The 143,266-nt window shown below is 45.0% G+C and overlaps 4 protein-coding genes and 1 pseudogene across 4 annotated transcripts; 3 read left to right on the plus strand and 2 right to left on the minus strand.

The window, feature by feature from the left end:
• Window positions 1-1,624: 1,624 nt before the first annotated feature.
• On the plus strand, window positions 1,625-93,232 carry GLB1 (galactosidase beta 1). The gene is made up of 16 exons (XM_021666469.2): window positions 1,625-1,742; window positions 26,861-27,030; window positions 30,787-30,937; window positions 31,783-31,843; window positions 34,696-34,790; window positions 39,332-39,512; window positions 43,645-43,703; window positions 45,765-45,886; window positions 45,971-46,011; window positions 51,502-51,614; window positions 65,362-65,436; window positions 68,343-68,432; window positions 71,333-71,446; window positions 73,021-73,152; window positions 75,527-75,781; window positions 92,619-93,232. Exons 1-16 carry the CDS (start codon window positions 1,668-1,670, stop codon window positions 92,856-92,858), a joined length of 1,974 nt encoding a protein of 657 aa, XP_021522144.2. The 5' UTR covers window positions 1,625-1,667; the 3' UTR covers window positions 92,859-93,232.
• Window positions 2,047-6,640, plus strand: TMPPE (transmembrane protein with metallophosphoesterase domain). The gene is made up of 2 exons (XM_064378582.1): window positions 2,047-2,055; window positions 4,232-6,640. Exon 2 carries the CDS (start codon window positions 4,339-4,341, stop codon window positions 5,698-5,700), a length of 1,362 nt encoding a protein of 453 aa, XP_064234652.1. The 5' UTR covers window positions 2,047-2,055; window positions 4,232-4,338; the 3' UTR covers window positions 5,701-6,640.
• Window positions 22,123-22,413, minus strand: LOC135275865 (small ubiquitin-related modifier 2-like; annotated as a pseudogene).
• A 26,052-nt stretch (window positions 93,233-119,284) lies between the features above and the next one.
• LOC105713627 (nascent polypeptide-associated complex subunit alpha-like) lies at window positions 119,285-119,938 on the plus strand. Its single transcript, XM_064378501.1, has one exon. It carries the CDS (start codon window positions 119,291-119,293, stop codon window positions 119,936-119,938), a length of 648 nt encoding a protein of 215 aa, XP_064234571.1. The 5' UTR covers window positions 119,285-119,290.
• An 11,908-nt stretch (window positions 119,939-131,846) lies between these two features.
• On the minus strand, window positions 131,847-137,086 carry CCR4 (C-C motif chemokine receptor 4). Its single transcript, XM_012435472.2, has 2 exons — window positions 136,995-137,086; window positions 131,847-135,005 (listed from the first exon to the last, which is right to left on the minus strand). Exon 2 carries the CDS (start codon window positions 134,952-134,954, stop codon window positions 133,872-133,874), a length of 1,083 nt encoding a protein of 360 aa, XP_012290895.1. The 5' UTR covers window positions 134,955-135,005; window positions 136,995-137,086; the 3' UTR covers window positions 131,847-133,871.
• Between the last annotated feature and the right edge of the window lie 6,180 nt (window positions 137,087-143,266).

The raw sequence follows: 143,266 nt of genomic DNA on the forward strand, positions 1-143,266 counted from the left end.
GTCCATCAGCTCTGTGCTACACCCAGACCACTCTCCTTTGACAATGGAGTCTGGGGAATCCCAGGGAGCTGGTTGGATCCCAGGCTGCCTCCACATATCACAAGCCAATGCACTGCTCCCACAGAAGATGTGGGGGAAGGAGACAAAGAGTACAAGAGACTGAGAGGGCCACTGTGGAGAGAGCAGAAGGCGTAAAGAAACAGAGTGTGGGCTGGCAGAGGTCAGGTGGAATTGCCTTGAGGAGCAGGGCTGTCCATGGACAGGTGGAGGTGGAGGGACAGTGGCTTTCCATTATAATTCAATAGAATTTTTTTTTTTTTTTTTGGAGATGGAGTCTCACTCTGTTGCCCAGGCTGGAGTGCAGCGATGTGATTTCAGCTCATTGCAACCTCCACCTCCTGGGTTTCAGCGATTCTTGTGCCTCAGCCTCCTGAGTAGCTGGGATTACAGGTATACATCACCACACCTGGCTAATTTTTGTATTTTTAGTAGAGACAAAGTTTCACCATATTGGTCAGGCTGGTCTCGAACTCCTGACCTCAGGTGATCCACCCATCTCAGCCTCCCAAAGTGCTGGGATTACAGGCGTGAGCCACCATGCCTGGCCAATTCAACAGAATTTGTAAAAGGAAGTGGAACCAGACATCTAGTGTGGCTGCCTTCTGCTTCAGTGGCTGATCGGCCTCAGTAGAGCTGTGTCTAAGGGTGTCTCCTCACCAAAGAAGGCAATGTTCCCCCAGGTGACTTAAGTGACAAATTCTCTTTTATATGGTGAATTTATTCATTCAATATACAGTTCAGCATCTATCTTATACCAAGTCCTGCACTTAGTGCTGAAATGCAAACATGAGACAGACATACTTCCTTGACTGTGGAGTAGAGGAGATATAATATCTATTTATTATTTCATCTGTTACATAAACCTATAACGAATTGTATTCCAGGTGCTATATTAGAGAAATGATACCAACTTTTGCCTCAGAGAACTCAAAATTTGGAAATGACAGATAAGTAATTACTCAGCCTCCTGAGTAGCTGGGACTACAGGCGCGGGCCACCATGCCCAGCTAATTTTTGTATTTTAGTAGAGACAAGGTTTCACCTTGTTGGCCAGGATGGTCTTGATGTCTTGACCTTGTGATCTGCCTGCCTCGGCCCCCCAAAGTGCTAGGATTATAGGCATGAGCCACCATGCCTGGCCAGGGTGACAGCCTTCTCGTGCTAACCCTTGGTTTAGTTTTTCGGAGAGCCCTGTATATAAGACGCGGGTTCGATCTAAGGCATTTAAGTTTAGAGATTAACAATTTCCCTCTTCGGCTCTCTCAAGGCAGCCAGGGAACAAGGAGACCACGATTAATGTCCAATCTCAGAGGCACCTTATCAAGCTGCTGAAAGCAGGGCCTCCCGATTGCCGTTCCAAAGGGTCCCCTCCCCGAGCAGACGCCTGCAAAACCCCGATAGTACTATCCTGGAGTCACGCGCCGGCGCAGCCTCCTCGCCGCCCCCACCCGCCGGGCTCGGCCACCGGGAGGCGGAGCGCGGGACGGAGCAGGCGCGAGGGCTGGGTGCTGGGCCGACGAGGGGCGGTGCCAGGCCGCGGGTCCTTAGTCAAGTGACGCGGAGCGGCTGGCCTGGGCGCCGACTGCAGAGCCGGGAGGCTGGTGGTCATGCCGGGGGTCCTGGTTCGCATCTTCCCTCTGCTGCTGGCGCTGCTGCTTCTGCGCCCTGCGCGCGGCTTGTGCGTAAGTCTGCGGGACCCGGGTGCGGGGAGGCACTGTGAGGGGACAGGTTGGCAGGGAACCGGGCTGGGGCCGCGGCCACCTGGGGTCCCGCAGGGCGGGGAGCCTGAGCCCCGAAGTGACCGCAGCAGGCCGGCGGCCGGCGGAGCGCAGGCAGTGGACCGGCCTTCCCGTCGGGGGCGGGCCGGGTGGGGCGCGCGTCCTTCGCGGCAGCTCGGTCGCTCGTGCGTTCCGCTCCGGCCGCGCTTTGCGCTTGGACCCACTTCCCCTTCTGTAACAAGCAGGGTGAGAGGAGGTGCGCCTGAACGTTTCCTAAGTTGGTATTCCGGGAGGGGATTCCAAGTAGCGCGGGTTAGAGGGCGCCTCGGGCTCTGGCTTGGGTCGTCCTCCCTTTCCCAGTCCGTGCTCTGCGGAGCGCTCCGGAAGGAGAAAGACAGGGTCAGGAGAGGCCCCTGCAGTGGGAAGTCGGCGTTATTTTCCCTCTGGGTGCGCTTCCTCTTCGTCTGTCTTGTTCTCTTCTCGCCACTCCCCGTCGCCTGCTCTTTGGCTTGGGTTTTTCTTGGTATTTGTGGGGCCCTTTTCTTTCGGCGTTTGGCGGTCCAGGTTATGGTGGGGGGGGGAGGGGGAAGAGGTAGGCTGCTGGGGGATGCCAGCGTTGATGGGGGGAGGTCTGGCGAGGCGAGGAGGTGAGGCGCGGGGCGTGCACGTTTGGTGGGAGAGGAAGGACAGCGTCGCTCGCTGCGTCCGAGCCTGAGGGGCTCCGAAGCGCTGCCTGGGGAGGTCTGCATCACACCTGCGGAAGGGAGGGCGGGTGGTTGCAAGCTGCTCCTCTGCACGTTCCGCGGACCAACTTTGGTTCCTCCAGAGTATAGGTGGGCTGAGCCTTCAGCACGCTTTAAGAGCTGGTGGCATTTGACACCGTCTACTTGTAAGTTACACCCTTTAACAAGGCTTTCAGTAACGCGCCTAGGGGCGAGAAAAGTGGTACATTTACCTTCAACCAAGATTGAACGTCTTAAGTATTTGGAAAACAGCTGCTGAAAATGTTTTCATTTTTGGAAAAAGTTGGCACAGATTGAGTATTTGCTGCTCCCTCTTCACCCGTCTGTGGTTCCTCTATCCCAGTTTGTAGACAGAGTTTTCTTGTCCAGAAGGCCCATAGGACCGTAGGAGTCAGACATAGCCAGCTGTGAAAACCTCTGGATAAGGTGGAACTGGGGAACAGTTCAGAAGAACAGTGGTGTAGGTAAGGGGCGGGGGAAGGCAGATCGCAACCAGTATCTGGGGGTGGGCGTGGGGGTGGGGAGAGAAGGATTTATGAACGAGGAACAGGTGGACAGCATCCGTCTGTCTGATGTGAACTCATTAGTCTTGTGCAGCGTCACTGGGTCAGGGTGGATGCCCTGTGACTGCAAACCTGAGGCCCACACAGGGAGGCTGGCATCACCCCAGGAATTCTTATGTCAGGTGTCTAGGTGTCCCTGTGGAGCTCCTGTGCCCACAGCTGAAGAAAGATACCAGCAGTCTGGCTTTCCATTATCTCCTTGTTTACATTTCTTTAGAACAGTGGTTCTCAAATTTTAGCTGTCCTAGAAATTAAGAAAATATTTTATTTATTATATTTTTTAAGAGAGACTCTGGCTCTTTAACTTCCACCTCCCAGGTTCAAGCGATTCTCCTACCTCAGCCTCCTGAGTAGCTGGGATTACAGGTACCCGGTACCAGGTCTGGCTAATTTTTGAATTTTTAGTAGAGTCAGGGTTTCACCATGTTGGTCAGGCTGGTCTTGAACTCCTGACCTCAGGTGATCTGCCTGCCTCAGCCTCCCAAAGTGCTGGGATTACAGGTGTAAGCCAGCACGCCCAGCCCTAGAGAACATGTAAAACTATTTGTTAATAAATAATACATCTTTACACATGAGCAAACAATAAATATATTTGAAAAACAACAGTATTTCTCCCCAAATTTCAGGATGCAGAAGTTGTACTGTTTTACATTTCTGCAAATCTCTTTCAATGTCTCTTGATAGAAGACAGTGAGATTTTCATGTTTATTTCTGCATTCAATCTGTTGCCGTATCACATGTCACATGGCCTCTGGAAAACCACCCTCAGGACAGAGTGAGAGTGGAAAAGGCAGTAATGGCTTAGAATTATAATAAAAATAGTTTTGACTAAATGGACCCCTGAAGGGCTGTCTCCAGACCACACTTTGAATACTGCTGATTTGAAATGTTTTTATAAAACAAGTTCGTGCTCACTGTAGAGAAACTTTAAACCTATAGAAAATGTGCTAAGAAAATGAAAACTGCCCATCATGTCACAATCCTGTGAGTTTCTTTTTGAATAATAAAGTATAGCTAGCAACTGACTGGTATTTGAGTGGCTTGGATTCCCCGGGTGGGTTGGGCAGATGTAAGCGGCCTTTGAGTTTTGAATGGGTACAAGGACACTCTAATATCCCACAAAGCTGATGCTGGTTCCTGGTTGCAGGCGGAGTTGACCTGGAAACCTCTCCTTGGCCACTGTCCTTTCTAAGAAACTCATTTCCACAGTCCACCTGCACAGAACTGGTGGGAGAGCCTCTAGGAGCAGAGAAAATGGCCATCTTCAGGCAGCTGTCCCTAGGCGCGAAGGCCGCCCTGGCTGCCGTCACTGTCTTCCTGTCCATGGTCGCCTCCCGCTCTTTTCTGGCAGAGAGCCTTGAGCTCAGGGCCCGGCGTTGGCTGCTTCGCTTGCAGCTTGCCCTGTTTGTCAACTCGCTCATGCTCATTGGCTCCCTCTACATTTGGCGCAGCACGGTCAGCAACCTCTGCCACTCCCCGGCTGCGGAGTCAACCTGTTTTCAGCTTTGGAAGGTGGTGGTTCTGGCGTTTCTGGCCCTGGCCCATTCCAGTTTCTTCACCATGTTCTTTTTAGTAGCCGAGGAGCCTTACCTCTTTTCCTTGGCAGCCTACTCCTGCCTGGGTGCCTACATCATCATGCTCTTCTTCCTCTGCATCCTCAGCGGCATGGAGCAGGCCTACCAGCTCGTGGCCTGGCGCAGTGGTAGGGTCGTGGGCAGCCTTGACAAGACAAGGAAGCTGGTGCTCAGGCCTGCCTTGGCAGTGGGAGTGACAGCCGTGCTCAGCGTGGCAGGGATTCTGAATGCCGCGCAGCCCCCGGCTGTGAAGACTGTGGAGGTGCCCATCCATCAGCTGCCCACCTCAATGAACAACCTCAAGATCGTGCTCCTCTCAGACATTCACTTGGGCCCCACAGTGGGCAGGACCAAGATGGAGATGTTTGTGAGGATGGTGAATGTGCTGGAACCAGACATCACAGTGATCGTGGGTGACCTCTCCGACTCGGAAGCCTCGGTCCTGCGGACGGCTGTGGCTCCTCTGGACCAGCTTCATTCACGTCTCGGCGCCTACTTCGTCACAGGCAATCATGAGTACTACACGTCGGATGTCAGCAACTGGTTTGCACTGCTGGAGTCCCTGCACGTCCGGCCTCTTCATAACGAGAACGTGAAGATTTCCGCCACCCGGGCCCAACGTGTTGGTGGTGGCAGTGGCGGTGGGAGTGAGGATGAGGACTGGATCTGCCTGGCTGGGGTGGATGATATTGAAGCAGACATCCTGCACTACTCTGGCCATGGCATGGACCTCGACAAGGCCCTGGAGGGCTGCAGCCCGGACCACACGATCATCTTGCTAGCTCACCAGCCCCTAGCTGCCAAGAGAGCTCTCCAGGCTCGGCCAGATATTAACCTCATCCTTTCTGGGCACACACATGCTGGGCAGATCTTCCCCTTGAACGTAGCAGCTTATCTCCTGAATCCCTTCTTTGCTGGTCTCTACCAAGTGGCTCAGGCCACATTCGTATATGTCAGCCCAGGCACAGCCTACTACGGGATACCCATGAGGTTGGGTAGCAGGGCGGAGATCACAGAGCTTATCCTGTGGCGGGCTCCCTGAACCGGCCCTGCCCTGTGCGCCTCTGCTCTGCCCTCACCCTCGCCCTCACCCTCGACCCTCCGTCCTGCTTCAGAGTGATTCGCCTGCTTTCCCCCTCCAGCCTGGTCCACCCAGCCTTGCCCACACACACTCGGTCACAAGCCTGACTCAAACGGTGACTTACGGTGGGGCTGCCTGGCATTTTCAGGCTGGTTCAACCGTTTCCTTGGCCAGTTGCTTTTTTTGATGCACTTGTGAGATCACTAAGGTCACATATATGAGTACTCCCCTCTATTTTCAAGATGGTATGGAATGGGGACCTTCTCCTGCAGAGCTCCCAGGGATGAACCTCCCCTCTGGGTTGCTAAAAAGGAATACATTTAGAAAGCAGGGCCGGGGGGAGCAGGAGCATTTTCCTCCTGGTGTTTTAAAACTGTCTTTAGGACTTAGGTAGTTTCCAGAATCATTGATCCAGAGCCTTTCTGGGGAAGGGGCAGTGTCGCCAGGTAATTTGGGAGGACAGGCAAGATGGAAGGGCCCTCTGGCTGCTGGAGAGGAATATTTTCTTTTCCTCTGGTTCTGTCAGGATCACCTCTATGGAGGGCATCAGCAACATCCACTGGAATGCAAAGCTCCTCCTGTTCCAGGCCTTGAGGGATGCTGTGTAACTGTCTGTGCTCCTGGGCCTTTGGGGGCAAGGTCTGGGGGGAAGAACATTGAGCGCCACGTGATGGTGGGAACGTTGCTGCTTAGTAATTCAGAGAGCTTTGCCTCCCTCGTCTCATTTTATACAACCCTTGGGGGAGCAAATTGGGGACAGGTTGCTCTTCCCTACTTGGAGATGAGGAAACCAAGGTGTGCAGGAGATTTGGGGCTAGAAACCAGGCCTTCTACCTCCCACTAAAAGCCGTGCTTTCCACTTGCTTTTCCACCTGGTGATTAAGCAGCTGCGTCTGTTGCAGGTGAGTGAGGATTCAAATGCAGTTCATCAGTGAACAGTCCAAAGGACAAACAGGGGCCTAGGAGGCGATGCTCTTCCAAAGTGGTTTGCTTGAGGCTGATTTCAACTTACAGGTATCGCAGCCTGGAAGGGAGTCAGCTAGTTTCAGTGCAGGACGTCTTCCATTTGAAGGAGAGTCAGGAAACGAACCCTCTACCTCCGACCCCGGGTTTGAGTTTGATTTTTCTGTCAGCAGCTGGGTTCTCTCTCGGTCAGAGGGGAAGATGAGGACTGCTTGGGAGTGGCCGTGCTGTGTGCCTCGGCAGGGCCTGCGGGCTCCCCTCCCTGGGCCTGGCTGTGGAATGCAGGGACTGTTCTTCCTGCTAGGTGCTTGCAACCCACTTGCCTGACCCTTTAAGAGCTGGCCGTAGGCTCTGGCCACAAAATGGTAAGACTATTCCCGCTGGCTTCTAGACTCACAGAAAAACAGGCAGGTATTACGATGTCCGGAGTGACTCTAGCCCTGTTGGCCTGGCCCTTGTGTCAGAAGCAACAGACCCTTTGATGCTGAGATGGCGATGAGCGCTCGTGTTAGGAAAGGCCTCACTGAGAAGACAGAGCCGGGCCTGTTTCCTGCTGGGTGATTTAAGCTTGCGATGGAAAGTCTTCCTCCATTGGGGAAGGAAGACACTCGCTCTGACTGGAGAGGCTCACCCTGCTGCTCACTCATTGGGCAGCGTTGGGTGGGTGACTTTCCCTCACTGAGCCTTGTTTCCATCAACTCTAAAATGGGGATAATGACCGTATCTACCTCAAGATTGTTTTATCAGGAGGGATCCACCAAGCCTCGTGCATGAGCTCCACATGGCACAATGTACACAGTAAACAGCATTATGTTAATTTTTCAGTGTTCCAGTGGGGCTTGCTAAGGAACTACGTTGGGCACAGGTGCCCAGAGGATTCATGGAGCAGCCAGTCCTGGGGAATGTGAGTGGGCAGCGAGGTGCCTCCTGCTGGGGCTGGTGACATGTCAAAGCAGCAGCTGCTGGGGCTTTGCCTTCCTCCCCTCATGTGCATCCTAGCAGGCAAAGGGGGGTTCTTCCTTTCCTCCTTGTCCTCTTGGTGTGTAGTGGGGTTCTGGGGGATCTGGAGACCCCCCTTTTTGTTCTCAGGAAGCCAAGGTATGGACAGTGGGTCATCCCATGTAGTTTAAAATGTATCTTTGAGTTAACATTTTGGTGGTTTCCTTATTTTTTTTTTCTCTCCGCTGTCCTTCCAAAATCACTTTTCTTGTGACCCAACCTCATTTTGTGAATCATCCTTACTCCCTTTCAGTTCTCGCTTTGGATTTCACCAGGCGGGCTAGATGGTGCATTTCACTTCCACGGCTTGGCGCCGCTGGCAGTGTTTGACTCACCCGTTACGTGTTATTTCACTGGTTTCTTGATTTTGCATCTTTCTTTTTTCTTTTTTTAATTTAATTTTTTTTATGGCATTTTAGGTTTTGGGGTACATGTGAAGAACATGCAAGATTGTTGCATAGGTACACACGTGGTGGCAGTGTGATTTGCTGCCTTCCTCCCCTTCACCTATATGTGGCATTTCTCCCCATGCTATGTCTCCCCAACTCCCCACCCCTCCGCTGTCCCTCCCCTATTTCTCCCCAACAGACCCCAGTGTGTGATGCTCCACTCCCTGTGTCTATGTGTTCTCATTGTTCAACACCCACCTATGACTGAGAACATGCGGTGTTTGATTTTGTGTTCTTGTGTCAGTTTGCTGAGAATGATGGTTTCCAGGTTCATCCATGTCCCTACAAAGGACGTGAACTCATCGTTTTTGATGGCTGCATAGTATTCCATGGTGTATATGTGCCACATTTTTCCTGTCCAGTCTATCATCGATGGGCATTTGGGTTGGTTCCAGGTCTTTGCTATTGTAAACTGTGCTGCAATGAACATTTGTGTGCATGTGTCCTTATAGTAGAATGATTTATAATCCTTTGGATATATACCCAGTAATGGGATTGCTGGGTCAAATGGAATTTCTATTTCTAGGTCCTTGAGGAATTGCCACACTGTCTTCCACAATGATTGAACTAATTACACTCCCACAAACAGTGTAAAAATGTTCCTATTTCTCCACATCCTCTCCAGATCTGTTGTCTCTAGATTTTTTAATGTTCGCCATTCTAACTGGCATGAGATGATAGCTCAATGTAGTTTTGATTTGCATTTCTCTAATGCCCAGTGATGGTGAGCATTTTTTCATATGTTTGTTGGCCTCATGTATGTCTTCTTTTGTAAAGTGTCTGTTCATATCCTTTGCCCACTTTTGAATGGGCTTGTTTGTTTTTTTCTTGTAAATCTGTTTTAGTTCTTTGTAAAGTCTGGATATCAGCCCTTTGTCAGATGGGTAAACTGCAAAAATTTTTTCCCATTCTGTTGGTTGCCGGATTTTGCATCTTTCTCATCAGTGACCTGGGCTTGATGAAATTAGCTTTCATGAAGTCCTATTTTTAAAACAATTCTGCACCCTTCTCTCTTTTCTTTCTCTTGAATGCCATCATTGTGTGGTCTTACGTACCCTTCATCCACTCTGAAGTTCTTGTTTGACTGATTGTTTTCTGTTAGCGGAAAGAAAACAGGTCCATCCTATGTGTGTGAGAAACATCATCAACACCCTCTCCTATCTGGGCTGTATTCCCTGACTTGGCGGACAGGTTTTCAGCAGAAATTTCTCCATCGCTGTCCAGATTCTGGCCCTGGTGGGCAGCTCTCCATGACACCTTTAGTCTGTCTGTTCAACATTCTTCAACCATTGACCCTTTTTTTTGTTTGTGGTTGGGGGAGGTGGTGAGAAACATCACTTGAAGCTCGATCGTTCTTTCAATTTCATTTGTTTCTTTGTAATCTGTTAGATGCAAATTGAAATGCAGTGATTTTCGAAGATTAGCAATAGCATCTGTAGTATATGATGCTGTTACAAAATCTCAATGAATTAATCCTGCTGCCATTCATTCCAAATACCCTTCCCTGCTTTTTTTCCCTCTTATTTGGTTTGATTGGTTTTAAATTTTTCATACATGTACCTGTCTCCGAGCTTCAACAAGGATGATGAGACCATTCTGCCATCCTTTCTCAGCTACCCCTGCCCCACCCGCACTCTTTATTTTTTGGCTGGAGTATATTAACATAAATTTTAGAAAACATAGTATTACCCCAAAATTACTTCAGTATGAATCCTTTTTCAAAAAGCATATCTTTAAGTCATTATCATATCCAATGAAATTACCAGTGATTCTTGAATGTCATCTAATGGCTAGTTAAGAGATCTGGGGCTAATAGGCAGATTTTTGACCTCTTGAAAGAAGTGTTCTTTCCACTGCCTGAGTAGCTGTATCTGTTACAGGCGAGTGCAGGATTCAGATGCAACGAACTGTAAAGAGTTAGTGTTTAGTTTTACCTGATTATCTCAATTATGCCTTTTTTATTGCGGCAAAAAAATTTGACGATCTTCATTTTTTTTGTTCTTTTTGTTGTTGCTGTTGTTGATCTTAATCACTTTTAAGTGAATAGTTCAACACTGTTAATTATATTCACATTGTTGTGAAATTGATCTAATTGATCTGTAGAACTTTTTCATCTTGCAAATCTATACCCATTGAGCAACAAGGCTTCATTTCCCCCTTCCTCCAGCCCTGGTGACCACCATTCTACTTTCTGTTTTTATGAATTTGACTACTTTAGATACCTCGTATAAGTGAAATCATGCAGTTTTTGTCTTTTTGTGGCAGGCTTCTCTCAGTTAGTATAATGACCTTAAGGTTGTGGCATGTGACTGGATTTCCATCCTTTTTAAGGCTGGACTACAGTAACATTCTGTTGTATTTTTATGCCACATTTTGTTTGTCCGTGGTGAGCATGTTTTCATGGACTTATTGGCCACTTCTATACCTTCTTTGGAGAAACGTCTATTCAAGTCCTTTGCCTATCTTTAAATCAGGTTATTTAATTTATTGTTGTGGAGATGTAGGAGTTCTTTATGTATTCTGGATATTGACCCCTTATCAGATATGTAATTTGCACATATTTTCTTCAGTTCTGTATGTTGCCTTTTCACTCATTGTGACCTTTGATGCACAAAGTTTTAAGGTTTGCTATAGGCCCATTTCTCTATTTTCACTTTTATGGTTGTGCTTTTGGCATCATATCCAAGAAATCATTGCCAAGTTCAATATCATGTAGGTTTTTTCTCATGTTTTCTTCTAGGAGTGTTATAGTTTTGGGTCTTATGTTTAGGTCTTTAACCCATATTGAATTAATTTTTGTATATGGTATAAGATAAGGGTCCAACTTCATTCTTTTGCCTGTGAATATCCAGTTTTCCCAGCACTGTTTTCTGAAAAAATTGTCCTTTTCCCATCAAGAGGTCTTGGCATCTTTGTTGAAAATCATTTGACCATATACACAAGGGTTTATTTCTGAGCATTCTGAATGAGTCTTTTCCATTGCTCTATTTGTCTGTCTGTATGCCATTACCATGCTGTTTTGACTACTGTAGCTTTGGAATATGTTTTGAAATCAGGATGTATGAGTCTTTCAACTTTACTCTTCTTTTTCAAGACTGTTTTGGCTGTTTGGTGCCTGTTGAGATTCCATATGAATTTTAGGATAAATTTTTCTTTTTCTACAAGAAAGGCTATTGAGATTTTTATAGGGATTGTGTTTAAATCTGTCACTTTGGGTAGTATGAGCATCTTAACAATATTAAACCTTCCACTCCATGAACATAGGATGTTTTTTCCATTTGTTTGTGTCTTTAATTTCTTTTAACAGTGTTTTGTAGTTTTCAGTGTAATTTTTCATCTTGGTTAGGCCTATTTCTAGGCATTTTTTTCTTTTTGATGGTTTTATAAATGGAATTTTAAAAAATTCCATTTAGGATTGTTCATTGTTAGTGTATTGAGATGCAACTGATTTTGGTGTGTTAATTTTGTATCCTGCAACTTTAATGAATTCATTTATTAGTTCTAAGAGTGTGTGTGTGTGTGTGTGTTTGATCGTGTGATCTTATAGGGTTTTCTACATCTAAGATCATGTCATCTGCAAGCAGATCATTTTACTTCTAACTTTCTAATTTGAATGCCTTTTCTTTCTTTCTTGCCCAGTTGCTCTGACTAGGACTTGCAAAACTATGTTGAATAGCAGTGGCAGAGCAGACATCTTGCCTTGTTTCTGATCTTAGAGGAAAAGCTTACAGTCTTTCACTATTGAGTATGATGAGCTATGGGCTTTTCACATGTAGACTTTATGATTTCTTCTATTCTGCATTTGTTGAATTGTTTTGTTAACCATGAAGGGGTGTTGAATCTTGTCATGCTTTCTCTGCCTTAATTTAGATTATCATATGATTTTTGCCCTTCATTCTGTTAATTTGGTGTATTACATTGATTGATTTTTATATGTTGAACCATTCTTGTATTCCAGGAATAAATGCCACTTGATCATAGTATCTAATCCTTTTAATGTATTTAATTAAATCCTTCTAATGTATTTAATTCAGTTTGCTAGTATTTTGTTGAGGATTTTTGCATCAATATTCACCAGGAATATTGTTCTATAGTTTTCTTGGAGTGTCTTTGTCTGACTTTGGTATTAGGATAATATTGGTCTCATAGAATAAACTTGGAAATATTCCTCCTTTTCAACATTTGTAAGAGTTTCAGGAGGATTGGTATTAATTCTTCTTTAAATGTTTGGTAGAATTCTCCAGTGAAGTCATCTGGTTCTAGGTTTTTCTTGGGTGTGTGTGTGTGTGTGTGTGTGTGTGTGTGTGTATAGATGGAGTCTTGCTCTGTCACCCAGGCTGGAGTGCAGTGGCATGATCTTGGCTCACTGCAACCTCCACCTCCCAGGTTCAAGTGATTCTCCTGCCTCAGCCTCCCAAGTACCTGGGACCACGGGCACGAATTAACATGCCCAACTTGTTTTTTGTATTTTTAGTAGAGATGGGGTTTCACCATGTTGGCCAGGTTGGTCCCAAATTCCTGACCTCAAGTGATCCGCCCACCTCGGCCTCCCAAAATGCTGGGATTACAGGGAGGAGCCAGCGCGCCTGACCTCTTTGAGGTTTTTGATTACTGATTCAATCTTTTTAATAATAGCTATTGGTCTGTACAGATTTTCTATTTCTTCATGATTCAGTCTTTGTAGGCTGGGTGTGCTAGAAATTTATCCATATCTTCTGGGTTATCCAATTTGTTAGCATACAGTTGTTCATGCTATTCTCTTATAATCCTTCATTTCTGTGGCATCAGTTATAATGTCCCCTCTTCATTTCTGATTTTTTTATATCTTCTTTCTTTTTTTCTTAATCTGGTTAATTTCTCAATTTTGTTGATTCTTTTTTTCCAAAAAAAACTCATTTTATTTTTCCTATTGTCTTTCTATTCTCTGTTTTATTGATTTCTGCTCTAATCTTTTATTTCCTTCTCATAGCTTTGGGTTTATTTTTTTCTCTTCACAGATTTGTCTTTTTAGAGTTCTTTGTTTGAAACAGGATCTAAAAACAGGTCTGTGTTTTGCCCGTGATGTATTTCTTCAGTCTCTAAGTCTATAACATCCCCCTTTCCTTATTTTTTGTCATTTATTTGTTCAAGTCATCTGGGTCATATGTCTTAAAATTTTATACATTTTGGATTTTGGTGTCATTTAACATGTTCATATTTTCTGTGAGCTGGTAGAGCAAAAGCTCTCTAAAGGTTAGAGCTAGAGGCTGGATAGATTCAGATTCAACTTTTTCTCTTTTTAAGTAGGAAAACTTCATTGCTTCAGTGATGCTAAGATTGACCTGTGGGCCCAGGTGTTGTCAGCTTGATCCCCCTACTAGAAAATTCCTCATTATCTTTCCAGTTAATGTTTGAGCAGTGATTGGTGATTGCTGCCTAATGTCATTATTTCACTAATGATTGCAAAATTGTGATTTGTAAAATTCTACCCTTTTTATTCCGCATTTACTAGCTATGGATCCTTTACAAAGAACGCTCCTCATCAATTGTGTGGTTACTCTGAAAAAGCCTGTGACAGAGGCAGGACAGATACTAGATGTTTTTCACTTGATTCCTTAGTTGATAGCATAATGAGCGGATGCCACAGCAACCTCCAAGAATGACCTGTAAGCTTTTCTTCTGGGTGGGTGAAAATAGTGTTAGGAATTTAGATATTTTTATATGTCTGATGTTTTTTAGTTCATCAAACCATTAACGTCTTTTAATATTCAAAATAGCCCATCTTTGGCCAGTTGGGACCTTTTCATTTTTTACTTTTTAGAGTCGGGGTCTTGCCGTGTTGTTCAGGATGGAGTGCAGTAGTGAGACTATCGCTTAGTGCATTCTCAATTTCCTGGGCTCAAGTGATGCTCCCACTTTGGCTTCTGAAGTAGCTAGGACTACAGGCGTGCATCACCACATCTACCTTTTTTTTTTTTTTTTTTTTTTTTTGTACAGACCGAATCTTTCTATGTTGCCTAGGCTGGTCTCAAATTCCTGGCCTCAAGCAGTCCTCCCGCCTCAGCCTCCCAAAGTGCTGGGATTACAGGTGTGAACCACTGCACCTGAGCTGGTTGGAGCCCTGTCATCTTGTTATTTTGATGAGACCCTATTCTTTTTTTTTTTTTTTTTTAATAGTTCTAAGGCTATTTTGTACATCTTCTGCCACGGACTTGGATTAACTAATTTCTTGAAGAAGCAGCTCCGGTACTTTTAGTGGGAAGTGTTTGCAGACCGCAATTTAGGTACCGTGTTAGCACCTAGGTCAGATTGCTTAGATTAGATTGCTGCCTGATGACATCATTTCCGGACTCTGTCGGTGGGTGTTGCTAGGAAATACAATACTTTTTTTAGAGAGAAAAACACAAATCGTAAGTGCGTACTAGTATTTTCAATTCCAATGAGAGATCATAGATTTTATTGTTTTTTAATGGACTATATTTTTTAGAGTAGTTTTAGCCTTATAGCAAAAATGAGTGGAAGGTACAGAGATTTTCCTTTATCTCCTGATTATGGGGTTCTTAATTTTATGTTTGTTTCTCTCTTTCTCTCTCTCTCTCTTTTTTCTTTGAGACAGTCTTGCTCTGTCGCCCTGGTTGGACTGCAGTGGCACCATCACTACTCACTGCAGCCTCAACCTCCTGGGCTCAGGCAATCCTCCCGCCTCAGCCTTCCAAGGAGTTGGGACCACAGGCGTGTGCCACCATGGCCAGCTGACTTTTGTTTGTTTATTTTTTATAGAGACGTGATCCCACTTTGTTGCCCAGGCTGGTCTTAAACTTCTGGGTTCAAGCCATCCACCTGCCTCAGCCTCCCAAAGTGCTGGGATTACAGGCATGAGCCACCGCACCCAGCCTGTTTCTCTTTTACACTGACAATTTTGGTTCTTAGTAACCTAATGTAGTTACTTATTGATGTTATCCTACTGCCTGTGTAATAGAATCAAGATAGTAATGTCAATACGGTTATTAAGATGCAGTCTACTGAACGTAGTTTGCCTTTGTGTTTTCCTTGAATGCAGTTTAGCTGTATTTTTATCCTTAGGCCGAATGTGGTCACTGTGGTATGGAAAGTTGGGTCTGTTTATTTTCAATTTTAAAGAAATTAAATATTTTTAAATTTTATTTTTTTAAACCGCGCATTTACCTTTTCTCTAGATGAGGGGGCACATTTAAATCTGTACATGTCCAGAGTCCTTGGGGATTGGGAATCTGTCCAAAGCTGTCCTTCTGCTCCTCTTCCATTGTGATTTGCCTTTTTTATCCAGTCTTTTGGAATGCTGAACAAAAATGTTTTTGGCACAAGGCGGGCATGAAAAAAAGTTAATGCAAATAGAATGCATAAGCTAGAGCTGATTATCCGCAGATTCCCGTCTCCATATAGATGATCGCCGCTGCCTGCTCCTGTTTTCCTTCTGCACCCTATCTGATGGCATGGTGCTTCCATGACATGTGGTGTTTTGGAGGCTCCTAGCTCTGATGTAATCAGAGTTTGACCCATAGTTCACCTGAAATATTTCTTCTCCTTCTCTTTGTTCTATGAACTGAGGGGTCTCAAAAGCCACAGTATACAAATACCTTTCCAGCCCCTTCCCTCTCCCCTTTCCTCTATTGGTGCAGCCCCGGGGTGCTTGCAGGCTAAGAGGATTGGGCCTCTGCCATCCTGGAGCTGAACAGCTCACATCAGGAATTCCCCAGGCCCTTGAGTCTCTGGGGTGAGTTGAAAGGGGTGTGTAGCGTGCTGGGGATTAAGATCGACTGAGTAGGGTCATACTGAGGGACTGAAGACAGCTCATCTTCACATAATCAGCATGACCCATAATCTGTGATGTCAGAGCTCCCTTGATTTCTTTAGTCAAGGAATGTGTACAAGTAATGCAAATATAATTATTTTTTGTCCTGAGGATTAGGGAACTTGGGGGATGTTCACGTTACCTGATGATGTCAATATTGTGTTATGTTTAATGTTTTTTTTTAATGAGATGCTTATTTAGAAATAATCTAAACTGAATAACTTTTTTAAAAATTGCATTGTGCGGTATTAGGTTCCTGATATGTATTTGGTCCAAGGGTGTTTAGTTTGTACTCCTGGGTTTTTTCCCTCCAGTATTGGATGCATTAACGGGGGGCCTTGAGAAGTTAGGAAGTTTGGTGTGTTCAGAATTGCTTTTTATAAGTTTTCTGTGACCTCGTGCACTAAATACTGATGCTTCCACACTCCTGCAAGTATGAAATAAACGTTATGTCTCTTCAGTATTGCATTCCTGCGCCAATTCATTTAGAAGGGTAGAATTTACACACAGGTCAAATCTTCCATTACTTGCATTTGGGGGGAAATAAAGTCTGAAGGCAGTGTTCTCTTTCTCTCTCCTTTTTCCTCCTCCTTTCCTCCTCCTTTCTTCCTCCTATTCCCACTTTTTTTTTTTTTTTGAGATGGAGTTTCACTCTTGTTGCCGAGGCTGGAGTGTAACCTCCGCCTCCCAGGTTCAAGGGATTCTCCTGCCTTGACCTCCGAGTAGCTGGGATTACAGGCGTGTGCCACCACACCCAGCTAATTTTTATATTTTTGGTATAGGCGAGGTTTCACCATGTTGGCCAGGCTGGTCTCAAACTCCTGACCTCAGGTGATCCACCTGCCTCGGCCTCCCATAGTGCTGGGATTACAGGGGTGAGCCACCGCACCCGGCCTATTCCATTTTTTGACCGCCTTCTGTCAATGGTGCCACACAGCTCAGGAAGCTCAAAGGAAGCTGGCTCTTTAGGTGGGATGTTCTTAGGACCGTAACTTTCGAGAGGGGTCACCTTGGGTCCCTGAAGTGGACTGTCCCTGTTTACCTTGGCTGTGACAGTCAACAACGATGAGCTGTCTTTTAAGGGATGCCGCTTCTGCAGCTGTCCATATTGATCCTGTCTGTGGCTTTTCTACGTTTTCCTTTCAGAGACTTGTCCTCGCTCTCCTGGTTCAGATAACATGGTGGTGTTCATCTCTCAGACCATGGCCGTCCATGAATGTACAGACAGTCCAGGTCTCGTGTGATACAGCAGGGCGGTGGACACAGCCCGGAGCAAGAGAGAGAATATTCTGTTGTCCCATCCACTCACGAACTGTTTTCAGTCATATTTATCAGTAGGATTTGAAAAGATTAGAACATTAATTACAAACCAAATATCAGAGGCTGTGGTGTTCTGTCCCAGTAGTAATCCCACGCCCAAGTGGTGGCTCAGTTAACTAAGTGGCCACCATCATGTACTGTGATCTGTTTTTCTCTGGCAGAGGCTCACGGGCAATTTGAATGAACATGATGGAAACGATCTTTAAGTCTTTGTGGAGGGGGCACTGTTAGCTACAGTTCGCAGAGGATGTGGTCTTGCTTCAGATTTATGTTGAGTGGGAGTCGGGGGTGGGCAGTTCCGGAGCTTCAGCTTGATCCATAAAGGCGCCTACTCATGGCGAGGGTTCTGCAGGCCGTCATGTAAAACCATCCCACTTTGAACTCAGAGCCAGGGAAATAAGCATGTGATGGCTCCTCTGATTGGTTGGACTCTCTGGGGCAGAGGCTCCCTTTATTCCTGGGCTCCCTAAGAGTGATAAGGGAAAGTGATGGCATTTCAGGCTCCCTGGTGCTCCCATGTCAGTTCAGACTGTACCCAACAGTCCTCAGAAGGTGGTGGATTGGGGGTGCCCCTTTTCTTAGGATGCAGGTACCCTGAGTCTTGTTGGGAAGGGTTGGAGGAATATTTATTGCGTGGACTTGGGGTGGTATTGCAGGGTCCTTTCTCAAGGGGATCCATCCAACCTTGCCTTCAGTCAAATTTTGTTGCCTGTATGTTGGAAAGCTGGCTCAAAGCTGGGAATTGGATGAAGGAATCTCCGTTTTCCAGGCAGTTGACATCAGCCTTTTGCTCACGAGTTCTGAAACATGTCAAGCAGTGCCCTTGCTGATTTCACAGAAATGCATGGCTTATGAACCACTGCCCAAGCTCACTCCTGGTCCACAGGTCAGCATACCCTGGCTGCCACTGTGACTTGCTGGTCGTCATGGTAATTGTGTCTTCCTGCTTCTGAGGGTTAAATGGTTCCACATTGGTTATGCCACAACCTCATCATCCCCAGCATCACTAGGGCACCCCATGCCATGGCAGCATCCCCTGTCATCCTTGCCTACAGAGGATGACCCCACTCGGGGGGCTTCCCAAGCATGCCAGGGCCCTCCTCACCAGTGCCTGCCATCCTAAAGGGAGAGTTCTCTGGGCTCTCCTGGGGGATAGATCCAGGTGGCGGGTCTCTGGTCACCCTTTTGGAAGGTGGAATGTAAAAATACATTCCTATCTCTTGAGCCATTCCATACCTTTCTCAGGATGCCAAGGGAGTCCTGGCATCCTCACCTCCTTTCCTGTAGACCAGCGTCATGTCTAGGTTCCAAGGAGCTTCCCAGCAGCATAGGAACTGGGCTTAGGTGCTTTTAACCAATAGCATAACTCCCGAGTCATGGGAGAGCTCATCCTACCAGTGACTTCCCCGTATCTGGCCTAGGATTTTCCCCCTCAAGATCCATTCCCAGTGATCCCCATGGTTAGGTCTTGAGCCTTCCTTTTTTGGCTGGAGATGTGAGTCTCTTTAAACATGGCCACAGAAGCCTCTGACATTCATAGAATATCCTGAGTGGATGGCGGACCTGGGCCCGTCAATCAGTCACTGTCTTCAAAGCTTCCAAATTGCTTAATATAAGCCAGCTAACCTCACACTCCTTTCAATGACCAGTAACCTCACCTCTGCCCGCTCCCGAGTGGAGCCAGTGCAGATACTGACTGCTCCCCTTCTCTCCATGCCTCCTTCCTGTCCTGCAAAGTGGAGGGCCTTGGTATTTGTCTTGAGGCATTACCACCCCCGCTTAGCACCAGCTATAGGGTTCTTGTTGCTATTTGACATTTATGAGAAATCGAGGTGCAGACTCGCATCCTGATGATCTGCTGTTGAGGCCACTCCTGGTACCAATTGTCTGAATTTGGGTTGCTCTAGAAGCAGAACATTGGGTGCAGGTGGTTTGAGAAGTGATCCAAGAGCATAGGAGCAAGGGACAGGTGAAAAGAAGGGACGGCCTGGATCAGAATGCGTATCGTGGTTACCATTCTGGGAACCGGAACATGATTCTTCTGAGACCTCTTGAAAAGTACATGAAGTGTCTCCAGAATTATTTGCCTAAGAGACCAGAGAATGCAGTTCTCCAACCTCTCTGTCCTTCATTGGCTGAAGGTTGCCCCCAGGGGCATGGACTCCCCGGTGCTCCCGGACTTCTGGGCTGAACCCGTTCCCTGAGCGTTCGGGCAGGAAGGCAAAAAGACATGAGATCTGAGTGTGAGTTGAGACAGTCAGCACAAAGCATACTGAGCTTGCACAACACCATTCACAGAGCTACAGCTGATGTAGGCATGTTTTAAAAAATGCTTTTCAGGCTGGGTACGGTGGCTCACACCTGTAATCCCAGCGCTCTGGGAGCCTGAAGCAGGAGGATTGCTTGAGGCCAGCAGTTGGAGACCAGCCTAGGCAACATAGTGAGATCCTGTCTCTACAGAAAATTTAAAATTATTAGCTGAGCATGGTGGCACACCCCTGTGGTCTCAGCTACTTGGGGACTGAGGTGGGAGGATCGCTTGAGCCCAGGAGGTCAAGGCTGCAGTGAGCCTGTGATATGAGCCATGTTCATGCTGCTGCACTCCAGCCTGAGCAACAGAGCAAGACCCTGTCTCAAAACCAAAAAAGTCTTCTCTGCCTTCTCTTTTCACCCTCTATCCGTCGGAGATCATTTCCCAATGGCAAGGGCTGCTTAATGTTTGATCATCTGTTTTTGTATATATACAAACATATATGCATGTACAATACACATACAATATGAACCATCATTTATCAGTCTGCATTTTTATTTGTGTCAACATTTTGCTAGGAAAAATTTTCAGAGAGTCGAAAGATTCTACCATCAACATGTTATCAGTCCATCTCTCCGTCTGTCAATTCATATTATTTGGACGCATTTCAAAACAAGTTGCAGATATCAGTGCCCTGCTCTCACTAAAATAAATACTTCAGCGGGCATATCATTAACTAGAGGTCAATGTTTGTTAATAGCTCCTTTTTCCCCCAAGGTAAAATTTACATGCAATGAAATGCATGTATCTTAAATGTACCATTTGATGAGTTTTAACGAATGCCTATACCTGCATAATCCAAAACCCTTATCCAGCTATAGAACATTACCATCACCCCAGAAAGTTCCCTCATGTCCCTTCCGAGGCTATACCTGCCTCCATTCTCCCAGAGTTAACTATTCTGATTTTTTTCTCCTACCATAGATTAGATTTGCCTTTCCCAGGACTTCCTATAACCAGGTTCATGGAGTATGAACTCTATTGTGTAAGGCTGCTTTCCCTCAACATTTTTGAGATTTATCTATATTATTACAAATACCAGTAGTTTGTTCTTCTCTATTGCTGAGTAGTCATCCATCATATATATATATATATATGCTGTAGTTTGCTGAGGCAGGAGAATCACTTGAGCCCAGGAGTTCGAGACTGCAGTGAGATATGATTGAACCATTGCACTCCAGCCTGGGTGACAGAGCAAGACCCTGTATCAAAAAAAAAATTATAATAATAAAAAGTAATAAAAATAAAAGAATTAGGATCTAAACCAGGTTCACACTGACCTAATGAACATCATATCATATCATATTACACATATCATATTGCATATAATGAGCTGATACAATCATTAGATCATTATTTCTCTGAAGTTCTCTTTCGTTTTCAAATAATAGTCTCATTTCTTTTAATACCATTGATTTGTTGGAACAATTGAATCATTGGACTTTTAAAATGTCCCACATTTTGTATTTGGCTTATTGCTTCTTTATGGTATTGTTAGATTCAGGTCCAGTTGCGATTTTGATGAAATAATGAGGACCACTTTCGAGGTGAGACTGTACTTCGTGTTAAATCGTAACATGAGAGACATAACGTCTGGCTGTTCCACTTTTATTGAGGCTGAAATGGAGCACAAAAAATACGCCCAGTCTTTCACACAATTTCCATCAGTGTTTCTAATGGTTTTGGCATCTATTGATGATTATAGCTTAAATCCATTTCACTAAGTGTTGGGAGAGGTATTTTTCAGATGCTTTTATTCCTTCTGCATTTATTATTATTTTGGGACGGGGTCTCTCTCTGTCACCTAAGCTGGAGTGCAGTGGCACCATCACAGCTCACTGCAGCCTTGACCTCCTGGGCTCGAGTAATCTTCCCACCTCAGTCTCCTGAGTAGCTAAGACTACAGGTGCCTGCCACCACACCCGGCTAATTTGGTTTGTTCATTTATTTTAAACAAGAAGTTTAATTAAACAATAGGATGCTTGACTTGAAGGAAAAACTACGATTCATTTTTTTTAGAGTAATTTATCCCTACTTAAAGATAAATTGCTCCACATGTACCAGCTATGTACAGAAAAGTTATAAAATTGTCCTTGGTTTTGCAACAATAAATGAAAACATTAACATTCTGCAATTGAACAAGGTATGCAAGGATTTTCATGTTTTTGTTGTTGTTGTTAAAACAGCAAAATTATTTACCAAAATATAAAGATAAGAGCTGAATGAGCATGCCACTAATGAAGAAAAGGGGGTATTTTCATAGAATCAGTATTTTTCCCCGTCCCACCTCCATTTGATGTCAATCAAAACATACTGTTGGCTGTTTAGTTAAAAAAAAAAAAAAAAGGCAATATACTTGCGTACATATACAAGTTACTGTATGTACAATAAAGGAATGGGGAAGCGGGAAACAGAAGAACAGAGAAAACTATACTGCAGTAGCCAGCACGTGGTGGAACCAAATTGCAGTGTGCTCATTGAGACTGTAATCTTGGTCTGTAAATAACAGAGTGAAGAAGCAGGTTCCCTTTTCAGTGGACTCCGCCTGTCTGCTATTGGAACACATCGATTGTATCTTCATCCTCCATTTCCAGTGGAGCAGGCGTGTCTCTTTCATTGGTTGGTTGCCTGTCAAATTGGAATCTGATCTGTCTCATTGACCATCCCTGTCATTCACAATAGGCTTTCGTTAGTTTACTAAGTGGTGTATGCCTCTTGATCTTAAACTGCTGCACCACAGAACCCTCGTGCCCTGCCACCTTCAAATTAATATGATCATTATTCTCAGTCTTGATTCCTTCCTTGGGCTTTTTGTCCGCCATGGTGAGTGCCGGAGTCTCAGCTGCCGCTTCACAAAAGAGGTACCACGTCTGCACTGAATGAGCACACAAGCAGCGCCAGGAGTGGGAGACGAAGGAGGCGGCGCGGTGGATGAGGGAGACACTAATTTTGTTCATTTTTTTGTAGAGACAGGGTCTCGCCATGTTGCCCAGGCTGGTCTTGAACTCCTGGGCTCGAGCAGTTCTCCTGCGTTGGCCTCCCAAATTGCTGGGATTACAGGCATGAGCCATCGTGCCTGGGCCCTTCTGTGTTTAATTAACTGGGATCCAGTGGAGGATTTTCCATTGTCAATGTTTTGGTAACCCTGAAATGCATTTTTTATGTGAGGGCTCTTTCTCTGTATTTATCACTTTTCAAGAGTAATGAGTTGGTACTCTAGCAGTCTCCAAACGTGACCAGTGAATTTTCCCCCCTGTATATTACAGTGAATGGATAGGTGTTAATATACACGTAGTTGTATTTTTTTGATTGATATCTCTCAAGTCTCTCACTCAAGCTCGCTCGCTCGCTCTCTCACACACTCTCTCTCTCTCTCAGTTTGACACTCGAATTTCTCCCCAAGAACAGTGGGAGGCTCTTGAGGTTCACGCCTGTGTCTGACAATCTAACTGGCCACCGTCCTGGAATTTCCTCCTCCTGCCTCCTGCCCACGTCATTGTCACCACCATGGGCCACAGACACATCTCTTCGGCCTTTTTTGCCCATTCAGGAAAAAGCCAAACATCTGGAAACACACGTCTGGTCCTATTGGTCTTTCCTTTCAGTTGTCCTCCACGGCTCTCAGCATAAAGTCCATGCCCTTGAACCTGGACTTCAGGGCTCATTCGCTCTGGCCCTGGCCTCCTCCTCTGCCTCCGCAACTGCCGTGTTTTATCTGTACTGAGGCTCTGGGGCTCCTGGCCTGTAGTCTTGGCCTCCCTCTCCCAGTCCTCCCACACACAGTTTTCTTTGTTTGTGTCACTTCCTCCGATGGCTAACTTCTCTTCATCCTTGGCTCAGGCCAGTGGTTCTCAGCCTTGGCTCCACATTACATCATGTGGGCAGATTTAAGAAATTCCAATGTCTGGGTTCCTCTCAAGACCAATTAAACCCTGAATGTCTGGGGTTGAGGCTCAACTTTGCTTTTTTTTTTTTTTCTTTTGAGGTGGAGTCTTGTTCTGTTGCCAGGCCGGAATACAGTGGCCTGGTCTTGGCTCACTGCCACCATTCAGGTGATTCTCTTGCCTCAGCCTCCCGAGTAGCTGGGACTACAGGCGCATGCCACCACTCCCAGATAATTTTTGTATTTTTAGTAGAGATGAGGTTTCACCATGTTGGCCAGGATAGTCTTGATCTCTTGACCTCATGATCTGCCTGTCTCGGCCTCCCAAAGTGCTGGGATTACAGGCGTGAGCCACCGCGCCCGGCCAACTTTGCTATTTTTAAAAGCTTGCACAGGTGGTTTTGCTGGGCAGCCAAGATGGAGAAACACAGTTTGGGGTGTTTCTTGCTTTGAGAAACTTGCCCTTGCCCCTCCCCACAACTCCACCATGCCTGGGTTCCATTCCATATTTCTGTTGCAGCATTCTGCTCTAACCCTCACTTGACTGCCTCGACCTCACTGTATTAACCCTTGGGTTTCTTCCAGGTTAGAGGGAAGCTACATATGGGTTGTGGCCACATCTGTGTGGTTCTTGTCTGTGAGTACTCAGCACATAATAGGTGCTTGGTAATATTATATTTGTGGATGGATGGAGAGGAGATATTTAGACTGGACTTTGAGGTCATTGGAGGGTAGAGATGGTGTCTCACCATGTGTGGGACAAAGGCCAGATTCTATTGTCTGCCATCATCATTTCTTTCCAGCCTTATCTCCTGCTCCTCTGAACTCTCACTTAGACAAGTGGACTTCAAACGGCTTTACCCTTTTCCCAGCTCTGCCAGAAGTTGCTTGGCTTCCTACCTGTCTAATGAATGTTCCCACCTCATGGGCCACCTTTGAACTTAAGAAACTTGTGAAGAACCCTTATTTGACACTTAGTCATGTACATACTATGAGAATGTTTTCAAGAGCATCCACTGAGGCACCTGCTGTAAGAAATAATTTTTAGCCCAGGTGCGGTGATTCACACCTGTAATCCCAGCACTTTGGGAGGCCAAGGTGGGTGGATCACCTGAGGTCAGGAGTTTGAGACCAGCCTGGTGAAACCTCATCTCTACTAAAACAAAAAATTAGCTGGGCGTGGTGGTGGGCGCCCATAATCCCAGCTACTTGGGAGGCTGAGGCAGGAAAATCGCTTGAACCTGGGAGGCAGAGGTTGCAGTGAGCCGAGATCATACCATTGCATTCCAGCCTTGGCGACAGAGCAAGACTGTCAAAATAATAATAATAATAATAATAATAATAATAATTTTTATATTTTTGTGAGTTCATTTAGGAGACTTTTGCTTTGAACGGAAGTTAAAACCTTATTTACTAGAAGGTGTGATGTTAAATTGATACTTGCCCTTTCAAAAATGATTCTTAAATTAGTTATTTGTGTTTATTTAGCTTTATTGAGATGTAATTCACACACAGTAAAGCTCTGCATTTGCCTCTATGAGTGTTTCTCTGAGCTGTTTATCTTCAACTCCCCAGTTAGACTTCAGGCATCTGTGATCTAGGACTCATGCTGCCACAATTGCTTCCAAATATAGCTTCAAAGCCACAGTGGATTATGATGCTACTGTGACTAAAGCTAGATTGTGACCTTTGAAAGCCTAAAGATGCACAGGGAATCTGACCCATAACAGCACTAATCAGATGGTTTCTTAAAACCCTGGTTCTGTTGGCACCTGTGGCCTGTTGCTGCCTTCTCCACTAGAGGGCAGTGTTCCTCTCGGTTTAACAGCTGAACCCCCACCCCCACCACCCGTTGAGGTCTTGCCTTTCAAAATCTTAGCATTTTAGCTCCTGAAGTGACCCCAAAACAGTGTTTCTTAAATTTTTGCTTGATAGAAATAAATCTTAACATTGCAACCAAATATACATGCACACATATACAGTTCTACATATGTATGTATAGCAAAAGGTTTATAAAGTAATGCTTTACTATGTGTAATATACGCTATTTTCTTTCTTGCCTTTTTTGTTTGTTTGTTTTTTTGAGACAGTATCTTGCTGTGTTGCCCAGGCTGCAGTGCAGTGGCATCAGCGTCGTTCATTGCAGTTTCAACCTCCTGGGCTCAAACAATCCTCCCACCTCAGCCTCCCAAGTAGCTGGGACCATAGGCATGTGCCACCATGCCTGATTTTTTTTTTTTGTGTGTGTGTGTGTGTGTGTGTGTGTGTGTGTGGAGATGAGGCCTTGCTGTGTTGCCTAGGCTGGTCTTGAACTCCTTAGCTCAAGCGATCCTCCAGTCTTGGCCCCGCAAAGTGCTAGGATTACAGTCATAAGCAACTGTGCCTACCATTTTTTCATTTTATTATTTATTTATTTATTTGAGACAGAGTCTTGCTCTGTCACCCAGGCTGGAGTGCAGTGGCATCATCTCAGCTCACTGCAAGCTCCACTTCCCAGGTGCAAGGGATTCTCATGCCTTAGCCTCCTGCATAGCTGGGATTACAGGCATGCACCACCATGCCCGGCTAGTTTTTGTATTTTTGGTAGAGATGGGGTTTCACCATGTTGGCCAGGCTGGTCTTGAACGCCTGACCTCAGGTGATCACCTGCCTCGGCCTCCCAAAGTGCGGAGATTACAGGCATGAACCATCACACCCGGACAATTCTTTCATTTTTAAAAGGTGCTTATTGCCACCAAAAATGAGTTTATGATTGATAAATCAGGTTACAGCCCACAATTGGAAAAATGTTGCTTTAAAGTTCCTTTAGTCCATACCCTGGATAGTTATGGATGAAGAGAGGTAGGGTTAGAGACGGGACTTGCCCAGGTCACTCTAGGATTCAGAGCAACACCCAGGATGGGGCATTGGGACTCTGGAGTTTTAATCCATCACTTTTTGCCCTGTATGTTACACTTAGGATTTTCTGAATGGGTTTTGGTTTTCCGAGTGACATTACTGTTGTGGTGCATCCAGTACTCAGGCAGGTCACAGTCACAAGGCTGTGTGTGTGTGTGTGTGTGTGTGTGTGTGTGATGTTTCTGAGCCCGATGAGCAGCACAGTGGAGTATCATCTCGGCCACTGATCGTCAGCTCAGTGCTGGCCTCTGGAAGCTAAGCCTTATGGAACCCTGCACATGGATCCTCTTCGATGATTTCTCTTACCCGAGTACCCCTGGTGGACCTGGCTTAGCAATGGTTTGTATGATAGCTCAGAAAACAAGCACTAATTCCATCAGCACGTTATACAAATTAAAGAGGCAGAGAGTCACTTGCCACTGTCAAAGGATCTGCTTCTAAAATGCAGGAGGTGGAAGTTCTCATGTGACCCCATCCTTGCTCTGTAGAATGCCAGCCAGAGGATGTTTGAAATTGACTATAGCCGGGACCGCTTCCTCAAGAATGGCCAGCCGTTTCGCTACATCTCAGGAAGCATTCACTACTCCCGCGTGCCCCGCTTCTACTGGAAGGACCGGCTGCTGAAGATGAAGATGGCTGGTCTGAACACCATCCAGACGTAAGTAGGAGGGCACGTGGCTCTCACTGGGCCTGAACACCCACTCTGGAGAGAGGATACAACTGTATTCCTCAGGGTGGCTATTTTATTGCTCAGAAATGGGAAATAGTCCAGTGCGATGTTGTGGGAGGGGCTTGTCATGAGCTGGACTGGCCGTTCTTCGCGTCATTAACTACTCTTCCAGTCTTCAATTTTATCATCAGAAATCATTAAATAAACAGCTTAAAAAGGCAAAGGATGGGGAAAGTAAACAGAAGTAACAGTGATTGAGCACTTACCAGATATAGGGCCCTTTACACTTGTGATTCCATTTCTTCCAGAGAGTTGTCATTGTTCCCATTTATAGCTGGTGAAACTGAAATTTGCGGTCGGAGGTTCAGCTGGTATTAGAAGGGAAGGGAAGGTGTGCAGGCAGCTGTAGCATAAGGGATGGCTGTAGTCATGCAAAAAGATAGGTTAACAGGAGAAAAGCATAACAGATTTATCGAATCAAAGTTTTGTGGTTTTTTGTTGTTTGTTTGTTTGTTTTTGAGACAGAGTCTTGCTCTGTTACCCAGGCTGGAGTGCAGCTGTGCAATCTCGGCTCACTGCAACCTCCGCCTCCTGGGTTCAAGCGATTCTCCTGCCTCAGCCTCCTGAGTAGCTGGGACCACAGGCGCCTGCCACCATGCCCGACTAACTTTTTTGTATTTTTAGTAGAGACGGGGTTTCACCATGTTAGCCAGGATGGTCCCGATCCCCTGACCTCGTGATCCACCCACCTCAGCCTCCCAAAGTGCTGGGACTGCTTGTGTGAGCCACCGCACCCAGCCTGAATCAGAGTTTTACCTGACATAGGAGTCTTCAGAACAGAAGACCCAAGGAAAGCTTCTTATACTTAGAGTCCATGAAAGGTTGTAACTTAGTACTGGTAGACTGAAGTGGGAACCCACAAGGCCTCCCTCTTCAGATTCTTCTCGACCTCTCTGGGTGGCATTCCTTCCTTCTGGGGATGGAGCAGGACCCTTCTTCAATGAGGGTCAAGGAGGGAGAAGGAAGAGGTGACCTTTCAAGGTTTTATGGCTTGCCTTGGGGGAGAGGGGTTCTAATTTCTGTGACCCATATTGGGGAAGAAGAACTCTGGTTAGACTTGCTTCAGGGGAGCAGGAGGGGTGGGAGACAGAAGAGCAGGAGAAGGTCAGAGAAAGAATATTTGCAACTAAGACCTTCCAGTCTCCATTAGTTCAAAGTGCTCAGCATGCCAAGGTGTCATGCTTTGGGGTATTGTTTTCTGAGCCCCAGTAACAGCATAAGCCTTGTCCTTAGGTAGATTTCTGAAATTCAGTTTGGCTTTGTGGTTCTGTCAGGGTAATTGTATAAGTTCAGGGTATAGAATTGCCCCAATAGCTATCTCTCTGCATCTCTTCTGCTGTTGTGAGGTAACTAACTAACTAGGAAGAAAGTTGGTATGACTGGCTGCTCTGATGCAGTGCTGATGTGGATTGCTGATAACTTTTCACAGATAAGCAGTGAGAAAACCCAGAGGCAGATTCCTAAGATAGATAGTGAGGGAGAACCCACTCATTATTCTGGTTCGAAGGCCACCAGCAGAGTGAACCCAAGTTCACCTGTTTATAATTCTAACACTGTGTTCTGGAAGACCAAGACTGTTCGAGGGAACCCTGAAATCATGGGATCACACACACACAAAATGACACAGCCTGGGGCCTTCAAAGAGAGCGTTGTGATGGTAATGGATGGCGTTATGTCAGACTTTGTATCCCGTGTAGACAGAGGAGCTGGTAGAAGGTTTTGTCATTTTACCTCCCGCCACATGATTCCTGACAAAACCTTCTGTCAGAGGATGTAGGGGTTGGAGTTTTTCCTACACTTACTAAAAATGATTTCTTCAAAAAAGAAGTATGTCTCTTACCACTTTTTAGCAAGATATTCTTATTTTTCCCAAGCCTTACATAGGCATATATAATTTTTATTTTTATTTATTAAAACAATTTTTTAGAGTCGAAATCTTAAAGTGGGCTCAAGTGATCCTCCCACCTCAGCCTCCTGAGTAGTTGGGATTACAGGCGCTGCTACCACACCAGCTGATTAGAGACGAGGTCTCACCGTGTTTCCCGTGGTAGTCTTCAACTCCTGGCCTCAAGTGATCCTAGTACTTTATCCTCCCGGAGTGCAGGGATTACAGAAGTGAGCTACTGTGCCCGGCTGTAATTTTTATGTAATAAGAATTAGTGTTCATCTAATTCTGGAGTTTTCTGTTATTATTGTTGCTTTTCAAAAGTGTCCCCACCAAGTTTAATTAGCTTGGGGAGCTGCTGTGAAAATTCATAACAAGGCCCCTCCCGAGCGGCTGCCAAACGGGAAGGTCGATATGTCCTATGAGCTTATGGTTCTACAGACTGTTTAGAAATTTATGTAGGAGATCTGGATTTTTTAGTTCCTTCCTCTTCCACAGAGCACCTCAATTCAATTATTCATGCAAAATGTAATCATAAAAAGCTGAAAACATGACTTACAAACAAATATATAAGGAACATATGTCAGAAATTTATTTAACTGGATAAAGAAAATGTGGTGCATATACACCATGGAATACTACACAGCCATCAAAAAGAATGAGATCATGTCTCATGTCCTTTGGAGCAACATGGATGCAGCTATTATCCTGAGCACACTAACACAGGGACAGAAAACCAAATACCCCATGTTCTCACTTATAAGTGAGAGCTAAACATCGAGTATGTATGGACACAAAGAAGGGAGCAACAGACAACAGGGCTTACTTGAGGGTGGAAGGTGGGAGGAGGTGACTGTACATACCGTGTACTAGGCAGTGACAAAATATCGGTACCCCACACCCCCATGACACGCAGTTTACCTGTATAACAAATCTGCACATGTCCCTTTGAACCCAAAATAAAAGTTTTAAAAAATTTATTTAACTTATTACTGAGAAAACTAGCCAGATGGTAAAGCTAATTCAAAGGAGAATTTGAGGAAGGGAGGTTTATAGTCAGTCAAGAAAGGCATATTCAAATAAAGTTATCTTTAGAGATAAAGCTGGTTAATATCATAAAGGGCAGTGAATGGGAGAGTAACCTTTGGAGTTGTCTTCTCTGTATGACAATAATCATTTGTTTCTCTCCCAGGCTGTAATCTACAAATTAATCTGTAACTTCAAAGTTTTTCCCTTAATCAATAGTAAATACTAAGTCAAATGAAATACTTCCCCTGGAGAATGAAAGGAGCCTCGGTGGGCCATTGGGCAGCCCTCCATTATAACGTGGAAAGGAAATGCAGTTGCCCTTTTGCCTTATGTTCAAATTCTGGATAATTTTTCTTTTCTTTATTTTGACACAGGGTCTTACTCTGTCATCCAGTCTGGAGTGCAGTGGTGCAGTCACAGCTCACTGCAGCTTCAACCTCCTCAGCTTAAGCAAACCTGCACCTCAAGCCTCCAGAGTAACTGGGACCACAGGCATGCATCCTAGCTAATTTTTTGTTTTTTGTAGAGACAGGGTTTCACCATGTTGCCCAGGCTAGTGTCAAACTCTTGGGCTCAAGCCATCCGCCCACCGTGGCTTCCCAGAGTGCTGGGATTAGAGGTCTGAACCACTGTGTCCAGCCTTGGATAATTTTTCTTCCAGGCTCCTTCTCCCTCTTATCCATGCGTTAGCCTCAAGGGGCCCCTCCCCCACCCCTCCTTCTTCTCGACTCTGCCACGTATCCCATAAGGGGCTGTGTGTGTCTTGGCAGGTATGTGCCCTGGAACTTTCATGAGCCCTGCCCAGGACAGTACCAGTTTTCTGAGGAGCATGATGTGGAATATTTTCTTCGGCTGGCTCATGAGCTGGGACTGCTGGTTATCCTGAGGCCTGGCCCCTACATCTGTGCAGAGTGGGAAATGGTGAGTGAGGCTGGCCTGGGCTCTGACGGCCCGGTGGGTTGGAGCTGGCAGGCAGCAGCTCTGGGGCAAAGGGAATGAAAGCAAAACTGCATTCCAGATGGCATGGAGCCTGGGACTGTACCCAGCACCGGTTTCTTACCTTGGCAAGGTGCCCAGGTAGAGAGAAACAGAGAAGCAGGCCAGGGTCAGGACACGGGCTCTCCTCTTGGTGGTCACTCACATAACTCAGTTTGCTCATCTGTAAGAAGCAGTTGATGGGCCGGGCGCGGTGGCTCACACCTGTAATCCCAGCACTTTGGGAGGCCAAGGTGGGTGGATCACGAGGTCAAGAGATCGAGCCCATCCTGGCCAACATGGTGAAACCCTGTCTCTACTAAAAACAAAAAATTAGCTGGGCGTGGTGGCATGTACCTGTAGTCCCAGCTACTCAGGAGGCTGAGGCAGGAGAATTGCTTGAACCAGGGAGGCGGAGGTTGTAGGGAGCCAAGGTTGCGCCACTGCACTCCAGCCTGGGCAACAGAGTGAGTCTCTGTCTCAAAAAAAAAAAAAAAAGAAGCAGTTGATGGTGTCTTCTCTGTCGACCTCACAGGGTAGTTGTGAAATTAAAAGGAACAATCTTCATAAGGGCTTTGGTCCTCAGAACATTGCATTCCTGCAGAGTGATCTTAATTGTACTATATTCCAATTTCTAATTTCCCTGCAAGTTATAAACCAAAAAGCCCAGTTCAAATACCCTTGTCCCTTGAAGGTTTTATTCTTTTCCATAACTGCTAATAGTAATTTCTGTCTCCTCTGAGCTCCCTTCATGGAATGGACACTATAATGGCTTGTTTTCCCTGACCTAGGGGGGATTACCTGCCTGGCTGCTAGAGAAAGAGTCTATTCTTCTCCGCTCTTCTGACCCAGGTAAGTTGTTACAGATGTCTTGAGAGGATTTATAAAAAGCTTCAGGCTGGGCACGGTGGCTTATGCCTGTAATCCCAGCACTTTGGGAGGCCGAGGTGGGTGGATCACCTGAGGTCGGGAGTTTGGAGACCAGCCTGCCCAACATGGCAAAACCTTGTCACTACTAAAAATACAAAAACTTAGCTGTGCTTGGTGGTTGGTGCCCGTAATCCGAGCTTCTCAGGAGGCTGAGGCAGGCAATCACTTGAATCTGGGAGGCAGAGGTTGCAGTGAGCTGAGATGGCACCAATGCATTCTATCCTGGGGGACAAAGTGAGACTCTGTCTCAAAAAAAAAAGCTGGCCAGGTGCAGTGGCTCACGCCTGTAATCCCAGCACTTTGGGAGGCCAAAGAGGTAGATCACAAGGTCAGGAGATCAAGACCATCCTGGCCAACATGGTGAAACCCCATTTCTACTAAAATACAAAAAATTAGCTGGGCATGGTGGCAGGCGCCTGTAGTCCCAGCTACTCGGGAGGCTGAGGCAGGAGAATCACTTGAACCCAGGAGGCGGAGGTTGTAGTGAGCCAAGATCACGCTACTACACTCCAGCCTGGGGACAGACTGAGATGCCTACACTCCAGCCTGGGGACAGACTGAGATGCCTACACTCCAGCCTGGGGACAGACTGAGATGCCATCTCAAAAAAAAAAAAGCTTCAACAGTGTATATCGAAAGGGGCAGATATTTTGAAGGCTGGGATACTTTTGCACGAATACTTCCGAAAGTTTAGTGAAAGTCTGAGTGTTTATCACCGTCCAGTGCATAGCACCAAGCTAAACCTCTAGGAAATTAGGCTTTAAACTACTTAACCAGATCTTACTGATAAACTGGTAATTCTTTGAATTGGCATTGAGCCCTGTTTGTGGTTGACCAACTGACTTCAATGCTTTCTCTTCCATTTACTTAGCATATTCCACAGCCAATGGTAGCATCTAGCTAATCAAAATGACAGGCCAGGCATGGTGGCTCACACCTGTAATCCCATCACTTTGGGACGCCAAGGTGGAAGGATTGCTTGGGCCCAGGAGTTCGAGACCAGCCTAGGTAACTTAGCAAGACCCTATCTCTATAAAAAATTTTAAAAGTAGCCAGGTGTGCTGGCACGTGCCTGTAGTCACAGCTACTCGGGAGGCTGAGGTGGGAGGATTGCTTGAGCCTGGGAGGTTGAGGCTGCAGTGAGCCATGATTGACTGCACCACTGCACTGTAGCCTGAGCAACAGAGAGGGACTTTGTCTCATAGAAACAAAATGACAGTTTCTGGGATGGTGTCGTTGGGTTGCTTGGTAGCTGCAGGGCCTTCTACTTCTTGTCCACTTTTACAGAGCAGTGTGTAAATGATGGTTTTCTTTCTTTGTTTTACTGTAGTACCCTCGTGTTTCACACGCTTAGCATATTATTAGTGTTTTCACATGTAGTAACTCATTTAATCCTTGTGCCAACTTTATGTGGCTTGTACTTTTATTATTCCTATTTGACAGTATAAATATATAATTCATTAGAACTTCATTTTATACACGAAAAGAAGCCTTCCTGTGACTGAGAGGAGGGCACACTCTTCAGTCTTTTCTTCATTCAGCAAACGTTGCTTGGATGTGTTCTATGCTCCTGGCTTTGTGTCCTATGACAAGGACATTGTCTCAGTCTGTTTTCTGTTGCTTGTAACGGAATACCTGAAACTGAGTAATTTATAAAGAAAACCATTTATTTCCTACAGTTATGGAGGCCAAGAAGTTCAAGGTGGAGGGGCTGTGTCTGGTGAGGCCCTTCTTGCTGGTGGGGACTCCAGAGTTTTCAGGGGGCACAGGGCATCGCATGGTGAGGGGGCTGAGTGTCCTAGCTCAGACCTCTCTCCCTCTTCTTGTAAAGCCACCAGTCCTGTTCCTGTGACGACCCATGAATCCATTAATCCATGAGTGGATTAATCTGTTCATGAGGGCTGACCTCACATGACCCAACACTTCTTAAAGGCCCCACCTCACAATACTACCACATTGAGGCTTCGGTTTCAACACGAGTTTCAGAGAGGACAAACATTCAAACCATAGCAGATGGATAACAGGCACACTGGTCCTTGTCCCATGAGGAGCTCAGCTGAGGAGGCAGCTACATACGGGATACCTTTTTTTTTTTTTTTTTTTTTTGAGACAAAGTCTCACTCTGTCGCCCTGGCTGGAGTGCAGTGGCGTGATCTCAGCTCACTGCAACCTCTGCCTCCTGGGTTCGAGCAATTCTCCTGCCTCAGCCTCCCAAGTAGCTGGGACTACAGGTGCCCACCACTACACCCAGGTAGTTTTTGTATTTTTAGTAGAGACAGGGTTTCACCATGTTGGCCAAGCTGGTCTCAAACTCCTGACCTCAGGTGATCCACCCACCTCGGCCTCCCAAAGTGCTGGGATTACAGGCATGAGCCACCAAGCCCAGCCATGGGACAACTTTCATGAGACACTTATTTCGGAAGGTACTTGTTGAGTCTTGTATTTCCCGATCTCTGCTGCCAGCCCTGGTGTAATAAGGTTGCTTTGGTGTCTCTTTGTACTAAAAGGTGTGTGATGGTGTTAAACCAGGGGTGTGCAACCTTTTGGCTTCCCTGGTTTACATTGGAAGAAGAACTGTCTTGGGCCACACATAAAATACACTAACACTAATGATAGCTGATGAGCTAAAAAAAAAAAAAAAAAATTACATAAAACTCATGTTTTTAAAAAGTTTGCGATTTTGTGTTGGACTGCATTCAAAACCATCCTGGGCTGCATGTGGCACGCAGACTGTGGGTTGGACAAGCTTATGTTAAGCTTTTCTTGTTTTTCAGATTACCTGGCAGCTGTGGACAAGTGGTTGGGAGTCCTTCTGCCCAAGATGAAGCCTCTCCTCTATCAGAATGGAGGGCCAGTTATAACAGTGCAGGTAAGCCTGGAGTTGAGCATGGATGGAGTTGGGGGGAGGTCCGCTCCATCTACATTATGTAAGTGATAGGAGTGTTGCAGACGTGAGCCTCAAAGGTCTGTTTCTTTAAGAGGTAATGGCAGAGATAGTGCTTTAGTTAAATTGCGTAAGGGAAGGCATTACCATTTTTGAATGCCTGCTGTGTGGCAGGCTTTGTGCTGTGTGTCCTATAAATGCCATTCAATTCTTCCAACAACCCTCTCTTTTCAGTGAGGAAGTTTGAAAAGGTTAAGTGACTTGGCCAAGGTCACCCAGCCAGCTGGTGGCAGAATTAGGATTGCACCCTAATTCTGCAGATCCCAGAGTTTGCCTCTCTCTCTGTCTCTCTCTCTCTCTCTCTCTCTCTCCCCGTCAGTATTGTTTTCTGTGCAGGCATGCAGCATGGATTGAAATACTTCAGTATCAGCCCTACCTCAGCAGTCAGATAACCCTGGAGTGGAAAAGGATGTGGTCAGTTGGGGCTGCTACATTTCCTCTCTCGCTTCCTGCCCCATTCTCCTTCTTCCCTGTGTTCTTGGCCCTCTGCAAAGACCGATATACTGTGGGGTACATTGAACGGCAACAGTTTTTGGTGTTGGTAAAATTACTTAGATGAAACATAAAACCGTGTTCATTGGACGTTGACCAAGGATACTTCTTTTTTTTTGAGACAGAGTCTCACTCTGTTGCCCAGACTGGAGTGCAGTGATGTGATCTCGGCTCACTGCAACCTCCGCCTCCCAGGTTCAAGCGATTCTCTCACCTCAGCCTCCCAAGTAGCCGAGATTACAGGTACATGCCACCACACCCAACTAATTTTAGTATTTTTAGTAGAGATGGGTTTCGCCATGTTGACCAGGCTGGTCTCAAATTCCTGACCTCAGGTGATCTGCCCGCCTTGGCCTCACAAAGTGCTGCGATTGTAGGGGTGAGCCACTGTGCCCAGCCATGACCGAGGATGCTCTTACGGAAAAGAGTAAAGGTTTTTTTGTTGTTTTGTTTTGGGGTTTTTAGGAGACAGAGTCTTGCTCTGTCACCCAGGCCGGAGTGCAGTAGCGTGATCTCGGCTCACTGCAACCTCCACCTCCCAGGTTCAGGCAACTCTCCTGCCTCAGCCTCCCAAGTAGTTGGGATTGCAGGTGTGCGCCACAAAGCCTGGCTATTTTTTTGTATTTTTAGTAGAGATAGCGTTTCACCATGTTGACCAGGCTGGTCTCGAACTCCTGAGATCAGGTGATCCACCTGCCTCAGCCTCCCAAAGTGCTGGGATTACAGGCATGAGCCACCGTGCCTGGCCGTGACCAAGGATGCTTTTATGGAAAAGAGTAAAGTTATGTAAAAGTGGCTGCATCCTGGACATCCCGGGGATACAGAGTGGCACTTCCTAGGGGAGGAGCATGGGCTAGGCTTCCTTCTTATGAACAGCACTATAGGCAGGTTGTGGGGATGGGTCATGGTAGGGCGGGAGCGTGGACACTCCCTTGCCTTTCAAGTGTAGGTGGACAGAGGTGCTGAGAGGGCTACACTGGCCAGGGTGTCTGTTCTGAGGCTTCATGGTGGGAGGAGATGTCTTCTTGGAAGAGGCCAGGTTGTTGCTTACAGAGGGATGTGTGAGTCGTCCCTCATGCCCCTGTCTTTTACTTTCTTGAGGCTGTACTGGTTAAGCTAATAGGAACCGCATTTTCCTCCATGAAGATATCAACTCCGAACCTTGGGTACGTCTTTGCTCTGCGTGGCTGTGTCTTCCTCCCTCCTGGTCTTAGGTGCAAACCCTCTTTTGATACCCTCTTCTTTTCAGTCTCTGCTTCTCTTTGAACCACTTTCAATTTCTACTCACAACTTTCCGCCCCTTTTGGTTTTGGAAATGCCATGAAAAGTGTGGTCAGGTATTAATTCTACAGAGGAGTGTGAAGTTGACTGTCTGGGAGAATTTCTTCTGTGTCCGTCCCTAGCAACCTCAGATGACTTTAACTTGACCATGGGTCCTGCCGGGTGACTCTGCCCTCCTCCTCCTCATCCTCTCCCCATCTCCACGTGCTGAAATCCCACCTAATCATTTTTGCACTTTGTTTACAAAATAAACAAGTATAGAGAGACATAAGAAAGCAGAAAAAACATAATTGTTACTCAAACCTCAGGAGCCACAGCAAAGCTCTTCCCATTTGGGGAGTTTCTTTGAATATTTTTTATGCCTTTTTTTTCTTCTTTTTTACAGAGTAAGTTCATTCCATGTGACCTATTTTCTGTGTGGCTTTTTTTTTCTTTGTTCTTTGTCATGAGCATTTTTGCATAGCGTTAAAAGTCCTTTGTGCATCATCTTTCATGGTTTCCTACTTGCCTTCTGAGGCACAGTTCCTACGTGCGTTCCCTCTGTCCGGAAGCTGGCCCAGTTGACATCATTGGCTTCGGTGGGACTTTCAGAACCGTCACTGGCACCTCGTTTTGTGAAGCACGCATGGCAGCAGTTTCATCCCTGGCACACCGTCCCTCTAGTCTCCCCATACCTCTGCCTGGCAGCCGTGAGGGCACATCCTGCATTTGCGCATGTCACACACCCACCAAACGGCTCTGGAATGGAATAGAAGCTGATTGCTTTGATAAGGAACTGGGGGATTTATAGGCAGTATTTCTAGGTGTAAAGATTTCTGTAAAAGGGCCAAGCACGGTGGCTCCATGCCTGTAATCCCAGTGCTTTGGGAGGCCGAGGCAGGAGGATCTCTTGAGCCCAGGAGTTCAAGACGAGGCTGGGCAACATAGTGAAACTCCATCTCTACAAAAAATTTAAAAATTAGCTGGGTATGGTAGCATGTACCTGTGTTCTCAGCCATTCAGAGGGCTGAGGCAGGAGGATCGCTTGAGACTGGGAGATTGAGGCTGTAGTGAGCCATGATCACACCACTCACTACACTCCAGCCTGGGCAACCAAGCGAGTCTCTGTCTCAAAAATTAAAGATTTATGTAAAAGCTGATTTCTGTCTCTGTCTTAATTCCTGTTGAAGGGTAGAAAATGGTGGCTTTACTCAATTCTTGCTGTTGATTTTCTCTCTGGGTGCTCAGAGAGTTTGAGATGGTCAGGGAGGAGCTATGTGTTTGCAGCCAGGGTAAAAATGAGTCAGACCAGAAGGCTCAAATCCCTGTCTGAGAACATTTAGGACCCTCAGCACTGCCGTGTCCTTGATCATACACCGTTGCGTCCCACTGTCCTGACTTTTCTGTCTGTTGGGTTTTTGCTTCTCTTTATGCTTTTGCCACGTATGTGTGTGCTCAGACTTTCTAGTTTTGTTTTGATCGTTTTGAATTTTCTCTAAAGGGCATTGTACTGTATTTTTCAGTGTCATGCTTCAGCTTGAGATTATATTCCTAAGATTGTTTGTTGTACTGGGTAGAGCTGAAGTTCTTTGTTTTACTGCTTGAGAGCAATGTTTCTTAACCTTTTTTCCATCATTGCCATCAAGGATCCCTTTTAAACTTCTTTTCTAATTGCCCTCTCCTCTTCACCATGAAATTTTAATACCTGAGATATTGTGTATTGATTTGCTGTGTATATTTATGTTTTACATAAATAAAGAATAATATTTTTTATCCCCAAAGCATCAGAGTTTACCCCCTCAGGGGGTAAACTACTCACCTCACTGGGAATGCATGCTTCAGAGCAGGGACCTCCCCCCGCCCCAGCACTGTTGCCATGTTGCACCTGATCATTCTTCATCATGGGGCTTCCCCATGCACTGTGGGATGTCCAGCAGCATCCCTGGGCCTCTACCCACTGGATGCCATGAGCACTTCCCCCGAACTGTGATAACCACAGGCATTTCCAGACACAGCCAAATGTCCCCTGTGGGGCCAAAGAGCTCCTGGTTGAGAACCACTGATGTTATTGAGCACAAACTGAACACTGGTGTGTGTTTGACAGCAGGTCAAATAAATACGGTGCACCTGGCCCCGGCATTCACCCTTCCCATTGCCATGGAGGGTTTGCATAGTATATTAAGGGAAAACGGCGTTACAACTGGTGCGTATAATGTGATGCCAGTTTTGAGGAAAGAAAACACTGCTGTGTATTATTTGTATATATTTGGGGAGTGCGTGTGTCTGTGTAAATCTAGCTGTATACTAAAATGCCTGCAGTGATTATCTCTGGCCAATAGAATTAACAGATACTTTTTCCATTTTCTTTTTATTTTCCTAGCATTTCTGCCATGGGAAGGTATCATGTGATGTTTAAAGTATCTACTTTCTATTTTAGGGAAGAATACCACTGCAATCTGAACACCAGTTTGGTGTTATTTTTGTTTTTCTTATTTCTCCGTGGTGGGAGAGGGTTAATAGGAGATAAACTTTTATGCTGAATTGTTGGGGGTTTGTTAAGTCAGTTTTGAAGTCTGAGTGAAGGAAATTTTTCTGGCAATCACTGAGCTTTGTCATCTTAGCAGATGCTCAGATACCTTCCCCAGACAAAAGCTTGCATTAGGATGGCTCCATTGAGATCGCCTCCGTTTTCCCTGCTCTTTTTTCACTCACAGGTGGAAAATGAATATGGCAGCTACTTCGCCTGTGATTTTGACTACCTGCGCTTCCTGCAGAAGCGCTTTCGCCACCATCTGGGGGACGACGTGGTTCTGTTCACCACTGACGGGGCACATGAGAAGTTCCTGCAGTGTGGGGCCCTGCAGGGCCTCTACACCACAGTGGACTTCGGAACAGGTGGGTGCTTGTGGTAACAGAAATTGCAGCTTAAAATCAGCATTTTACTCAATCAGTTGCTCTGGGCACTTGTTTTAAGTGTTGTGGGCAGACTGAGATTCTTCACATTTTCCTTTTTCAAGGGACAGATAGAATAGAACACTCACACCCCTCAGTAACAGGTTATCTGGAGGCCGAGAGCTTCCAGGCTAGCTGCACTTTCAGCACTGGTGGAGCTGGCTGGAACATGGAGTACTGCTGTCTCAGGGGCTGGGCTGTCCCACCCAAGATGGAGAAGCGGGTGGGAGGCTCCAGCTGTGAGAAGCTCTCCCTTGAGGCAGTCACCTTTTAGGCTGCTTCTCTGCTATTTCGGCCCTCCCTGTCCTCCCCTCTTGGCAGGACACTTGGGGCTATGTCTTGGCTGCAGCCAACTTTGAGGTCAGCCACTGGCTGGGAACTTACCTTACACTTGTTATCTTTCTGCATAACTGAGAACACGATGAACTGTCAGGGCTGGAGATGGTTTAGCAGATGCTGCAAAAGCTGCCTTGCCAGATTCATTACACGGTGCTGTGTGAACTGTGGGGCTGCTGTAAGTGAAAGTTACAGACGGGCGGGCAATGTGGTTAGGATGCTTCTGGCCGTAAGTAATGTTAAGAGAGTCTTCATTTAGGAGAGTGGCTTTCATAAAGGATATGACACCTATATCCGTCCATTCTTGCACTGCTATAAATGAGTACCAGAGACTAGGGAGGCCTTAGGAAACTTACAGTCATGGCAGAAGGCAAAGGGAAAGCAGGTACGTCTTACATGGCCAGAGCAGGAAGAAGAGACAGAAGGGGAGGTGCTGCAGGCTTTCAAACAACCAGATCTCATAACTCATTCACTAACTCCCAGGAGAACAGCACTGAGGGGATGGTGCTAACGCATTCACAAGAACTCTGCCCCCATGGTCCAGTCCCCTCCCACCAGGCCGCCTCCCACACTGCGGATTACAGTTCCACATGAGATTTGGTGGAGACACAGATCCAACACAGATCCAAACCGTATCAGCAGCTAAAGGACGGACCAGACTTTTTTTTAGGGGTTGCGGGGGCGGCTATGAAAGACATTATTGAGACAATTGCGATCTTTGAATAAAGTCTGTAGATTATAGTATTGTTATCAGTGTAATTTCTTGATTTTTATAAGTGTATTGTGCTTGTCTAAAGAATGCCTTTTTTCTTAAAGAATAAACACTGACGTGTTTAGTCACAAAGGGCCATAACATCTGCAATTTATTCTCAGATGGCTCAGAAAAATGTATATTTTTGTAGAGAAACTGATAGAGTAAATCTAGTAAAATGCTAACAATTGGGAAATCTAGATGAAGGGATATGAGAGTTTTTTGGTACTATTCTTACAATGTTCTACAAGTTTGAAATTATTGCAGAATAAAAAGTTACAGGCTAGGCGTGGTGGCAAGTGCCTATAGTCCTAGCTACTCGGGAGAATGAGGCAGGAGGATTACTTGAGCCCAGGAGTTCAAGGCTGCAATGAGCTATGATTGTGCCACTGCATCCCAACCTGGGCAACAGAGCGAAATGCTATCTCAAAAAAAGATACTTACAAAAAAGAAGGACCAGTTCCTTGAGTAGCATCAATCCCCTCTGAGGGATAAGGCACTTGATGTACATTGCACAGCCAACGCTTCCCTCTCTTGAGAGGGATGTACAGAAGACCGAAATGCGGAAATTAGCCTGGTGTCACTTTTTTTTTGAAGTGGAATTTCGCTCTTGTTGCCCAGGCTGGAGTGCAATGGCATGATCCCAGCTCACTGCAACCTCCACCTCCCAGGTTCAAGCATTCTCCTGCCTCAGCCTCCTAAGTAGCTGGGATTACAGGCATGTGCCACCATGCCTGGCTAATTGTAGTATTTTTAGTAGAGACAGAGTTTCATCATGTTGGCCAGGCGGGTCTTGAACTCCTGGCCTCACGTGATCCACCTGCCCCGGCTTCCCAAAGTACTGGGATTATAGGCGTGAGCCACCACTCCTGGTCTAGAGTTGCATTTTTAGAGAGGTTCTTCTACCTTATCAAAAAAGAGAAGAACAGAGAAGAACTGACCTTAAGTGAGTGGAGTGTTTCGAGAGCATCTGGTGATAAAAGGATTCATCTATTAGGTTGGTTAGTTTGGTGCAAAAGTGATTGCAGTTGTTGCCTTTAAAAAAAAAAATGGCAAAAACCACAATTACTTTTGCACCAATCTAATACAAAGTGCTGCAGAGGAAATGCCATGCCAGTTTCCTCCTGCTTTAGTCAGGCTTCCCATGGCAGTGATGAAAAAGCTTGGGATTTTTCTGTTGGGAGGAAGAAATTGAAAGGGATTATGAATGTGTTGTAAGCATAATTTGTACGTGAGGTGGCAGTGTGACTGTCCCTGCTAGGGGTTGGAGAACAGAGTACCACAAGGCCAGGATGCCTGGGACAGATGGGCCCTCCAGTCTGAGGCTTCATTGCTTTGTGTGGAAGAGGGGTATTGCCCGGGGGTGGCAGGTCTCAGGACAACAGTGTTCAAAGATCTGAATGCCGCCTAATGCTTAATAGTGAGAAAGGCATCTGATGAGATTCTGCCCTTTCTCCATCAGCATATTCTGTCCTGAAAGCTGGCCTTACAGAGAAGCTAAAGCCCCATCTCAGAGCAAGTGGTTATCAGAGGGTCTTGGCTGGGTCCGTGTCCACCCTGGGATACCTGCTGTGGGAACGGGGTCATGAAGTGTGAGGCCAGGGTGCCCTCTGCTCGGGTGGGCATGGATAGTGCTCATGCTTCCTCTTTCCCCAATGCTTGGCAGCCCATTCCTTCTCTGTGAAGGAGAATTTCTTCTTCATTTTAGAGGAAGAAGGGACAATAGAAGACACAAGAGGCAAGATAAGACACTCTATTGGGATATTTCATAGGGGAAACTTGAGAGCAAGTGGTTTGGAATGGTTGATGTACAAATTAGAATCCAGAGTATGTTCCATTATTCAGGGGTAAACACAATGAGAGCACCCACATCCCTTTGATGTGTTAATTAACTGGCAAATATTTGTGGCACTATCGTGTGTGGTATTATGGAGGCTCTAAGTATCTTTAAACCAGGCTCATCCTGTGGGGTGCCTCCAGGTCAACCAGATGTTCTTGTGAAGAGATAACACACAAGATATTTGTCCAGGCCTGGGGGAAGCACAGATAAAGAAGACAGGCCTGCGAAGGGAACTCCTGTGCAGACAGGAAAGGCCCTGGGGACCTCCTCAGAGAGAAGCCACGTTCTGTGGTCCATGCATGTCCTCTAATGGGTCCAGTCTGAAGCTAGCTTGGAAGTATTCCAGGCCCATGGGGTGTGGGAAGGGACAGAGGTCTGCCTTAGTCAGTTTTGGGTGCTATAACCAAATACCTTAGACTGGTTATTATTTATAAACAAAAGAAATTTACTGCTCACAGTTCTAGAGGGAGGGAAGTCCAAAATCAAGATGCCAGCAGACTCAGTGTCTGGGAAGGGCTTGCTGTCTGCTTCAAACATGGTCCCATGCCTTCTTGCTGTGTCCTCATGTGTCCGGGAAGCTCCCTTGAACCTCTATTTGTTTGTTTATTTATTTATTTATTATTTTAAAATTTTTTTGAGATGGAGCCTTGCTCTGTCGCCCAGGCTGAAGTGCAATGGCACGATCTCGGATCACTGCAACCTCCACCTCCCAGGTTCAAGTGATTTCTCCTGCCTCAGCCTCCCAAGTAGCTGGGACTACGCTTGGCTAATTTTTGTATTTTTACTAGAGAAGGGGTTTCACGATGTTGGCCAGGCTGGTCTCGAACTGCTGACCTCAGGTGATCCGCCCACCTTGGCCTCCCAAAGTGCTGGGATTACAGCGTGAGCCACCGTGCCAGGCCGGAGCCTCTTTTTATAAGGGCACTAATCCCATTCATGAGGGTGGAGCTGTTATGATCCAATCACTTCCAGTGGCCTCACCTCATAATACTATCATATTGGGGGTTAAGTTCCCACATGAGAATTTTGGGGGGACACCAACATTCTGACTGTAGCAGGGCTTCAGGCCCAAGTCCCATGAAGGGCTCTTGTTATTTAACTTCTTGTCATTTCCATGACTGACCTACCTTCTCCCTCACAATTTTCAGGCAGCAACATCACAGATGCTTTCCAAATCCAGAGGAAGTGTGAGCCCAAAGGACCCTTGGTAAGAACCGAGGGTGAGGTGTGGAGAGACTCTGGCTTGTATAACTTCATTGCAGAGAAAGGTTACATGCTGCTGAAACTGGGGAGCAGGCCCGTAGTGGTTTTGGCTCTGGGGTCAGCAGCTAATGGGATTGTGGAGTCACGGCCATTCTGGGCACGTGAACGACAGCAGAAACAATGTTCCTGTTTGAAACTGAGCTCCTGCGCTGGGGTGGAACAGACTGAGCACCAACAGGAATGGCCTGTTACACATCAGGCTGTGTGCCCCTGCTTCCTGGTTTCATCTGGTCCTCAGGGCAACTCTCGTAAGTGGTGTTATCGTCTCTGTTTTCATTGAGGCTCAGGAAAGCTGCGTCAGTTGCCAGGGTCATATAGCCAGTGAATGGCTGGACCAGGGTCTGAGTTCAAGTCTGTGTTAACTGATAGCTCTTTGTGACAGAGCTTCTCCACCTTTAAAGTGTTTACAAATCACTTGAGGATTTTGTTAGTACTCAAGTGATTCGTAAACACAACAAATTTTGATCTGCTGGGTCTGGGTTGGGCCCTGAGATTCTCATTTCCTTTTTTTTTTTTTTTTGAGACGGAGTTTTGCTCTTGTTACCCAGGCTGGAGTGCAATGGCGCGATCTCGGCTCACTGCAACCTCTGCCTCCTGGGTTCAGGCAATTCTCCTGCCTCAGCCTCCTGAGTAGCTGGGATTACAGGCACACGCCACCATGCCCAGCTAATTTTTTGTATTTTTAGTAGAGACGGGGTTTCACCATGTTGACCAGCATGGTCTCGATCTCTTGACCTCATGATCCACCCACCTCGGCCTCCCAAAGTGCTGGGATTACAGGCTTGAGCCACCGCTCCCGGCCCTGCTTTTTTTCTTTTTTTGAGACAGAGTCTTTCTCTGTCGCCCAGGCTGGAGTGCAGTGGTACCATCTGGGCTCTCTGCAACCTCCACCCCCGGTTCAAGCAATTCTTGTGCCTCAGACCCCTGAGTAGCTGGGATTACAGGTGTGCGCCCCAACGCCCAGCTAATTTTTTTGTTTTTTTAGTAGAGACGAGGTTTCACCATGTTGGCCAGGCCGGTCTCAAACTCCTAACCCCAAGTGATCCTGCTTTGGCCTCCCAAAGGGCTGGGATTATGGGTGTGAGCCACTGTGCCCGGCCCTGAGAGTCTCATTTCTAATAAGCAGCCAGGTGGCCTTGAGGATGTAGGTTTGCTGACCACACTGAATTGCAAGGCTTCATGGCATACAGTGTAGGCTGCTAGGAGGAGGAGATGGTGGCCAGGTGCAGGCGGGTGTCGACAATCTATCGATACTTCTCTTTCCGTTCTTCCCTTCTTCAGCTGAAGTTGCTATTCTTGTTGACACTCAGGCTAGTTTATGGGGTTAATACCCTGTGCCTTCTCTGTACCAGGTTAGACTGCCCCACCTGTGTTCAAGCCTTAATTATAAAACAGCCTTTTCTGAGTCTAGTCTCTGCTTAGTGAGCAGTGCAGACCCTGCCTTCATAGGCTTTGGATGGAGCTATTTCCTGGAACCTGAAACGAGACGTCCCCACGAGAAGGTCCAGCTTTCTTTTTTGTTCTCTAGACCAAGACTTGGCAGGGCAATGCCCAAGAAAAACATGAAGTGTTTGAGGCCTGCTTTGCAGAATACTGGGACACGTCTACCTCATTATACATCAACCTGAGGTCTCAAAATCTGGATTCATACAAAGGGTGAACTTGGAGCTGTTATTCTATAAAAATATTTTGCTATCCAGTTTCTTTGCCCAACAAGACTTTCCTACTGTGTTTAAACAGGGGATCGGCTATCTAAATTTGAACGTAGGCACCACTTCTCAGAAATATTTGCATTGTGTAAGATGAGCTCTCACTTTAGCTATGAACCTGAGGACTGGACATCAGCATTGCTGGTATTGAAAGTGCTCATTGGTCCCCCAGCTCTGGGTTAAGTAGTGCAAAGTCAATCCCCTTGCCACCTGTCACAGATGGGGCATTGCAGGGAAGTGCTGGCATTGGAAGGGCATAAGTCTATCCTAAGGGCCACATTGTTTTTTCGTTTTAGATCAATTCGGAATTCTACACTGGCTGGCTAGACCACTGGGGCCAACCTCACTCCACGATCAAGACCGAAGCGGTGGCTTCCTCCCTCCATGACATACTTGCCCATGGGGCGAGTGTGAACTTGTGAGTGTTCATCGCCTGAGGGGAGGGTGCCCTCAGTAGCCGTGGGCTCACAGTGAACTACTGTATTCTTTTGTTTCCTTGTAGGTACATGTTTATAGGTGGGACCAATTTTGCCTACTGGAATGGTAAGAGCACTTTAACATCTGTAGAAACTTATGCTACAATGTTTCTGTTGATTAATTTGGGGAGGGATGTGCCCACAGACAGTTTTTATTTTCTTTTTTTGTTTATCCTCTCCTAAAATTTCTTTTTCTTTCCTTCTTTTTTATTTTTTTTTCGGAGACAGAGTCTTGCTCTGTCGCCCAGGCTGGAGTGCAATGGTGCAATCTCGACTCACTGCAGCCTCCACCTCCCAGGCTCAAGGGATCCTCCTGCCTCTGCCTCAGCAAGTAGCTGGGATTGCAGGCGCATGCCACTATGCCTGGCTAATTTTTTGTATTTTTAGTAGAGACAAGGTTTCGCCATGTTGGCCAGGCTAGTCTCGAACTCCTGATCTCAAGCGATCTTCCCACTTTGGCCTCCCAAAATGCTAGGATTACAGGCATGAGCCACCGCACCTGGTCCTACATTTTCTAATATATAAGGATTACCTATATAATTTTTTAAAATAATATTTCTTAAAAAAAAATTTAAGGGACATAAATTTTTGTGAGCATTTGAAGCCTTACTGTTTTTCACCAGAAGTTGGGCAGGCTTTAGTCACAGTCTATAACTGTAGCTTATTTGTTCAAATATTCCGCTGTGGTCTTTTTTTTTTTCAATGTTTTGTTTTGTTGAGATATAATTCACAAACCATAAAATTTACAGTTTTTAAGTATATGATGCAGTGGCATTTACTGTACAAAGTTGTGTAACCGTTGCCATTATCTAATTCAGTAACATTTTATCACCCCAAAAAGAAACTCCATACCCATTAGCATGCACTCCACACTCTTCCTCCTCCCAGCCCCTGGAAACACTTTCTGTCCCTCTGGACTTGCCAATTCTGAACATTTCGTATAAGTGAACCACATATATACAGCTGTCTGACGTCTTTCATTTAGTCCAGTGTGTTCAAGGTTCGTCCCTTTTGTCACGTGTGTCAGTGTTTCATTCCTTCTGATTGCTGAATAGTATTCCCTTGTGTGGATGTGCAGTAGTTTATTATCCATTCATTGGTTGATGGACATTTGGGTTATTTCCACGTTTTGGTTAGCGTGTTGCTTTGAACACTGATGTACAAGGGTTTGTTTGAATTCCTGTTTCAGTTCCTTTGGGTGTACACCAAGAGGTGGAATTGCCACGTCATGTGGTAACTCTGTGTTTAGAGTTTGAGGAACTGCCATAGTGTCCTCCAAAATGGCCGCACCATTTCACATTTCTATAGTTTTCTGTGTAAGAAAAATTATGACACAAATTTTTCTGCAATGTTTTTGATTTTTTTTGCAAACACAAATGATGCTGTACTGGCTTTTCTCTAAGCTTCATTCCCTACCTGTCTCTCTGTTTGCATTTTTCTCTCTGAATCATGGAGGATGTCCAGCTGGTGAGTTCTGGAGGTTTCGTTTGGACCTAAGTCTCTCAGGGTCTGAAATCGGATGCTGTCAGCTCTTAATGAAGTTTCTCTTTGAACTGCTATCTCTTTTGCAGGCTGAGATGGGCTAGGAGAAAACATTGCTTACAAGCATTATCAATTTTAATGCTTGGCTATTACTACAGCCAAGAAATGAAGATATTGCAAAACTGAAATTTCACTGCATCTAAGATAATAGTGTGCCTGGGGCCTGTTGGGGGATTGCAGGGAGGGAGAGCATCAGGATAAATAGCTAATGCATGCAGGGCTTAATACCTAGGTGACTGGTTGATAGGTGCGGCAAACCATCATGGCACACGTCTACCTATGTAACAAACCTGCACGTTCTGCACATGTATCCCAGAACTTTAAATTAAATTAAATTTTTTAAAAAAGAAAGAATAGTGTGCCAAGGTTGGTAATTGATATTTTAGATCACCTCTGTGTGTTCATCGCATGAGTTGAGAGCTGGTGGGTGCCTTTTTCACTCTGTAGATGGGGATTCCCCCTAGCTGCCGCTGATGGGATCGAGACCAATCATTCAACCCAGGAAGAGTGACATCGTTTTTGGAATTGTATGGTTCATGACACAATTTTTAAAAAATCTTAATATTACACTTAGAATAACACATTCATCTTAGAAAAAAAATTGGACATTATAGAAACTGTCAGAACATCGAAGTTGTCCTTAATCCTCTCCCCGCCCCTCCCTCTGCCATAATCCATAGAATTCCCTGTTCTGCCTCTGTTTTCTTATTTAGTCCTCATATTAGCCTCGTCTGGATTAGAGATGATCAACACCACTTTACAGATAAAAATAGCTGAATGCAAGCTGGGCACGGTGGCTCATGCCTATAATCCTGGCACTTTGGGAGGCTGAGGCAGGTGGATCACCTGAGGTCAGGAGTTCAAGACTAGCCTGGACAACATGGTGAAACCCCGTCTCTACTAAAAATACAAAATTAGCCAGGCATGATGGTGCATGCCTGTAATCCTGGAGGCTGAGGCAGGAGAATCACTTGAACCCAGGAGGTGGCAGTTGCGGTGAACTGAGATCATGCCACTGCACTCCAGCCTGGGCAACGAGAGCGAAACTCTGTCTAAAAAATAGCTGAATACCAAAAAAAAAAGTCCACAGGTTTTCTGTTCAGCTGGCAAGGGATGGAGCCTGGACTGAAACTCAGGCGGTGGTGAGCCAGAGTCATGGCCCTTTGAATCATCCCTTGCATCCTGGAGCCCCTGAGCCAGCCCCACACCCGCCCCGCTGTGTTCTGCCATGCCTCTCTGAAGCTGTCTTTTTGACCTGTCCATTTGAGGAAGTGAGAGAAGGCCAGTCTGTACTTAGTAGCTGTTCTCCAGGCCAGCTTCCCAGAGGAGAGCAGGGAGAGAAAAGCATCAGGAGCAGGGAGCTCACTGTCCATCCCACCCACAGGAGCGTGCGCCTCCCTGTGCAGGTGTGTGTCTCCTTTCTCCACACCTGTGTGTGTCCACAGCTGTGTGATGGCTGCCTACAGGGTCCAGGCGCTCGTGTATTTCTCACACAATGTGGAGAGCTGACGACTGCAGTCTCACCATTTCCTTCACCTTCCCACCTCACACCCTCTTATGTGGCCAAAGGAGGCTTGAATCTGCACCATTTCTCTGCAATGCTGCCCTATGGTGGTCTAAAGTATGATTCTGCCAGTAGCACTAGAACAAAGACTTAGTCTTCCAGTCCATCCTTAAATCCGCTGGCCAGCTTCCCAGCCTGGGCTCCCTCAGCCTGTAAAGTGTGCTAATGGAGGGGAGGTCACACTTATCCAGCTCAGCTCAACCTGGCAACCACTGGTTGAGCTCCTCCTCCATGCCGGAGTCTGGCTGGGGACTCAAGGGCAAGTGAGGCACAGTCTCTGCCCCTGAGGTGCAAGCAGTATAGTGTGGAGAGAAACATACACGTAAGAAACACAGCGCGGCATGGGCACTACCACATTAGAGGCAGACGAGGGCCACAAAGAAGGTAGTTCCTTGCAGCAACGGATGTGGGTTTTTTTTTTTCTTTGTGTCTCACAGGAAGGGATGTGTTTTAACCTATGCATCCCCTAAGGCAGGCAGATCTGTTGGCTGTGCATTGTCTCTGACTAATAAGAAATGGGGGAATGATATGACTAGATCAATTCAGTTGGTTGAGCGGTCCAGATCTTTCAAAGTTTGGATTCTGTGCAGAAAACTAATGAAAAAGTCTTTGGGTCTGACCTGCTTGATCTGATCCTCAGCCCTACTCATCTGTCACCTCCACCAGTATTAGGTCACCTAAGGTGGCTCCATCATTGGTGAGCTGCATCCAAGGAATTTATTACTAATCCTAGGTGAACTATCATGTTATGTGCCTCACTGATGTACAAATTAGGTTGGGCAAAAGATGACTCCTAAAATAACTTCATTCTCACACACTGGCATTGCAATACGCTCTCTGAAGTAGAAGAGGAAGGCAGAAAGCCTTGCTGGTCTGTAGATGGCAGCATCAGCGTCACCTGGAAGCCTGTTAGAAATGCAGCCTCAGGCCCCACTCCAGACCTGCTGAATCAGAATCTCTGGGATGGGGCTTAGGAATCTCTTTTAATAAGCTCTCCAAGTGACTCTTGAGCGTGGGGAAGTTATTGAAGTACCGCCCGATATTGCAGGTAACGTCACACCTGTGAACATCGTCCAAGACAAGGTCAAGAGCCTCTGGTCTAGACCCCACCCCTTGCATGGTAATTGTAGGGGCATTTGTTTTTCTAGTCCTTTTGTGTACTCAGTATTGGCACTATCCATTGGTCTTTGTTGAAGGTCAAGTTCCCAGGGAAACAGACTCCGAGATTACCTGGCAGAAAGCTTGTTGGGTGTGCTCTCTGGAGCAACGCCTGTAAGACAGGGAGAAGCTGGGCTATGATGCAACGTCACAAGTGGCCTCAGCCAGTCTTAGAGGGAGCTCTGCAGCTGGGATGGCCGTGTGAGGCACATTGGTCAGTTGTTGGAGGTGGGCCGTCCCTGAGGGTTGTAACTGTGGGTGAGGTAGCTCAGCAGAGGCCAGCGCCCAGAGAGGGACACGTCTGAGAAATGTGAGCAGACAACAGCCCTAGCCACTGGGAGAATGAGTGAGTGCCTTGGTTCTGAAGAGGGATCCAAGAGGCGCACCACGGCCCCCTCTGTAGTCTTTGTAGATGCGACAGAGGCCCTCAGATTACGTCTGAACCTCTGTGGCCGATGTGGGTCTGCCGTTGTCTCCCGCTTTGTTTGGTTTGATAAGCCCTCAGTTTTCTGCTGATCCGTGGCCTCGTCATCAGTGTCTTCGCCACTGACCTTTTCTCAGCCATACAGCTGGAGGTCATGAAAAAGTTCAGAGTTGACAGGATTCATGGTCAGAGGTGGGGATCACATCATAAGCCCTGCCATTACTGGTGTGAGGTGCTGGCAGATTTTCATGGGGAGCTTCGGATCCCCTGCATGTCTAGTTGGGGGCGATACCTGTTAGAATCACAGCTTGAGCTTCTGTAGAGAGTGGATGGAAAGAGTGCTTGGTAAACGCTAAGGTGCCTGGTAAGTGCTGCCTGTAGAAAGAAACTCCAGCCTCTAAACCTTGCATCCTGAGGGCCACAGCTGTGTCTCCCAACAGCTGGGTTTTTTTTTTTTTTTTTTTTGAGACAGAGTTTCGCTCTTGTTACCCAGGCTGGAGTGCAATGGTGCTATCTCGGCTCACTGTAACCTCTGCCTCCTGGGTTCAAGCAATTCCCCTGCCTCAACCTCCCGAGTAGCTGGGACTACAGGCACGTGCCACCATGCCCAGCTAAGTTTTTGTATTTTTAGTAGAGACGGGCTTTCACCTTGTTGACCAGGATGGTCTCAATCTCTTAACCTTGTGATCCACCCACCTCGGCCTCCCAAAGTGCTGGGATTACAGGCGTGAGCCACCACATCTGGCCACAGCTGGTTTTAATGTGTCTTCTAGTTTTCTCTCTCTGCAGTGCTGAGCTCATGGATCCCAAAGAACTTGTCCCAGAGCTGGGTCATCAGTAACAACTAGCGGCACATTTTTGTCTTCTAGGGGCCAACTCACCCTATGCAGCGCAGCCCACCAGCTACGACTATGATGCCCCGCTGAGCGAGGCCGGGGACCTCACTGAGAAGTATTTTGCTCTGCGAGACGTTATCCGCAAGGTGGGTGCTTTGTATGAGCTGTGGTGGGCTGGTCTTGGACAGAGCCTCTCTTGAACTCACTGTGGCTCTGTGGACAACTGCCTGCCTGGAGCCCTCCTGTTTAAAAGGGTGGATGAAGGGAGGCATCAGCTAGACTTGGGTTTGCATCTTGTACCCACGTGATTAAGAGTGAGTCTATGAGCAAATCACTGTGCTGATTTTTAATTTGTAAAACTGGGATTACAGCATCTGGTTGTGTTGTAAGGACTGGAAAGAACATATGTAAGCCATCCAGGACAGTTCTTGACACATATATGTCTAATAAGTGGCAGCCATTACTATTATTTATCTTAAAGGTAAGAAAATGTGTATCTACTTAAATGGCTGATGTACATAGGAAATAAATCCTCAGACCCAATGAAGCGTGGTGCAGATGTCGGCTGTCGGTGAAGCTTCATTTTTCTGTTTGGAGTAAGTGATTGCAGTTTCCTTCTGGACCGCACCTGAACTGCTTGGTCCTGCGAGCATCGTAACCTTCTGAGGCACCTAATGCTCCTAGGTGGGGTTTCCTGTCTCTGCTGTGGGTTAAAAGAAAAAACCCACAGTTTTTCTGCTCAGTCACCTGAGTTTTGAAGTTAAAAAACAAAGGTTTTCTGCCTATAAATGGTATGTTTTTTTTTTGTTTTAAGTATGATGTAGTCTTAATTTTAAGCATGTGTTAAAATGTATATTACAAAATTTTTTAAATATAAAAAGTATAAGCTAGACTTACTACACTTAGAATTTGTCCATTTCATCTAAATTTTCAAATGTATTGTTAAAATGTTCCTTATGTTATTCCATTATTATGGGCTTAATCTCTGCAAAATTTACAGTAATGTCTCCCAAGCTCTCCCTCGTGTGTTTGTTCTGTTTTGAAGCTTTCTGTTTCTATCTTTATTATGTCCTTCCTTTATTTGAAGCTTAGTTTTTAATGCAGCCTTTATTCTTTTCTAATATAAATAGTTAAGGTTGTAAATTTCCTTCAAGTACTGCTGTGGCTTGTAAGTTTTGTTGTGCAACCTGTGTCTTACTGTTTGCTTCTACACATGTCTATTTGATTTCTCTTCCGCCCTTGATATGTGTGGAAGCATGTTTTTTAAATTACTGGAAATAAGTACTTTCCTGTTTTTTTGGATTTCTAACCTCTTTGCACTCAGGTTAGAGAACATAGCCTGCGCGATGCCAGTCCCTTGGAAGCTGTTGAGCCTAGTTTTAGAGCCTGACATACACCAATATTAATGGTCAACGTGTGCATAAAAGGAAAGTATATTTTACAGTTGTTGACTGTATTCTACATACAGCTTCATCAGATTAAGTTTATTAATGGTGCCACTGACATCGCTGGTCCGTTTCCTCTGTTTTTGTCAGTTTAGTCTCCTATGTAGTGAGAGTTGTCCTCATGTGTTCCCCCTTGTAGCTCTGCCAGTTCTGAGGTTATGATATTAGGTGGGCGAATTGAGAATTAAATCCTTCAGTACTTAATAGTAAAGGGATTAGATAACCCTCTATTTCTAATAAGGCTTTTGCCTGGAAGCCCCCCGCCTTTTTTTTTTTGTCTGTAATTAATTAACACCATTTACCTACATACTTTCGGTTGGTATTTATCTGGGCTATCCTTTCCAGTGCTTTAATCTCAACCGTTTTATATCCTTTGTTCTTTTTACATATATCTCTTATAAATAGGATGTAATTGATTTTTTAAAATCTCTAGTTTGAAATTTTTTGTCTTTTAACTGGTATGTTGATTCTCACTCATTGTACTTCTTGATGTACATAGATTAATTTCAGTTATTTTATAATTTCTGTTTGTTTACCTTTTTGACTTTTTCTTTCCCCTTATTGCTTTCTTTTAGATTCTTTGAGGTTTCATGTGTTTTTTTCCTCTTTCTTTCCCCACTGTTGTACTTTGGAAGTTATTCACTGCTTTCTAATCTTTTTTAGCGGTTACCCATTTAAGTGTGATATATATATATACCCCCAGAAAAGAACAACTCATAAATACAGAGCAGTGAATTTAGATAAAGGGAGCACAGCCCTGTAACCAGCACGCAGCTCCCTAGAAGCCCTCTCATGTTTCTCTCTAGTCATTAACACCCATCCCTGAGCTCACGGCTGTCCTCACCTCTATCACCAGAAATTCATTTTGCTCGTTTTTAGGCAGCAGGTTCCTACAATGTGCACTCCTGTGTCTGGTTGTCTTGTAACAGTTTAAAATTAATCAATGTCTTTACTTCCTCCATATGCATCCCTCTTTAACTCACTGTAACTGCAATTACACCCCTCCTGATTTGTATGTTATTGTTGTCAACTATTTTAATTCTCTGGGTTTAGCATTAGCATTCATGTATTTTAGTTCTCCTTAAAAAATAAAACCCATAGGTCATGACTATAATGGCTTCAGATAGTATGTCACTTGACCCACATAGTTCATTTACTTGCAAAGGATTTAACAAATATTTATCAAGTACTCCATGTGCCAGGTGCAGTTTTAACTGCTTAGTATATGTAGGCTTTCCTGACAAGGTGGAGCTCGAACAAAACCTTTAAGGTGGTGAGAGAGCCACGTGGGATATCTCCACCTGGACAAGAGCATGCCAGGCAGAATTCAGCCAGTGAGAAGCTGGGAAGGTATATGGCATTTTTAAAGACTAGCAAGGAGGCTAGTGTAGCCGGAGCCCAGTAAATGAAGGAGTGAGAAGTAGGAGATGAGGTCGGGGAGACAGATGGGGAACTGATCACGTGGGGCATTGCAGGTCATCATAAGACTTTGGCTTTCCCTCTGAATGAATGGGAATCTGTTGTGGAGTTGAGCAGAGCTGTTGTTAAAGCATATTCTGTTAAAGCAGATTCCAACTGCCGTGTTGAGACTAGACTCTGGGAGGCAGAGCCAGGGTAGAGTAGGAAGAGCAGTGAGGTGGCTTTTGCAGCCATCTCAGTGAGAGGTGACTGGCTTGTGAAGGTAGGAGGAACTAGGCAGTTTCAGAATATGTTATGAAAGTAGTGCTGATACAATTTTCGGATGGGGAGTATGAAAGAAAGGAGTGTCGGGTGACGCTAAAATGTCTCAAATGGCAACTCATACACAGAGTTGCCGTTTATGTGGGGGAAGGTCAGGAGTTGTGTTTTGGCTGTGCAGTTTGACTTGTCCAGTGTATGTCCTAGCGGGGATGTAGAGCGGGCAGTGGCTACATGAACGCACAGTTTGAGACAAAGCTCCGGCTCCTTTGTCCCGGAACACACTTTGTTTATCTTTTGTTCCTTCTCGCAGCTCAGTCTTTCCATCCGAGATCACCCTCCTTCTGCCTGAAGTATATTCTGTAGAATTTCATTTAGTGAGCAAATGATATTTTCTTTGTCTGAAAATTTTTTTTCACCCTCATTTTCAAAATGCAATTTTTCTTTTCCTTTTCTTTCTTTTCTTTTCTTTCTTTCTTTTTTTGACAGGGCCTCACTCTGTTGCCCAGGCTGGAGTGCAGTGGTGAGATCTTGGCTCACTGCAACCTCTCCCTTCCAGCTTTAAGTGATTCTCGTGCCTCAGCCTCCCAAGTAGCTGGGATTACAGGTGTGCACCACCACACCTGGCTAATTTTTGTATTTTTAGTAGAGATGGGGTTTCGCCATGTTGGCCAGGCTGGTCTTGAACTTCTGACCTCAGGTGATCCACCTGCCTCAGCCTCCCAAAGGTATGAGCCGCTGTGCCTGGCCTCAAAACATAGTTTTTCTAGATTGATAATTTTCCCTCAGCATACTGACTTCAGACTTCTGTTATTGCTGCTAAGAAGTCAGTACTCTGCCACTCTCCTGAAGATAATCTGTCTTTCCTCTTGGGCAGCTTCTAAGATTTTCTCTTTATATTTGGTGTTCTGTAGTTTCTCTGTGATGAATCTATGTGTGACTTTCTTTTCATTTATCCCACTTGGTAGTTTTGGAACTTGTGGCTTGGCTTTTTCCACTAGTCCTAAAAAGTTTATGCCATTATCTCTTCAAATATTTGCTTCAGTTAGATATTTGTTAGACCTTCTGATTCTAGCCTCCACGTTTCACAATCTTTTTCTCTCTGTGTGGCATGCTGATGATCTTCAGATATGTTCTTCAATTGTTGTGTTCTCTTTGGCAGCTATAAATTCTGAGATTAAAACCTTTCCATTGAATTATTAAATTGTATTTTTCATTCTATAAGTTAACCTTGGCAGTTCTGATTTTACTCGGCCATTTTTAAATTCTCTTGCTTTTCCCTTATGTATACATGTTCTTCTTTTATTTCTTTAAACATTCGAGAGGTACTTCTGTTATTTACCTCCATGTGATCATTCTAGTATGCGGTCTTTCTGTGTCCCATTCTGCTTTTTGTTGCTTCTGTGAGCTTTTGCTCATGATGCCTTGTTTCTTTGTGTGTGTTGTGATTTTGACTGAGCTTAATTTCTTGGAACTTTTTGTTGCTGTTGTTGTTAGAGGCAGGGTCTCACTCTGTCGCCCGGGCTGGAGTGCAGTGGTGCAGTCATGGCTTACTGCACCCTCAGCCTCCCAGGCTCAAGTGATTCTCCTGCCACAGCCTCCTGAGCAGCTGGGACTACAGGCATGTGCCTCCAGGCCTGGCTAATTTATTTTAAAATTTTGTAGAGTCAGGGTCTCACTATGTTGCCTATGATGGTATTGAACTCCTGGGCTCACTCGTGGAACTTTTATCTTTAGGAATTATTTGAGATTTGAGGTGAACATGGGTTCTTCCAGAGAGAATTAGCATTTGCTTCTGGCAGGTACCAGGGAACGCTACATTTTAAATTAAAATCTTAAGTTGAGGGGTTTTCTTGTACTACAGATGCAGTGTGAATTTTGGCAGCAAATATATCTAGGGCTGGTTGTGAATATGAATTTTCAAGGGAGATTTGCTTTCTCCCTACCTATTGCCATGTAACAAAGTACCCCTAAACCTAGTAGCTCAAGGTAACAAATGTTTATTATATCAGAGATTCTAAGGGTAAAGGAATTAGGAATGGCTTAGATAGATGTTATGTCTAAGTAGCCAGGCATGCTGGTGCGTGCCTGTAGTCCCAGCTACTCGGGAGGCTGAGGCAGGAGAATCGCTTGAACCCAGGAAGCAGAGGTTTCAGTGAACCAAGATCATGCTATTGCACTCCAGTCTGTATGACGAGTGAAACTCCGTCTCAAAAAAAAAAGCAGTGAAATGAATGTAATTCAATAGCTTATGATATATATATATTTTTTTTAAATATATATTCAATGGCTTATGATATATGTAACTATTGATATATGATATATAACTATATTGCAATTCAATAGCTTATAATATATATATTTAAAAATATAAAATATAAATAAAAATATAATATATTTTTAAAATTTTATTTCTCTTTTTTTTTTGGAAGCAGAGCCTTGCTCTGTTCCCTAGGCAACTTCCACCTCCTCCCTGGTTCAAATGATTCTCTTGCCTCAACCTCCCAAGTAGCTGGGATTATAAGCATGCACCAGTGCACGTGGGTAATTTTTGTATTTTTAGTAGAGATGGAGTTTTGCCATGTTGGCCAGGCTGGTCTTGAACTCGTGACCTCAAGTGATCCACCAGCCTTGGCCTCCCAAAGTGCTGGGATTACAGGTGTGAGCTGCCGCACCCAGCCAGTGGGCTCTTTCTTATAAGACTTTGTGGACATTCAATTAGCTGATTTGTTAAATGATCTTCAAAATATTTGCCTGCATCAAGGAAAGGAAATCGAATGGCAAATACCCCCTATATATAGCTCCACCTGCCTCCTTCCTTCAGCAAAGACTTAAAAAGTGGAATAGGCCTCCTCTTTAATCCATTTCTAGAGTACATTAGGTGGTGATGGACAATATATTTCACTGACATGGGATGCTGGGGATAATCTCCCAGCAGGCTGCATAAGCCTGTGCACAGTGGTGAAGGCCCCCAGGCAGCTCTCTTCATATGAATCTTCAAGGCATGGCAAAGCTCCTGACATTTGCATTTTAAAAGGTAGTTTCTTTGGTGTGGGTAAAACTCAACCAGACATGGTTAACACTTTGACCTCGAGGACGAACCATCAAAATATAGGGCAGCGACCTCCTCTTCCCTACTGATTCCTCAGAGGGGCAGTGGTGAGTTTATTTTCATATGCTATCAAATCAGCTTACCCATTTTCAGAGTTTTCTTTCTGTTCTTTATAGGGATTCCATCAAGGTAAGTGTTCCACTGGATTTTTGGAAATGGGTCACTGTAGAAATTAATCAAGTGGTAGTTGAGGACCTTGATAATTGGAGTGGCTTCTGGTATTCCCAAAGGTAGTAACTGGGCTGAGTGGTGAAAAGGGATGGGAGAACAGCCACAGTGATTTTTCAATACTTCAAAAGCTTAATGAAGTTTGAAATTCAATCCAGGATCTGTCTACACTGGCTGATGGATCATCCTGCTCTGTTTATGACTGGAATGACATTGGCTTGATGGGCAGGCACAGCTGTCTCTTGCTGATGCATGGTGCTGACAAAAACCAGTGTTTTATGTCTGATGGTTACAGATGAGAAAGGGAATATGATTTAGCAACTGTTAAATAGTCTTTTAAACTGCCACCTGCACTCTTAGTACTGGCCTCTTCCTGTAGAGTTGGCTTTTCTAATCCATCTTCAGGAGTGATTTCTCTAAAACACTGCTGCGATTGCTTCTCAGCCTTTCAGCTAAGATCAAGTGTAGTATCTAAAACACTGACGTGGTCAGATACCTACCATGACTTGGCCCCTGTATTTCTCCATCCTCGTCTTTCAATTCTCCCTTCTTAGACATGACTCTCTGGCTTTAATATGGAGCTATATGCAATTCCATGAATGAGACAGCACTGTTTATACCTCCTGGTCTCTGCACCCTCTGCCTTTATTCACCTGGAAATGAAGACACACCTCAGTTACCTTATCTGCAGAGTCTTCTTACCCCCCTGTTAGCCGAGTTAGTCACATTTTGTTTTCTATCACTACCTTATATTGTAGAAATCTTTTAAACCCTACCTTTCTTTTTTTTTTTTCTTAGCTCTTCTTTTAGGTTCATGGGTACATGTGCAAGATTGTTGTGTAGGTAAACTGTGCATCACAGGGGTTTGGTATACAGATTATTTTGTCACCCAGGTAATAAGCATAGTACCTGATAGGTCATTCTTTGATCCTCTCCCTCCTCTCACCTACCACCCTTGAGTAGGCCCCAGTGTCTGTTCCGCTCTTTGTGTTCATGTGTTCTCATCATTTACCTCCCACTTCTAAGTGAGAATGTGCGGTATTTGGTTTTCTGTTCCTGCATTAGTTTGCTTAAGATAATGACCTCCAGCTCTATCCATGTTGCTGCAAAGGATATAATCTCATTCTTTGTATGGCTGCATAGTATTCCATGGTGTATACATACCACATTTTTCTTTATCCAGCCTAGCATTTTAGGTTGATTCTGTGTCTTTGCTATTGAAAATACCACTTTTCATAGTGTGTAAATATAACTGGTTTATACACATTTCTCACTGTCTGGAATAGGAGCTATTTATAAGTCTAGTGCCAAGCATAGGACCTGACACAAAGCACTTTCTTAATAAGCGTTTGTTGGATGAATGTATGAAAACATTAGAGGTCTTGGTGAAGGAAAAGCTGGTTACCATTGAATCTAGTGGATTCCACAGGGAAAAGAGCAGCTTCCTATGTTGAATTTGTCCAGCTAAGTATGATGAGAAGCAACATTTGCAATTGGTCTGAAAAGTATGAGTAAAGCACAAATTATTATGAAAAAATAATGCTTTAGAAGTATAGCATTTTGGTATATTCATTTCTTTTCTGAAACATTAATTAGCTAAGGTAAAGATGAGGATTTTGCTATATGATAAACTAGTATCAATGAAAAATCATCAGTATTGAAATGAAAAGTCAGAAAATTATAAATAGGATAGACAGGTGAAAGCGTAATATCTATATTATAATGAGCTAATACCACTGATCAGAATATCAAGATTTACATAGAAAATTGGGTAAAGGATATAAAGAGTATGGATACTTGGTCAAGACGTGGGTATACACCATTTTAAGAGTCATGTAAAATACTCATATCCTTTGACCTAGTCACCCCATGCTCAGGGCTTTTAAAAAATAAAAATTTAAAAGAAGGACAGTGCTACAGACATGAAATTGATTGTTGTAACTTATACATTTTGATATTTATGATATCAAAATTGGAAATAATTCATCCTCTAACATAGGAGGGAGAATTATGTAAATACTGTCATAGCCACACAAAGCACTATAATATGCAATAAGTAAAATTGTTTTCTTTCTTTTTTTTTTTTTTGAGATGGAGTCTTGCTCTGTCATCCAGGCTGGAGTGCAGTGGCGCAATCTTGGCTTACTGCAACCTCCGCCTCCCAGGTTCAAGCAATTCTCCGGCCTCAGCCTCCCGAGTAGCTGGGATTACAACCGCATCCCGGCTGATTTTTTTTGTATTTTTAGTAGAGACGAGGTTTCACCATATTGATTAGGCTGGTCTCGAACTCCTGACCTCAGGCGATCCACCTGCCTCGGCCTCCCAGTGTTGGGATTACAGGCGTGAGCCACCACGCCCAGCCAGGAAAATTGTTTTCAATATTTAATCATGTCAAAAGTACTTTTGGTAAGTGGCAGGAGCAAATTACAAAATCATCTCTTAAGTTTGTTATATGTATGCTTAAGGGGAGAGTTGAGGAGGGAAACTGGAAGAGAAAAGGCTTCGTGGTGGCTTTAGGGGTTGTTTTGGTTTGGTTTTGGAATTGTGGGTAATAAACTTGCTTTTTTTTTCTTTTTTTGAGACGAAGTCTTGCTCTGTCACCCAGGCTGGAGTGCAGTAGCACGATCTTAGCTCACTGCAACCTCTACTTCCTGGGTTCAAGCGATTCTCCTGCATCAGCCTCCCAAGTAGCTAGGACTACAGGAGCGCACCACCATGCTTGGCTAATTTGTTTGTATTTTTAGTAGAGATGGAGTTCTGCCATGTTGGCCAGGCTGGTCTCGAACTCCTGACCTCAGGTGATCCACCTGCCTCGGCCTCCCAAAGTGCAGGGATTAAGGTGTGAGTGTACTGCACCTGACCTAATAAACTTTCATTTACTTATTTATTTATTTATTTTTTACCACCACTTGTCAGCAGAAATCAACCTAACAAACTTTCTCTTCTATTGTTACGACAGTCAGGAGGCAGGGCGGAGCAGGAAGCAGTGGGAACAACAGTAGACTCGGAGCCATGTACCAGCTCCCTCGCTTGTTCTCTTTATAATCTCGATCCAGTTCCTCAATCTTATTATGTATAAAGAGGAAATAGAATAACTAGGTATGAGAGCATTTAGAAGCAGTACGTGAGATGACAGTACACGCAGCTACGCACTGCATCAAAGTGAGCTGAATGCAGGTTGAATAAATATGTCCATACAATGACTTTTTTTTCAGTGTGGTAGAAAAGATTGCAGTCCTAGTTAAATCAGCATCCTCTTTGAACTTTAAGAGAAATATGACAGGGTCATAATATGCACAGGTAAGTAGGGAACCTCAGGAAACAAATCATCCTGCTCTCAGGTCCCTCTTTGTGAATTTGTGTTTTCTGCTTTTATTGGCCAGAATGGGGAGTGAAAGAGGAAGGGTTGCATAAATAGCTAATGGAGGAGTGTGGTCTAGGGAAAGTGGGGAAAGAGATCTTACATTTTTCACTTTCTAAGATCAGTAGTAACTCTTTGGCCTCACATTTATCTCTTTTTTAATATTTTTAAACTTTCACAGAGATATAGATTCATAGAATATTGTGGGTACAAAGCACTTTCCAGTACAAGATGACTAACTGACCACCTCCTTATCTCTCTCTTCCAAATGTTACTTCTTTCAAAAAATGAGAATCCCTTTAAAAATGGAGGCAGTAAGACGGGAGTTGTTTGTGCATGACAGATTTCAAAAGAATCTGTGGTGACTGAGGACAAGGAAGTCTCAGTCCCTAGTGAGTGTGGAATGGAGTTACAGGAACAGAGAGCAGGGAGTAGACTGATGTCAGAAAAACATGGAGAGCCAGGTCCTCAAAATACACAAGTGGCAAAGGATAGGAACAAAATGGAGCTGACAGTGAGAAGGTTAATTAAACCTTACATAGTTTCTGTTAGGTTCTCCACTCCTTCACCTCAGTTTCAAACACAGACCATCCATCAGGGAGGCATCTTTCTACCAAAAACCAGAGGAGTTCCTTAAAACATTAAAAAAAAGTAAACAGCCCCAGATTAAAGACCCTCCACATTACATCTGATTGTGCCAAAGCACCCTAAAACAAAACCCCCAGAGCTGGGTGCAGTGGCTCGCACCTGTAATCCCAGCACTTTGGGAGGCCAAGGCAGGCAGATCACCTGAGGTCAGGAGTTCAAGACCAGCCTGGCCAACATGATGAAAGCCCGTCTCTAATAAAAATACAAAAAAAAAAAACTTAGCTAGGTGCAGTGACGGGTACCTATATTCCCAGCTACTCAGGAGGCTGAGGCAGGAGAATCACATGAACACAGGAGGCAGAGGTTGCAGTGAGCTGAGATCATGCCACTGCACTCCGGCCTGGGCAACAAGAGCAAAACTTTGTCTCAAAAAAAAAAACCCCAAAAAACAAAAAACACCCCAGAGTATAAGCCCTGCTCCTGTACACAGAGCAGGACCGTTAGAGAGAGGACGGTTATGCAGATCTTGGGACATTCATTTGCATCACCATTGAATAGGCATGAACAACCAAGCACGGCCAATCAGACCTCCAACAGGAAAGAGAAAGACCAAGATGAAATAAACAGGAAAGTGACTCTAGAGGCAACAAAGAATTCAGGGGACGGAGAGATCTTAAGTAAAAAAAAAAGCAAAATCCATCAAGAATGGGATACTTTGAAAAAGAAGCTACTAGAGAACAAGAGTTCTTTGATATTAAGAAGAATCTCCTAGAAATTAGAACCAGAATACAGAGATAGAAATCACAAAACATAAGAGATGATGAGGAACAATCTAGGATGTCCAAGTTGTTACTTATAAGAAAGAAAAAATTGGAGAAAAAAATGTCAAAGAAATAATACAGAATTTTTCCAAGATTGAAAGGGATCTCTGAGTTGTTGAACATAATGAATGCAAAGAATATACATAATCAGATGTTTCATTTGGAAATTTTAGGACAGTGAGAATAAAGAGTTGACAGAGGGCCGGGCATTATGGCTCACTGCTGTAATCCCAGCACTCTGGGAGGCTGAAGTGAGCAGATCGCTTGAGGCCAGGAGTTCGAGACCAGTCTGGCCAACATGACGAAACCCCTTCTCTACTAAAAATACAAAAATTAGCCAGGCATCGTGGTGCGCGCCTGTAGCCCCAGCTACTCAAGAGGCTGAGGCAGGAGAATCGCTTGAACCCGGGAGTTGGAGGTTGTAGTGAGTGGAGATCGCGCCACTGCACTCCAGCCTGGGTGACAGAGCGAGACTCAGTCTCAAAAAACAAAACAAAACAAAACAAAAGAGGCAATATGGTTCTGGAGAGAAAAAGACAATCCCTTTCCCTTTCAAAGAAACAAGAATAAGATTGGTATGAACCACACTACGTGATAGAAGACAATAAAATAGTACCTTTGACATTGTGAGGGAAGATGGTTTTCAACATGCAATTCTATGCCCTTCCAGCCTATCAGCAAACCGTGACATTCAGAGCTTCAGGTTTACCCCCACATGCCGGTTCTTAGGAAGTTACTTGAGATTGTGCTCCAGTGGAGGAAGTCATGAGATCTTAGAAACAGGAGCTAAAAGCCAGGAGAATAATGAAGGGAAGTCTCAGAATATCATTTGGAGAGGGGAGTCAGTCTCTTGGAGCAGGAAGACCAAGAATTCCAAACAGGCGTTTTCTAGGGGAGAAAGAAGGGGTATTTGGAGAAACTTGATAACCACCCTTGGCTATCTGGAATAACCTAAAGAGGTGTTGAGCTAAAACCAGGCAGAAAAAAGAAGGGCAATTAGAAACCACAGGAATAGGTGAAAGAATACAAAAAGCTGAGCAAGACAGAGCATTCCGCCATAGTGTAGACCGTTTGGCTTTATAGAGGCCAATATTTATACAGTTATCTTGTGAGTACTGTTGGTTGATTTTGAATTCAAAGTCGATATAAAGTCAATATCCAGACAAAGACAGGACTTATGGCTATAGGACAGTGTTTGTGTGTTTGTTTCTTAGACAAGGTCTTGTTTTGTCACCCTGTCTGGAGTGCAGTGACATGATCATGGGTCACTGAAATCTCGACCTCCTGGGCTCAAGGATCTTCCCACCTCAGCCTTCTAAGTGGCTGGGACCACAGGCCTATGCCATCATGCCTACTTTTGAAAACAAAATTTGTAGAGATGGGGTCTCCCTATGTTACCCAGGCTGGTCTCAAACTCTTGGGCTCAAGCGATCTTCCTGCCTTGCCTCCCAAAGTGCTGGGATTACAGACCTAAATCACCACCTGACCAGGACAGATGGTTTTAACCTTGACAGTCTAAAAGTACAGCTAGTGGTGTGAAGGTGAAGTGTGGAGGAGCGCTCAGGGAAGGATGCAGGTAGGTTTATCTTAAAACATATGGACACAAAGGGTCATATGCTCATTGATGGAACTAAGAAATACAGATACAAGGATATTATTTTAAAGGTACAAGGGTAACTAGGGGAGAAGCTGAAAATGGTTATATAACCATAATAACAAGAAAGGAAGATAAACTTTATCTTCTGGGATATACTCTCAAGTGTTAAAGAAATCAGTGATAAGAAATAGCAGTACACATATATTACTTAGCAGAAGAAGCAAAAATAGGAACAATTAAATAATTTTAAAATGTACTGGGCATGGTGACTCACGCCTGTAATCCCAGCACTTTGGGAGGCCTGGGCAGGTGGATCACCTGAGGTCAAGAGATCGAGACCATCCTGGCCAATATGGTGAAACCCCATCTCTACTAAAAATATAAAATTAGCCAGGCATGGTGGTGCATGCCTGTAATCCCAGCTACTCGGGAGACTGAGGCAGGAGAATGACTTGAACCCAAGAGGCAGAGGTTGTGGTGAGCCAAGATCACGCCATTGCACTGCAGCCTGGGCAACAAGAGTGAAACTTCCATCTCACACACACACACAAAAAGCATTTATAGATTCTCCACCTGGATTCATCACTTGTGCGTAGACTTGTTTCTTCTCTATGTGTGTGTGTGTGTGTGTGTGTGTGTGTGTGTGTTTCTACATCATTGGAGGACTACATACATATCATGGCCTTTACCCTTAAATACTTCATTATATGTTTCATGATAATATGTAGAAATATCCTCTCTCGTAACCACGGTAGATTTAACATTACGCAGCACTTTAGCAGTGAGATTAGCATTTGTCCTGTGCTAGGCTGTCTCCCTTCAGAGTCTGTTTGTCATGTGCCTGTTTTCTTACCTCCCACTTCCAGCCTTCTGCTGTTTACGCCCATTCTCTCAACTTGTTTTTGCTCTTTTGTTTTAGGGTCTTTCAGTTTATAATGATTTGGATGATTCCTGAAGCTTAAAACACAGACACACTTAGAAGTCTCCAGTTCCTTTGATTTTCCAAAAAAGCACTGATACTCTTGAGTCTTCGGCCTTCCTTTTGAAAAACAAATGTTGTGAATATGTTTCTGAAGGTTTAACAGCTTTTTTTCTTTTCTCTCTTTTTCTACTCTGGTTTATAGTTTGAAAAAGTGCCAGAAGGTCCTATCCCTCCATCTACACCAAAGTTTGCATATGGAAAGGTCACTCTGGGAAAGGTAAGGAGAGAAAAATAACAGAAACGTGGAAAGTAAGACGGGAGTGAGAAAGTGGAATTTAGCAGCAGTGAGTGAAAGTGCTGTGCTGGAGGATTTGGTTCGTTATTCTGCGAATTTGTTTTCTGCGAACCTGATGGGGGTAAACGATGTTTCTGGGAAAATGGGGAGATAGAGGTGAGAAGATACTTAGGCTTGTTGACAGGATGAGCAGATGGGACATGGGTGGGAGTAGAAGGCATTCTTGGATCATTTGGGTCATCTTGATTCCCTTATCAGTGGTTAAAACAGTGTCAAGGGCCTTTGTGAAAATAGCATGCCACCTCATTGTTCTGGTTGGCAAGGCTCTTTTTCATAATTTACCTTTTTTTAGGGATTTCCAAAAATCAGTGGCCTTTTGATAGATCTCTGTCCTAAATTATATGCTACCCTCCATCTTGAAGTCATGTCCTAGTTTTCATGGTCTGGTTTATATGCTAAATGGAGACATCAGGGGAAAAGCTAGAAATCAATCACACTTAGGAGTTAGGGGCACTGTATTCTAGGAAAAGTAAAAAAGAAGAGATGTTTTACTTAATAGTCAGAGGAGTGACACAGCCGAAGTCAATTTGTTTTGACCATCTGTGTCTTCAGGTTTTCCCCTTTCATAATCCCTAACTCCTACATGTATTAACTCAGAAGAAAAAAAAAAAGAACTGTTACCTATTTCTTAAGAATCTCAAGATCCTAAAATAGTATCATAAGTTTTTATCTTCAAGCAAAATGCCAAACATGATTATGTAATTTTTCCATCCAAGAAGCCCTTTGACATGGTTGGTTGCTTGAGTTCTTGTAACATTTTCCACCTAGTGTCAGATACATGCGCTACATTCTACAAAGAATGTGGTCTTTCTCTCTGATAGGGATCTTTCTGCAGATTGATCAGACTTGAATCACTCTTGTAAAGGGAACACCTTCGACTTGCTGCAGCTACTTAAGGAAAAGTTTGGTTTGTTTGTTTCAGAGCCGTGACAAATCTATTTTTATGCAACAGAAAACAGCTCCAAATGTTCAAAACAACATTGCTGAAACAGAACTAGCTTAGTACCAAAAGCATATTCTGTTTGTCATGAAGGAAAATGGTGTGAGCAGAAATGACTTTTCATTTTTAAATAAATATATACAATTTAAGATAGCAAATCAGCATATAACTGAATTAAGTTTATGTAGAACACAGTTATATAGAAAAAAGTTTTCACCAGAGTTGAATTTCTTAGCGTCCAGGTGGGAAAACACCCGTGTGAGTAACTGGCTTGATGAAATTGTAAATCAGATTTTTTTCCTTGATGCTACACATCAGCGAGGTAACATGGGAAGTGTTTATAAAATTCCTAACTGGGCTGGGCATGGTGACTCACGCCTGTAATCCCAGCACTTTGGGAGGCCAAGGCAGGAGGATCACCTGAGGTCAGGAGTTCAAGACCAGCCTGGCCAACATGGTAAAACCCTGTCTCTACTAAAGATAGCAAAATTAGCCAGGCATGGTGGCACATGCCTGCTCAGGAGGCTGAGGCAGGAGAATCTCTTGAACCCAGGAGGAGGAGGTTGCAGTGAGCCAAGATTACGCCACTGTAGCCCAGCCTGCCAGCCTGGATGACAAAGTGAGACTCTCTCTCAAACAAAACAAAACAAAACAAAATTTCTAACCAGTATTATGTCATGGAAAATCCTGGAGTTTGGAGCCAAATCTAACTCCAAATCCTGGCTCTGTCATTACTCGAGTGGAGTTCTCTGAGTCTCCACAACACAGGAACAATAGTACCTGCCTCACAGGGTAGTTGTGAGTATTCAGTGAGCGAGTGCCTATGAAACGCTGTATCTCACCTGGAGCGTGTAGGCACGCAATGACTGATAGCTGTTATTATTGTTGTTATTGCATCAGAATAAGTATCCTGGGTTGCAAGAATACACAATCCTTTGGATTGAATATAGTAAATACTTACCAGGTATCTACTATGTTCTGGGCATTGGGGCTGAGTACGGAGCATATCTTATCCTTAAGGAGCTGACAGTCTGGTGAGGAAGACAAAGACGAACAACTGAAAAATAATACAGGCATGGAAAATAGGCCACACACAAGTTCAGAGGAGGGTGAAGTAACTAGGAGGTATTAAATATTAAGGTGATATAATAATAGCATATCTACTCTTAGTTGGATGTAATTGGCCTCTGGTTACTACTTTTACTTCTTAGTTGCTTCACTCGGGGGTGTTCAGAAAGGGTTTATAAGGAGGCAGCATCTGAGCCTTGGTGTTCATTCATTTTAAGGGCCTTTTATAGATCTCTGAGCAGGTTGAATTTCTGAATAGGTATGTTTGAAACTTTTTTTTTCTTTTTCTTTTTTTTTTTTTTTGAGACGGAGTTTCGCTCTTGTTACCCAGGCTGGAGTGCAATGGCGCGATCTTGGCTCACCGCAACCTCCCTCTCCTGGGTTCAAGCAATTCTCCTGCCTCAGCCTCCCGAGTAGCTGGGACTACAGGCACGCACCACCATGCCCAGCTAATTTTTGTATTTTTAGTAGAGACGGGGTTTCACCATGTTGACCAGGATGGTCTCGATCTCTTGACCTCGTGATCCACCCGCCTCGGCCTCCCAAAGTGCTGGGATTATGGGTGTGAGCCACCGCGCCTGGCCGAAACTTTTTTTTTAAGACTACCATCATTCATAGTTTTCATCAGGAGTTAGGGAGGAAGTGGAGACGACTAAGAAAGACTGGGAAGCAACACTGAGTGGAATTTGAACGATTTAGGTTTATTTAGGGGTTTGGTCAAACCTACTGATATCTTTGATAATTAGGAAATGACGCTACTCTCTACTCTGACGACCAGTGAGGGGTGCAGTGTGTGAATGCTGCTTTCGTTTCTTTTCAGTTAAAGACAGTGGAAGCAGCTCTGGACATCCTGTGTCCCTCTGGGCCCATCAAAAGCCTTTATCCCTTGACATTTATCCAGGTGAAACAGGTAGGCCTTCAAAGGTAATGCCTCACCTTTTTTTCCTGTGTTTTCCACACTGCCTCGCAGTGCCCATTCTGAGTGCAGGGGCCAAAATGCTAAGCAAATGCATCAGATCCCAGGGAAATTAACCATGAATTTCCAGGCTCTCTCTAGCTCCAGGCTGCATGGTGGGCTGATCATGCCTATTTTTTGGCCCCAGTGCTTCTCACTCATGTACGAGGTAGCCCAACCAGCTTCAGCATAATTCTGTACAAGTTATAAACTGAGTTCACTGACCAATCTAATCTTCATTACTAGGCATTGGTGGAAGATCACTGTTTTAATACTCAAAACAGACAGTTTAATTATTTGCCTGTTCTTAGCTCCATGGCATAAGGACTGTGTTTTGTTTGTTCAGTAGACTAAGTTCTTTGAGATTATTTTTCCTGCTTTTGAAGAGAACAGAGCACATTTTTTTTCTTTTTTTTTTACTATTCGTATATGTGTGTGTGTTTGATCTCCAGACTCTGCCTCATCGTTACTTTTTTAAAGTTTTTCCCAGCGTTTTGTTTTGGAAAATTTTAAATCCAAAAAAAAGTTGCAAAAATAGTACAACAAACACCCATATATTTTTACCTAGATTCACCAACTGTTAACAGTGAATTCTACAGGTGTACGAAGGCAACTGCTTTTCTTTTTCTAACCATTTGAGTTGTCAGCACATGGCACGTCACATGTAAATACCACAGCATGCATCTTTTAAGAAAAAGGACATTATCCCGCAGGACCACAATGCAGTAGTCACACATAAGACATTTAACATTGATACAATCCCATTATCTAATATAAATTTTATATTCAAGTGTCCCTGGTCATTCTGATAATGTCCTTTACAGCTGAATGTTTTCTCAATCCATTTTCCAACTTATAATCACACACTGCCTTTAGTTATATTGTCTCTTTAGTCTTCTTCCACCTGAAACTCTTCCCAAGTCTCTCTCTCATGACATGGAAAAGGTCTGTGTATTTGTAGACTCTCCCTCACTAATTAGATTCAGTAAAACATTTTTGGCCTGAACACGACAGAGGTGATGTGTCCTTCTCAGGGAACGATATCAGGATGCCCGTGAGGCCATCTTGTCCCTTCACTGCGGTGTTAAGCTTCATCACTTAGGATCTCGTCCTCCTTTCTGATTTTCTGTGGCGATCACCTTCTGGAAGGAGTCTGAACAGTAAGGCAAAATGATAACAACGTATCTAATCTTAGTGAAGTTTGCCTTCAGTTGCTATTTTTACACCTGTGATTTTATTCTGACAATTCTATTTTGTAATAAAATGAATAATTAAGCCCCCCCCCACACACATTCACTGTTCCATGAACACTGTATAGGGTGCTCTGCAGTCCTAGCACCCACATCTCTAAACGGAACTTGCCTGCACTTAGCAGGGCTGTTGAGCACTTCAGACAAGACATGATCCAAGAGCACGTGGAGCCTGGGGAGGGAGTTCCAGGTTACTCTATGAACAGGTGCAGCCAGTGTTCTTTCTTAGACCCCTTCTGCTTTCTGATCTTTGGCCAGCGCTTTCAAATTGGGTGGGGTTCCTGGACCCTGGCTATTTCAGATCTGGGGCAAGTCCACAGAATATCTATTTCCAGCCCCAAAGGGCACAGACTTCAGGGAGTGGGACTCAGCCCAGTGTCTCTGCAGGGACCCCCTGAGCCTCAGCCACACCTGCCCGGGGAGCATCACAGCTTCTACCCCTCCTTCTGGAAGCCCTTGACAAAGTCTTCCTCAGCCCTTGAGGAAACTTACCACTTTAGCTAGTTTTCAAAATAAGTAAATATATAAACGAGAAGGAGATGGAGATGTGGAGTTCGGGCGGGAGGTGTTCTTATGCTAGAAAGTTTGTGTGCCGCTCGTAGCATTTCTCGTGCTCAGCTCATTGCTGCAACACAGGATGCAGATTAATGCTTTCCTCAGCTCCTCCCAGTCACCTTTCCGCTTGCTTGAAGCAGTTGGGAACCTTTTCTCTGTTCCATGCAGGACCTCTATTTGCATTCTCTTCCATAACTCAGGATGTTGTCCCAGCTCTGCCCTGCTAATAATGTCCACAGCAGGAAGTCAATAAGCAAAGGCAATAACTATAATTCTGTGGTTGCCATTACTGCCGAGGCTGATTGCTTGAGGCTTTCCTTTTGGACCAGGGATGTCAGCATCTAAAAATATTTTCTGACTCAGTGGTCAGTTACAGTTGAGTCTCTTAACTATTTCTTTCCCCCGTTCCTCCACTTAAAACAGTTCTGTTGGACTTTGTTGTTATTATTATTAGAGATGGGGTCTTGCTATGTTGCCCAGACTAGCTTCAAACTCCTGGCTCAAGAGATCCTCCCAATTTAGCCCCCAAAGTAGCTGGGACTACGGGTGCACGCCAGTGCACCCCCCATTGCCTTTTGTTTTGTATGTTAAAGCAGATTGAGCCCAAGAAACTGCCACACTTTTGCTGAGCAGAACTTCATCTCTTGGCTTTGCTGTTTGTTTACCTTGGTTTTTTTTGTTTGTTTTTTATTTTACTTAGTTTTGTTTTTTGAGTTAACATCCATAACTTTTGCTATATATGATATAATCCCCTGTATAACCCTGGGCAAGTGACTTAACCCACTCAGGGTCCAGGTTCCTCTTATGGGAAAGGGAAGCTTGATAGGACACCGTGCGGGGTTCCCTGCAGTTTACTATTATGATAGATATTCGATGACCTAGAAGTTTAAGCCCGTTTTCTTTTTCAAACTGAATTTTTCTGGAGGTGGGGGAAGATTTTCATTTCTTACAGTTTGCAGAACACTGCTTTCATACAGATCTAGGGTGACCAAGTTCTCTTTCAATGCATGGCAATAGTGATGTCTTTTCCTTAAATCCTTTTCTAACCAGTATTATGGATTTGTGCTGTACCGGACAACACTTCCTCAAGATTGCAGCAACTCAGCACCTCTCTCTTCACCCCTCAATGGAGTCCACGATCGCGCCTATGTTGCTGTGGACGGGGTAAGGATTGTCTCTGAACTGGGCATTTTGACCCAGCGAGGGTGGGGATGAGTAGTAGCCTGCACTTGTTAACGCAGCATTTGAGGTCTTGGCTCACCTCTTCAACCTCAGGCCCCACCCATCATCATCTTCTTTTTTTCTTTTTCTCTTTTTTTTTTTTTTGAGACAGTGTCTTGCTCTATGGCCCAGCCTGGAGTGCAGTGGTGTGATTACAGCTCACTGAAGCCTCAACTTCCAAGGCTTGAGTGATCCCCCTACCTCGGCCTGCCTTGTAGCTGAGACTACAAGGGTGCACCGCCATGCCTGGCTAATTTTTTTTTTTTGTAGAGACAGGGTCCTACTATGTTGCCCAGGCTGATCTTGAACTCCTGAATTCAAGTAATCCTCTTGCCTCAGCCTCCCAAATTGCTGGGATTACAGGCATGAGCCATCACGCTGGGCTCCACCCCTCTTGTTGGTGACCCTTAGCTGTGCCCCTGGCTTGCTGTGAGGCCTGATGCATGTGCCCTTTGCTGGAATACACCCTACCCACCATCTTAACCCAGAGGCTGTGCTTGATGCCCGCCCGCTCAGAAGCCTTCTGGGTCTCCCCCATGAAAACCGACCTTCTCTGTCTTCTTTGCTCCTTAAGGGTCCCATTTCCAATTCAGTTTTGTACCTGCCACCGTACAAAACTCTTTATCCTGCATTAGAAGTTATATTCTGAAGGACTGCTTGTGACAATTACTGCCGAAATGCACAAAGAACTGTGTTTCATAACAAATCAGATGCATGGCAGGACCTCCAGTCCTCTCACTGAAATGGTCACAGGAAGGAACACATGAAAAGATTTTCCTCGCCAAGAAAATGTGTTCAGAAGACTTGAAATATTTCCATTCTCTTGTAATCAACAGCTTTCATTTGAGTGGGAGCGGATTTCTAAGACATTGTGCTCTGTTGATGGTGACTGTTTTTTCGCTTCCAACTTGAGTGTTGTCTTAGTGAATTACGACCATTGTAAGGTCAATTTTAAAAGTCGAACCTTTTAAAAAGGAATATGTTGCTGATAAAATACCTGTTGTTTTTCCTCTTTCTATTATATAATTTTCGTGGTTAATGCATCATGTCAAGTATTTTGAGGTGAGAATACTCCACCTAACTCTCTGATTTTATCTCGTTTATCTGATTTTGTCTTCTCTCTCCATGTTGTTTAGAAGCAGTTTTTTTTGTGACTGACTTTTGTGCTGTCAGAACATGAAGCAGCTCCTCTAATAAGAATCCTCCTCTGGAATTTTGCCTCCCTCCTCTTTCCACTAAAAGTAGATGTGCAGTAAAACATTCCGGGGTAAAGGAAGCCAGCTTAGACCGTTCCGAGCTCTGAGCTGCATCTGGCAATTTTCCTGTTTAGGAAGCAGTGACTAGGGAACTTTCCCACCCGGCCCGTAACTTGGGCTAAAATGCTATCAAAGCATTTCTTTCCAAGTCTGGTGACGCTTCAAGGCAAGAAAATGAATGCTAAATGAACTGAGCATGCTGCCTCTCTTTGCTGACCTTCTTACCCTCAATTCAGTTGTCATTTGGTCTTGAACCCACAGATCCCCCAGGGAGTCCTTGAGCGAAACAGTGTGATCACTCTGAACATAACAGGGAAAGCTGGAGCCACTCTGGACCTTCTGGTAGAGAACATGGGACGTGTGAACTATGGCACATATATCAACGATTTTAAGGTAGGACAAACCATACTGTCAAGACTGAGGTTCAAGGGTTGACAACTTAGAAGTTGAAGCCCTGTACAGTGACTCACGCCTGTAACCTCAGCACTTTGCGAGGCCAAGGCAGGAGGATCATTTGAGGCCAGGGGTTCAAGACCAACCTGGGTTAAAGAGTGAGACCTGTACAAAAAATTAAAAAGACAGTTTGATGATGTGCACCTGTGGTCCCAGCGACTCAGGAGGCTGAGGCAGGAGGATTGCTTGAGCCCAGAAGTTAGAGGTTAAAATGAACTATGATCGTGCCACTGTACTCCAGTCTGGGTGACAAAGTGAGACCTTGTCTCAAAAAAGAAGGAAGTAGTTGAGCTATTTTGAAGAGCTGCTTTCCTCTGTAGGTGATGAGAATGTTGAGCTTTGCAAACAGAACCTTTGGCCTGTGTTTGAGCTTGGTTGTCCTGTAGAAACAGGAGGAGGAAGCCCCTCCACCGTGCTCTTCCTCTGCTTAAAAAGCACACCGAGCTCACTGAAGGCACTCCTTTGCCAGCAAAGCCAGCTGAGCCTCTGTTCTGCCCTGTGTCATGGGTTTGGATGGTTAGTTCGTGGCAAACTCTTCACTTGCAGGAAGCCTCTTCCCTCGGGGCACTGCCTGTCACCTCTGTTGACTGCTCCTGTGTCCAAGTGTCTAGCCCAAATCAGTTTTTCTAATACATATTTTTAGAGCATTATTCAGCAAGCACTTGTTAAGCTCCCACTCAGCGAGAAGCCACACCAGGTGGTTTGGGGAATGCAAAGGTGTCGAGAGATAGGCTCCTCTCGGGAGCTCACCCTCCACGGGAGGAGGGAACTGTGGCATCACCCAGGCTAGGACAGGACAGGTGATCAGGCAATTACATCTTAGGGAACTTAGGGAACAGCTGTGTGCAAGCCGCCTTTGCCTCCAGTATAAATGTCTCTCTTCTAGTTCTTGTGCTCAGGGTGGACTTCGTGGCCTCCTGCCTGGCTCTCACAGGCCACACTGACCCATGGGAGTGACTGGACTCTGTTGGGTAGTCTCTGGGTCCCCAGTACCTGGCAAAGAGCCTGACACACAGCCACCTGGTCAATAGTTATCAAATTACGAAATGGGCAGTTGAGACTTGGTATCTGGGATTCCACTGGGGAATCCCACTGGGAATGGGGAAGTTTCCCACATACAAGCCAGGGAAGGGGAAGTTAGCTGAGTCTTGACAGCCCAGCCCCGGCCTGTGGGGAACAAATAGAGCAGCTTCTGAATTCAGGTCTGAGGTTTGCCATCGTCATCGTTACCCTTCCTATCCTCTTATGGTATCGCAGTATTCTCATGTATGTTATCTCACTTGGTCCTCAAAACAGGTGAGTGACTCAGGTGTGGTCCCCCTGTGAGCATGGCTGAGGTGCTCAAGGCCAAGATTTGCTCCTGGCTGCAGCCACTGTGCCTGCTCCATCCGCAATGGAGTGACTATTCCTTTGCATCCCCTACTCATTTCTGTCCCCAGATTCCATCTTTTCATCTTCCTTTTTTGTTTTTTGAGACAGGGTGTCACTCTGTCACTCATCCTGGAGTGCAGTGGCACAATCTCAGCTTACTGCAACCTCTGCCTCCTGGACTCAAGCAATCCTTCCTCCTCAGCCTCCCAAGTAGTTGGAACTATAGGTGCACGCCACCACGCCAGGCTAATTTTTGTATGTTTTGTAGAGACTGGATCCCCTTTTTTTTTTTAGATGGAGTGTCACTCTGATGCCCAGGCTGGAGTGCAGTGGCATGATCTCAGCTCACTGTAACCTCCACCTCCCAGGTTCAAGCAATTCTCATGCCTCAGCCTCCTGAGTACCTGGGATTACAGGCACCTCCCACCACATCCAGCTAATTTTTGTATTTTTAGTAAAGATGGGGTTTCACCATGTTGGCCAGGCTGGTCTTGAACTCCTGACCTCAAGTGATCTGCTTGCCTTGGCCTCTCAGAGTGCTGGGATTACAAGCGTGAGCCACCATGCCTGGGCCATCTTTCTTGGTGCCCATCTTTCTTCTGTTCTAGCAGTGGCTCTCAGCCAAATGCTGAAGATTTGGGAATTTGGGTCAGCACTCTAGCAGCTCAACGCCCTTTCTGTAGAAGCAGAAACTCTGGGCCTTTTATAGAGACGTCATGACCTGCAAAGGAGAAAGCTATAGCTTGGGGAATATATTTCTTCCCAAGGATTTGTAATTCAACCTCCAGTTAGGTCTGTGTTACTTCGACGTACACATATTTCGAGGTTGATTTCCTGTTGGTGTTTTGTATTCCTGTTTGCTTTTCCTGTTTCCCTGGAATGCAGAGACATGTGACCTTTTCCTTCCCTCCCCAGCTCACTGTGCTCCGTTTCTGCTTTGCAGGGTTTGGTTTCTAACCTGACCCTCGGTTCCAGTATCCTCACGGGCTGGACGATCTTCCCACTGCACACCGAGGATGCAGTGCGCAGCCACCTGGGGGGCTGGGGACACCGTGACAGTGGCCGCCATGATAAAGCCTGGTTCCGCAGCTCATCCAACTACACGCTCCCGGCCTTTTATGTGGGGAACTTCTCCATTCCCAGTGGGATCCCAGACTTGCCCCAGGACACCTTTATCCAGTTTCCTGGATGGACCAAGGTACGTGTCTTCATGTGAAGGGTTGGAATTCAGGCCTCAAACTTCTGGTTGTTAGTGTCTGCGAAAGAATCACAAAGAGCCATTGGTGAGATATGGTGTGACGGTGTTGAGTGTGGCATTTCCAAAATTCTTCAGGAGGCAAATCTGCGGGGATTCCGTGGCCAGCTTGGAGCTGCTGCCATCTGCCCCCTTGTCATTGGCTTCCTCTAGTGAATGACACCTTCCTGCCTCCTCCAGGAAGAATCATGGCCCCTGATTATGGGGGTGCTTGTTCTTTATCTAGAGGAAAATCCAATCTGGACAAAGGGGTGGATCCCTCTGGGAGAGGCTGTCTGTTTCAGTGGCATGATCTCGGCTCACTGCAACCTCCACCTCCTGGGTTCAGGTGATTCTCCTGCCTCAGCCTCCCAAGTAGCTGGGACTATAGGCACGTGCCACCACATCTGGTTAATTTTTTGTGTTTTTAGTAGAGACAGGGTTTCACCGTGTTAGCCAGGATGGTCTCAATCTCCTGACCTCATGATCTGCCTGCCTCGGCCTCCCAAACTGCTGGGATTACAGGCGTGAGCCACCACGCGCAGCCCTGTTTTTCATTTATGCCAAGACTGGTGCTCCCAGAACATCCCCAGCTGCATCCAGCCCCGCACCCCTGGGGCTCCTGCCGTGGTCTGTGTGCTTCTCCGCTCTTGCTTCCCAGTCACTCCCCCTGTTGTTTGGAGACATTGGCACTTCTTCCTTCACCGCCTTCTCCTCTCACTCATGTGCTGTTTTCACCTTAGATCACCTTACCATCACTCATCAATATGTGCCCAAGGTTTGTGCCAGGCACTAAGGATACAATCATGAATAAAACCAGACATGATCCTTTCCCTCATGGGACTTTCAGTCTAGTCGGGGAGGCAGATCCATATTAAATAGTAAAAGCATAGCCGTGATGGCTGCTAAGCAGAGCCATGGGGTTGATAATGATTGGGGCATTTGGCCTTGTCAGGGAGGTCAGGGAAGCCTTCCCTAAGATAGTGATGCTTGTCAGAGATATGAAGCATGAGCAAGAATTAACATGGCAACAAGGGAAGAAAGTATGCTCCTGGGAGAGGGAAAGGCATGTGCAAAGGCCATGGGGTCGGCGGGGAGATGTTAAGTGTGGACAGTAGGTAGACACTAGCTTGGGACAGGCCTTATAGGCCGGGTTAAAGTTTTATCTTTGTGTTGAGAGCCATTGAAGCAGGAGAGTGACATGATAAGACTGTGATCTGACAAGCTCCTCTGACCCCAGTGTGCAGAATGGTTTGGGTAAGGACAGTTATGCATTCAAGGAAACCATCTAGGAGGCTGGACCATAGTCTCATTGAGACACTGGGACGGTGGTATCTAAGATGGAGATGACATCAACTATTTCAGAGATGTTTGAAGTTGGATCAATAAATTGTGACAATGGATTGGACGTGAGGGTTTGGGGCGAGGGACAGGTCTTGGATGACTCAGGTCTCAAGCTTGCAGCTAGGCAGAGTGATACCATTTGCTGAAAGAAGCAGCTTCAGAAGGGGACTTGGCCCTAGGGAAGGGGATCATGAGTTTGGATTTAGACAAATTGTGTTTGAAAAGCTGCCTTGGTCCATTTGGGCTGCTATAACAAAATATCATTAGCTGGGTGGCTTATAAATGACAGATGTTTATTTCTTACAGTTCTGGAGGCTGGGAAGTCTCCAAGATCAAGGCTCCAGTAGATTTGCTATCTGGTGAGAGCCTACTTCCTCACAGATGGCACCTTCTGTGTCCTTACGTGGCTGAAGGGGCAAAGGAGCTCTCTGGGGTCTCTTTTATAAGGACACTAATTTCATTCATGAGGGCTCCACCTTCATGACCTAATCACCTCCCAAAGTCCTCACCTCCTAAACCATTACCACGGGGTTAGAATTTTAACAGATGAGTTTTGGGTGGACACAAACATTCAGACCATAGCAGAGGCCTTGGAGAATGGCTGGGATAGACTGTTGGAGGAGGGTTGTTGGACCTATAGGCTCGGAATTCAGGGCAGGGTTCTGGACCAGGAATGTATGCAGAAGATCATTGTTGTATAGATTGTTGAAAACTGAGATGGATGAGGTCCCCTAAGGAGAGAGGATGCAGAAGGAAGAAAAGAGGACAAAACCATGATGACGAGTGAAGAGGAGAGGCCAAGAGTGGGAAGAAAACCAAGAGGAAAATAAGGTAAAGACAGACGCACTTCTGTGGAGTTAGGAGCAAGGGGGTCCTTGGGAATCAGCAAGCCCTGTTCCAGTGCAGTGAAGCATCTCCCAGCCAGATTGCATTCTATAGAGAAGGGTAGGGCAAGGAATAGGAAAGTGAATACTTGAATATAAACATTCTTTTTGAGAAATTTAACTCTGAAGAAGAGGAGAAAACTTCGTTAATAGCTAGAGGAGAGGGCAAAAGATGTGCATGGTGTGTGTTTAATAAAATGCCTTTTATTTATTTATGTATTGCTTCTTTAACGTTTATCGAAACGTCTTTTCATTATTCTGTTCAAAATATTTTCTTTCTTTTTTTTTTTTTTCTGAGATGGAGTCTCACTCTGTCACCCAGGCTAGAGTACAGTGGCGTGATCTCTGCTCACTGCAGCCTCTGCCTCCCAGGCTCAAGCGATTCTCCTGCCTTGGCCTCCAGAGTAGCAGGGACTACAGGCATGCACCACCACGCCTGGGTAATTATTTTTGTATTTGTAGTGGAGACAGGGTTTCACCATGTTGGCCAGGCTGATCTTGAACTTCTGACCTCAAGTGATCCATCCACCTCAGCTTCAAAAAGTGCTAGGATTACAAGCGTGAGCCACCACGCCCTCTAGTTTCCCTTATGATTTCTTCTTTGACCCATAGATTATTTAAAAGTATGTTGTTTAGGCTGGGTATGATAGCTCACAGCTGTAATCCCAGCACGTTGGGAGGCCGAGGTGGGTGGATCACCTGAGGCCAGGAGTTCAAAGCCAGGAGTTCAAGACCAGCCTGGCCAACATGGCAGAACCTGTCTCTAAGAAAAATACAAAAATTAGCCACGGATGGTGGCAGGTGCCAGCTACTTGGGAGGCTGAGGTGGGAGAATCTCTTGAACCTGGAAGGCAGAGGCTGCGGTGAGCCAAGATCATGCCACTGCACTCCAGCCTGGGCGACAAAGCAAGACTCTGTCTCAAAAACAAAACAGAAACAAAAACAAACAAAAAAATATGTCGTTTAATTTCCACATATTTTGGGTTTGTAAAAGCATATCTTATAATTATTAACTTGTAACTTAATTCCTCTATAAAATTTATAAAATTTCTCTCTAGGGAGAGAAATCTCCATGATCTTGGGTTAGGCAAAGACTTCTTGGATTTGACACCCAAGGCGTTATCCTTAAAGAACAAAAAATGATAAATTTGACTTTATCAGAATTAAAAATATTTGTTCTTCAAAAAGCATTCTTGGCCGGGCGCAGCGGCTCACGCCTGTAATCCCAGCACTTTGGGAGGCCGAGGCGGGTGGATCACGAGGTCAAGAGATCGAGACCATCCTGTCAACATGGTGAAACCCCGTCTCTACTAAAAATACAAAAGGTTAGCTGGGCATGGTGGCGCGTGCCTGTAATCCCAGCTACTCAGGAGGCTGAGGCAGGAGAATTGCCTGAACCCAGGAGGCGGAGGTTGTGGTGAGCCGAGATCACGCCATTGCACTCCAGCCTGGGTAACAAGAGCAAAACTCCATCTCAAAAAAAAAAAAAAAACAAAAAAAGCATTCTTAGGAAAATGAGAATCCAAGCCACAGACTGGGAGAAAATAATTTTTGAATCATATATCTAACAAAGGACTTATATCTAGAATATGTAGAGAATTCTTACAATTCAATAATAGACAAACAACCCAGCCACAGAATGAGCAAAGGACTTGAAGAGACATTTTACCAAAGAAGGTACAGATGGCTAAGTACATTCCCATTTGTATACCTTCTTTGGTAAAATGTCTATTATAAACTAAAATTAGTGGCTGATTAGTGTTCACCATTATTAACCATTTGGGAAATGCAAGTCAAAACCAAAATGAAATACGACTTCACACTCACCAGAATGGCTACAATAGTAAGAGAGACAATAAGCAGTGTTGGAAGGGACATGGGGGGAAGGAAATCTTCCCACATTGCTGGTAGAGAGAGAAGATGGTACATTTGGGAGCACAGTTTGGCAATTTCTTCAAGGGCTAAACATAGATTCCCATAGAACGCAGCAATTCCGCTGCTAGGTATGCACACCAGAGAAAGGAAAACATGTTCACATAAAAACTTATGTGCAAATGTTTACAGCAGTATTATAATAACTATAGACTGGAATTCAAATGTCTGTCAACTGTCGAGTGGAAAAAACATATATATCCATACTATTCCTCCGTAAAAAGGAACGGAATACTGATACATGCCACAAAACAGATGAATCGGAAAAATATTATGCTAAGTAAAACAAGCCAAAAATAAAAGGCTACATATTGTCTGACTCCATTTATATGAAATGTTCAGAAAAGGCAGCTCCACAGAGACAGTAGGTTGCTGGTTGCCTAGGGCTGAGGGTGGGAATGGAGAGTGACTGTAAGTGGGCGTGGGGTTTCTTTTGGAGCCGATGGACGTGTTCTGAACATAACTTGAATGATGGCTGCACAGTCTTCTTAATGTATTTAGACTTGTTTTATGGCCCAGCACAGGTACATATCCTGGTGAACACACCTTTCGGATTTTAGGCTTTAAGATCCTCTTTCTGGCTGCATGTTGCTATGCACCAAATTCTCATGCCTACCAACCTTGCTCTTAAATCTTATCAATGACCTGAAACTTTCCACCGTTAAGGCCGCAGTTCCTCCTCTACCAAACCTAGACCTTATATATCACGATCTTTTTTTAAGAGCCATCAGTCCACCTGCCCGCTTGCCTTTGCCCTACTCTGCCTCCTTCATTCCTCCTCCATGTAGAATGGATCTGCTGGAGTCTCTGCTGGTTCACCAGTCACTGAGCACAGCTTGGGGGCTTCTCAGTGCATTCATCATGGCTACGATCCCCTCATGGTTACCAGCCTCCAGAAGCCCTCAGATTTGCCCAGCAGTCCTGGTCTCTCTCTGCTCCTTTCCCCCGCTGGCCTTTCAACCTTCACCACCCTCCTTCAGCCACCTGACTCTCTCCCCCACCCTCCCCACTGAGGACCTCATCCTCCTTGACGGCTATCAGGTGTAACTCCTTTGTTCCCTCAGCTTCCTGTCAGACTTATCTCTCTGCCTCCACCCTCATTTCCTGCCCAGTGGTGTCTAGGAGGAAGTCTGAGTTCTGAATCCCCTCCCCACCTTCTTCCTCCAGGCCAAGACCCTGTCCTCATATTTCCTCTACCTGCATTTTGTCAGCCTTTCCATCTTTCTGCCAAGTCCCATTTTACAGCCAAAAAGTGGTAAGTAGGGGCTCTAGGAGCTAATCACAAAGAAAGCCCTCCCCTCCGCTTTAGCTGATCCCTCTTTTTCTCCCCGCCTAATGCAGTAGAAACAAGTGGGAAAGTATGGGACATGCTGAGGTCAGAGGAGGTTCATCTTGGCCAAGTCATAAACGTGTCACAGGCTAAAGTTACTGACCCAGGCGTTCTGCTCAACACTGGATAGACACTATCTCCTTAGCCATCAAAAGAGGTACCTGTGGTAGATGGATCATTATCTCCAGTTGCAGATGAGTATGGAGGCTGAGAGAGCTAAGCAACTTCTATGAGATACAGAAGGGCTCCGTGGCACAGGGACCTGAGCCCCAGGTGTGTCTTGAAGGCCCATGTGAAAAAGCAGGCGGCCTTGAGAGCCAGTGAGGAGCTGTACTCATTATCTAGGCTGGGGCTGTTTATTTATTTGGTCAGTCTGATGAATGCTTTGCATCCCCAGACTCGAAAGTACATCTCCACACGGTATTTGTGAATGTGTCAGAGGGTCCAGCTCCCAAAAGCCCATCTAATCCACATGTCCACTCAAAAACTTGCACACAAGTAGGCATTGCACCATTATCCATACTTGCCAAAAGGTGGAAACAGCCCAAATGTCCCTCAACTGAGGAATGAATAAACAAAATGCAGTACATCCATACGATGGAATATGATCCAGCAATAAAAAGAAATGAAGTATTGATCCATGTTACAACATGGTAGAACTTTGAAAACATTAAGCTAATGAAAGACACCTGTCGCAAAGGACTGTATGTTATACGATTCCATGTATATGAAGTGTCCGGAACAGGCCAGTTCGTATAGACAGGACGATCTGTGATTGCTCAGCAGGGAAAAGGAGTGTTGGTGGGAGGGGAAGAGAATGCTAAAGGGTGCAGGGCTTCTTTATGGAGTGATGAAATGTTCTCAGATTGCCTGTGGGAAGGGTCGTGTAGCTCTGTAGTATACTAAAGACCGCTGAATTGTGTGGTATATGAATTCTGTGTCAATAAAGAGCACACACACGCAAGGCCCATCCAAGAAGTGTGTGCACTTTGGAGGGGAGGGGTGTGAAGGTGCAAGGGTGCGCACACGTCCTGCGTAACACAGAACCGGTGTGGTTTCTGTTTTCTGGTGCTCAGTGGTCTCTGCTGCCTAGGACAGTCCCGGGCCAGTTCTGGGACTTCTAAATGATCACCTGAGAACAGGCAGATCCCATGCCCACACTGAGTGCTAAGCTCTGGCGTTTGGAAGAATGAGCACTTTAGCACATAGTTTGAATGCAGGGAGCTAGTGGGGTGGGGTGGGGGGCGGGGACCAAATGATGCCTGAAGCCCCAGCTGTTTCTAAAGCTGTTCAGTAACCCCGCCCCCATCCTTCATCACAAGCGGCCCCTGTCAAAGCCCCTGGCACAGGACTCTATGCTTTTCCTATTCATTTTGCTGTAAAGAAACTACCTTGATTTAGAGAACAAAGTCACTGATAAGGGCGATTCACGAGATTAAACAATCACTTTTGTTTGCTCTGGCTTTACTTTAGTCGGATGTGGCTTTCTGGTTAATGCCAAATGTGAATGAGTATCAACTGGGACTTTAGTAGAAAGGGGTCAGGCGTGTTTTGCTCTGTCCAGGAGACACAGGGCAGCGCTTTGACCTCACTGAGTTCTTATCTGACTAGAAACTCCCTTAGTAGGAAGCGTTCTCCTCCAGTGCTTTCTGCGATGTGTCCTGTATGTCAGGGGTCCCCAGCCTTTTCGGTATCAAGGACTAGTTTCGTGGAAGACACTTTTTCCATGGATTGTGCTTGTGTGGTGGGGGAGAATGGTTTTGGGATGAAACTGCTCCACCTCAGATCATCAGGCATTAGTTGGATTCCCGTAAGGTGTGCACAGCCTACATCGCTCCATGTGCAGTTCACAATAAGGTTCCTGCTCCTGTGAGAATCTAATACCGCTGCCAATCTGACAGGAGGCGGTGCTCAGGCAGCAATGCTCACTCACCTCCCACTACGCGGCCTGGTTCCTAACAGGCTGTGGACCCGTCGGTGGCCTGGGGTTTGGGGACCCCTGCTCTATGCCAAACCTCAGATGTCATGTGCAGCAGTGCTTGTGCTAATTATCTCTCTTTCAGATGGCTGCGGGCAAGTCTCATGCCAATATCCTTTGCAGCCTCCCGGCCTTAGAATTCGTGGTAGGTTTAGGTGCATGACAGAGCATGGTAGTGAGGGGGATAACGTCCCATTTTTCCTTAACCAAAATTATGCTTGGAAGAGCCAAGAATCAAAATCGAATACTGATCAAAAGCAATTCTGTATTTTAAAGGTAAATGATCCCACCTTCAAGATGTAAAATAATTATGAAATAAAACAATTGCATAATAAATGGTTGAAAGAAATTCCTTCTTTTAACTATTTGTTGCATCTTGGTTTTGAAATTTCTTGGCCGATGAGATAGCTCACACCTGTAATCTTAGCCCTCTGGGAGACCAAAGTGGTAGGATCACTTGAGCTCGGGAGTTTGAGACCAGCCTGGGCAACTTAATGAGACCTCAACAAAATTTTTTTTTTTAATTAGCTGGACATGATGGCACACACCTGTAGTCCTATCTACTTGTGGGAAGTGTGAGGTTTGAGCCCAGCAAGTCAAGGCTGCAGTGAGACATCATTATACCACAAAAGAGTATGTAAAACTGGCCAGGCGTGGTGGCTCACACCTGTAATCCCAGCACTTTGGGAGGCCAAAGTGGGCGGATCACAAGGTCAAGAGATCGAGACCATCCTGGCCAACTAAAAATAAAAAAATTAGCCGGGCGTGGTGGCACGCACCTCTGGTCCCAGCTACTCGGTAGGCTGAGACAGAAGAAGCGCTTGAACCCAGGAGGCAGAGGTTGCAGTGAGCCGAGATTGCGCCACTGCACTCCAGCCTGGGAGACAGAGCAAGACTCCGTCTCAAAAAAAAAAAAAAAAAAAAAAGAGTATGTAAAACTTTTAAAACTTTATCAGTCACTTGGTCTCAATCCATTAGGAGAGATAGAGGTATAGACAGAACCCAAGAGGATTATAAGACTCTGTAAGAGACCGGGTGCAGTGGCTCATGCCTGTAATCCCAGCACTTTGGGAGACTGAGGCAGGTGGATCACAAGGTCAGGAGATCAAGACCATCCTGGCTAACATGGTGAAACCCCATCTCTACTAAAAATACAAAAAATTAGCCAGGTGTGGTGGCACGCACCTGTAGTCCCAGCTACTCGGGAGGCTGAGGCAGGAGAATTGCTTGAACCCGGGAGGTGGAGGTTGCAGTGAGCCGAGATTGTACCCCTGCACTCCAGCCTGGGTGACAGAGCAAGACTCTGTATCAAAAAAAAAAAAAAAAAAAAAAGTCTGTAAGAGATATGTAAACCGTGCAGTTGGACCATGGAGAGGAGAAAATTATAAGTGCCTGAGCTTGCTGGGAAAGGTTTGGTCTTCCTAGTGGAGAAGGACGTTTTGTGCCGAGCGACTGACATTTTTCAAGGGTGTAGTATTCTAAGAAATATATTTGGTCTTTGTCCCTGGTTCCAGGGCCCTAAAACCCTTGGAATTTTCTGAGTGGTAGGAGTGTCTTTTGTTATTTGTAACTAGCCCCTTTCCATCACGATCACGCCTGGATTTATGTTCATGAGGTGACTTACGGTGGCACCCCTGGACGACTACAGGATAGTTACAGGGGCATGGTGGCACCTGCAGTCCCAGCTACTCGGTGAGAGGTGGGATGATTGCTTCTCCTGACTTGCGTGCCCAAACTTCTCCTGGTTTTCTTCCCTCTCTTTGTTCCTTCTCAGGCTTCTCCCTCAGCTTCTATGTTGCAGTCCTCAGGACTTGTCCTGGGCCCTCTTCTTCCACTTCTGGGGGATGTCATTTTCACAGATGTGCTGGGTGTGTTCACATTCCCTTTTCCAGCTCAGCTCTCACAAGGCTCTGGAGCTCACCTTTGGGGGTCTCATAGGCACCTCCAGCCTGATAGGTATAAAACAGTCCTCTCTCCCTGTTACCCCTGAAAGCTGCTCTTCTGCTGGAGATGTGGTCCAGGGAGAAGGAACAGAGCTGGACTTGAGTGTGCAGTAGGGAGGGAGGGCGGTCCAGGTTCAGGAAATAATAATAGCAGCAGCCGCATCTGAGAGCTCACCGCATGCTGCCCACTGTGCTGAGTGCTCACAGGCGTCTTCTCACCCAGCTGTTCTCAGCACTCCTGAGAAAGGCACCCACATGGCTGAGGAAGCCCCGTTGGGATTTGGTGATTGATCAGTGAAAGTGGAACTGACTAAGTAGTGGATGGCTCTACTATTTTTAAATTGAGTTTGTAATCATCATTCACTTTCCTGAAAAGTAGCGTGCTTAGACACCTTCTAGCCATAGAGATGTGTATCGGTTCGCTTCTGCTGCACAGCGAGCCACCCAAAGCTTAGTGTATTAAAACAGCAACAGTTTATTTAGTTCATGATTTAGAGTATTGGCAGACCAAGTGCTGGTTCTGCTGGTCTTGGTTGGGCATGACCACCTGGTGTCAGCCATCTGCCAGCTGAGGCAGCAGAGAAGATGAGGCCATGTCTCTTTCATCCAGCAAGCTAGCCTGGGCTTGTTCACATGGTGACTGAGCAGGGTTCAAAAAGAGAATGCAAATGTGCAAGGCTTCTTAAGGCCTTCCTTCCTAAGGAAGGAAGGAAGAAGGGAGAGAGGGAGAGAGAGAGGGAGGGAGGGAAGGGAGGGAAAGGAGGGGAAGGGAGGGGAGAGAGGGAGGGAGGCAGGCAAAGAAAGGAGACAAAACTTTTGTTTTAAATTCCATTCATCCAGATAGTTTAAAACAAATAGACAAACACATGTCTGATCAACAAAAAAGTAAGTCGGGCATTTCCAGGAACCTCACATTTATGAAACTATGTTTATTGCCTTGGTGATTACAGCAAAGGGTGGGGAGTCTGCCAGGGTCAAGCCGTGGTCAGAGAAAGTCACTTTGTCATGGAACTATTTTAGCTGAGACTACCTTTGGAAGCCCCAGAAACCCCTGGTGTTCACTTGTTCATTGTATAAAAGCTTGATACTTGTTGATAATTCTGCCAATTATCTTAAGAGTGTATCTACTTTTAGAGTAGATTACGAGTGTATCTATTTTAAGATCATATTCAGCAACACGTGCATACCTCCCTACCAAAAATAATTTCAGCTCAACTTCTTAAAGAGAAATAAAAATCAATGTACATATTTTTAAATATAATTTCTAAAGTTAAATTATGTTAAAGTGTTTTTCATTGGTTCTAATCAAGGAGGGAAGGCAAATATTTTTCTTTCTGTCAACAATATTCTTTAAAATTCTTGGCCGGGCGCAGTGGCTCACACTCATAATCCCACCACTTTGGGAAGCCGAGGCAGGCGGATCACAAGGTCAGGAGTTCGACACCAGCCTGACCAACTTGGTAAGACCCTGTCTCTACTAAAAATATAAAAATTAGCCAGATGTGGTGGCGCATGCCTGTAATCCCAGCTACTCAGAAGGCTGACGCAGGAGAATCACTTGAACCTGGGAGGCAGAGGTTGTAGTGAGCCAAGATCATGCCATTGCACTCTAGCCTGGGCAACAGAGGGAGACTCCATCTCAAAAAAAAAAAAAAAAAAAAAAAAAGACACTTAAACTGGAAGCAGAGGAACGTGAAGAATTCTTTCAGAAGGGCTCCATGTCAGCTCTTCAGCAAATCTTGGCAGAATTATCAACAAGTATCAGCAGCCATGGGTGCTGCTGAGTATATACTGAATATCACTCTCCTGTGTGCTGAGAATCTCACCTCAAACAAAATGGACAAAGCCTTTCCCTTCCTAGAGCCTGTGTTCTGGCTGGAAATAGCTCATAAACTAGTCATCAGACAAAGGATATGAATTTCAAGTCATGATAATAACTAGAAGAAAAAGAAAAAATGGAAGGATAGTGAGTGCCTTGGAATGGAAAGCCCAGCATTAAGCAGGAGGATCGTGCCCCTGGCTGAGCGATGAGAAGGCTTCAGGTCAAGGTGAGAAGTGTTAGGGCACGGGGACGAGCTGATGCCTACGTGAGACTAACTTAAAATAGTTGGGGACCCATGCGTGGTGCTGCACATCTGAAGGCCCAGCTTCTTGGGAAGCCGAGGCAAGAGGATCACTCAAGACCAGGAGTTCGAGGCTCTATTGCACTAGAATTGTGCCTGTGAATAGTGACTGCACTCCAACCTGCGCAACACAGTGAGACCCTATCTCTAAAAAAAGAAAGAAAGGGAAGTAGTGGAGAGTGGAGTGAACAAGCAGGAGTGTGGGAGAGACAGGGAGGAAAGAAGGTATGGGCTGTGGGCTACAGGAAGGAGGTTAGAAACAGGAATGTGTGAAAAGTGTCCGATTTTCACTTTGGCAGCTCTGCGGAGCCTGGATTCCAGTTAGTACAGTCAAGAGACGGTGAGGAGGCTGCAGCAGTCTAAGACGACATTGATTTGTGACTTGCTCTGGAAGTCAGGCTGGGAGGCTGGAGAGAAATGCAGAGATGATGGCTAATGATGAAGTCACCAGGATCTCACCATACCTTAGCTCGGCAGTTCAGTGCGGTAGTTCTTGTATAACATTCTTTTTTTGAAACTGAGTCTCGCTCTGTCACCCAGGCTGGAGTGCAGTGGCACAATCTCAGCTCACTGCAACCTCCACCTTCCAGGTTCAAGTGATTCGTCTGCCTCAGCCTCCTGAGTAGCTGGGGCTACAGGCCCACACCACCACACCTGGCTAATTTTTGTATTTTTGGTAGAGACAGGGTTTCCTCATGCTGGCCAGGCTGGTCTCAAATTCCTGACCCCAAGAGATTTGCCCACCTTGGCCTTCCAAAGTGCTGGGATGACAGGCATGAGCCACCACGCCTGGCCTTGGATAATATTCTTTACAAGAATGTTCATTTTTAACCACATGTAGTTACGTTTAAATTAATTAAATGTCAAAATTCAATTACTCCTTTACACTTTTTTTAAAAATAGCCACTCTTTATCATATCCACTAAAGTTGGACACATGCATATCCCATGACCCAGCAATTCCATTCCTGGCATTCCCCTCCTGTAAGAAACATGTGCGTGGCCGGGCGCAGTGCCTCACACCTGTAATCCCAGCACTTTGGGAGGCTGAGGTGGGAAGATCACTTGAGCCCAGGAGTTTGGAACCAGCCTGGGCAACATGGTGAAACCCCATGTCTAAAAAATATATAATAATTAGCCAGGCATGGTGGGGCATGCCTGTAGTCCTAGCTATGTGGAAGGCTGAGGTGGGAGGTTGAGGCTGCAGTAAGCCATGATGGTGCCACTGCACTCTAGCCTGGGTGCCTGGAGTAAGGCCTTCCCTCAAAAAGGAAAAAAAAAAAAAAAAAAAAAGCCGGGCATGGTGGCTCACACCTGTAATCCCAACACTTTGGGAGGCTGAGCTGGTGGATCTCTTGAGGGCAGAAGTTGGAGACCGGCCAGGGCAACATGGCAAAACCCATCTCTACCAAAAATACAAAAATTAGCTGAGCTTGGCAGTGCACGCCTGTCTTCCCAGCTCTTCAGGAGGCTGAGGAATAAGAATCTCTTGAACTTGGGAGGTGGAGGCTGCAGTGAGCCAGGATTGCACCACTGCACTCCAGCCTGGGAAACAGACTGAGACCTGTCTTCAAAAAAAAAAAAAAAAGTCAATACCAGAATCTGATACCATAAAAAATCAAATATATGATGGAGAAACAATAAAACCAAAAGTTGGTTCTTGCAAAAAAAATTAATAAACCCAAGCAAGACTGATTGAGGAAAAAAAAAAAAGATGGCAAAACTAATCAATATAAAGGATGAAAACAGGAAGACATCACTACATACCTAAGAGGACCTTGAGTATAATTTCATGCCAAAATTTTGAAAATTCAGATGAAATGGAAAAAATTTCTATAACTAACAAAATTGGCACTGGAAGAAAATGGAAAAATTGAAATAGACTTGTACCTACTAAAGGAATTAAATCTATGAATTAAAAACCAAGTCCCAGAAAAATCCCATAAAGGAAACTCGAGGCCCGGGTAGTTTCTCCTTTAAATCAATCATATATATAAGGAAAAAATGAAATTAAATAGCTGCATTTTTCATTTAAAATTTCTTGCCACTGCTGTGTTAAGGTTTTGTAGCTCCGAGATCCCTGGATGATATCCCAGGGTACTTGAAGGAGGCAGAGACTCACTCACTCAGCAGCCATTGCTGAACCTGCTGTCCCCAGCACTGGGCCAGTGGTGGTGAAACAGGGCATGCACCATCCCTGCCTGTGAAAAGACTATAGTTCATATGGGAGATGGTCACATCACTGTCCACTCGACAGCTCACTGAGATGGAAGGGGACATAGGTAGCAACGTCTGGATAAGAAGGAAGAGTGGGTGGATTTGACTGGGCAAGGCTCCACGCTGTGGGGTTCTGTCCGTCATGGTTCAGCCTGGCAAGCGGGGCCACTCTGAATATCACTGGCAGGAATCAGACCTCGCTCATCTATGGGAGGAGCTGGAAAAGTGAAAGCCCGAAGAGGGGCTGGTGAGTCAGAGGTGGAAACACGAACCAGCCCTCCCGCAGCACTGGCACTGTGGTCGGAGGAGGCTGAGAAGCAAGTCCAGGTGTCCGAGTCGCCTCTGTGAAGCTACTGCACTAGCGGTCAGCAGGGCCAGCGTTTAGGACGAGCTAAATGGGGAGCCGAGGAGACCACGCATGAGCGGGAACTCGCCAGGGACCCTGGTTCCAGCCATCCCTGCATCTAACACGATAACCTCCCCAGAGCAATGGCTGCTGCTTCCCTCCACCCTCCCAATCTCAAGCAAAGTCCTCTTCTGACCAACACTAACCCAGAGCCATCCGGGGAAGACAGTTCCCAGCTTACCTACCAGGTGCACAGTTCAGCACCTGGGATGTGAGGGCCCGTCTCTTGGATACTTAGGAAATGGAACTTGAGATGTGAGAAGGGACCAAACCTCCACTTTGTTCACCGGCTGTGTCGGGAGTTGGCTTGGCCTGTGCCCCGAGCATAGCACAAAGCCTGTGTGTTACTGCCATTCCTCGGTGCTGCTCACAAAGCCCTCCCGCTGCTCTGTCTTCCCCCTTGACCGCAAAAGTAAAGCGCTACTGTTCTCTAATACTGCAAAAACAAGGCACCGGCAGATTTTAAGCTGATAAAAACCTGGTAAAGCTGTCATTGTATATGCCTTTTAGGATGGATTGAGATAACATATCCCAGGGTAAAAACAAGAGTGAAATAGTTCTGAGAACCGTGAAACTGTCATCCTCTTTCTAAATGACTTAATCCAACAGACAGGTGGTTTTTAATCACGGACCCCCTCCATGTGAACGCCAACATCTTTTTTCTTTTTTTTTGAGACAGAGTCTTGCTCTGTCTCCCAGGCTGGAGTGCAGTGGTGCAATCTCGGCTCACTGCAACCTCTGCCTCCTGGGCTCAAGTGATTCTCCTGCTTCAGCCTCCCGAGTAGCTGGGATTACAGGTGCCTACCACGGCGCCCAGCTAATTTTTGTATTTTTTAGTAGAGATAGGGTTTTGCCATGTTGGTCAGGCTGGTCTTGAACTCCTGACCTCAGGTGATCCACTCACCTCAGCCTCCCAAAGTGCTGGAATTACAGGTGTGAGCCACCACGTCCTGCCAGCATCTTTTCACTTTAATCATGTAAGGAGTGCTACCACTTACAGGCCCCACACTGTTCCTTCCGTCATCATTTTCCCCAATGACTGGTATGAAAAGTTGACTTGAGACCCACCCAAGGTCAAACAGCTAGTAAGTGGCAGGACTCAGATATGAACCCAGGTAGGAAATTCAGAAGGATCTAAAATAAAGGGGACAGTTGGAGGCTGAAAAATACCCAAACACAAGAAGACTGAGGCGCTCTGGGGTGGGCAGCAGTATCGTGTTGCAGGACATGAGGAGGATTAGGGCTCAGCACGTGTCATCGTGGCTGGGCCTCCTCCAGGCTGTCTCCTGGGATATTTGGGCCATTGTAGGTCGGGGTTTCTTTCCTGCCTCCCTCCCTTCTTCCATTCCTTTTCCCTTCTCCTTCTCCCTTTGTTTTCCTTTTCTTCTCCCAGATTTTCTTTCTTGTGTGTGTGTGATCTCCCCTCCTTCACTTTCTTTCTTTGTAATAGAATGTCCCATCTATTTAGTCAGCTGTTGATCCTAGCCTTTGAGCTTTGAGCAATTTTTTTTTTTTTTTTTTTGAGACGGAGTCTTGCTCTGTCACCACCCAGGCTAGAGTGCAGTGGCGCAATCTCGGCTCTCTGCGACCTCTGCCTCCCCGGGTTCAAGTGATTCTCCTGCCTCAGCCTCCTGAGTAACTGGGATTACAGGCATGTGCCACCACATCTGGCTAATTTTTGTATTTTTAGTAGAGACGAGGTTTCACCATATTGGCCAGGCTGGTCTTGAACTTCTGACCTCAGATGATCTGCCCGCCTCAGCCTCCCAAAGTGCTGGGATTATAGGTGTAAGCCACCGCGCCCAGCCCCTTTGAGCAAATCTTAGCACATACGGAGAGGCTGTTTAGACAAACCTAAACATGGTCCGTGTTTTTTAGGAGTTTCTCCTGCACATTCAGTCTTGTTATGGGAAGCAGCTTCTCCTACTCACACAAACTGTTTGTGCAGCCTGTAGCATCACCTCTGCTCCTGAACCAAACATGGAGTCCACACCCTAACTCTGAGGGTGCTTGTAAGGATCATTAAGACATAGCAGTAATAGAGACACCCGACTGGGTGAGCCTGTTCCTCTCCCTCACCCAAACCCCATATTCCTCTTGAGGGGTTGTTTTGGGGACTACTACTGGTACCTGTCTGACCTCAGGACGCAGGCCCTGGAGTCCTCTGTGCCCTGTACACCCAGTGGGGTGTACAGCAGACAGTGTGATCAAGACCTGCCTCTAGGAAGGGAGAACAAAGAAGAGCTATTTAAGGAAGCAGTTCAGCAGTTGTCTTTTGTGCACAGAAAAGTCAGGGAGAGGCTACACCTGGGAACCAGGATGAAATTCAGAAGCTTCATGAACCTTCCACACTGTTCTCTGGTACCAACCTCTGTGGCCGCCAAAGCCCATGAGAAGGACCAAACCCATAATCTCCTGAAGCAGGACTGGGGCTTTGGAGCAAGTTTTTGTTATCCCCCCATCCACCTTCTTCCCACCTAGGCCAGTGATCTCAGCAGGATGCTGAAACCAAGGCTGGCACGGGCCTGGCTTTCTGGAGTCGTTTCTCCTCCCTCGCTGCTGGCCTGCCCTACATCAGGGCCCCCACCTTCCTCAGGGCTTTCGGTGCGTCTGGGGTTGATGGTTTTCTGTCTCTCTCTGTCCAGGGCCAGGTGTGGATTAATGGCTTTAACCTTGGTCGCTACTGGCCAGCCCGGGGCCCTCAGTTGACCTTGTTTGTGCCCCAGCACATCCTGATGACCTCGGCCCCAAACACCGTCACCGTGCTGGAACTGGAGCGGGCACCCTGCAGCAGTGAGGATCCAGAACGGTGTGCTGTAGAGTTCCTGGACAGGCCTGTTATTGGCTCATCTCTGACCTACGATCGTCCTCCCAAACCTGTTTGATAAAGACTCATGCCCCCACCCCCAAAAGAGATTCATGGCTGGGCCATGTATGATGGTGAAAGCCTGTGACTTTGAGGGATTCTACCCTGAACATATTCGACTCACAGATCCTCCCTGTCGTGCCACATTTCACTGATTGGAATGTGGAACTGGAAAAGGAATTAGGGTGTGCATTTTCACCTGAGGCTCCCCTGCACCCCTGCAGTGCCTAAGCCCCACCCTCAGGGACCACCTGGGACATGGGAGGGGCTGACAGCTCCGTAATTCGCATACGTATCTGCAGAGTTGAAATGGAAGCTTGAAAGGTGGTACTGATTTTTATTTTGGAAGAATCATGTTGCCTTTTTGTTAAATAAAATTTGTTGTCAAATGATGATGTCACTGTTTTTAATGTGCAGGTATTAAATTGTATGGTCTGACTTAAATCATAACTAGACTTGAGTGGGCTGAATAAACCACTAACTTGGAGTTCAAAAGGATGGAAAATAGTCTTGATTTGATCTGTGGACTGCTGCCTTTCTGATCGTTATTTGACTTGCTTTTGGACTAGGTAACCTATAAATGCAGCTCAAAACAATTATGCAAACAACCTAAGAGGTTAACAGTTGCACAGTGTACATAGTATGGCATATCTACATAGAAGCCTAGTATTTTAGCCACTAAAATGGTCATAGAGATCTATACTTAAATGCAAATTTTTTTGATACATGAAGAAACAGATTACTTTAAATTTGATCCCATTTTGTGTGTTTCAACATAAGAACTTCACGTATTCACACAGCAAAGGCCTATCCACACTAGACAGGCATGCACGTGTGAGTATGCTGTGTATGCGCACAGATATGATAGGACGTGGTATATCTGATATTTCTGTCCTGACGTGAAACAGTAGCTCTCATCTGTTGAGGACTTACTTGCTCTACACCATGCACAGTTCCGAGTGTATGTTTAACTCACCTGCCCCTCAAAAGAACTCAGGAATATACTGTCATCTTGCCAGTTTACCAGATCTCACAGATACATGTGGCAAGACAGGGTTTGATCCCAGGTAGTCTGGCTCTAGTGTCTGGGTACACATTGCATACATAGAATATTAATACATGCTTGTGTTGCACAAGAAAGGTTTGGAATAACTTTAAAATGTTCATAAAATGCTATCTGGATGGTAAGTATTTGAGAGATTGCTTGCTTTTTCTTTTTCTTTTTTTTTTTTTTTGAGACAGAGTCTCACTCTGTTGCCCAGGCTGGAGAGCAGTGGCTCAGTCTCAGCTCACTGCAACTTCCACCTCCCGGGTTCAAGCAATTCTCCTGCCTCAGCCACGGGGTTTCGCCACGTTGGCCAGGCTGGTCTTGAACTCCTGATCTCATGATCTGCCTGCCTCAACCTCCCAAAGCTCTGGGATTACAGACATGAGCCCCTGCGCCTGGCCTGCTTACTTTTTCTTAACTGTATTTTTAATTATATGCTGAGAATATGTAATTTTTTTTTGAGGCTGGGTCTTGCTCTGTTGCCCAGGCTGAAGTGCAGCGGCATGATCGTAACTCACTGCAGCCTTGAATTCCTGTTTTCAAGTGATCCTCCTGCCTTGACCTCCCAGAGTGCTGGGATTATAGTTAAGAACCACTGCACCCAGTCCTGTAATTTTTCTTTAAGGAAGGAGAAAGGAAAGGTTTTTTTAATGTCAATCTGTAACGCTTTCTTGGTGGTATATTTTTCCCTCTCTCATAGACACAAATATTAAATATTTGAAATTGAATGATGAGTCTAAACTCTGGTTGAGGCAGCTGCAGGCGGCATAGATGGGCCCCCTGCATAGTGTTTTACAAACATTGGAACTTAGTTGAGAACGTTTCTCCATAGTACCTTTTTCTCAATGTTCTGTACCATTTGATGTTCGGGCAGACCACAGGGTGAAGCAGGTGCTGCATGGACCTACAGCCTCATTTCATTCCTCCTCCAATTACCAAAAACAGCAGATGATGCTCAAGAACCGTGGCCAAACAGTGGTAAGCTTTGGAAAGAAATATGACATGACTCCTTTAAAGCATGTGTACATTGGCAAATTGCAGTTCTCCTGCCCTAGAGACAAGCAGAGAATCTCCAGGAGGCACGGGCAGTGGGGTGCGGTCTCGGCAGCATGTACGCTTTCCTTACATGTCACTCATTCGGTCTTCAGAACTACACTGTAAGGTAAGTAGCAATAAGTCCATTTACAGTTGAAAATATTTAAGACTTTGGTAAGAGGCAGAGTTGACTTCAAACCTGGCCGGCCTCCCTCCAAAGCCAGAGTTTTGTCTTACCAGCGTGAGGGATTTGGGCGGGTTTCCCACCTGCAGCACTTTGCCTCCTGTTACCCAGGAAGTATTTGAAAAACAGATTCTTTTTTTTTTTTTTTTTTTTTTGAGACAGGGTCTGGCTCTGCCACCCAGGCTGGAGTGCAGTGGTGCGATCTCAGCTCACTGCAACCTCTGCCTGCCGGGCTCAAGCGATTCTCCTGCCTCAGCCTGCTGAGTAGCTGGGATTACAGACATGCATCACCATGCCCAGCTAATTTTTGTATGTTTAGTAGAGACGGGGTTTCACTATGTTGGCCAGGCTGGTCTCAAACTCCTGACCTTTGGTGATCTGCCCACCTCAGCCTCCCAAAGTGCTGGGATTACAGGTGTGAGTCACTGCGCCCAGCCGGAAAACAAAATCTTAATACATAGATGGTACCACCTGGACTCTGGACTCTGCTCAACCCATCCAACTCTGTGCTGCCTCTCGTGGGCACACATTTTGCCTGCCACAGTGTTCTTCCTAAAATAACGTGCCTTCAGCCATTCCTGATTTCTGTGAATAACCTTATTTCAAATCTGTCTGTCCATGAATTGATTTAAAATTGAACTCTATGGATGCTACCTTTGGAGAATAATGAGGGGAGCACCTTTATTACCTACTGTCTAAACCTTTTATATTACATTTGTCTTTCAGCCACCGTGCCCAGCCTCACAGTGTATGTATAGTCTTTTGTGTCTGATCTGTGTCATCTCGCATACCGTGAGGTTTGGCCATGTGGGAGCACGTTCAGGAATGTGTTGCTGAGTCGCATTCCATCGTATGGATGTACTACATCTTGTTTATCCATTTGCCAGCTCATGGACATTTGAATTGTTTCCAGCTTTGACTATTATGAAGAATGCTGATGTGAACATCCATATAGAGTTCTTTGTGTAGTCGTCCGTTTTCATTTCATTTCCCTTGGATAGTTACCCATGAGTGGAATTGTTTAGTCATATAGTGATTTATACTTAACTGTTTAAGGAACTGTCAAACAATTCCAGAATATCTTTTTTGAAGCTAGTGAGTAATGAACAAGAGGCAGAATTACACTTAGGCCTGTAATTTTAGCACTTTGGGAGGCCGAGGTGGGTGGATTGCTCGAGCCCAGGAGTTCCAGACTAGGCTGGGCAAAATAGCAAGACCTCATCTCTACCAAAAATACAGAAACTAGGCCAGGCGGTGGCTCACATCTGTAATCCCAGCACTTTGGGAGGCCGAGGTGGGTGGATCAGCTGAGGTCAGGAGTTCGAGACTAGCCTGGCCAACATGGTGAAACCCTGTCTCTACTAAAAAATACAAAAATTAGCCAGGCGTGGTGGCAGGCACTGGTAATCCCAGCTACTCAGGAGGCTGAGGCAGGAGAATCCCTTGAACGTAGGAGGCGGAAGTTCAGTGAGCTGAGATTGCACCACTGCACACCAGCATGGCCAACAAGAGCAAGACTCCATCTCAAAAAAAAGAAAATATACAAAAATTAACTGGATGTGGTAGTGCATGCCTGTAGTCCTAGCTACTCAAGAGGCTGAGGTAGAAAGATCACTTGAGCCTGGGAGGCAGAGGTTGCAGTGAGCCGAAATTGTACCACTTGCACTCCAGCCTGGGTGGCAGAGCCAGACCCTGTCTCAAAAAAAAAAAAAATGAATGACACTTAGAATTACCAGACGTATCATCCCTCCTGTCCGCTCTCTCTTTTCACTCCTCCACCTTAGACTGCTTACTGTCTTTCTTTATCCGTCATTGAGTCTGTTTATCTTTGTTTCTCAGTAAATCCAGTTTATTCAGAATGAAATTGTTCAGCGCTAATCTGAGGGGTTTTTTTCATTGTTTCCCCAACAAGAGAAGACACAAAGAGGAAATGATCTTGTGTGGTCTTTGTTTCTCTCCTTTATGAAAAAGAAGTCATTTTCTGAAATCACCTTTTTAGTCAGTTGCGGGATTCTGACTGGTCTGTGGTAGCACACACAGCCAGCGTAGACCATCAGCACATGGGCTGCAAGGAAAGTCACACCGATGTCCAGACAATGGGGCCAGGTGGTTTCTGGGTTTGGGCCCCTGCTGTTGGTCTGACTGAGCAAGACTTCCCCTGGTGTCCCTTGCCCTTCGGCCCACTGGCCCTGACCTTCGTTAGAAATGGATGCCCAGCAGCTTTCTGGTTGTCTGTAAATGCCCGTGAAGATTCTGAACTGATTCCTCACCAGACAGTTGCTCTACTTACACCCCAAGGGGCTTTCCCATGTGTGAGCAAGCCTCCCACCAGCTTCAGTCCTCCACACTCCCAAACCATCAGTATCGTCTCCTAACATACAACAGGACAGGCTTTGGGGACAGAACCCCAGGGTCATGTTCCTGCTCCATCACTTTTCATCAGTATGGCCTCGGGCAAGGGAATCGTGTAAGTCCAAACTTCTTATTCTCCTAAATGTGGTGCCCACCTTCTGGGGTTTTAAAATTAAATGAGGTCATCATAAAAGTACCTTGTATAGCATTTGCCATGTAGTAACTGCTTACTAAATGCTAATTTGAGTCTTTTTCTCTCATATTCCGCCAAAGAAGCAGGTAACTGATCACGTTTGGGCAAGAGGGAAGAAATGACACCTAGGATGCTCCATCCTTTCCCTGCATCCCTTTGTGTTCAGTTCAACAACTTGGTTCTCCTCCTGACCAGCCACTGTGCTTGGCTGAGGACACAAAGATGAAGGAAACAGTCTAGTATAAAACATGACACAGACCGGACCCGAAGGGGAGGAAGAGGTCCTGTAGAAAAGGTGAAGGAGCACCATTCACCAAGCCTCTCCAGCCTTAACCAGAGACTGCTGGCGGGCAGCGTGAGCCTTCAGGAAAGACTCGAGATCCAGGATTTAGACCTCAAGGCCCCAGTGTGGACTTCAGTGCTCCGCTTCCTTAAAGATTCTGTTCACTTGTTCTCAAAACGTAAGCAGCTTTCCAGTGCCAACATATTGACTTCCTTGCCCAAAGGGCATTTCTCATCATCGTGTGCTGCAGTGTGTGCTCTTGTCTGTTGCTGCATAATAGACAGACCAATAAGTCTGTTTAAGTGGCATAAAGCAATTATTTTGTTATGCATGTGATTCTATGGATCAGTAATTTGAACAGCCCAGCAAGGATGGCTTGGCTTTGTTCTGTGACGCTGGAGCTTCTGCTGGGTACCAGAACCATCTGGCAATTCCTTCCCTCGCCTGGTGTTTGGGCCAGGAGGACCTGAAGTTTAAGGTCACTTGGGACAGTGAACAGAGCATCTGCAAGTAGTCTTTTCATGTGACTCGGGCTTCTTATAACACAGTAGCTGGGTTCTGACGGCATGTTCCAGAAGGGAGCTTCCAGAGAGTGAACACTGTACTCTACTGCTCAAAGCAATCACAGCCCAGATTCAAGGTGAGGAAACACAGACCTCCATCCCTTGATGGGAGACATGACAAAGAATTTGTGGCCATTAAAAAAAAATCATCACATGTGCACTCAGTGCTATGTGGCAGCACATTCCAATTTGTGTATTTCTGTCCATTCCACTAAAGGTCTGAAAGCCCAGCGAGCATGAATTGACGTCCAAGGCTCCACTGATAAGGAACAGGAGGCTATTGGCTAAATGGTTCATTTAGTCTGTGTTTAGTGAATTGAATCCCTTTATTGCTTTTGCAAATTGCTGGGCCCCTGGTGGTCTCACCAGATATTAACTGAAGGGGAATTAACTGGACACAGGCAGGAAATCCACGGTGTGAACCCCCCACCAGTCAGAGTCTATGGAGATGTAAGGTGATGGGCACTGCACACAAAACTCAGTGAGGTTTCTTTGTTTCTTATCTTTGGGTGAAATCTTTTGATTTGATTTCTGATCAAGACATGTTGTCTGTCCAATTACTTCAACTTCCTTTAATTTTTACTAAGCAATGGGATCTTTTTACAGAACGCTTTGGCTGTCATGGACCACCTGACCTCTTTTCTGGGGCCTTTGAAAGCAGGAAGTGTCCCAAGAAGTGCCCACTGAGGAGTCCCCAGGGTTTCAGGTTGTATCCCTTCTAGTGTGATGGGTGAGCCCCTCAGCATTTAGCTATTTTAGTAGATGGGTTTTTTTTTTTTTCATTTACCCAGTCGATATTCATTCAGTACTTACTCTAAACCCCACACGACTGTGTAGGACACATTTCCTGACCCTCAGGGAGCACACAGATCTATTAGTGAACAATACAGTATTGTGAGGGGTAGACAGTGACAGGGATGAGCTCAGAATGCTGTGAGTGCTGGATCCAGTCTCAGACTTGATGTGGAGCAGAGGCTGGTCAGGGAAGGCTTCCCAGAGTTGAGCCAGATGGAGACTGAGAGAAGGAGAAAAGATAGGCATGGGGAGAGCAGAAAGTGCTTCTCAAAGGAAAGCGGCGTCTGCAAAGATCCAGGGTCTGCAGAGACAATGGAGAATTCCAGAAATTGGTGACATGTACCTCAATCTGTCTGGAGTTGGAATGGACAGAGATGAGGCAGGAGAGATGCAGGGATCAGAGCTCTCTCCAACCAGTTTTTAGTATCCTGAAAAATATTGGTTATTTTTACACATCTTTTGTCCTCTGAGGTTTCTAGGTTCATGTCTTCAACTTTGATGGTGCTTAATAAGGATAATAACATTCATAAAGTGGTTTTAATGTGTTATTTTGCATATAGAATCTCATTCAGTCTTTATGAGGACCTTTTGAAGAAATAGGGCAGGTGGCATGCAGCTCAATTTACAGTTTAGGAAAATCAAGAGGTAGGAAGAATTGTGATTTACACAGACTCAGGGGCCTGAAACTCAGACCCAAGTTGCTTGCCTCCGAATCCCACATGCTTCTCACTATGCAGATTGCCTTGATCGAGCTGCAAGGAGAAGTTTTGTATGGTATTTGAGAAAACTCACAACACAGAACAAACATATTTCAGCTTTGCCTGACATGACAGTCAGCTTAGGTGTGAGCTGTGGCCCCAGGTTTCGGTGATTGACCCATGAATCTTGTGTGTGTCTCTGGCGCGCAGAATGCCCGGTATATGTGGGTCCCCAGTGGACACAGGTCAGGGAGCAAGCAATCCTCCATCCACACTGGAAGATGGCATGTTCATAAGGCTGGGCATCCCTCTCAGACAAAACCCACTGTCATATCTCTTCTGGTTTAATTCATGCTTTGACACTCAGCAAATTCCCCAGGAACTTAGCTGAAGAGTTTTGTGAGCGGGAAGTACCTTTGAAAGAAGTGAGCAGAGAGAGGGTACATGGAACTGTATTAATAGTTGAGCAGGCAAATGACGACTCTTGGTTTTTCTCTGGAAGGGAGCTCGTCCTTGAGGTGAAACAGGGACTGAGGAGGCATGAGAGAGGGCAGAGAAGCACTACAGACTGATATCAAGTTGAGGCCCTCTGATGCTAAGAATATCACAGCTTCCCTGCTGGACCACTGGATTCATCTGTCCACTGACTGCCATGATCGGCACCATTGGCAAAGTCCAAAGAACAAATATGGTAAAGTACTCAAGAAACTCACTGAAGAGTTTATTTGTAGGGGACCAGAGGTCATTGTGCTGCTGCTGCCAGCACCCCACCCCACCCCAGTGATCTTGATAAGTCTTTCATGGTTTTGTACTCTAACATTGTGATTACCTGGAACCAAATCTAACCATACCAAAGGCTTCCACTAGATGGGATTTTTGCAATACTAAATATCTACAAGAAAAACGAGCTGTTAGGTGGAGGACTAGTTTTATCTAGCTTTCTATTAAAAGCTTCTATTACAGGGAGGTATTGTTGAAATAAATACATACTCCAGATCCTGTCCTGAAGTCACTGCAGATTCATCTCAGTCTCATTGCAAACTCCACAGAAGCCAACCTGGAAAAAGATGGAATTCTGATTGTTGAGGAGACAGAAGTGGAGGATAGAGAAAAGAGACTGAGATAACCATCTGGTTTTCTTTCCACTCTGGGCACCAGAATTTTGCCTCTTAATAGCCAGGAAGGATCCACCCATCTCAAGAATTCAAATAGAGCAATGCTTTTGAGAGCAGCCAACTCTTCACTCTGATATAAAAGCTCAGTGCCCGTGTTATCTGAATAGTAACATATGTAGAGTGTGAATACCACACGGCAGGTGTGAACTGAACTTGCAGTCCCTCCTCACTGAGCAGGACACTTCAACATCACGTTGATTCCAACTGCTCCTCTTTCTCTTAGTATCCAATTTTGCCATTTTCTGCTACCATATCGTTATACACTGAAATTTCCCCATCTTTATTTCAGCAAGCCTATCACTTAATTTTTTTTCTTTTTTTGATATGGAGTTTTTCTCTGTCACCCAGGCTGGAGTGCAGTAGTGCAATCTCAGCTCACTACAACCTCCGCCTCCTGAGTTCAAGCGATTCTCCTGCCTCAGCCTCCCAAGTAGCTGGGACTACAGGAATGCACCACCACACTTGGCTAATTTTTTTGTATTTTTAGTAGAGACAGGGTTTCACCATGTTGGCCAGGCTGGTCTTGAACTCCTGACCTCAAATGATCTGCCTGCCTCAGCCTCGAAAGTGCTGGGATTACAGGCGTGAGCCACCACGCCCGTCCTTTAAGATCCATTCCATATGGAAATGTTATTAAGCTCCAGTAGTCTCTACAAAAATACTTGTAGCCCGCATCCCTTTGTTAAATTCAGGACAACTTTCATTCATGCATTCAACTATTAGTGAGTATCTAATACATGCTAGGCATTGAGAATAAAATGATAAGCCCTTTATCACCCCATCTCTGTCTTTTTTTTTAAGGAATATTGAGATACTATCAATAACAATAATAATAAAAGCATGACCCATGCCTTCGAAAGGTTTAGTGAATAGGAGAGGTAAGTAAAGAGTTCAATGCAGTCTCATGGGCACCACAGTGAGAGACAGTACAGAGTGGCAGAGCAGCACAAGATGGATTCAGAATCCAGGCCTGGGCAGCCAGGCATTCTGACTTACTGCAGAGCCAGACAGGACTTTGGGTGCACGTGGTTTATGGAGGGAATGCTCTAAGGAGAAAGGCAGTGAGGGAAGGGTACAGGGCAAGAGAATAAAGGTAAGCAAGGAGACTACTTTCAGCTTAAACCAAGTGTTTAGTTTATGATTCTGCTGTGTGGTTCTTTGGTCTGGAACAGACTACACTGATGCTGGCTTGGCTCCCTCATGTATCTAGTGGGGGTCAGATCAGGATGCTAGTTCCAGAGAAATTCACACACATTAATTTTACCACAAAGTTGGACTCACCTTGAGTCAAGGGGGCCAGTCTTTCAATCTTCCATCCATGTCAGCCAGCCATTGGCTGCAGGCTGCCACAGGCGGGAGAGGAGGACTAGTTTACTGTGGGGAGGTGGTGGAGAGTTGGCCATAAAAAAGAGAAGAGGGCATCTGTGAGCTGTTAGCAGCCAATGCTCACAGTAGCTTGGGACTGGGTACACCACTTCATAAAGGAAAGCTGGGTGGGCATCATCAGCATCTGCTATAGGTCTGAATGATGAGCAATAGTTGGTCAGGTGACCAGCAGGAGAAGAGTATTCCAGGTTAAAGAAACAGTCTATGCAAGCTGGGCGTGGTGGCTCACGCCTGTAATCCCAGTACTTTGGGAGGCCAAGACTGGAGGATCACCTGAGGTCAGGAGTTCAAGACCAGCCTGGTCAACATGGTGAAACCTCGTCTCTACTAAAAATACAAAAATTAGCTGGGTGTGGTAGCAAGTGTCTGTAATCCCAGCTCCTCAGGAGGCTGAGGCAGGAGTATCACTTAAACCTAGGAGGCGGAGGTTGCAGTGAGCCGAGATTGCACTCCAGCCTGGGTGACAAGAGCGAGACTTCGACTCAAATAAAGAAAAAAGAAACAGTCCGTGCTGGCCAGGCATGGTGGCTCCCGCCTGTAATCCCAGCACTTTGGGAAGCCGAGGCAGGTGGATCACCTGAGGTCAGGAGTTCGTGACCAGCCTGACCAACATGGTGGAACCCCATCTCTACTAAAAATACAAAAATTAGCCAGGCATGGTGGTGCACACCTATAATCCCAGCTACTTGGGAGGCTGAGGCAGGAGAGTCACTTGAACCCGGGAGGCAGAGGTTGCAGTAAGCCGAGATTATGCCACTGCACTCCAACCTGGGAGGCAGAGTGCGACTCAATCTCAGAAAAAAAAAGAGAAACAGTCTATGCTGATAGCCAGAACTAAGAGCGAGCAAGACCATTCACGGCAACACAGGTGATGGGGATGGGCAGTGCTGAGAACACATGGGGCTGCAATAATATCAGGGAGCTCGATGGAAACAGTCTTGTATGATTGTATGAGAAGAAAAATAGTTTTAAAATATTTGCCCAGGGAGAGAGATCCAAGATGGCCGATTACTAGCAGCTCAGGATTGTAGCTTCCAGTGAAAGCACAGAGAACAAGAGGACGCCACACTTTCAGACGAGTTTTTCTTGCTCATGGACCAGGAGATTCCCAGCAGAGGAGCCCCACAGGTCACCAGCGTGACTCTTGTGGCCCGCGCGGTGGTTCTCGATGCGGAGTAAATGGGACTGGGTCCCCTTTTGGTTGACATTTGGAGCTCCAGGAGGGCAGAGTTGCCCATTCAGCTGATTGGAAAGGGGACTCAAGAGGGAAGCCAGACCGGAGATTCCCGGGCAGAAGGGTGCCGTGAACCTTAATGCCGCTGTTTTAGCTGGCACAGTGGGTTGCTCAGATTCCAGTGCTGGGAATCAACAAGTTGGACGTCCACTCAGAGACCTAATTTGAAAGTCGGTAATTACAAAGCCGACAGGTGGATAAATTTACAATGATGGGAAGAAACCGGCATAAAAAGGCTGAGAATACCCAAAATCAGAATGCTTCTCCCTCTACAGGGGATCACAGTTCCTCATCAACAAGGGAACAAGGCCTGATGGAGAACAAGTGTGTTCCAAAAACAGAATTAGGCTTTAGAAGGTGGATAATAAGAAACTTCTGTGAGTTAAAAGAACATGTTCTGCCCAATGTAAAGAAACTAAGAACCTCGAGAAAAGGTTTGACGAAATCCTAACAAGAATAGACAATTTAGAGAGGAATATAAGTGAATTAATGGAACTGAAGAATACAATATGAGAACTCCATGAAGTATGCACAGGTTTTAACAGTCGAATTGATCAAGCAGAAGAAAGGATATCAGAGGTCAAAGACTAACTTAATGAAATGAAAACAAGAAGACAAGATTAGAGAAGAAAAAGTAAAAAGGAATGAGCAAAGTCTCCAAGAAATATGGGACTATGTGAAAAGACCTAATTTACGTTTGATAGGTGTACCTGAATGTCATGAGAATGAAGAATCCAAGCTGGAAAATATTCTTCAGGATATTATTCAGGAAAACTTTCCTAACCTAGTAAGGCAGGACAATACTCAACTCCAAGTAATACAGAGAATACCACAAAGATATTTCTCAAGTAGAGCAATCCCAAGACACATAATCGTTATTCACCAGGGTTGAAATAAAGGAGAAAATTCTAAGGGCAGCTAGAGAGAAAAGTCAGGTTACCCATAAAGGGAAGCCTATCAGACTCACAGCAGATCTCTCAGCAGAAACCCTACAAACCAGAAGAGAGTGGGGGTCAATATTCAATATCCTCAAATAAAAGAATTTTCAACCCAGAATCTCATATCCTGCCAAACTAAGCTTCATAAATGAAGGAAAAATAAATTTTTTTGCGAACAAGCAAGCACTCAGAGATTTCATCACCATGAGGCCTGCTTTACAAGAGCTTCTGAAAGAAGCACTACAAACAGAAAGGAACAACCAGTATCAGTCATCCCCAAAACTTACCAAAAGGTAAAGAGTATCTCCATAATGAAGAATCTACATCAACTAATGGGCAAAATAGACAGTTAGCATTAAACGACAATATTAAACTCACAAATATCAATATTAATCCTAAGTTTAAATGGATTAAATGTCCCAATCAAAGACACAGACAAGCAAATTGAATAAAAAGTCAAAACCCATCGGTACGCTGTATCCAGATCCATCTCATAAGCAAGGACACACAAAGACTCAAAACAAAGGGTTGGAGGAAGACTCACCAATCAAATGGAGAGCAAAAAAAAAAAAACAAAACCAGGAGTTGTAACTTTCGTCCTTGACAAAATAGACTGTAATAGTAACAAAGACTAAAAGAAACAAAGCAGGACATTACATAATGGTAAAAGGATTAATGCAACAACAGGAGTCAATAACCATACATATATAAGCACCCAATATAGGAGCACCCAGATACATAAGACAAGTTCTTAATGACTTATAAAGAGACCTGGACTCCCACACAATAATAGCAGGAGACTTTGACACCACATTGTTAATATTCGACGGATCAACGAGATAGAAAATTAACAGGGACATCTATGATTTGAACTCAGACCTGGAACAAGTAAACTCAGTGAATATTTATAGAATTTTTCACCCCAGATCCACAGAACATACATTTTTCTCAGTAACACATTACACCTATTTTGAAGGTGACCACATAATTGGAAGTAAATCACTCTTCAGCATTTGCATAGCATTTCACAGACTTAAATGAAATATTGGTTGGCTGTTTGTTATTTTCTTCCCTTATTCCTTCCTGTCTCCACTGTTAAGCACAATTATCAGCAAAGAAGAGGTTTTTAATACCTATTTCTAGATTACGTTCCAGCCTGGGCGATAGAGCAAGACTCCTGTTCTCTCTCCCCCTTTCTCTTTCCCTTTCTTTTTTTCTTTAAAAAAATAAATAAATAAAATATTTTCCTAATATTTCTGTATTAATCAATATAGGTGAAGTTATGTTACATAACAAGCAACACCCAAACCTTAGTAGCTTAAAATAAAAAGATTTATTTCTTATTCTTACTACGTGTCCTTTCTCAATCAGTTGGGGTCTCTATTGCCCAGCGATTCATTCAGGGGCCCAGTCTGTAAAGGAAATTTGGATGGGCATCAGCAGCGTCTGGGCCAGGTCTCCAAACTGAGACCTGAATGATGAGCAGGAACAGCTGACAGAGCAGCTACCGCCTGAAGCAGTGCTTCCACAACTGCCGAAGCAGGTAAAAGGGAACCTGGAAAATCACAAGCTGACTCTCAAAACTCCACTTGCAAGTGATAACAGAAAAAATAAACACATTTTAATTGTTAAAGCATCATTTAAAGTAGAGAGTTGTCCAGGTGTGGTGGTGGCTCACGCCTGTAATCCCAGCACTTAGGGAGGAAAAGCCAGATTAGCCGGACGTGGTGGTGCACACCTGTAGTCTCAGCTATTTGGGAGGCTGAGGCATGAGAATCACTTGAACCCGGGAGGTGGAGGTTGCAGTGAACTGAGATGATGCCACTGCACTGAAGTCTGGGTGACAGAGTGAGACTCTATCTCAAAAATAAAATACAGAGAGAGAGGTATCACAAAAGTGATAAAATTCTAATTCATCAAGAAGATACATCAATACTAAACATGCATATGCATAAAATAAAATATATATAAAGGTACATTATAAAATTAAAAATACAGGCTGGGCATGGTGGCTCACACCTGTAATCCCAGCACTTTGGGAGGCCAAAGCGGGCAGACCACTTGAGGTCAGGGGTTTAAGACCAGCCTGACCAACATGGTGAAATCCTCTCTCTACTAAAAATACAAAAAAAAAAAAAAAAATTAGCCAGACCTGGTGGCAAGTGCCTTTAATCCCAGCTACTCAGGAGGCTGAGGCAGGAGAATTGCTTGAACCCGGGAGATGGAGGTTACAGTGAGTTCAGATGGCACCACTGCACTACAACCTGGGCGACAGAGGAAGACTCTGTCTCAAAAAAAAAAATTAAAAATTAAAAATATAAAGATGCATCAATTCTAAACATGCAGATGCATAAAATAAATGAAGAAAATTGATAGAGCCACCAAAAAACTAGAAAAATTCTCCATCGTACAGCATTAAAAAGCTGATGGAATAGTAAGAAAGAGATAAAGAAATCATTCAGAGACAATGTTGGCTTTTTTTTTTTTTGAAACAGAGTTTCACTGTCACTTAGGCTGGACTGCATTGGCATGAACACAGCTCACTGCAGCCTCAACCTCCTGGGTTCAAGCAGTTCTCCTGCCTCCGCCTCCCCAATAGCTGGGACCACAGATGCAGGCTAATTTAAAATTTTCTTTTATAGAAACTTGGTCTCACTATGTTGCCCAGGCTGGTCTCAAATTTCTGGGCTCAGGTGATCCTCCTGCCTCAATCTCATAAAATGCTGGGATTACAGGCGTGACCCACCACACCCAGCCACTTTTGCATTTTATTATCCACAGTAAACTAAGCATAAAACTAAAAAGTCTGTTTGGAAGGGTTTCCCAAAGTTGGGAAGTGTAATAGGAGGCTGATCCACATTAGGCTGAGAGACTATACCCGGGGGATGCACTCATCAGGGTAGGAGTGTAACAGATGGAAAGCAAACCCCTTGAATTCCCCTCAGAGGAACCCCTCGGAATTCTCAGGGAGTGTAGGGACAAGTACCTTGACGCCGAGCAAGGCAGGAATAACTAACAACCCATTCCCGATAGGCTGTGAGCACAAGCTAGCCCTAGTGTCGATTTATGTTCCAAATTTGTGTCACAGGATTAGTCCAATAAACTTAAGGTGATTAATTAAAGCATTATACAAAACTGATATTGCAGCTCTACGTCTGACAGAAGCAAACTCAAAATCATCTTTGGAATACAGGCATGGGCCACGACGCCTGGCTAAGTTTTGTATTTTTAGTAGAAATGGGGTTTCGTCATGTTGGCCAGGCTGGTCTCGAACTCCTGGCCTCAAGTGATCTGCCCACCTCGGCCTCCCAAAATGCTGGGATTACAGGCGTGAGCCACTGTGCCTGGCCAGTATCAGGCAAAATGTCTAATGTAAAAAGAGATACAGAAGATCTTTTCATGACAATTTTTAATTCACCAGTAAGACGTAAATAGTTTATATTTGTTTATACCTAATAATATGATCTTAAAACATATGATGCAAAAATGTGTAGAATTACAAGAATTTAAATCCAAAATTATAATAGAAGATGTTAAACAATTCTCTCAGGACTTAATAGAACAGATAAAATATTAGATAGACTATTTGATTCACATAATTAACAAATTTAACCTAACAAAAAGATAGAGAACACGCCACTCCAAACTGCATAATATGTGTTCTTTACAAGCAGATACGAAACATTTGCAAAAATTGGCATGCATTAGGTCACAAAGCAAATCTCAGTACATTTCATAGAACTAAAAACAACATATACTCTGAACTCAATGCAACTAAGCTGGAAATTAACAACCAAAAAATAACCAAACAATTCTCATATATTTGCAACTGAGAAAATACATTTCTAAATTACTGATGGTTGGTTGTTTGAGACGGAATCTGACTCTGTTGCCCAGGCTGGAGTACAGTGATGCAATCTTTGCTCACTACAACCTCCACCTCCTGGGTTCATGCAATTCTCCTGCCTCAGCCTCCCAAGTAGCCAGGATTACAGGTGTGCATCACCATGCCCAGCTAATTTTTGTATTTTTAGTAGAGATGGGATTGCACCATGTTGCCCAGGCTGGTCTTGAACTCCTGACCTCAAGTAATCCACCCGCCTCAGCCTCCCAAAGTGCTGGGATTATGGGCATGAGCCACTGTGCCTGGCCCTGATGGTTTTAAGTGAAGGAGGATTTTTGGATATAGTTTGAGCTAAGTAATATAGAAGGCACTACATATCAAAACCTGTGCGATACAGCTAAATCTGTATTAAGAGGGAAAGTGATAGCCTTAAATGTGTTTATTAGAGACGAGAGTCTGAAATTTAATGAGCAAAACAACTTTAAGAAGTAAGGAGGGCCCAGTGCGGTGGCTCGTGCCTATAATTTTAGCTACTCAGGAGGCCAAAGTGCAAGGATCATTTGAGGCCAGGAATTCCAGGCCAACCTAAACAATATAGCAAGATCCTGTATTAGAAAAAAAAAAAAAAAAAAATTGGCTGGGCACGATGGCTCACACCTGTGATCTCAGCACTTTGGGAGGCCGAGGTGGGAGAATCACCTGAGGTCAGGAGTTTGAGACCAGCCTGGCCAATATGGTGAAACTCTGTCTCTATAAAAATACAAAAATTAGCTGGGCCTGATGGCAGGTGCCTGTAGTCCCAGCTACTCAGGAGGCTGAGGCAGGAGAATTGCTTGAACCCAGGAGGCAGAGGTTGCAGTGAGCCAAGATCACGCCACTGCACTCCAGCCTGGGCAACAGAGTGAGACTCCATCTCAAAAAAAAAAAAAAATTAAGGAGGGAATGGGAAGAGACTGATTAATGGGTTCAAAGTTATAATTATTTAGGAGGAATAAGTGCTGATGTTATACTACACAGTAGGATGACTACTATAGTTAACAATAATGTATTGACTATTTCAAAATAGCTGGAAGAAAGGATTTTGAGTGTTTTCACCAAAAAAATGATACATGTTTGAGGTGATGGATATGCTAATTATACTGACTTAATCAGTATACAAAGCATGTATATATTGAAACATCACATTGTACTCATAAATATGTACAATTAGTATGTGTCAATTAAAAATTTTTAATTACATTTTTTCAGAGAAAAAACAATTTAACTAGTCTCTTAAAAGCTTGCTTTTTCTTTTTTTTTTCTTGAGACAGGATCTCACTCTGTCATCCAGGCTGAAGTGCAGTGGCCCCATCAAAGCTCACTGCAGCCTTGACCCCCTGGGCTGCAGCCATCCTCCCACTTCAGCCTCCCAAGTACCTGGGACAACAGGCACATGCCACCACGCCCAGCTACTTTTTTATTTTTTGTAGAGACAAGGTCTCACTATGTTGCCCAGGCTGGTCTCAAATTCCTAGTCTCAAGAAATCCTCCCATCTTGGCTTCCCAAAGTGCTGGGATTACAGATGTGAGCCACCGCTCTCCCAGCCAAGCGTGCCTTTTTGACAATAAAAATCTATCCTTTCTTACCAAAAAAAGAAAAAACAAGATTTTTTTTTAATGTGGAAGAAAGAAATACATATAAAAGCAGAAATTAATGAAATAGAAAAATACATATTGAATAGAGAACATCAACAAAGCCAGCAGTTTTTTTATTTTCAAAGACTAGTAAGTTGATCAATTCAGGGAGGAAAAGTGTTTCCTCACCTCTGTTAGTGTTTTAGCCTAAGAGCTAAAGAAATCTTTCTTCATTAGGAAAATCTGGATCTACCCTCTGAAACAATGAATGTGACTTTGTTGGGTTTCAGAAGGACAGAATTGTAAGGGAACTCAACTTCTCAATCTCTATCATGAAGACAGAGAACTTTGAGTCCCAGAGAAGGGAAACAGAGGCTCAAATCACACAGCAAATCAGCAGCGTACAGAAAACCGGGCATGGCCGGGCACGGTGGCTCATGCCTGTAATCCCAGCACTTTGAAAGGCCAAAGCAGGTAGATCACTTGAAGTCAGGAGTTCGAGACCAGCCTGGCCAACACGTTGAAATCCTGTCTCTACTAAAAATAAAAATAAATGAGCCGGGTGTGGTGGTGCATACCTGTAATCCCAGCTACTTGGGAAGCTGAGGCAGGAGAATAGCTTGAACCAGGAGGTGAGGGTTGCAGTGAGCCAAGATCATGTCACTGAGCTCCAGCCTGGGCAACAGAGAGACTCTGTCACAAAAAAAAAAAAAGAAAAAAACAGGTTCAAGGCTAGCCTTTTTTTCTCTTCTAATTCTTTCTTTCCCCTTCTCCCCCTTTCCTCTCACCACCATCTCAGTTCTACTACATGTAAAGTTATGTCCATTGGCCAAGCAAGGCCTCCATTAGGCACAGCTGTCTCTCTCTGCCAAGTTGTCCCAAAGATTATTTTGCCTTGGGTTTGTTCATCCATTGAAGGAGAGGGAAGAAAGCAGGCTTGGACTTTTTGCCATCTGTGACAAAACTCCTATTGTATCAGAGTCCCATAATCCCTCTGCTGCAGGAGTCCACGATGTAAGAGCTTCTCTCCCTCTTCAACAATTGAAACTTGGAGAATTGGTTTGCTTTTTAATTTTGATGCTGTTTCTGTGGGAAAGGGTGAGGGTGGATTGTTCTTTACAACTCTCACTTAAAGAAACCAACCTCTCGGGCCGGGCATGGTGGCTCATGCCTGTAATCCCAGTACTTTGGGAGGCCTAGGTGTGTGAATCACGAGGTCAGGAGTTCAAGACCAGCCTGACCAACATGGTGAATCCCCTTCTCTGCTGAAAATACAAAAAAAAATTAGCCGGGCGTGGTGGTGGTTGCCTGTAATACCAGCTACTCGGGAGGCTGAGGCAGGAGAATTGCTTCAACCCGGGAGGCATAGGTTGCAGTGAGCTGAGATCGCACCATTGCACTCCAGCCCGGCGACAGAGCGAGACTCCGTCTCAAAAAAAAAAAAAAACAATGTCTCCTAATCTTCATGCCAAATGTACTAAGACTCTCACAATCAGTTTGTTTATGGCAATTGGCCCCCTCCAAAAGGAACCTGCTATTTTTCACCCGAACTGTGGACACTAAGGCAGTTCTCTTACCCAAACACTTTTGAGATAATGGGCATTTTCCTGTTTTGGTGACACCTCCTCTTCGTACTTGACCTGTACTCTCGCATCAGCTTAACCACAGTATCGTAATGTGGTCATCACGTACCTTCTGTGGTGTATTAAGTCCCGTGCTCACTCAACAATGGTTAACGATAATAACAATAACCAATAGAGAAGAGAAACGTCCATGCTTTACTCAGGCAAAGGGCATGTAAATATCCACGGCATTGTGTCAGAAATTCAGACATAAGGATTAGGACCATGTTGGCAAAACGTTCTGTGGTCTTTGGGGGCAGAAGAGGACAGGGATAGGACAGATAGGGAACTCTCCTATGACTCCCATGCTGCATGTGGACCAAGGCAGCCTTCAAGGGTTCCCATGAACCAGCCATAGAGGGCAGAGAGTAGGATGGTTTCCCACACCAGCTAGAGCAGCAGGAAGCAGAAAAGGCCCTAGATAGCTCCAGTAAGTCTTCTGACGCCATAGAGAAGAGTTAGGTTCCCCTAAAGTGTGTTAGTGCAGACGCTCTCAGTCCTCTGGAGTGACATACCTCTCTCTGGCACTTAGCTTACAATACTGACTGAGGGAGGGAGGCTTCATGACAAGTGGCATATGATTTTAATTCTCATATTCATGGCACCAAGGATAGTACATCTAGCCCATAGTAGGTCCTCAGCCAAGGCTTCCATGACTCCATTCACAGACCAAGAGGGAGCACATGTTTCCTTTCACTATATCTAACACAGATGTCAGCTGAGGTGCCCCTTCTCTTTAAAAATCTAAATAAGATTTGGTCAGGCACAGTGGCTCACACCTGTAATTTGGGAGGCCAAGGCAGGTGGATCACTTGAGGTCAGGAGTTCGAGACCAGCCTGGCCAACATGATGAAACCCCATCTCTACTAAAAATACAAAAATTAGCTGGGCATCATGGTGGGCACCCATCCCAGCTACTCGGGGGGCTGAGGCAGGAGAATCGCTTGAACCTGGAAGCGGAGGTTGCAGTGAGCCGAGATCGTACCACTGCATTCCAGCCTGGGTGACAGAGCGAGACTCCATCTCAAAAAAAAAAAAAAATCTAGATAAGGTTTGTCTTAAAAAGCTTCCCACAATTTCTGTGAACCCCTGGAGGGCTCACTTTCTCATGGTTTCCTCAGTGTAGACACTCTGCCTCTGCTTCCACTGAATCCATTCAGTTCATGAATGATCTCACCATGCTACACATTCTTTTGCAGTATCTTGACTCAAATGTGGAACAGAGTCCCTTGAATTTCACGAAAACCTTATCCACATCAGGCCTCTTAATCTGTAGAAACTTTACAGAAGCATTGAAGAGAAGGAGGAGGAGGTGCGGTCTACATTGCCACGGCACAAGCTCAATAGCATTGACCATCAGATACCCCAGTTTGTAAAAGCTATGCTACCACCATCCATTTTCTTGACCATCCTTTTGTCTTCATTGCCCTTTGTCCACCCCCACCTCTGAATTTCTAATAATTTTAAAATTAAGCATGTCCCATCTGTACTCCTGAAATGACACATCCTCGCCTTTCTTCTCCAGGTTCAGCTTCTGAGAAAGGGGCCCTAAGAAGCCTGAGGCTTCCACGGGCTAAGGGGGAGGGAGACAGGAGTCAGAGGAAAGCAGAAAAGTCAGAGACTTGGGAGCTTCCCCGAGAAGAGTCCGGGCACTGCTGCCTCCCATGGCCAAGCCCTTTGGATAAGGGAGCACAGTAAGATCCTCACTCTGGTTTTGGGATGTGAGAAAACAGGGTCTTTGAGCCACGTTCCCAACGTCAAGTCTGGGGAGGAAGTAGGATCCCTGAGTTCCCATCACACTGCAAGTGCAGAGGCAACACAGTGAGGGTTGTGTCTGCACGTGGACAAGTCAACCTTCAGGAGTTCCCATGAACCAGCCACGGAGGGGAGAGAGTAGATGGTTTCCCACACCAGCTAGAGCAGCAGGAAGCAAAAAGGGCCCCAGATAGCTCCAGTAAGTCTTCTGAGGCCACAGAGAAGAGCAAGAGAAAACAGAGCATTTCCCATGTCCCGAGAGGAGTGACAAGGGATCGGAGTGAGACACGGCCCGGTGGAAGTTCCGCACGTGGGAATGGATGAACTTACCAGGAATCAGTGACTTCATGGATCGATGGTTGAGGCCCAGACAGGCTGGAGTACAGGCAGGAGCTGACATGAGCAAATCATAAAGACCAGAGTCATACTCGCAAAATTGCAACACCAGGCTGGGCGCGGTGGCTCAAGCCTGTAATCCCAGCACTTTGGGAGGCCGAGGCAGGTGGATCACCAGGTCAGGAGTTTGAGACCAGCCTGGCCAAGATTGTGAAACCCCATCTCTACTAAAACTACGAAAATTAGCCGGGCATGGTGGTGGGTGCCTATAATCCCAGCTACCTGGAAGGCTGAGGCAGAAGAATCACTTGAACCCGGGAGGCAGAGGTTGCAATGAGCAGAGATCAGGTCACTGCAGTCCAGCCTGTGTGACAGAGCAAGACTCCGCCTCAAAAAACAAAAAAAATTGCAACACCAGATATTACTGAGAAAAGGAGGAATGGGCGAAATGCTGAATTGACTGAGATTAAGCCCCTGCCTTCTGGGGGAAATGGGTCCGAAAATAAAAATGAAGTTCAGTTCTAAAGGAAGTTTATCATTGACACCCATATTTCTCTCTCAACACCCTTGGGCAGGAGCTACCTCCCTGGTGTCAGCAAACATTTTACAATCTTTTGTTCTTTCTTAGTGGGTGTTACTTTATTCTCCTCGAGATAGATCAGCGTATTTATTTGAAAGTATTTTCCACACTATCCTATTATGATGATTTCATCTCCAGTGAGCTATTGTTTTGATTGTTTATCTCATTTGTTGTTTTAGAATTATATTTCTTCCTTGGGCTATGGAACTGTGGTGTGCATGTTCATTTTAAATGGGAGATTTTCTATTTGTTTATAAATATTTGTTGCTCTTTCTCTCATGCTCTCTCTCTTTCCCTCTTTCTCTCCCTTTCTACTCATCCACCTTTGTATAGGAATTCTGAAGTTGCCCCTGTACTGGGTATTGTTGATGTTCTACCAAAAAAACCTCTATCTGCTTGTGCACCACTCCCCTACCGCCTGGTTGCTCCCTTCCCTCAGAAAACCACTCTTTGTTTAATGGGTAGATGCTTCACTGACTTGATATATGGATAAAAAAGGCCAGACCCAGTCAGGGGCAGTACCTCATGCCTATAATCCCAGCACTTTGGGAGGTCAAGGTGGGAGGATCATTTGAGCCCAGGAGTTTGAAACCAGCCTGGGCAACATAGTGAGACCCTGTCTCTGCAAATAAAAATTTAAAAATTAGTTGGGCATGGTGGTGTGTGCCTATAGACTCAGCTACTCAGGAGGCTGAGGTGGGAGGATCACTTGAGCCTGGGAGGTTGAGGCTGCAGTGAGCAACGATCACACCACTGCACTCTAGCCTGAGTGTAGAGTGAGATCCTGTCTCAAAAATAAAAATAAAGAGGCCACACCCTTTGCCTCAAAGTGGGATTCATTCTGTCATATAATTTGTGCTCCAAAACCTCCATGAGATCAGGCTGGGGCTAGATTCCAGCAGGGAACTTGTGTTGGTTAGTTACATGTGTCAACTTGACTAGGTTACAGGGTGCCTAGACATTTGGTCAAACAGCATCCTGGGTGTGTCTGTGTAGGTGTATCGGGATGGCACTAACATTTGAACTGGTAAATTGAGTGAAGCAGCCCACCCTACTGAGGGTGGGTCTCAGCCAATTAATTGAGGGTCTGAATAGACCTTTTCATGAGTAAGAGGGGACTCCTCCTGCCTGACTCGATCTGGGACATGAGTCTTTTCCTGCCTTCAGACTCTCAACAGAAGCATCAATTCTTGGGTCTCAAAATGGCCAGCTTTTGAACTTACACCATAGACTTTCTTGGTTCTTAGGCCTTTGGACTGAGGCTGGAACCACATCCTCAGCTCTCCTGGATCTCCAGCTTGCCAACTGCAGGCCTTGGGACATTTCAGATTCCATAATTATGTCAGCAAATGTTTATAATATTTATAAATGTATAGGTATAGATAGATAATATAGATACAGATATAGATATGATATAGATACAGATAGATCGATGCCAGAGCTATAGATAGGATATAGCTATATCTCCTATTAGCTCTGATTCTCCGGAGAACCCTAATGCAGAACACATTCTTACTTAGCTTCTTCCCCTTCCTGGTCCTGTTTCTTTCCCTCTCTCCCCCTCTCCAGGAAGCAGCCCCAGTAAATCACTTGCGCTAGAATCCCTGCCTCAGGTTCTGCTTCTCAGGAACCTAGTCTAAGACTCCTTCCAGTTAGCAGCCTACAGTTGCAATCCAAAATCGGGTGTTTTGTTGGTGGTTTGAATCTCACATCCTGTAATGGTTTGGGCATATCACAGTTCTAGTTGTTGAGCAGTGAGCCTGAGGGTTGCTTCAAATCTTAGTCATGAGTTTGTGTTCATCCTCCAGCCTAGCAAGGCCTACAGCTGCCAACCAGCAGTTTCTTCGACTTGTTGCAGATGAGGAGTTTCTTAGTCTGCCTTGCACTAGCCTCTGACTGCAGCCCCCCTCCCCATATTACGTGGAGCAGAGTTACCCCACAGGATCTGAGCTACTGGCAGCTGCTGCCTGCTTTGGATGCCAAGACCCAGAGGACTCAGAATCTCAGCTTTGCTCAATGCTTTGCTTCTGTTCTTTAGTTCTGGTCCTCAAAGATGCTTAATCCTGTTTTTTTGTTTTTTTTTTTTAAATAGTATTTCTTTTTCATTGATGTATAATTTACATGACATAAAACACACAGATTTTTAAGTACAAAGCATTTTGACAAATTTATATTAGGTTGGTACAAACATAATTGTGTTTTTGGCCATTGAAAGTAATGGCCAAAACTGCAATTAGGCCGTTGTGGTGGCTCATGCCTGTAATCCCAGCACTTTGGGAGGCCGAGGTGGGCAGATCATTTGAGGTCAGGAGTTCAAGACCAGCCTGGCCATGCTGTAAAACCCCATCTCTACTAAAAATTACAAAAATTAGCCTGGCATGGTGGCATGTGCCTGTAATCTGCCATTGCACTCCAGCCTGGGCAACAGAACAAGACTCCATCTCAAAAAAAAAAAAAAAAAAAAAACGCAATTATGTTTGCATCAACTAAATATATATATACACACATAGTAGGTCACCCACATCTAATAAGATAGGGAATTTCCATCATCCGTAGTGTTCCCTTGCACACCATTGCAATTGACACTCTACCACACACATGAGGCAACCAACTTTTTTCTCCATATATTAGTTTAGCCTGTTCTAGAACTTCATATAAACAGACTTATACAGTACGTACTCTTTTATTGCTGACTTCTTGTGGTCAACATAATGTTTCTGAGGTATATCTGTGTGGTTGCATATATGAATGGTTTATTTATATTACTGAGTTGTATTCCATTATATGGATATACCAAGTTTGTTAGTCTATTTTCCTGCTAATGGACATTTGGGTTATTTTTAGTTTTTGGCTATGAGTAAAGCTGCTATAGACCTTCTTTTATTAAATATTTTTATTGAGATACATAACTCACATAGCATAAAATGTACTCATTTAGGCTGGGCGCAGTGGCTCATGCCTGTAATCCCACTAAGGCAGGCAAATCACTTGAGGTCAGGAGTTCGAGACCAGTCTGTCCAACGTGGTAAAACTCTGTCTCTACCAAAATACAAAAAATTAGCTGGGTGTGGTGGAGCACACCGGTAATCCCAGCTACCCGGGAGGTTGAAGCATGAGAATCGCTTGTACCCAGGAGGCAGAGGTTGCAGTGAGCCGAGATCACACCACTACACTCCAGCCTAGTCAACAAAGTGAGATCTTGTCTCAAAAAAAAAATTACTCATTTAAAATATACAATTCAACTATTTTTAGTTTATTTATAGAGTTGCACAACCATCATCACAATCTAAGTTGAGAACCTTTTCATCACCTCAGAAATAAACTTTGTACCTATTAGCAGTAACTCTGTATCTCCCTCTTCTCCCAGCCCTAAGCAACCACTAATCTTTCTGTCTACAAATACGCCTAACCCAAACCATGATTCATAGCTGTTTTCTTCTAAGACTTTGTAAATAAAAATGTGACCCATTTTGAGTTCACTTTTTGTGTATGGAGTGAGGTAGTGGTCCAACTTCATGTTTTAAATGTGGATATTCAGTTGTTCCAAGACCAGTTGTTGGAAAGACCATCATTTCCCCATTGAATTGTCTTGGCACTCTTGTTAAAAATCAACTCACTGGCCAAGCATTGTGGCTCACACCTGTAATCCCAGCACTTTGGGAGGCCGAGGCAGGAGAATTGCTTGGGCCCAAGAGTTCAAAACTAGTCCAGGCAACATAGCAAGACCCTGTCTCTATTTTTTTATTTTAATTTAAATTAAAAAATCAACCAACCATAAATGTGAGGGCTTATTTCTGGACTTTCAATTCTATTCCCTTGGTCTATATGTCCATCCTTACACTGTACCACATCATTTCAATTGCTGTGGGTTGTAGTAAGTATTGAAATTGGGAGGTATGAGTCCTCCAACTTAGTTTTTGTTTTCCAAGATTGTTTTACCTCTTGGGTCCCTTTCATTTCCATATGAATTATGGGATCAGCTTGTTAATTTCTCCACAAATCCAGCTAGAATTGTGATAGGAACTGTGCTGAATCCATAGGTCAGTTTGGAAAGTACAGTGTTGACATCTTAACAATATTAAGTCTTCCAATCAATAAATATGGAATGCTTTTCCACTTATTTAGATCTCTTTTAATTTATTTTCATGATATTTTCTAGCTTTCTGTGCACAAGTTTTGTGCTTCTTTGGTTTAATTTATCCCTAAGTACCTATTTTTTGATAGGATTATAAATAGAATGGTTAATTTCATTTTTGGATTATTTGTTGCTAGTGTATAGAGATGCAATTGATTGTGTGTGTGTGTGTGTGTGTGTGTGTGTTGTGATGGAGTCTGGCTCTTGTCATCCAGGCTGGAGTGCAATGGCATGATCTCAGCTGACTGCAACCTCCACCTCCCAGGTTCAAGAGATTCTCCTGCCTCCACCTCATAGTAGCTGGAATTACAGGTGCACACCACCATGCCTGGCTAATTTTTGTATTTTTAGTAGAGACAGGGTTTCACCATGTTAGCCAAGCATGGTCTCAAACTCCTAACCTCAGGTGATCCACTCACCTCGGCCTCCAAAAGTAGGTGCAATTCTTTTTGTATGTTCATCTTGTATCCTGCAACTTGCTGAACTCATTTATTAGCTCTAATAGTTTTATAGTGGATTTCTTAGAATTTTCTACATATAAGATCACATCATCCACAAAAAGAGATAATTTTACTTCTTCCTTTTCAATATGGATGCCTTTTCTTTTTCTTGCTGATTTTTCTGACCAGAACTTCCAAGGCAATATGAATAGAAATGGAAGAGCAGGGTTCCCTGCACAAAATGCCCGGCGAAGCCACAGAAACCATCCCTGCTACAGAGCAGGAGTTGCCGCAGCCCCAGGCTGAGACAGGATCTGGAACAGAATCTGACAGTGATGAATCAGTACCAGAGCTTGAAGAACAGGACTCCACCCAGGCAACCACACAACAAGCCCAGCTGGTGGCAGCAGCTGAGATAGATGAAGAACCCGTCAGTCAAGCAAAACGGAGTCGAAGTGAAAAGAAGGCACGGAAGGCTATGTCCAAACTGGGTCTTCAACAGGTTACAGGAGTTACTAGAGTCAATATCCGGAAATCTAAGAATATCCTCTTTGTCATCACAAAACCAGATGTCTACAAGAGCCCTGCTTCGGATACCTGCATAGCGTTTGGGGAAGCCAAGATCGAAGATTTATCTCAGCAAGCACAACTAGCAGCTGCTGAGAAATTCAAAGTTCAAGGTGAAGCTGTTTCAAATGTTCAAGAAAACACACAGACTCCAACTGTACAAGAGGAGAGTGAAGAGGAAGAGGTCGATGAAACAGGTGTAGAAGTTAAAGACATAGAATTAGTCATGTCACAAGCAAATGTGTCGAGAGCAAAGGCAGTCCAAGCCCTGAAGAACAATGGTAATGATATTGTAAATGCGATTATGGAATTAACAGTGTAACCATCTGAAAGCAACTTTTTTTGGTGTCTCAAAGGAGTAACTGCAGCTTGCTTTGAAATTTGTACTGTTTCTATCATAAATAAAGTTATGGCTTCTTGTCGGATGAAAAAAAAAAATGGAAGAGCAGACATCCTAGTCTTGTTCCTGATCTTGGGAAGAAAGCAGTCCATCTTGCACCATTAAGTATTGCACTACTTCATTCTCATGCTGCTAATAAGGACATATCTGAGACTGGGTAATTTATAAAGAAAAGAGGTTTAATGGACTTAACAGTTCCACATGGCTGAAGAGGCCTCACAATCATAACAGAAGGCGAAGAAGGAGCAAAGGCACGTCTTACATGGCAGCAGGCAAGACAGCATATGCAGGGGAACTGTCCTTTACAAAACCATCAGAGCTTATGAGACTTATTCACTATCACGAGAACAGCACGGGAAAACCCACCCCATGATTCAATTACCTCCCACTGTGTCCCTCCCAAGACACATGGGGATTATGGGAGCTATAATTCAAGATGAGATTTTGATGGGGGTACAGCCAAACCATACCATTCTGCCCTTGGCCCCTCCCAAATCTCAAGTCCTTCCATTTCAAAACCAATTATGCCTTTTCAACAGTCCCCCAAAGTCTTAACTCATTCCAGCATTCACCCAAAAGTCCAAGTCCAAAGTCTCATCTGAGACAAGGTAATTCCCTTCCCACCTATGAGCCTGTAAAATCAAAAGCAAGTTAGTTACTTCCTAGATACAATGGGAGTACCGGCATTGAGTAAATATAGCTGTTCCAAATCGGAGAAATTGGCCAAAACAAAGGAGCCACAGGCTCCATGCAAGTCCAAAACCCAACAGGGCAGTCATTAAAACTTAAAGTTCCAATATGATCTTCTTTGACTCCATGTCTCACATCCAGGTCATGATGGTGCAAGAGGTGGGCTCCCACGGCCTTGGGAACCTCCACCCCTGTGGCTTTACAGGGTATAGCCCTCCTCCCAGCTGCTTACACAGGCTGGCATTGAGTGGCTGCAGCTTTTTCAGGTACACAGTGCAAGCTGTTGGTGGATCTACCATTCTGGGGTCTGGAGGACAGTGGCCCTCTTCTCACAGGTCCACTAGGCAATACACCAGTGGGGACTCTTTGTGGGGGCTCCAACCCCACATTCCCTTCTGCACTGCCCTAGCAGAGGTTCTCCATGAGGGCCCCACCACTGCAGCAAACTTCTGCCTGGACAGCCCAGCATTTCCATACATCCTCTGAACTCTAGATGGAGGTTCCCAAACCTCAATTCTTGACTTCTCTGCACCCACAGTCTCAACACCATATGGAAGCTGCCAAGGATTGGGGCTTGCAGTCTCTGAAGCCACAGGCCAAGCTATACCTTGGCCCCTTTTAGCCCTGGCTGGAGTGGCTGGGATGCAGGGCACCAAGTACCTAAGCTATACACAGCAGGGGGTCCTGGAACTGGCCCAGGAAACCACTGTACCCTCCTAGGCCTCCAGGCCTGTAATGGCAGGGGTTGACACAAAGGTCTCTGACATCCCTTGGAGACACTGTTTACATTATCTTGGTGAATAACATTTGGCTCCCTGTTACTTAGCAAACTTCTGCAGCAGGCTTGGATTTTTTCCCAGAAAATGAGTTTTTCTTTTCTATTGCATCATCAATCTGCAAATTTTCCAAATTTTTATTCTCTGCTTCTTCTTGAACCACTTTGCTGCTCAGACATTTCTTCCACCAGATACCCTAAATCATCTCTCTCAATTTCAATGTTCCATAGATCTCTAGGCCAGGAGTAAAATGCCACCAGTCTCTTTGCTCAAGTATAACAAGAGTCACCTTTGCTCCAATATCCAAGAAATTCCTCATTTCCATCTGAGACCACCTCAGCCTGGGCTTTATTGTCCATGTCACTATCAACATTTTGGTCTAAGCCATTCAACAAGTCTCCAGGAAGTTTCAAACTTTCCCACATGTTCCTGTCTTCTTCTGAGCCGTCCAAACTGTTCCAACCTCTGCCTGTTACCCAGTTCCAGAGTTGCTTCCACATTTTCAGGCATCTTTACAGCAGTGCCCCACTACCTGGTACCAATTTGCCGTATTAGTCTGTTCTCATGCTGCTAATAAGGATATACCTGAGACTGGGTAATTTTTAAAGGAAAGAGGTTTAATGGACTCACAGTTCCACATGACTGGGGAGGCCTCATGATCATGGCAGAAGGCAAAAAAGAAGCAAAAGCACATCTTATTTGGTGGCAGGCAAGAGAGTGTGTGTGGAAAACTTCCCTTTATAAAACCATCAGAGCTCATGAGACTTATTCACTATCACAAGAACAGCATGGGAAAAACCTACCCTCACAAGTCAATTACCTCCCTCTGTGTCCCTCCCATGACACGTGGGGATTGTGGGAGCTACAATTCAAGATGAGATTTGGGTGAGGACATAGCCAAATCATATCAAGTATGATGTTACCAACATTCTTGAACAAGTCATTTTATGGGCCAACGTTTTCATTTCTCTTGGGTCAATACGTAGGTGTAGAATTCTTGAATCATAAAATAGGTATATAACTTTACACAGAATTGTCTAATAGTTTTTCTTTTTTTTTTTTGAGACAGAGTCTTGCTCTGTCACCAGGTGCCAGGCTGGAGTGCAGTGGCACAATCTCGGCTCACTGAAATCTCCGCCTCCTAGGTTCAAGCAATTCTCCTGCCTCAGCCTCCCGAGTAGCTGGGACTACAGGTGTGTGCCACCACGCCCAGCTAATTTTTGTATTTTTTTAGTAGAGACGGGGTTTCACCATGTTGGCCAGGATGGTCTTGATCTCTTGACCTCGTGGTTCACCCACCTCGGCCTCCCGTCTAACAGTTTTTCAAAGTGGCATTTGTACCCAGTAGTCAATCAGATTTCTGTTGTTATATATTATCTATCACGTTTCGATGAGTTTTGTAAAACAGAAAGATCCCTAAACTGTGAACTTCTTACTATGCCTTAATTGGAAGTTCTTCTAGTAATGGAATGAACAGACCTGTAACCTTGAAGAGGTTCTTAAGGACTCAGATTAGAAACAACTCTTGTATTTACAACTCAAATTCATTCCCTCATATATTCACCCTTTGTCCACTGCACAAACTCCCTCAAATTCTTCCTTGGTCATTCCATGAAGAGGAGCCCAACTAGACCACACAATCCTCCATGCGAACCATCGTTTACTTTATGTGCATGTGACATTTTTCTTGTGACATCAAAATAATTAGGAGAAATCTCCCTAAGCAAGGTAACCACAAAGAGGTGGTTGTACAGTCTAGTCTCGGTGCAGATCTTTTTCCTGCTTGCTGGCCTCCAATGATAGTCTGTTTATATCATGTATGATCAAAAGAATTCAAACATTTGCTGGGCGTGGTGGCTCATGCCTGTAATCTCAGCACTTTGGGAGGCTAAGGCGGGCGGATCATGAGGTCAGGAATTCAAGACCAACCTGGCCAACATGGTGAAACATCATCTCTACTAAAAATACAAAAAATTAGCTGGACGTGGTGGTGTACACCTGTAGTCCCAGCTACTTGGGAGGCTGAGGCAGGAGAATCACTTGAATCCAGGAGGTGGAGGTTGCAGTGAGCCAAGAGCAAAACTCCATCTCAAAAAAAAAAAAAAAAAAAAAAAAAATTAAAACATTCTGCAGGCTCCAGCACACTATCGTGTATCTATCTCATACCATAAACTCAGCTATCTATCCTCAGGACTGACATCAGCATCTTCTTCAAAGCACTGCACATCTCTGCAGTCAGGTGTTATATCAGTATGACATCCACATGCTCAAGTCACCTGGGAGCCCTATATTCTAGAATATCTCTGTGTGGTTAGTCAATTCTCCATCATCACAAAGTTCTCCTTTTTTTTTTCTAAAATGGAAATATCAGTACTGCCTTGGCAGATTATGAAAGTAATGCATATTTTCTTAAAGAAATAAAGAAGCCTAGAATGTATAAAGCATAATTCTTTCCTCTATAAAATGCCTAACCATTTGGGGTTTATCCTTCCAGGTTTTCAAAATGCACTTAAGATATTATGGACATTTGTGAATGGCATATTCTTTTTTGTTTGTTTTTTGAGATGGAGTCTTGTTCTGTCACCCAGGCTGGAGTACGGTGGCGCTATCTCAGCTCATTGCAACCTCTGCCTCCCAGGTTCAAGCGATTCTCCTGCCTCAGTCTCCCAAGTAGCTGGGATTACAGGCGCACGCCACCACGCCTGGCTAATTTTTGTATTTTTAGTAGAGACAGGGTTTCACCATGTTGGTCAGGCTGGTCTTGAACTCCTGACCTTGTAATCCACCCACCTCGGCCTCTCAAAGTGCTGGGATTACAGGCATGAGCCACTGCGCTCAGCCAAGTTATTCTCTTTAATGGCACCATATTTCATAGTATGGGTATACATTAATTTACTTATTATTAAGCATTTCAACCATATCGAAAAGTACCAAGAATAACGTAACAAACATCCGTGTGCCACTTGGTAATTAGAAAAAAGTTCAATTGCATTTAACTGCAATCAAATGACCCTGTTTGTCATTTGTCTTTTGACTTTTCCTTTGACGTTTTTGGCATGCATATTTTTAATTCACATAGTTGAATTTATGAATCTTTTGCTTTATGGTTTCTGAATTTTGAGTTATTTTTAGAAAGGCCTTGCCCTCTGCCCAAATTATGAAGAAATTCTCCCATGCTTTCTTTTAGAACTTTGATCATTCTAATTTTTATATTTAAATGTTTTTTCTCTTTGGAATTTAACCATGTATAGTGTGACATATGAATCAAGCTGATTTTTTTTTCCCAGATGCCAATACATTTTGGCCCACTTCTGAATAAATAATCTGTTGTATTTCTTTCTTTATTTAAGTTGCCATCTTTAATGTGCACTCGATTCTCACGTGTATTGATCTCATACTAACTAGATTTCCCATTCTGTTTCACTTGACTTTCTGTAACATTGCCATTATATTTTAATTAGCTAATTAATTTAACATACATATTAATTTGTAATATGCATATCCTCATTGCTCATCTTTTTCAGAGTGGTCCTGGCTATTCTTTTTTTGTTCATTCTCACATAAACAGTTATTTTTTGAGACGGAATCTTGCTCTGTTGCCCAAGCTGGAGTTCAGCAGTGCAACCTCGGCTCACTGCAGCCTCTGCCTCCCGGGTTCAAGTGATTCTCCTGCCTCAGCCTCCCAAGTAGCTGGGACTGCAGGCATGCACCATCATGCCCGGCAAATTTTTTTTATATTTTAGTAGAGACGGGGTTTTACCAAATTGGCCTGGCTGGTCTCGAACTCCTGACCTCATGATCTGCGCATTTCGACCTCCCAAAGTGCTGGGATCACAGGCATGAGCCACCGTGCCTGGCCAGGTAAACTTTTAAATGGGTGTATGTAATTTATAAAATATGTCTTAAAGAACATTGAATTTGATAATTTAACTGAATTTAACTGAAAAGAACTGGCGTTTTTAATACCATTGAGCCTTCTTGTATAAGGCCTTTTCTGGTCTAGTACTGTAATAGTGTGTTACAGTAAGTTGTTCCCATATGTTTTCTATCTATTTCATACATATGTATAGATAATATATATTTTAATTAGGATTTATTTCTATTCTCTTTCATATGTGGGTCTGTTATTCCACCATATCTTCTGATTGTTATTTGTAAATATAAATGTAATTGAGTTTGATGTATTAATATCGTCCCTTACTAACTTGCATAATTATCTTATTGTTAATAATAGTTTTTCAGGTAATTCTCTTGGGTTTTCCAATTAGTCAACAGTATCATCCCTTCTCCTTTCCAATTTTTTAAATAAACTTTATATTTTAGAACAGTTTTAGATTTCCAGAAAACTGGTGAAGATAGTACAGAAAGTTCCCTTTTACCGCATGTCACATTTCCCCTTATTAGAATGCTACATTTGTTACACTTACTGAACCAATATTGATACATTATTATTAACTAATGTCCATTATTTGTTCGTGTTTCCTTAATTTTTAGCTAATGTCCATTTTCTCTTCCAGAACTAATGACATTTAGTTGTCTCCTTAGGCTCCTCTTGGCTGTGACAGCTTCTCAGACTCTTTTTTTTTTTTTTTTTGAGACGTAGTCTCACTCTGTCTCCCAGGCTGGAGTGCACTGACATGATCTCGGCTCACTGCAACCTCTGCCTCCCAGGTTTAGGTGATTCTCCTGCCTCAGCCTCCCAAGTACCAAGTAGCTGGGATTATAGGCACATGCCACCACACGTGGCTGATTTTTGTATTTCTAGTAGAGACGGGGTTTCACCATGTTGGCCAGGATGGTCTCAAACTCCTGACCTCAGATGATCCTCCCGCCTCAGCCTCCCAAAGTGCTGGGATTACAGGTGTGAGCCACTGTGCACAGCCAGCAACTTCTCAGACTCTTTTTGCTTCTTGATGTCTTCAGTTTCGATGGGTACTTGCCAGCTGTTTTGTAGAATGTCCTATTCCAGTTCCTTTCTCTCTCTTTCCTTCTCTTTTTCTTTCCTTCTTTTCTTTCTTTCCTTGTCTTTCTGCCTTTCTTTCTGTTTTTCTTTCTCTCTCTCTCTTTCTTTTTTTTTGTGAAGACCAAGTCTTGCTCTGTCATCCAGGCTGAAGTGCAGTGGCACGATCTCGGCTCACTGCAACCTCTGCCTCCCAGGTTCAAGCAATTCTCCTGCCTCAGCCTCCCAAGTAGCTGGGACTACAGGCGCACACCACCACACACTGCTAATTTTTGTATTTTTAGTAGACGGGGTTTTACCATGTTGGCCAGGCTGGTCTCAAACTCCTGACCTTCAGTGATCCGCCTGCCTCGGCCTCCCAAAGTGCTGAGATTACAGGTGTGAGCCACTGCCAATATCTATACCTCTACTTTATTACCCTTACCTTGTGGAGCTGGTCTCTCCAGGGCAATGTTACATAGAAGTGGTGATCACAGGCATTCTTTCCTGATTTTAGCTGGAATGGCTCTGGAGTGGCTCATGAAGCCTTTTCAGCTGAGATAGACATATTTTATCATGATAATGAAATCCTTTGTATTTTCCTGTATTTCTCTAGCATTCTGTCATTTTTCTTAGTATTTCTTTGCATTGTTCAATGTGTTTACGTTTGTGTTTCTGCCTAGAAGGCAGGCGATGGCAGTAGTTTCCAGGCCAGCTGGCTTCCCAACCCGATGGCTCTCTTCTTTCCTGCTGCCACAGACACGGACTGTCTGCCTCCTGCAAATCCGAAATTTGACAAACCTGCCTCCCCTGCTTCTCTGAACCAAATTGGGCCAGGAAAACTTCTGACCCAAGTCCTGATCACCTCCCTTCCTGCACCGCACGGTGTACCCTCCGCTCAGGAAATGCCTTTGGTGTGTTGCTGACGTCCGTCCCTGCTGCACTGCTCACAGCCCTGCACTTCACCCCTTCCCACACAGGTTCTGCCTGACCTCAGCTGCTTTGGGCAGACCACCAGATATTCTGGAGTCTGAAAATGATCTCTGTCTCCCAGTTTCATGCAAATGGAGTTTGGGGGTTTTAGAATTCATTCTTCTTGCTATTTCACAATTTCTCAGAAAAGGTGAAAATGCAGACTTTTGCAGTTACATTCAATACGAAAATTCTTAATAAAGTAATGCTTGACTTAAAGCCCACCAGTATTTCTGGAAGAATTCAGTCTATCTTTGAACTTGGTTACATAAAGTCTTATTAGAAGCACAATGGGGATTTTGGAGATAGGACTAGTGGACTTTGTGTGGTTAAATAGAAAACTGAATTGCCAGTGTAGAGTACTTGATTAAGAGATAGGGAAAACCACTCATTCAGTAAAAAGTAATTGAGCTTTGTGCTAGCTATTTTACTAGGCAGTTAGGTGGCTGGTATTTTTGGTGGAGTGAGTCTAATTCATGATTAAAATATTGTTTCTCCTGAACCGCGATTTCTTGGAATAATAAAATCAACCTCATCTCCTTTAAGAAGAGGGTAAAATGAGTGTCAATATATAAAAGCACTAGGATGTCTGATTTTCTTAAAGGGGAATTTGGAGCTATTAAATAGTAAGCTTTCAAGGGGTAAAGCTTGACCACAAAAATGGGTAGAGCTTATGTCTGGTTCATTTGAGTAAAGAAAGGATGGAGATGGAGTGGACAGCCTCTGACTGAATGTAGGGGACAGGATCTAGGATGACAGGTGGTTGTGGCATGACCAGGAGTAGAGACGGGCTGTGACTGTAACAGGAATAAGGTGTGTAGGAAAAGATGCCTCAGGGCTGGGGACAGGCAAATTATGGGGCCAAAGTGCGACTGAGTAAAGGAAAGCAGAGGAGCCAAAGTTGAGGTGAGGTTGATGGTTAGAGGGCAATGAATGAAGGACATCCCCAGTGCACATTATGTCTCCTGATTTTCCTGCTCACGGGTCAGTTTCCATTTATGTGAGGTGCTCCCTTGTCCCCAGTGTGATCAGAAAGTCCCTGTTTTAGATTAGGATTCTGCAAGCATGCTCCGAGACTCTGAGATTAGCATGCAGGAGATTTAGTGGGGAGTCCTCTTGGAAACCACACTAAGGGCATAAAGAAAGCAGATTGGACAGTAGGAAAAGTTGAACAGCGACGTAGTTGCAACAGAGGCCTCAGCTAATCTTATGGCAGCTCTGGAGTAGCAATCCCAAATCTAGGCAAGGGGCAGGCGCTTGTATCTCCTCATTATCCAGTCACTGAATATGAGCTGCCCCCAGGGAGGATGAGTCCTGAAGGGAGATCAGCTGAAAGCTATCAGGGCCAACATTCCTGATACCTAGTAGAGTATCAGGAATTTTTTTTTCCCCCAAATATTCAGGGTGTCACACATAATAACAGTAGAAAGGCCCCTTGGACCAATAGGTGACATCACAGGGAAGCAAAGTTTGGTTGTTTTTTAAAAAATGTTATCAGGGCTGGGTGAGGTGGCTTGCGCCTGTAATTCCACCACTTTGGGAGGCTGAGGCAAGTGGATCAAGAGGTCAGGAGCTCAAAACCAGCCTGGCCAAGATGGTGAAACCCCGTCTCTACCAAAAAAAATGCATATATATATATATATATATATATAAACTAGCTGGGCATGGTAGTGGGTTCCTGCAATGGGTTCAGGACTGAGTGCTTCAGTCCTGAACTGGTGGGTGTGTGCACAGCTCCCCTTAACGCCCCCGGCAGGATGGCAGCTGATTCAGTCCATAACTCAAGGCTGCCGCCTCTTAGGTCTGTACTTTTCTTTGGTCTCACCTTTCCCGACTTTGCTCCACTGCCCCACTCCCATGTACTTTACGAGAAACGCTACTACTACCCCCGGCCACACAGTGCTCTCTGAACACCACTCCGCCTTTCAGATGCTGTTTCATGAGCCTAGAGAGCCCTTCCTCCTTCCCTTCATCAAATCATGCCTCTCCTACAAGGTCTACCTCTAGAGCTAATCATATTATGAGAATTTGAAATTAATCAACTTCTCCTTCCTCTGGAGCCCCAGAGAATCTTTCTTGTGGCTCTATTAACATATTTGTCTTGCTTGCAATATAGTTAGTCCTGTGTTTGTGGTTTTTTTTCCTTTTCTTTTTTTTTTTTTTTTTTGAGATGGAGTCTCACTCTGTCACCCAGGCTGGAGTGCAATGGCACGATCTCGGCTCACTGCAAGCTCCGCCTCCCGGGTTCAAGCGATTCTCCTGCTTCGGCCTCCCAAGTAGCTGGGACAACAGGCATGCACCACTACACCCAGCTAATTTTTGTATTTTAGTAGAGACAGGGTTTCACCATGTTGGTCAGGCTGATCTCAAACTCCTGACCTTGTGATCTGCCCGTCTCGGCCTCCTAAAGTACTGGGATTATAGGCGTTAGCCACTGTGCCCGGTCTGTTTTCTTTATCAGACTCTGAATTCTGTGAATGGCAGAACTTACTCCTTTATTCCTTTATTCTTTCCATAAACTAGCAATCTTCTTGGCACAAAATAGACAACTATTACAACAGAAATACTTCCAAATTGTTAGGAGAGTTTCTTGCAAGTAATCATCCTCAAGGTCTAAAGACCCTTAGGCTTCACCCTGTATTATTTCTTCTCATGAGAAGCAGATGAAATTAATTTGTTTATTCAACAGAACTTGAGAGCCTACTATGGGACAGATGTTGGCTGGACTAGTTCCTATCATTCTTGCTGTTGTTGTTGAGATAAAATTCACGTAATAGAAAATGAACCATTTTTAAATGTACACTCGAGTAGCACGTAGTGCATTCACAACATTGTGCAGCCAGCCTTCTATCTAGTTCCAAAGCATTTACATCACCCCAAAAGCAAACCCACTTCTATTGTTCCTAAGCAAATTACAGGCTAGACACGTTGCAGCAAGAAAGACATGAGTCTAATGTCTGAAAACTCAGAGTTAAACTCATCTTTGTTTAGGAATCACGCTGGCTGGCTGGGCACGGTGGCTCATACCTGTAATCCCAGCACTTTGGGAGGCCAAGGCAGGCAGATCACTTGAGGTCAGGAGTTCGAGACCAGCCTGACCAACATGGAGAAACCCCTTCTCTACTAAAACTACAAAAATTAGCTGGGTATGTGGCGCATGCCTGTAATCCCAGCTACTTGGGAGGCTGAGCCAGGAGAATCACTTGAACCCGGGAGGTGGAGGTTGTAGCATGCCATTGCAGTCTAGCCTGGGTGACAGAGCGAGACTCCATCTCAAGAAAGAAAAAAAGAAAAAGAGAGAGAGAGAAGGAAGGAAGGAAGGGAGGAAGGGAGGAAGGAAGGAAAGAAGGAAGGAAAGAAGGAAGGAAGGAAGGAAGGAAGGAAGGAAGGAGAAAAAAAGGGAAATAATCATGCCGGCTTTCTTTTTATGGGTGTTTTGTTGAATGGGAAGAAACTTTCTTTTGAATGTTCTAAGAGGGTTATGGTTGGATGGCACCAGAGGGTCTACATTCCTGTCCTGAGGGGAATATTCTCTCCAACTTTGGAATAAGGGGAGCTCTGACTGACTTTGAGGAAACGAAAGACCTATCCTCAAGCGAGATATGACAGCCACTTGGATTGCACCTCACCATTGCTTGATCCAGCCTGTGATGGAAATGAAGGACAGTAAAGCCCCTTTGACCAGTCTTTGTCTTTTGGTGCCCTAAAGTTTCTGTCTCACTGTGATTAAATGAATAAAATTAAAAGCTCTACCGGGAAAAGAGAGGCAGCTTCTGATTATGCAGATCCAAAACTCTCCTTTAGCTATGACCTAGGAACATGGGTGCTTTATATTCTCATCTTTTTTTTTTTTTCAGTCCCTCTAAAGTATGTTTTACAGAAGAGGACACTGAGGCTAAGAGAGAAAAGTAACATGCTCAGACTAACAGAGGAATGCAGAACTAGATTTGGCAGATAGCAGCCCACCTCACAGAGGTTTTCTTTCTTTTTTTTTTTTTTTTTTTGAGACAGAGTCTTGCTCTGTCGCCCAGGCTGGAGTGCAGTGGTGCAGTGGCACAATCTCGGCTCACTGCGGCCTCCGCCTCCCAGGTTCAATCAATTGCCATGCCTCAGCCTCTGAAGTAGCTGGGATTACAGGCGTCCACCACCACGACTGGCTAGTATTTGAATTTTTAGGAGAGATGGACCTAGGCAGGTCTCAAGCTCTTGACCTCAAGTGATCAGCCCACCTCAGCCTCCCAAAGTGCTGAGATTGCAGGCATGACCCACCACGCCCACCCCCTAATTTATTTGCTGTCATCTCCAAGTGCCCTACAGCAAGACAGCAACACACAACCCCACATGAAGATCGCAACAGGGAACACTTTGATTCCTCCACTTGGGCAAGTTCACGTCTACAGCATGTGGTGGAGCAACGGCACATCAGCAGCTCTGATTCTCACCCGCGTCAAGAGATCTAACACAAACACGATCAGGAGAAAATGCTCTGTGGGACTATATACGAGTTTATTTTATTTTATTTTCTATAAAGACAGCATCAACTTTCCCTCTTTAAAATCACTTTTCTGAAAATAAATTTTCTAGAAATGCATTCTTCATAAATGTAGCGCATATAGGAATGTATAAACATAACAGAAGCATTTTTAACTGGTTAACTCAGTTAATAGCTTGCAAGATAGGTTTTCGTTTTGGGAGGAATTGGAGGTCTCCTAGATTTTGTTGGAGTCTTTGCTGAATTAAGGCTGTAAGGACGGAGATAGCAATTTATCTTAATAGTATAAAAGGATTAATTAAATAATTTAAATGACTTGTAAGGAATGACTGACCAAACTTGTGAGTCACCCAAAAGTTAAAAACTAGGGCCAATATTTTAAGAGAGAATGATACTTTTCACAATTTCATAATTTTTTAACAACCATTTTTATATAATGTCAACAATAACTTTTAGTTGATTATTTTTATTTCAGTTGGTAGCAGGCACTTCAAAATAATTAAGGAGGTATTATCATACTTTATTAATCTCTACTTTTAATTACGAAAGGATAGTTTATAAACAAGTAATAAGACCTTGGCTGGGCACCATGGCTCATGGTTGTCATCCCAGCACTTTGGGAGGCTGAGGCAGGCAGATCACCTGAGGTCAGGAGTTCAAGACCAGCCTGGCCAACATGGTGCAAACCCATCTCTACTAAAAATACAAAAATCAGCCAGGAGTGGTGGTGTGCATCTATAATCCCAGCTGTTCAGGAGGCTGAGGCAGGAGAATTGCTTGAACCCGGGAGGCAGAGGTTGCAGTAAGCCAAGATCATGCCACTGCACTCCAGCTTGGGTGACAGAGTGAGACTCCATCTCAAAAAAAAATAAAAAACAAAGAGGCTGGGCACAGTGGCTCACACCTGTAATCCCAGCACTTTGGGAGGTCGAGGCGGGCAGATCACCTGAGGTAGGGAGTTCAAGAACAGCCTGAACAACATGGAGAAACCCCATCCCTACTAAAAATACAAAATTAGCTGAGCATGGTGGCACATGCCTGTAATCCCAGCCACTCGGGAGGCTGAGGCAGGAGAATCGCTTGAACCCAGGAGGCAGAGGTTGCAGTGAGCTGAGATTGTGCTATTGCACTCCAGCCTGGCAACGAGAGCGAAACTCTATCTCAAAAAAAAAAAATAAGTAAATGAACAAGTAAATGATCTCAAATAAATGTATTCTTGGCATATGTATGATTTAAAATTTTTTAATATTGATCTGTTATAATTAGAACAAAACATGTCCACAAACAAATGAGAAACTGTGTTTGAATTTTCACAAGTATGTTTAGATTTTGAATGCCTTGTAGTTCATGTTTGGAAATGAGACCGTGCTAATGTCTTCATATCCTTATCCTTGTATCAGTATAAAAAGTTTGGCTTCAATTAACAAACAGATAATCCTTTACAATAAAGAATTGTGATCTGGTTTCATCACTCGCTAACTGTTTCTTTATACATTTGGCTCAATGGAATATACTATGCCTGAGATATATTATTAGAAAAACAGTTTTCTATATTGTTCCACAAAAGCAAGAAATTAATTAGAGCGCCCATTTTCCACAGCAAAAGGTAGCCATTTATTCCATCAGCCAATGCTCTGCAATTCCCTCTGGAAAAACTCATCAGTTCAGGTTAGAAGGGAATGGTCTTTGCCTTGCAATATTACCTACAACTTCATTCAAACACTGCTCGGAGTTCTCCTCAGACTGACTCATGCCTGCAGGCAAGCCTGGTGTGAGGAAGGATGCCTCAGCCCAGGTGAACCCTTGCCAGGCTGGACTTGTCCAGTGGGAGAGGAAACGCTGCCTGCAGGATGAGAAGCTGTCTTTCCACAGTGGGTGTAAGCCTTCTTCCTCATACTGGTTCAGGAATCTCTTCCTGAAATACCATTTTAACTAAGCTCTCAATGTGGAAAGTCCATTGACTCTGCGTTTCACCTTTTCATTTTTCTACAGAGCATCATGGAGATCATGATCCAGGGTGGACTGCGTGTAAGATGAGCTGGGGGTGTCAGCAGAGTAAATTTGGAGGAGCCCACAGTATTGGCAGAGCACAAAAAGCCCCCTGCAGGTTTTGAAGAGCTGGAGGATGTATTTGCGAAACTTCTCCCCCAGAAAAAAGTAGATGATGGGATTAAGGCAGCAGTGAACAAAAGCCAGAGTTTCTGTGGCCTGGATGGCATAGTCCAGGTATCTTTCAAAGGTGCAGTCCTGAAGGACTTCTAGCTCCACCAGGGTCTCTAGGAAGAGCACAACGTTGTAAGGTGTCCAGAACCCAAGGAAGAGGACCACCACGGCAAAGATCATCTTCACCGCCTTGTTCTTCTTCTCGTTTTTACAGTGCTGCAGGGTCCTGATGATCATAGAGTAGCAAAACAGCATGACCCCCAAGGGGATCACCAACCCCAGAATGTTGATTTCCAGGGAGCTGAGAACCTTCCACGTCGTGGAGTTGAGAGAGTACTTGGTTTTACAGTAGGTATGGTTGTGCTCAGTGTAACAAGTGCTGAACAGAAAGCCCGGAAGGGAGGCGAACACAGCCACTGACCAGGTAGCCAAACTGGTGACGACCCCAGAAGTCAAGGTCCTCGCCCTCAAGGAAAACACCGCGTGCACAATTGCCAGGTATCTATCAATGCTCATAAGCATGATGAAGAATATGCCACTGTAAAAGCCCACCAAGTACATCCAGGAAATGATCTTGCACAGACCTAACCCAAAAACCCACTGGTCTGCTGCGTAGTAGCCCCAGAAAGGGAGGGAGAACACGAAGAGCAGGTCAGAGATGGCAAGGTTGAGCAGGTACACGTCCGTCATGGACCTGAGCCGCTTGTATTTGAACAGGACCAGAACCACCACAGAATTTCCCAGCAGACCAAACACAAAAACCAAGGAGTACAGCGGAGGCAGGAAGAGCTCCCCAAATGCCTTGATGCCTTCTTTGGTGCAAGGCTTGGGGATACTTTCATACAGATAGTAATTGCTGTACATGCTTTCATCGAGGGTGGTGTCTGCTATATCCGTGGGGTTCATTTTTTAACTCTACAGGCTCCTCAAGGCAGGTCTGGGCCCAACCAGAAGCAGCTAATGAGGGGAAGAACAAAATAATGTGAGAACAAAAATAAACCAAAGTGTTGCTAAATGCAGAGCGTGTTGTTTTGCTCCAGGTCTGTATATGCCCTCCCCGAGACAAAGGGCTTGCTTTCTCGCAGGGCCCCGCAGCCAGGTGAAATCATTCTTGGGCTTTGGAGGCAGACACAGATGTGTTTCAGATTCCAGCTCTGCCACTCACTGATTTTCTTACCTCTCTGCTAGGAGCTTCAGTTCTCTTATTTGCAAGTGAGAATCGTAAAACCTCCTTTTCAAGCACGTGTTCTTCAAAGATGTGTTTCAAAAAGATATTTCATAACATGGGGTTACTGAGATCATGTTCAGGGATGACAAAATCAGTTAAGTGATACTCAGTCGGGGGTATTTTATATGCAGTTCGATGAAGATCATGATCATCGTGCAAGGTAGGCGCCAGGTGTGGTCACGGTCATCATCAAACTGCATGATGCAAAAATCAGTTCTATGCACAGAATCCTGCTAGAGTGGGACTGAGCCTGATGGATCTAGAAAACACACATCGCAGCCAGAAATAAAACCCCCAACTCCCAACCACCTTCACTTCTGATCTAAATTGGCAGATAAAGAGGCTGAAATCTTAAAATTAATCACATGCTCACACATGTATCAGAGCAATTCAGCACTGATGGGCATTCATACTCAAGGCCACTCCCCTGCTTCCTTGGTGAGGCTTTTGTGGCACCCTCACATTCCTTGTTAAAACCCTTTTCACCTTCGATCTCTCCCCCAACCCTCAGCATCACACACCCAATGCCCAAACTGCGTTTCTCAAGAGCTTTAGAATTCGGGCGTGCGGTGGCTCGCGCCCATAATCTCAGCACTTTGGGAGCCGAGGCAGGAGGATCATTTGAGCCAAGGAGTTCCACACCAGCCTGAGCAACATAGGGAGACCCTGTCTCTACAAGAAATTGTTTTCAAAGTTAGGTGGATGTGGTGGTATATTCCGATAGTCCCAGCTACTCATGAGACTAACGCAGGAGGATCCCTTGAGCGCAGGAGTTCAGAGCTGCAGTGAGCTATGATGGCACCCACTGCACTTCAACCTGAGTAGTAGCATAAAACCCCGTCTCAAAAAAAAAAAAAAAGAAAAAGAAGAAAGAGAAGAAAAAGAAATAAAAGAAAAAAAAGATTTGGTTTACTCCTGCAAACGGATACCAAGACGTGTTGCATTGCAGAGCCTCCAAAAAAGTTTGTTGAATGAATAACAATTCTAGTCTTTCTCCATCATTTTACCAGTGAAAATGAAAGGAATAAACAAGACTGAGGAGTTAGGGAATTATCAGGAGAAAAAACAATGGGAGACACAGCAGGTAAGTGGCTGGAATTTTTCTGTAGGCCTTGTGTGTGTGGTATTTCTTGCCTGGGAGTCTCTCAAGAAGCAGACAAGTGTTATGGTTTTTTATGAAAATGATCTGCCGGGCAAGGTAGCTCATGCCTGTAATCCCAGCACTTTGGGAGGCCAAGGCGGGCGGATCATGAGGTCAGGAGATCAAAACCATCCTGGCCAACATGGTAAAACTCTGTCTCTACTAAAATACAAAAAATTAGCTGGGCGTGGTGGTGGACACCTGTAGTCCCAGCTACTCAGAAGGCTGAGGCAGGGGAATCTCTTGAACCCAGGTGGCGGAGGTTGCAGTGAGCTGAGATCGCGCCACTGCACTCCAGCTGGGTGACAGAGCAAGACTCCATCTCAAAAAAAAAAAAAAGAAAAGAAAAGAAAAGAAGGGCATGTGGACTCAGGCCAGATGTGAGCAGGAGGAGAGTTCTGCATAAGTGAATGCCCATTAGATGAGGGCCTGGAGGTGTGGGGACAGGTAGAAGGCGTATGGGCTGCACGGTAGGTGTCGGCTGTGAGCCCTAGACGGCAAGGGGCTGAGCATCTGAGCCAGGTCCAGAAAGCAGTGTGTGACTCTAGGCTCTGAGAATGTCCCCGTCCCCCCTTACCTTGCTTTTCTGAAAGCGGCTCTGAGGAAGGTCTGTGAGGTAATGCCAGGCTTGCTCAGGAAGTGCGGTGCTAAGAAGGACAGGTGCCTCTCAAGAGTCTGTGGCTTCCTGTGAACACCAGCTCTCTCTCTCACCCAACTGTGCTAACTTCAAGTGGGGTTTTTTTGATAGAAGTAGGAAGCAGAAAATTATGATTATTAGTCATTCATTTCCCAAGACTGAAGGCCAGGAAGGTTTGTTCTCTGACAGGAAAAGATTAAGAAAAAAAATGAAATCAGCTTCTTTTTAAAAAGGAAGATTATTAGATTTTTAAAAATGTATTTGTTAGCTTTTTTAAAAACAAGTTATTTAATGAAACAGGGTCTCACTCTGTCACCCAGACTGGTGTTTAGTAGTGCAATCATAGCTCACTGTAGCCGCAAACTCCTGGGCTCAAGTGATCCTCCTGCCTCAGTCTCCCAAGTAGCTGAAACTACAGGTGTGAGCCACCATGCCTGACTAATTTTATTTTTTGTGGAGATAGGGGTCTTGCTATGTTGCCCAGGCTGATCTTGAATTTCTGGCCTCAAGCAATCCTCCCACCTCAGCTTCCCAAAGCACTAGGATTACAGGCTTCAGCCACTGCTTTTTGGCTTTTCATTTTTTTTAAAAAAATTTCAATTTAACTGACCATATGCAGTGGCAATGATCTCTACATTTAACTGGCCACACATGGTGGCAATGATCTCTACATTTAACTGGCCACACGCGGTGGCAATGATCTCTACATTTAACTGGCCACACGTGGTGGCAATGATCTCTACATTTAACTGGCCACATGCGGTAGCAATGATCTCTACATTTAACTGGCCACATGCGGTGGCAATGATCTCTACATTTTGGATCAGCAACCTGTTAGTTTCTCATCAGGGATATGCAGGGGGGAGCAATCAAGATCGCAATATTCTCCTGACAAGTGGTATCTGAGAGGCCAGAGTGAGAAGGAAGGACAGAGATGGTCAAGAAAAAGAATACTCAAGAAGACAGAAAAGAAAAATGTATCCAAATATATGTGTCTGTGAGTGACTTGGAAGGTGTTAGCCAACCACATTCTTTTTTTTTTTTTTTTTTTTTTGAGACGGAGTCTCTGTTTCCCAGGCTGGAGTGCAGTGGCGTGATCTCAGCCCACTGCAACCTCTGCCTCTTGGGTTCAAGCGATTCTCCTGCCTCAGCCTCCCGAGCAGCTGGGACTACAGATGCACACCACCATGCCTGGCTGATTTTTTTGTATTTTTAGTAGAGACGGGGTTTCACCATGTTAGCCAGGATGGTCTCTATTTCCTGACCTCACGATCCGCCCGCCTTGACCTCTCAAAGTGCTAGGATTACAGGTGTGAGTCACCGCGCCTCGCCGCAACCACTTTCTTTGATTCAATAGTTGACATGGCCTCAAACTTGTGTGAGGTGACCTGGAAACATAGTTTCAAGTCCTTTTGCAACAGGAAGACTCCTCACCCAAACTCCTTTGCTTGGAGATTGCAGAGCTTCACTGGCAGTGATCTTGGCTGAAAGCTTGATCTTGACTTTGGATGTGGGAAGCAGTCACAGCCAAGGGGCTGATCTGAGCCCTAAGTTTCTCATAGCCTCAGCTTTTTGTCAACTTCCAAACGTTTCCCTGTGTTTTGACAGCTGCTTAGCTCTTTGGTTCAGCTTAAAAGAGCCATAAAGCCGGGCATGGTGGCTCATGCCTGTAATCCCAGCACTTTGGGAGGCCGAGGTGGGCAGATCACAAGATTAAGAGTTCGAGACCAGCCTGGCCAACATGGTGAAATCCTTTCTCTACAAAGAATTAAAAAATTAGCCGGGTGTGGGAGCATGTGCCTGTAATCCCAGCTACTCAGGAAGCTGAAGAAAGAGAATCGCTTGAACCCGGGAGGCAGAGGTTGCAGTGAGCTGAGATCGCGCCACTGCACTCCAGCCTGGGTGACAGAGCAAGACTCCATCTCAAGGGAAGAAAAAAAGCCAAAAATATCATTCTTTCTGAGGAATTGGCATAAATAGGAACTAAAACACTGAGGTAGAATGGTGTTAGGCAACCCTTTTTTTTTTTTCATTATCACTTCCCCCAAGGAATCTTTTGAGACTTTTTTTATCCTAACGCTCCCTTGTAAAATTTTAATGCTACCGGCATACTGGATATCTATTTATATAGTGTATGTATACCTGTGATTTTTACATAAAATGAGTAAGAATTTTTTCTCCCTTCAAGAGCCAAGTTTTACCTTCGGGCAATATTGCCTCTACTGGGATTGTACGAGGTAGAGGCACTCAGCTCAGCTTCCTTGCCCCCATGAGGCATACAGCAATATCTGGAGACATTTCAGCTTGGGGTGAAATGGAGCTGCTACTGGCTTCTAATGGCTGTGAAATGGAGCTGCTACTGGCTTCTAATGGCTAGAGTCCAAGAATGCTGCTGAAGTCTGACAATGCACAGAAGAGCCCTCCACAGCAGAGTTATCTGGCCCCGAAGATCAATAGTGCTGAGGTTGAGAAAGCCTGAGCTAGAGCATATTCCCAGAGTCTGAACTGTTGAACCAGATTCATAGATAGCTGTGGGAAGTAGAAAAGCTTCTTTTTAAAGTTTCCTTTCTTGTTAAATCATAAGTGTGCTAATAACTTTGTTAAGCCCTATCCTATGTGGCTGTTAGACACGTCATGCTTACAATCACGTAGTACATTCTATGTCCTTGTACTTTAACCAAGTAGCTGTGCTGGACGTGCTCACAGGCATGTCCCAGCTCTCCATTGTTTTTACCTGTTTAGAATAGTTTTAAGTTGTTAGCCAATCGGATTTTTTTTTTTTTTTACAAAATGTGATTTTACTACCTCTAATTTTAACATCTATCAGGCACTTCAGAAAATCTAAAAAGAACAGACGTTTCAAGAAAGTTTAGCATTGTCCACTATATATATAGAGTAGTGAGGAATAAAATGCACACAAAACAATGACTAGAATATGAAAATCTCTTCTAAATATGACCAGTCTAGCACAGAAACTTCTCCTCCTTCCCAGGTCTTCCAGCCCCACGTCATCTAACCTACTGAACAAACGTGGACATATCGCTTCCAGAGGCCATCTAACAACTCCATTTCCAAAAGTCATTTACAGAAGACATGTATTTTCTATGATTTCTTTTAAACAAATGAGAATTTACAAGATGTGTGGTTTTCTAACTCTATCACACGTCGGCAACCTCTTTACATCTAGAAGGGCTAGATGTGACACATGTTTTCTATTAAAAGGTTGGGGTGCAGTTGAGAGCAGCTTTTTCATATTATATACACAGGCCTTCCATAAACGGCAATCCTCCCAGAGGGTGGTGGGCATTTCCAACAGGCCAAACGTGGCCTGTCATTCTACCGTTTCTCTCTTCCGACAGCAAGGTCTGGTAAAATGAAGACTAATCCCCCAATGGCCGCTAACCGTTCCACCCGTCGGCGTTCGGAACTTCACTCACCTGATCCCAGGCCTGTTAAGGCCTTTGTCCGTTGTCGTCAGGACTAGGTAGGTCTCGCCCGATGGGGACAGAATGGTCACTGGGGACCCAGATCTGCACGGCTCCGTGGCCTAAAGAGGTGGCCAAGCCTGCCTGCGTCCTTAGGCCACCTTCCCAGGCCCTGCTGCGCAGCATTCGAGGGGCCGCCATGTTTCCTGGCCTGCCACTTCCGCCGCCGCAAAGGCGTTGCATCCGGGCAGCTCAGCTGGGGCTTCGTTGAAGCCCGGCACACTTGGGCCGGGAGACCCTGGAGTACAGGCTGGGAGAAGCCGCCGCCGCCATCAGTCACCAAAGTGGAGTGGGGTAGAGAGGTTCGCCACCGCTTCAAGGCCTGGGCCTGGCTAGTGGGCAGCCACAGCGGAGGCCTCCGGTGTCTGAAGGGCAGAGGACACGGCCTGTCCCGGGGCCCCTCAGCTCACCTGCCCGGGGCCAGAGGGCCTGGAGGGCCAGGGGGAGCTCTCCGCGCTCTGCGTCTCGCCGCCAGCCAATCGGATTTTAGTTTAGATTGTGAGGTCTGGCTCCAGCCAACGGAGATCAGACACAGAAGTAAGGACAACCTCAAATGCCTAAGGGATAAATTTGTGTGTGTTCCTTTATTCACTGTACTCTCGTGGCAAGATGGCTAGCGAGAGTACCCTTCCTGCAGTCCAGAAAGTAAAAATTGTGTTGCTGAAAGATTCTTTGTCTCAGTGCTCATTTTTCTTTGCAGCACCGAGCATCTGTTTTCAACATCTATTTCCAACAATAGCCTGCAAAAGAGAAATGGGAACTGGTGGTCAGGTAGGTCTGGAGAACGCTGGGCTTGGGTTCAGGTTAAACACAGTTTCAGCCGGGCGTGGTAGCTCACGCCTGTAATCCAAGCACTTTGGAGGCCAAGGCAGGCGGATCACCTGAGGTTGGGAGTTCAAGACCAGCCTGACCAACATGGTAAAACCCCGTCTTAAACAAACAAACAAACAAACAAAAAACAAACAAACAACAACAACAAAAAAAACAGTTCCATCCTGCAGTGCTTCCTGGAGGCCTTCCAATGCCGGTATCACCCTGATCCTCTGGAAGGAGGATTTGCAATGAAAATCTCCCACATGCATTAGACCAGCTAATCTATGCCCATTATACAGAGTAATTTACACAATGAACATATTTCCAGAAACACAGGGCCTGAAGAAGATTCTGCCATGAAATTACAGACTTTTTTTTTTTTAGACGGACTCTTGCTCGGTCACCCAGGCTGGAGTGCAGTGGCGAGACCTCGGCTCATTGCAACTTCTGCCTCCCAGGTAAAAGCGATTCTCCTGCCTCAGTCTCCTGAGTAGCTAGGATTACAGGTGCGCTCCACTACGCCCAATTAATTTTTGTATTTTTAGTAAAGATGGGTTTTCACCATGTTGGCCAGGCTGGTCTCGAACTCCTAACCTCGTGATCCACCCATCTCAGCCTTCCAAAGTGCTGGGATTACAGGCATGAGCCACATGCCCAGCTGAAATTATAGACTTGAGGTACAAATTAGACAGCTGGCAGGGGGCGAAGTGTGAAGGGCAGGAAAGCTCATGCCTTGGCAGGGGCCTGGGCAAGTTCATCTGAGCACACTGCCTACATCTGAGCACACTGCCTACAGTGTTAAGGTCCTAGAACATATGCTGTCTAGAGGTCCAAATCATCATAAATGAGTCTTGATCCATGTGGGTCTATAGCTGATCCCTGGAGAGCCAGTTAGTGCTCCCTTGACTGAACCTGGTCAGGATGTGACATGCATCCTGGTCCCAAGGGTGAGGCAGCATGTGAGCTTCAGTGCCCCCGCTGGTTGAGAAGACTTGCTTTGAATCTGAGTTTGGATCTCAGTACCACCACTTACCAGCTGTGTAAACCTAAATTTTCTTATCTGTAAAAAGGGATGATTATACTTGAGGATTGTGAGGGAATTAAATGAGCTAATGTTTGCAAAGCACTTAGCATAGTGCCTGATACATACAGGTGTTCAACAACGCACTAGCAGTGAGTAGAAATTAGTAGTATAAATACTATACACAGGAATAGCTTCCTCTCTTGAAATGGCTGAGCCTAGCGTGTGCCCTTGGCCATTGCTGGGATCCCAGGAAATATCTGGATTTAGACTTGGTGGGCCACATTCAGTTTCCAAGTCAGGGTTCAGGTTAAAAGCAGGTTTCAGATTTTCAAGTTGCAGAGGTTACTGCCCTGGAGACAGTCTTCAGATTGGCAAAGTAACATTATTGTCCTGGAGAAACACTAAGTAGGTGTCCCTTCAGTATGGATTTCAAAATTAAACAGCCAAAAAAAGGACCTCAACCCCTAAAAAGAATTTTTTTTTTTTTTTGAGATGGAGTCTTACTCTTGTCGCCCAGGCTTGAGTGCAATGGCACAACCTCAGCTCACCGCAACATCTGCCTCACGGGTTCAAGGGATTCTCCTACCTCAATTTCCTGAGTAGCTGGGATTACAGGCATCTGCCACCACGCCTAGCTAATCTTTTGTATTTTTAGTAGAGATGAGGTTTCACCATTTTAGTCAGGCTGGTCTCGAACTCCTGACCTCAGGTGATCTGCCCGCGTCAACCTCCCAAAGTGCTGGGATTACAGGCATGAGCCACTGCACCCGGCCTCATTTTTTTATTAATGCCCATTTCATAGATGGAGAAGTAGGAACCCAGAGAGGGGAGGTGATATGCTCAAGGCAACCCAGCCAGCCAGCGACACTGTCAGGGCTACACTCACACTC

Source organism: Aotus nancymaae, unplaced genomic scaffold (genome assembly GCF_030222135.1).
Source record: "Aotus nancymaae isolate 86718 unplaced genomic scaffold, 86718_ANA_hifiasm-v0.15.2.pri h1tg000019l, whole genome shotgun sequence".
NCBI lineage: Eukaryota > Metazoa > Chordata > Mammalia > Primates > Aotidae > Aotus > Aotus nancymaae.

What these genes read in the sequence shown, in the direction of transcription:
- GLB1 (XM_021666469.2), top strand. Translation starts at nt 1,668, where the DNA reads ATGCCGGGGGTCCTGGTTCGCATCTTCCCTCTGCTGCTGGCGCTGCTG. An exon ending in GTGAGCCCAAAGGACCCTTG is followed by an intron (nt 43,704 to 45,764) that starts GTAAGAACCGAG and finishes TTTTCGTTTTAG; the next exon opens with ATCAATTCGGAATTCTACAC. An exon ending in CAATTTTGCCTACTGGAATG is followed by an intron (nt 46,012 to 51,501) that starts GTAAGAGCACTT and finishes TTTGTCTTCTAG; the next exon opens with GGGCCAACTCACCCTATGCA.
- LOC105713627 (XM_064378501.1), top strand. Translation starts at nt 119,291, where the DNA reads ATGCCCGGCGAAGCCACAGAAACCATCCCTGCTACAGAGCAGGAGTTG.
- TMPPE (XM_064378582.1), top strand. Translation starts at nt 4,339, where the DNA reads ATGGCCATCTTCAGGCAGCTGTCCCTAGGCGCGAAGGCCGCCCTGGCT.
- CCR4 (XM_012435472.2), bottom strand. Translation starts at nt 134,954, where the DNA reads ATGAACCCCACGGATATAGCAGACACCACCCTCGATGAAAGCATGTAC.